This window comes from Acanthaster planci, linkage group LG01 (assembly GCF_054643075.1).
Source record: "Acanthaster planci isolate LZ-2023a linkage group LG01, COTS_SCS, whole genome shotgun sequence".
Lineage (NCBI taxonomy): Eukaryota > Metazoa > Echinodermata > Asteroidea > Valvatida > Acanthasteridae > Acanthaster > Acanthaster planci.
The window spans coordinates 28,711,156-28,836,468 of NC_141777.1; the positions used below are offsets into that span (position 1 = coordinate 28,711,156).

General features: G+C 41.8%; 6 protein-coding genes across 15 annotated transcripts; 5 read left to right on the forward strand and 1 right to left on the reverse strand.

Annotated features, from left to right (window-relative positions):
- Positions 1-34,228: 34,228 nt before the first annotated feature.
- Positions 34,229-47,911, forward strand: LOC110985976 (uncharacterized). 3 transcript variants are annotated; one of them, XM_087144156.1, is made up of 12 exons: positions 34,229-34,503; positions 35,031-35,150; positions 35,749-36,110; positions 36,679-36,877; positions 37,724-37,924; positions 39,017-39,259; positions 40,276-40,454; positions 41,454-41,701; positions 42,254-42,576; positions 43,466-43,694; positions 44,292-45,421; positions 46,182-47,911. In XM_087144156.1, the coding sequence occupies exons 3-12, from the start codon at positions 35,862-35,864 to the stop codon at positions 46,202-46,204; spliced, it is 3,024 nt and encodes a 1,007-aa protein (XP_087000282.1). In that variant the 5' UTR covers positions 34,229-34,503; positions 35,031-35,150; positions 35,749-35,861; the 3' UTR covers positions 46,205-47,911. The 3 variants fall into 3 exon arrangements, with proteins under 3 accessions (XP_087000282.1, XP_087000287.1, XP_022103210.2); XM_087144161.1 differs by having other exon boundaries at positions 34,229-34,355; XM_022247518.2 differs by lacking the exon at positions 34,229-34,503 and adding an exon at positions 34,563-34,821.
- Positions 47,912-53,535: 5,624 nt separating this feature from the next.
- On the forward strand, positions 53,536-67,328 carry LOC110985968 (uncharacterized). Its single transcript, XM_022247496.2, has 13 exons — positions 53,536-53,626; positions 56,522-56,647; positions 58,070-58,249; positions 58,981-59,240; positions 59,580-59,645; positions 60,282-60,399; positions 61,183-61,416; positions 62,706-62,908; positions 63,429-63,658; positions 64,095-64,420; positions 64,959-65,184; positions 65,462-65,822; positions 66,111-67,328. Exons 1-13 carry the CDS (start codon positions 53,536-53,538, stop codon positions 67,326-67,328), a joined length of 3,639 nt encoding a protein of 1,212 aa, XP_022103188.2.
- Positions 56,909-78,897, reverse strand: LOC110985969 (dimethyladenosine transferase 2, mitochondrial-like). 2 transcript variants are annotated; one of them, XM_022247499.2, is made up of 9 exons: positions 78,759-78,897; positions 75,022-75,762; positions 74,140-74,379; positions 73,567-73,715; positions 72,959-73,048; positions 72,489-72,551; positions 71,204-71,355; positions 70,258-70,507; positions 56,909-58,618 (listed from the first exon to the last, which is right to left on the reverse strand). In XM_022247499.2, the coding sequence occupies exons 2-8, from the start codon at positions 75,515-75,517 to the stop codon at positions 70,270-70,272; spliced, it is 1,428 nt and encodes a 475-aa protein (XP_022103191.2). In that variant the 5' UTR covers positions 75,518-75,762; positions 78,759-78,897; the 3' UTR covers positions 56,909-58,618; positions 70,258-70,269. The 2 variants fall into 2 exon arrangements, with proteins under 2 accessions (XP_022103191.2, XP_022103189.2); XM_022247497.2 differs by having other exon boundaries at positions 70,254-70,507.
- Positions 78,898-79,082: 185 nt separating this feature from the next.
- On the forward strand, positions 79,083-91,853 carry LOC110985982 (uncharacterized). Of its 5 annotated transcripts, none has more exons than XM_022247528.2 (11): positions 79,083-79,129; positions 81,261-81,481; positions 81,813-81,981; positions 83,241-83,462; positions 83,799-83,885; positions 84,848-85,041; positions 85,753-85,903; positions 86,777-86,890; positions 87,406-87,536; positions 88,176-88,329; positions 89,392-91,853. In XM_022247528.2, the coding sequence occupies exons 2-11, from the start codon at positions 81,309-81,311 to the stop codon at positions 89,779-89,781; spliced, it is 1,785 nt and encodes a 594-aa protein (XP_022103220.2). In that variant the 5' UTR covers positions 79,083-79,129; positions 81,261-81,308; the 3' UTR covers positions 89,782-91,853. The 5 variants fall into 5 exon arrangements, with proteins under 5 accessions (XP_022103220.2, XP_087000351.1, XP_022103221.2 ...); XM_087144225.1 differs by lacking the exon at positions 79,083-79,129 and adding an exon at positions 79,136-79,333; XM_022247529.2 differs by lacking the exon at positions 79,083-79,129 and adding an exon at positions 79,136-79,309.
- A 2,064-nt stretch (positions 91,854-93,917) lies between these two features.
- On the forward strand, positions 93,918-107,226 carry LOC110985978 (uncharacterized). 3 transcript variants are annotated; one of them, XM_022247523.2, is made up of 14 exons: positions 93,918-94,171; positions 94,875-95,018; positions 96,126-96,474; positions 98,121-98,296; positions 98,573-98,680; positions 98,808-98,901; positions 99,111-99,160; positions 99,439-99,520; positions 100,692-100,777; positions 101,047-101,241; positions 101,695-101,790; positions 102,723-102,971; positions 103,313-103,398; positions 104,804-107,226. In XM_022247523.2, the coding sequence occupies exons 3-14, from the start codon at positions 96,273-96,275 to the stop codon at positions 105,198-105,200; spliced, it is 1,821 nt and encodes a 606-aa protein (XP_022103215.2). In that variant the 5' UTR covers positions 93,918-94,171; positions 94,875-95,018; positions 96,126-96,272; the 3' UTR covers positions 105,201-107,226. The 3 variants fall into 3 exon arrangements, with proteins under 3 accessions (XP_022103215.2, XP_022103214.2, XP_022103216.1); XM_022247522.2 differs by lacking the exon at positions 94,875-95,018; XM_022247524.2 differs by lacking the exons at positions 94,875-95,018; positions 104,804-107,226 and adding an exon at positions 103,499-104,370.
- Positions 107,227-114,178: 6,952 nt separating this feature from the next.
- Positions 114,179-122,585, forward strand: LOC147800647 (uncharacterized). Its single transcript, XM_087143975.1, has 5 exons — positions 114,179-114,370; positions 116,511-116,615; positions 117,307-117,366; positions 119,636-119,698; positions 121,858-122,585. Exons 1-5 carry the CDS (start codon positions 114,323-114,325, stop codon positions 121,921-121,923), a joined length of 342 nt encoding a protein of 113 aa, XP_087000101.1. The 5' UTR covers positions 114,179-114,322; the 3' UTR covers positions 121,924-122,585.
- Positions 122,586-125,313: the final 2,728 nt, after the last annotated feature.

Consider the following 125,313-nt stretch of genomic DNA (forward strand, 5'->3'; position numbering starts at 1 on the left):
TAGTTGGCGTTAGGGTGACGATAGTGCGATTGTTGGGGATAGGGTTAGAGAAAGGGGTTTTTTGAGCTATATTTTTAAATCAACGTTTGACTCAACTGAATATACGACAACTGAAGTCAACATATTAAAAACATGTTATAAAAATGAAACGAACAGTGCTCTTTTTTCAAGTACAAAAGGAAGTTGCTGTAAAGAGGCCTTGCTTCACCGGCAAGGTATCTGAAGGAATAAACCACGTATCAGATTCACCACAAAATATAACATGTTATTTAGCAGAACTGTTCGGGGCCCGATTCACTTTCCCCCGGGAAAAATGGCATGCGTGATACTATTGAGGGTGCATTTCGCGAAATGGTTGTATTGCTGCTCGCGAGCTCGTGACTATTTTGTGATCCCACGGGTTCTTACAATAAGACATGCCATAATCAGGAGGGATCACAGAAACATTTCTATAAATCCCAAATTTGGGACTGGCAAGTTCCAGTTCGCGTTATTCCTTTCGCAAAAGCCCTAAATTGAGGGAGTATTTGGATAGAAGCGGGCGGCGACAATCAGAGCTGGGCGAATAGTTTTACTACTTTGGAAGTATCTTCGAGGAACGGCGAATTAAAAACAAATCGTGGCTAAAAGCCATCAAATTGAAAGGAAAGGTGATGTTCTGGCCATAATCTTGAATATCCGGGGAAAAAAGGAGACAAACCTCCGAGTGTCAACAGGCGGCGCTTTTTCGCTGTGGTTTTTGTGTGTGTGCTTTCTGTGGGCGCGTACTATGGTGTAGTGCAACCTGCCAGAGTTCAGGGCTGCACCACTACAAATAAATTCCCACAGACAGCAATGATAAATCCCCACACTTCACAAATATTTAGAAACCCACTCACAACTCTCACAGGTGTCCAGGCTGCACAGAAAAACGATGATCGACATGTCCCCTTTCATTTTCCTTTCAATTTTGGGGGGTTGACCAATGAATTTTTGAGAAATTTTCACCAGACGCAGACCACCCCTAAAATGAAGAAAATGTATCCGCCCAGAAAAGTGGCCATTTGGAAAAACCATCCCTCTGAAAAACGGCCAAATAGTGCCACTTACGGACCCGACTGCACCCAAGTTGCTCATAATTGCAAGCCCAAAATCCGGGCCGGGAGGTTCAGTGCCATATTTCTCCAATTCCTCGATTTCATGACTCTCAGGACTCTCTACGATAGAATATTTTGAGTGTATAACTTTTATTAATGAACTCGGCGGACACATTTAAGGCTTTTTTGCAAGGGTGCACCCTCAGACGTGTACGGACGTACGTGTAGTCCGGGAACTCTCTCATGTTTGATGTGCGCGCATTTAATTTACCAATTAAGGAGAAGCTGTCAGGGAGATTTGTGCGTAGCCCCTTGCGCATTTTGCTACATGATGCACCATTGTAGCGTTGAATTGTAATCACTCAGTCTTTGCACAGCAAAATTCTGTGCGGTATAACTTGGTTAATGGTTTTGTTATCTACGTAAATATGAACGACCAGAAGCAATTCTCTGAAATTACCAAGTGGTTAAGCTCCTGGTTATCAGATCGTCAGACGGTGGGTTCGGAATCCCAGTGGTGACTTTTATTTTCCCAAAGCTTGCTGTCAGTCAGTAGCTATAAGAGACTCTAATTCACCCCTGCCAAATACCAACAGTACCTTAGCCCTCGGGGGTAAGCTCTTCTGCTGGGACTGTCCGCGAAGTCCAGGTGAGCGCCTTAGTACAGGTTCGAGACGTATGGCCGACTCGGCGGCCAGGGCTTAGGGGCTTGTCTCGTTTCCTCCCTTGCATGGTCGCTCAAACTCCTTTTGGAGTTAAATGGATGGGCAGGGAGGAAGTGTGGTGGGCCGGGAACCCCGAGATCCCAGAAGAGTCCTATATGGAAGCCGGTAACTGCGATTTCTAGCGAATTTCAGGAGTCCGTGCGCCTGAATGCTTGGTCAACACCACATAACTTTTCGATTTTGCCCTCATCTAGTTTTTTTTTCCGGTTTTTTTTTGGGTGGGGGGGTTTATATATTTCCTGAGCGCAAAACTACCAAGGCAATTTTCTAGGTTGAATACATGCATTTTTTTTAATCTTTAATCTGAATTTGCAACTTTTTATTTCAATACAGCTACAATTAATTTGTTTTCATGTAAACCCTCAAAATGTACCTTTCTGTCTCAGTTGACCTCGCTTTCAACTTTTGTTTCACTGTTTTCAAAGGTGCTTTAATGAATGCTTTTTTTTTTACAACAATGAGCATTACCATATTCAAGCACAACAGCCACGCATTCCCAGTAAGGTATAGGAAGGGTTGGGGCTAGGGTTAGCGATGGGGTTAGGGATAAGGTTAGCGGTAGGGTTAGGGATAATGGTTAGGGTTAGGGGTAGGGTTACGGATAGGGTTAGGGTTAGCGATAGGGATAGGGTTAGGGTTAGCGATAGGGTTAGGGATAATGGTAAGGGATAGGGTTAGGGTTAGCGATAGGGTGAGGGATAACGGTTAGGGATAGGGTTAGTGTTAGAGATTGGGTTAGAAATAGGGTTATGGTTAGGGGTAGGGTTGGGGATAAGGTTAGCGATAGGGTTAGGGATAATGGTTGGGGTTAGGGGTGGGGATAGGGTTAGGGTTAGCGGTAGGGTTAGGGTTAGCAATAGGGCTAGGGATAATGGTTAGGGATAGTGTTAGGGTTAGAGATAGGGATAGTTTTAAGGTTAGGGTTAGGGGTAGGGTTACGGATAGGGTTAGGGTTAGCGATAGGGATAAGGTTAGGGTTAAGGGTAGCGATAGGGTTAGGGATAATGGTTAGGGTTAGGGGTACGGTTACAGATAGGGTTAGGGTTATGGATAGGGTTAGGGGTAGGGTTACGGATAGGGTTAGGGTTAGCGATAGGGTTAGGGATAATGGTTAGGGATAGTGTTAGGGTTAGAGATAGGGTTAGAAATAGGGTTAAGGTTAGGGTTAGGGGTAGGGTTACGGATAGGGTTAGGGGTAGCGATAGGGTTAGGGATAATGGTTAGGGTTAGGGGTAGGGTTACGGATAGGGTTAGGGTTAGCAATAAGGTTAGGGGTAGGGTTACGGATAGGGGTTAGGGTTGGCGATAGGGTTAGGGTTAGGGTTATGGATAGGGTTAGGGTTAGCGATAGGGTTAGGGGGTAGGGTTACAGATAGGGTTAGGGTTGGCGATAGGGTTAGGGTTACGGATAGGGTTAGGGTTAGCGATAGGGTTAGGGATAATGGTTAGAGATAGTGTTAGGGTTAGAGATAGGGTTAGAAATAGGGTTAGGGTTAAGGTTAGGGTTAGGGGTAGGGTTATGGATAGGGTTAGGGTTAGAGATAGGGTGAGAGATAGGGTTAGGGATAGGGTTAGGGATAGGCTCAGGGACAGTAGGGTGAGGTATATAGTTGGCGTTAGGGTGACGATAGTGCGATTGTTGGGGATAGGGTTAGAGAAAGGGGTTTTTGAGCTATATTTTTAAATCAACGTTTGACTCAACTGAATATACGACAACTGAAGTCAACATATTAAAAACATGTTATAAAAATGAAACGAACAGTGCTCTTTTTTCAAGTACAAAAGGAAGTTGCTGTAAAGAGGCTTGCTTCACCGGCAAGGTATCTGAAGGAATAAACCACGTATCAGATTCACCACAAAATATAACATGTTATTTAGCAGAACTGTTCGGGGCCCGATTCACTTTCCCCCGGGAAAAATGGCATGCGTGATACTATTGAGGGTGCATTTCGCGAAATGGTTGTATTGCTGCTCGCGAGCTCGTGACTATTTGGTGATCCCACGGGTTCTTACAATAAGACATGCCATAATCAGGAGGGATCACAGAAACATTTCTATAAATCCCAAATTTGGGACTGGCAAGTTCCAGTTCGCGTTATTCCTTTCGCAAAAGCCCTAAATTGAGGGAGTATTTGGATAGAAGCGGGCGGCGACAATCAGAGCTGGGCGAATAGTTTTACTACTTTGGAAGTATCTTCGAGGAACGGCGAATTAAAACAAATCGTGGCTAAAAGCCATCAAATTGAAAGGAAAGGTGATGTTCTGGCCATAATCTTGAATATCCGGGGAAAAAAAGAGGACAAATCTCCGAGTGTCAACAGGCCGCGCTTTTTCGCTGTGGTTTTTTGTGTGTGTGCTTTCTGTGGGCGCGTACTATGGTGTAGTGCAACCTGCCAGAGTTCAGGGCTGCACCACTACAAATAAATTCCCACAGACAGCAATGATAAATCCCCACACTTCACAAATATTTAGAAACCCACTCACATCTCTCACAGGTGTCCAGGCTGCACAGAAAAAACGATGATCGACATGTCCCCTTTCATTTTCCTTTCAATTTTCGGGGGGGGGTTGACCAATGAATTTTTGAGAAATTTTCACCAGACGCAGACCACCCCTAAAATGAAGAAAATGTATCCGCCCAGAAAAGTGGCCATTTGGAAAAACCATCCCTCTGAAAAACGGCCAAATAGTGCCACTTACGGACTCGACTGCACCCAAGTTGCTCATAATTGCAAGCCCAAAATCCGGGCCGGAGGTTCAGTGCCATATTTCTCCAATTCCTCGATTTCATGACTCTCAGGACTCTCTACGATAGAATATTTTGAGTGTATAACTTTTATTAATGAACTCGGCGGACACATTTAAGGCTTTTTTGCAAGGGTGCACCCTCAGACGTGTACGGACGTACGTGTAGTCCGGGAACTCTCTCATGTTGATGTGCGCGCATTTAATTTACCAATTAAGGAGAAGCTGTCAGGGAGATTTGTGCGTAGCCCCTTGCGCATTTTGCTACATGATGCACCATTGTAGCGTTGAATTGTAATCACTCAGTCTTTGCACAGCAAAATTCTGTGCGGTATAACTTGGTTAATGGTTTTGTTATCTACGTAAATATGAACGACCAGAAGCAATTCTCTGAAATTACCAAGTGGTTAAGCTCCTGGTTATCAGATCGTCAGACGGTGGGTTCGAATCCCAGTGGTGACTTTTATTTTCCCAAAGCTTGCTGTCAGTCAGTAGCTATAAGAGACTCTAATTCACCCCCGCCAAATACCAACAGTACCTTAGCCCTCGGGGTAAGCTCTTCTGCTGGGACTGTCCGCGAAGTCCAGGTGAGCGCCTTAGTACAGGTTCGAGACGTATGGCCGACTCGGCGGCCAGGGCTTAGGGGCTTGTCTCGTTTCCTCCCTTGCATGGTCGCTCAAACTCCTTTTGGAGTTAAATGGATGGGCAGGGAGGAAGTGTGGTGGGCCGGGAACCCCGAGATCCCAGAAGAGTCCTATATGGAAGCCGGTAACTGCGATTTCTAGCGAATTTCAGGAGTCCGTGCGCCTGAATGCTTGGTCAACACCACATAACTTTTCGATTTTGCCCTCATCTAGTTTTTTTTTCCGGTTTTTTTTTTTGGGTGGGGGGGTTTATATATTTCCTGAGCGCAAAACTACCAAGGCAATTTTCTAGGTTGAATACATGCATTTTTTTTAATCTTTAATCTGAATTTGCAACTTTTTATTTCAATACAGCTACAATTAATTTGTTTTCATGTAAACCCTCAAAATGTACCTTTCTGTCTCAGTTGACCTCGCTTTCAACTTTTGTTTCACTGTTTTCAAAGGTGCTTTAATGAATGCTTTTTTTTTTTACAACAATGAGCATTACCATATTCAAGCACAACAGCCACGCATTCCCAGTAAGGTATGGGAAGGGTTGGGGCTAGGGTTAGCGATGGGGTTAGGGATAAGGTTAGCGGTAGGGTTAGGGATAATGGTTAGGGTTAGGGGTAGGGTTACGGATAGGGTTAGGGTTAGCGATAGGGATAGGGTTAGGGTTAGCGATAGGGTTAGGGATAATGGTAAGGGATAGGGTTAGGGTTAGCGATAGGGTGAGGGATAACGGTTTAGGGATAGGGTTAGTGTTAGAGATTGGGGTTAGAAATAGGGTTATGGTTAGGGGTAGGGTTGGGGATAAGGTTAGCGATAGGGTTAGGGATAATGGTTGGGGTTAGGGGTGGGGATAGGGTTAGGGTTAGCGGTAGGGTTAGGGTTAGCAATAGGGCTAGGGATAATGGTTAGGGATAGTGTTAGGGTTAGAGATAGGGATAGTTTTAAGGTTAGGGTTAGGGGTAGGGTTACGGATAGGGTTAGGGTTAGCGATAGGGATAAGGTTAGGGTTAAGGGTAGCGATAGGGTTAGGGATAATGGTTAGGGTTAGGGGTACGGTTACAGATAGGGTTAGGGTTAGCGATAGGGTTAGGGGTAGGGTTACGGATAGGGTTAGGGTTAGCGATAGGGTTAGGGATAATGGTTAGGGATAGTGTTAGGGTTAGAGATAGGGTTAGAAATAGGGTTAAGGTTAGGGTTAGGGGTAGGGTTACGGATAGGGTTAGGGGTAGCGATAGGGTTAGGGATAATGGTTAGGGTTAGGGGGTAGGGTTACGGATAGGGTTAGGGTTAGCAATAAGGTTAGGGGTAGGGTTACGGATAGGGTTAGGGTTGGCGATAGGGTTAGGGTTAGGGTTATGGATAGGGTTAGGGTTAGCGATAGGGTTAGGGGTAGGGTTACAGATAGGGTTAGGGTTGGCGATAGGGTTAGGGTTACGGGATAGGGTTAGGGTTAGCGATAGGGTTAGGGATAATGGTTAGAGATAGTGTTAGGGTTAGAGATAGGGTTAGAAATAGGGTTAGGGTTAAGGTTAGGGTTAGGGGTAGGGTTATGGATAGGGTTAGGGTTAGAGATAGGGTGAGAGATAGGGTTAGGGATAGGGTTAGGGATAGGCTCAGGGACAGTAGGGTGAGGTATATAGTTGGCGTTAGGGTGACGATAGTGCGATTGTTGGGGATAGGGTTAGAGAAAGGGGTTTTTTGAGCTATATTTTTAAATCAACGTTTGACTCAACTGAATATACGACAACTGAAGTCAACATATTAAAAACATGTTATAAAAATTGAAAGGAACAGTGCTCTTTTTTCAAGTACAAAAGGAAGTTGCTGTAAAGAGGCTTGCTTCACCGGCAAGGTATCTGAAGGAATAAACCACGTATCAGATTCACCACAAAATATAACATGTTATTTAGCAGAACTGTTCGGGGCCCGATTCACTTTACCCCGGGAAAAATGGCATGCGTGATACTATTGAGGGGGCATTTCGCGAAATGGTTGTATTGCTGCTCGCGAGCTCGTGACTATTTGGTGATCCCACGGGTTCTTACAATAAGACATGCCATAATCAGGAGGGATCACAGAAACATTTCTATAAATCCCAAATTTGGGACTGGCAAGTTCCAGTTCGCGTTATTCCTTTCGCAAAAGCCCTAAATTGAGGGAGTATTTGGATAGAAGCGGGCGGCGACAATCAGAGCTGGGCGAATAGTTTTACTACTTTGGAAGTATCTTCGAGGAACGGCGAATTAAAACAAATCGTGGCTAAAAGCCATCAAATTGAAAGGAAAGGTGATGTTCTGGCCATAATCTTGAATATCCGGGGAAAAAAGGAGACAAACCTCCGAGTGTCAACAGCCGGCCGTTTTTCTCTGTGGTTTTTGTGTGTGTGCTTTCTGTGGGCGCGTACTATGGTGTAGTGCAACCTGCCAGAGTTCAGGGCTGCACCACTACAAATAAATTCCCACAGACAGCAATGATAAATCCCCACACTTCACAAATATTTAGAAACCCACTCACAACTCTCACAGGTGTCCAGGCTGCACAGAAAAACGATGATCGACATGTCCCCTTTCATTTTCCTTTCAATTTTGGGGGGTTGACCAATGAATTTTTGAGAAATTTTCACCAGACGCAGACCACCCCTAAAATGAAGAAAATGTATCCGCCCAGAAAAGTGGCCATTTGGAAAAACCATCCCTCTGAAAAACGGCCAAATAGTGCCACTTACGGACTCGACTGCACCCAAGTTGCTCATAATTGCAAGCCCAAAATCCGGGCCGGAGGTTCAGTGCCATATTTCTCCAATTCCTCGATTTCATGACTCTCAGGACTCTCTACGATAGAATATTTTGAGTGTATAACTTTTATTAATGAACTCGGCGGACACATTTAAGGCTTTTTTGCAAGGGGGCACCCTCAGACGTGTACGGACGTACGTGTAGTCCGGGAACTCTCTCATGTTGATGTGCGCGCATTTAATTTACCAATTAAGGAGAAGCTGTCAGGGAGATTTGTGCGTAGCCCCTTGCGCATTTTGCTACATGATGCACCATTGTAGCGTTGAATTGTAATCACTCAGTCTTTGCACAGCAAAATTCTGTGCGGTATAACTTGGTTAATGGTTTTGTTATCTACGTAAATATGAACGACCAGAAGCAATTCTCTGAAATTACCAAGTGGTTAAGCTCCTGGTTATCAGATCGTCAGACGGTGGGTTCGAATCCCAGTGGTGACTTTTATTTTCCCAAAGCTTGCTGTCAGTCAGTAGCTATAAGAGACTCTAATTCACCCCCGCCAAATACCAACAGTACCTTAGCCCTCGGGGTAAGCTCTTCTGCTGGGACTGTCCGCGAAGTCCAGGTGAGCGCCTTAGTACAGGTTCGAGACGTATGGCCGACTCGGCGGCCAGGGCTTAGGGGCTTGTCTCGTTTCCTCCCTTGCATGGTCGCTCAAACTCCTTTTGGAGTTAAATGGATGGGCAGGGAGGAAGTGTGGTGGGCCGGGAACCCCGAGATCCCAGAAGAGTCCTATATGGAAGCCGGTAACTGCGATTTCTAGCGAATTTCAGGAGTCCGTGCGCCTGAATGCTTGGTCAACACCACATAACTTTTCGATTTTGCCCTCATCTAGTTTTTTTTTCCGGTTTTTTTTTGGGGGTGGGGGGGGTTTATATATTTCCTGAGCGCAAAACTACCAAGGCAATTTTCTAGGTTGAATACATGCATTTTTTTTAATCTTTAATCTGAATTTGCAACTTTTTATTTCAATACAGCTACAATTAATTTGTTTTCATGTAAACCCTCAAAATGTACCTTTCTGTCTCAGTTGACCTCGCTTTCAACTTTTGTTTCACTGTTTTCAAAGGTGCTTTAATGAATGCTTTTTTTTTTTTACAACAATGAGCATTACCATATTCAAGCACAACAGCCACGCATTCCCAGTAAGGTATAGCAAGGGTTGGGGCTGGGGTTAGGGATGGGGTTAGGGATAAGGTTAGCGGTAGGGTTAGGGATAATGGTTAGGGTTAGGGTTACGGATAGGGTTAGGGTTAGCGATAGGGATAGGGTTAGGGTTAGCGATAGGGTTAGGGATAATGGTAAGGGATAGGGTTAGGGTTAGCGATAGGGTGAGGGATAACGGTTAGGGATAGGGTTAGTGTTAGAGATTGGGTTAGAAATAGGGTTAGGGTTAGGGGTAGGGTTGGGGATAAGGTTAGCGATAGGGTTAGGGATAATGGTTGGGGTTAGGGGTGGGGATAGGGTTAGGGTTAGCGGTAGGGTTAGGGTTAGCAATAGGGCTAGGGATAATGGTTAGGGATAGTGTTAGGGTTAGAGATAGGGATAGTTTTAAGGTTAGGGGTAGGGTTACGGATAGGGTTAGGGTTAGCGATAGGGATAAGGTTAGGGTTAAGGGTAGCGATAGGGTTAGGGATAATGGTTAGGGTTAGGGGTACGGTTACAGATAGGGTTAGGGTTAGCGATAGGGTTAGGGGTAGGGTTACGGATAGGGTTAGGGTTAGCGATAGGGTTTAGGGATAATGGTTAGGGATAGTGTTAGGGTTAGAGATAGGGTTAGAAATAGGGTTAAGGTTAGGGTTAGGGGTAGGGTTACGGATAGGGTTAGGGGTAGCGATAGGGTTAGGGATAATGGTTAGGGTTAGGGGTAGGGTTACGGATAGGGTTAGGGTTAGCAATAAGGTTAGGGGTAGGGTTACGGATAGGGTTAGGGTTGGCGATAGGGTTAGGGTTAGGGTTATGGATAGGGTTAGGGTTAGCGATAGGGTTAGGGGTAGGGTTACGGATAGGGTTAGGGTTGGCGATAGGGTTAGGGTTAGGGTTACGGATAGGGTTAGGGTTAGCGATAGGGTTAGGGATAATGGTTAGAGATAGTGTTAGGGTTAGAGATAGGGTTAGAAATAGGGTTAGGGTTAAGGTTAGGGTTAGGGGTAGGGTTATGGATAGGGTTAGGGTTAGAGATAGGGTGAGAGATAGGGTTAGGGATAGGCTCAGGGACAGTAGGGTGAGGTATATAGTTGGCGTTAGGGTGACGATAGTGCGATTGTTGGGGATAGGGTTAGAGAAAGGGGTTTTTTGAGCTATATTTTTAAATCAACGTTTGACTCAACTGAATATACGACAACTGAAGTCAACATATTAAAAACATGTTATAAAAATGAAACGAACAGTGCTCTTTTTTCAAGTACAAAAGGAAGTTGCTGTAAAGAGGCTTGCTTCACCGGCAAGGTATCTGAAGGAATAAACCACGTATCAGATTCACCACAAAATATAACATGTTATTTAGCAGAACTGTTCGGGGCCCGATTCACTTTCCCCCGGGAAAAATGGCATGCGTGATACTATTGAGGGTGCATTTCGCGAAATGGTTGTATTGCTGCTCGCGAGCTCGTGACTATTTTGTGATCCAACGGGTTCTTACAATAAGACATGCCATAATCAGGAGGGATCACAGAAACATTTCTATAAATCCCAAATTTGGGACTGGCAAGTTCCAGTTCGCGTTATTCCTTTCGCAAAAGCCCTAAATTGAGGGAGTATTTGGATAGAAGCGGGCGGCGACAATCAGAGCTGGGCGAATAGTTTTACTACTTTGGAAGTATCTTCGAGGAACGGCGAATTAAAACAAATCGTGGCTAAAAGCCATCAAATTGAAAGGAAAGGTGATGTTCTGGCCATAATCTTGAATATCCGGGGAAAAAAGGAGACAAACCTCCGAGTGTCAACAGGCGGCGCTTTTTCGCTGTGGTTTGTGTGTGTGTGCTTTCTGTGGGCGCGTACTATGGTGTAGTGCAACCTGCCAGAGTTCAGGGCTGCACCACTACAAATAAATTCCCACAGACAGCAATGATAAATCCCCACACTTCACAAATATTTAGAAACCCACTCACAACTCTCACAGGTGTCCAGGCTGCACAGAAAAACGATGATCGACATGTCCCCTTTCATTTTCCTTTCAATTTTGGGGGGTTGACCAATGAATTTTTGAGAAATTTTCACCAGACGCAGATCACCCCTAAAATGAAGAAAATGTATCCGCCCAGAAAAGTGGCCATTTGGAAAAACCATCCCTCTGAAAAACGGCCAAATAGTGCCACTTACGGACCCGACTGCACCCAAGTTGCTCATAATTGCAAGCCCAAAATCCGGGCCGGAGGTTCAGTGCCATATTTCTCCAATTCCTCGATTTCATGACTCTCAGGACTCTCTACGATAGAATATTTTGAGTGTATAACTTTTATTAATGAACTCGGCGGACACATTTAAGGCTTTTTTGCAAGGGTGCACCCTCAGACGTGTACGGACGTACGTGTAGTCCGGGAACTCTCTCATGTTGATGTGCGCGCATTTAATTTACCAATTAAGGAGAAGCTGTCAGGGAGATTTGTGCGTAGCCCCTTGCGCATTTTGCTACATGATGCACCATTGTAGCGTTGAATTGTAATCACTCAGTCTTTGCACAGCAAAATTCTGTGCGGTATAACTTGGTTAATGGTTTTGTTATCTACGTAAATATGAACGACCAGAAGCAATTCTCTGAAATTGCCAAGTGGTTAAGCTCCTGGTTATCAGGTCGTCAGACGGTGGGTTCGAATCCCAGTGGTGACTTTTATTTTCCCAAAGCTTGCTGTCAGTCAGTAGCTATAAGAGACTCTAATTCACCCCCGCCAAATACCAACAGTACCTTAGCCCTCGGGGTAAGCTCTTCTGCTGGGACTGTCCGCGAAGTCCAGGTGAGCGCCTTAGTACAGGTTCGAGACGTATGGCCGACTCGGCGGCCAGGGCTTAGGGGCTTGTCTCGTTTCCTCCCTTGCATGGTCGCTCAAACTCCTTTTGGAGTTAAATGGATGGGCAGGGAGGAAGTGTGGTGGGCCGGGAACCCCGAGATCCCAGAAGAGTCCTATATGGAAGCCGGTAACTGCGATTTCTAGCGAATTTCAGGAGTCCGTGCGCCTGAATGCTTGGTCAACACCACATAACTTTTCGATTTTGCCCTCATCTAGTTTTTTTTTTTCCGGTTTTTTTTTTGGGGTGGGGGGGGTTTATATATTTCCTGAGCGCAAAACTACCAAGGCAATTTTCTAGGTTGAATACATGCATTTTTTTTAATCTTTAATCTGAATTTGCAACTTTTTATTTCAATACAGCTACAATTAATTTGTTTTCATGTAAACCCTCAAAATGTACCTTTCTGTCTCAGTTGACCTCGCTTTCAACTTTTGTTTCACTGTTTTCAAAGGTGCTTTAATGAATGCTTTGTTTTTTTACAACAATGAGCATTACCATATTCAAGCACAACAGCCACGCATTCCCAGTAAGGTATAGGAAGGGTTGGGGCTAGGGTTAGCGATGGGGTTAGGGATAAGGTTAGCGGTAGGGTTAGGGATAATGGTTAGGGTTAGGGGTAGGGTTACGGATAGGGTTAGGGTTAGCGATAGGGATAGGGTTAGGGTTAGCGATAGGGTTAGGGATAATGGTAAGGGATAGGGTTAGGGTTAGCGATAGGGTGAGGGATAACGGTTAGGGATAGGGTTAGTGTTAGAGATTGGGTTAGAAATAGGGTTAGGGTTAGGGGTAGGGTTGGGGATAAGGTTAGCGATAGGGTTAGGGATAATGGTTGGGGTTAGGGGTGGGGATAGGGTTAGGGTTAGCGGTAGGGTTAGGGTTAGCAATAGGGCTAGGGATAATGGTTAGGGATAGTGTTAGGGTTAGAGATAGGGATAGTTTTAAGGTTAGGGTTAGGGGTAGGGTTACGGATAGGGTTAGGGTTAGCGATAGGGATAAGGTTAGGGTTAAGGGTAGCGATAGGGTTAGGGATAATGGTTAGGGTTAGGGGTACGGTTACAGATAGGGTTAGGGTTAGCGATAGGGTTAGGGGTAGGGATACGGATAGGGTTAGGGTTAGCGATAGGGTTAGGGATAATGGTTAGGGATAGTGTTAGGGTTAGAGATAGGGTTAGAAATAGGGTTAAGGTTGGGGTTGGGGGAGGGGTTAGGGATGGGGTGAGGGGTAGCGATAGGGTTAGGGATAATGGTTAGGGTTAGGGGTAGGGTTACGGATAGGGTTAGGGTTAGCAATAAGGTTAGGGGTAGGGTTACGGATAGGGTTAGGGTTGGCGATAGGGTTAGGGTTAGGGTTACGGATAGGGTTAGAGTTAGCGATAGGGTTAGGGATAGGGTTACGGATAGGGTTAGGGTGGGCGATAGGGTTAGGGGTAGGGTTACGGATAGGGTTAGGGTTAGCGATAGGGTTAGGGATAATGGTTAGAGATAGTGTTAGGGTTAGAGACAGGGTTAGAAATAGGGTTAGGGTTAGGGTTAGGGGTAGGGTTATGGATAGGGTTAGGGTTAGAGATAGGGTGAGAGATAGGGTTAGGGATAGGCTCAGGGACAGTAGGGTGAGGTATATAGTTGGCGTTAGGGTGACGATAGTGCGATTGTTGGGGATAGGGTTAGAGAAAGGGGTTTTTTGAGCTATATTTTTAAATCAACGTTTGACTCAACTGAATATACGACAACTGAAGTCAACATATTAAAAACATGTTATAAAAATGAAACGAACAGTGCTCTTTTTTCAAGTACAAAAGGAAGTTGCTGTAAAGAGGCTTGCTTCACCGGCAAGGTATCTGAAGGAATAAACCACGTATCAGATTCACCACAAAATATAACATGTTATTTAGCAGAACTGTTCGGGGCCCGATTCACTTTCCCCCGGGAAAAATGGCATGCGTGATACTATTGAGGGTGCATTTCGCGAAATGGTTGTATTGCTGCTCGCGAGCTCGTGACTATTTTGTGATCCAACGGGTTCTTACAATAAGACATGCCATAATCAGGAGGGATCACAGAAACATTTCTATAAATCCCAAATTTGGGACTGGCAAGTTCCAGTTCGCGTTATTCCTTTCGCAAAAGCCCTAAATTGAGGGAGTATTTGGATAGAAGCGGGCGGCGACAATCAGAGCTGGGCGAATAGTTTTACTACTTTGGAAGTATCTTCGAGGAACGGCGAATTAAAACAAATCGTGGCTAAAAGCCATCAAATTGAAAGGAAAGGTGATGTTCTGGCCATAATCTTGAATATCCGGGGAAAAAAGGAGACAAACCTCCGAGTGTCAACAGGCGGCGCTTTTTCGCTGTGGTTTGTGTGTGTGTGCTTTCTGTGGGCGCGTACTATGGTGTAGTGCAACCTGCCAGAGTTCAGGGCTGCACCACTACAAATAAATTCCCACAGACAGCAATGATAAATCCCCACACTTCACAAATATTTAGAAACCCACTCACAACTCTCACAGGTGTCCAGGCTGCACAGAAAAACGATGATCGACATGTCCCCTTTCATTTTCCTTTCAATTTTGGGGGGTTGACCAATGAATTTTTGAGAAATTTTCACCAGACGCAGATCACCCCTAAAATGAAGAAAATGTATCCGCCCAGAAAAGTGGCCATTTGGAAAAACCATCCCTCTGAAAAACGGCCAAATAGTGCCACTTACGGACCCGACTGCACCCAAGTTGCTCATAATTGCAAGCCCAAAATCCGGGCCGGAGGTTCAGTGCCATATTTCTCCAATTCCTCGATTTCATGACTCTCAGGACTCTCTACGATAGAATATTTTGAGTGTATAACTTTTATTAATGAACTCGGCGGACACATTTAAGGCTTTTTTGCAAGGGTGCACCCTCAGACGTGTACGGACGTACGTGTAGTCCGGGAACTCTCTCATGTTGATGTGCGCGCATTTAATTTACCAATTAAGGAGAAGCTGTCAGGGAGATTTGTGCGTAGCCCCTTGCGCATTTTGCTACATGATGCACCATTGTAGCGTTGAATTGTAATCACTCAGTCTTTGCACAGCAAAATTCTGTGCGGTATAACTTGGTTAATGGTTTTGTTATCTACGTAAATATGAACGACCAGAAGCAATTCTCTGAAATTGCCAAGTGGTTAAGCTCCTGGTTATCAGATCGTCAGACGGTGGGTTCGAATCCCAGTGGTGACTTTTATTTTCCCAAAGCTTGCTGTCAGTCAGTAGCTATAAGAGACTCTAATTCACCCCCGCCAAATACCAACAGTACCTTAGCCCTCGGGGTAAGCTCTTCTGCTGGGACTGTCCGCGAAGTCCAGGTGAGCGCCTTAGTACAGGTTCGAGACGTATGGCCGACTCGGCGGCCAGGGCTTAGGGGCTTGTCTCGTTTCCTCCCTTGCATGGTCGCTCAAACTCCTTTTGGAGTTAAATGGATGGGCAGGGAGGAAGTGTGGTGGGCCGGGAACCCCGAGATCCCAGAAGAGTCCTATATGGAAGCCGGTAACTGCGATTTCTAGCGAATTTCAGGAGTCCGTGCGCCTGAATGCTTGGTCAACACCACATAACTTTTCGATTTTGCCCTCATCTAGTTTTTTTTTTTCCGGTTTTTTTTTGGGGGGTGGGGGGGGGTTATATATTTCCTGAGCGCAAAACTACCAAGGCAATTTTCTAGGTTGAATACATGCATTTTTTTTAATCTTTAATCTGAATTTGCAACTTTTTATTTCAATACAGCTACAATTAATTTGTTTTCATGTAAACCCTCAAAATGTACCTTTCTGTCTCAGTTGACCTCGCTTTCAACTTTTGTTTCACTGTTTTCAAAGGTGCTTTAATGAATGCTTTTTTTTTTTTACAACAATGAGCATTACCATATTCAAGCACAACAGCCACGCATTCCCAGTAAGGTATAGGAAGGGTTGGGGCTAGGGTTAGCGATGGGGTTAGGGATAAGGTTAGCGGTAGGGTTAGGGATAATGGTTAGGGTTAGGGGTAGGGTTACGGATAGGGTTAGGGTTAGCGATAGGGATAGGGTTAGGGTTAGCGATAGGGTTAGGGATAATGGTAAGGGATAGGGTTAGGGTTAGCGATAGGGTGAGGGATAACGGTTAGGGATAGGGTTAGTGTTAGAGATTGGGTTAGAAATAGGGTTAGGGTTAGGGGTAGGGTTGGGGATAAGGTTAGCGATAGGGTTAGGGATAATGGTTGGGGTTAGGGGTGGGGATAGGGTTAGGGTTAGCGGTAGGGTTAGGGTTAGCAATAGGGCTAGGGATAATGGTTAGGGATAGTGTTAGGGTTAGAGATAGGGATAGTTTTAAGGTTAGGGTTAGGGGTAGGGTTACGGATAGGGTTAGGGTTAGCGATAGGGATAAGGTTAGGGTTAAGGGTAGCGATAGGGTTAGGGATAATGGTTAGGGTTAGGGGTACGGTTACAGATAGGGTTAGGGTTAGAGATAGGGTTAGAAATAGGGTTACGGATAGAGTTAGGGTTAGCGATAGGGTTAGGGATAATGGTTAGGGATAGTGTTAGGGTTAGAGATAGGGTTAGAAATAGGGTTAAGGTTAGGGTTAGGGGTAGGGTTACGGATAGGGTTAGGGGTAGCGATAGGGTTAGGGATAATGGTTAGGGTTAGGGGTAGGGATACGGATAGGGTTAGGGTTAGCAATAAGGTTAGGGGTAGGGTTACGGATAGGGTTAGGGTTGGCGATAGGGTTAGGGTTAGGGTTATGGATAGGGTTAGGGTTAGCGATAGGGTTAGGGGTAGGGTTACGGATAGGGTTAGGGTTGGCGATAGGGTTAGGGTTAGGGTTACGGATAGGGTTAGGGTTAGCGATAGGGTTAGGGATAATGGTTAGAGATAGTGTTAGGGTTAGAGACAGGGTTAGAAATAGGGTTAGGGTTAGGGTTAGGGGTAGGGTTATGGATAGGGTTAGGGTTAGAGATAGGGTGAGAGATAGGGTTAGGGATAGGCTCAGGGACAGTAGGGTGAGGTATATAGTTGGCGTTAGGGTGACGATAGTGCGATTGTTGGGGATAGGGTTAGAGAAAGGGGTTTTTTGAGCTATATTTTTAAATCAACGTTTGACTCAACTGAATATACGACAACTGAAGTCAACATATTAAAAACATGTTATAAAAATGAAACGAACAGTGCTCTTTTTTCAAGTACAAAAGGAAGTTGCTGTAAAGAGGCTTGCTTCACCGGCAAGGTATCTGAAGGAATAAACCACGTATCAGATTCACCACAAAATATAACATGTTATTTAGCAGAACTGTTCGGGGCCCGATTCACTTTCCCCCGGGAAAAATGGCATGCGTGATACTATTGAGGGTGCATTTCGCGAAATGGTTGTATTGCTGCTCGCGAGCTCGTGACTATTTTGTGATCCAACGGGTTCTTACAATAAGACATGCCATAATCAGGAGGGATCACAGAAACATTTCTATAAATCCCAAATTTGGGACTGGCAAGTTCCAGTTCGCGTTATTCCTTTCGCAAAAGCCCTAAATTGAGGGAGTATTTGGATAGAAGCGGGCGGCGACAATCAGAGCTGGGCGAATAGTTTTACTACTTTGGAAGTATCTTCGAGGAACGGCGAATTAAAACAAATCGTGGCTAAAAGCCATCAAATTGAAAGGAAAGGTGATGTTCTGGCCATAATCTTGAATATCCGGGGAAAAAAGGAGACAAACCTCCGAGTGTCAACAGGCGGCGCTTTTTCGCTGTGGTTTGTGTGTGTGTGCTTTCTGTGGGCGCGTACTATGGTGTAGTGCAACCTGCCAGAGTTCAGGGCTGCACCACTACAAATAAATTCCCACAGACAGCAATGATAAATCCCCACACTTCACAAATATTTAGAAACCCACTCACAACTCTCACAGGTGTCCAGGCTGCACAGAAAAACGATGATCGACATGTCCCCTTTCATTTTCCTTTCAATTTTGGGGGGTTGACCAATGAATTTTTGAGAAATTTTCACCAGACGCAGATCACCCCTAAAATGAAGAAAATGTATCCGCCCAGAAAAGTGGCCATTTGGAAAAACCATCCCTCTGAAAAACGGCCAAATAGTGCCACTTACGGACCCGACTGCACCCAAGTTGCTCATAATTGCAAGCCCAAAATCCGGGCCGGAGGTTCAGTGCCATATTTCTCCAATTCCTCGATTTCATGACTCTCAGGACTCTCTACGATAGAATATTTTGAGTGTATAACTTTTATTAATGAACTCGGCGGACACATTTAAGGCTTTTTTGCAAGGGTGCACCCTCAGACGTGTACGGACGTACGTGTAGTCCGGGAACTCTCTCATGTTGATGTGCGCGCATTTAATTTACCAATTAAGGAGAAGCTGTCAGGGAGATTTGTGCGTAGCCCCTTGCGCATTTTGCTACATGATGCACCATTGTAGCGTTGAATTGTAATCACTCAGTCTTTGCACAGCAAAATTCTGTGCGGTATAACTTGGTTAATGGTTTTGTTATCTACGTAAATATGAACGACCAGAAGCAATTCTCTGAAATTGCCAAGTGGTTAAGCTCCTGGTTATCAGATCGTCAGACGGTGGGTTCGAATCCCAGTGGTGACTTTTATTTTCCCAAAGCTTGCTGTCAGTCAGTAGCTATAAGAGACTCTAATTCACCCCCGCCAAATACCAACAGTACCTTAGCCCTCGGGGTAAGCTCTTCTGCTGGGACTGTCCGCGAAGTCCAGGTGAGCGCCTTAGTACAGGTTCGAGACGTATGGCCGACTCGGCGGCCAGGGCTTAGGGGCTTGTCTCGTTTCCTCCCTTGCATGGTCGCTCAAACTCCTTTTGGAGTTAAATGGATGGGCAGAGAGGAAGTGTGGTGGGCCGGGAACCCCGAGATCCCAGAAGAGTCCTATATGGAAGCCGGTAACTGCGATTTCTAGCGAATTTCAGGAGTCCGTGCGCCTGAATGCTTGGTCAACACCACATAACTTTTCGATTTTGCCCTCATCTAGTTTTTTTTTCCCGGTTTTTTTTTTTGGGTGGGGGGGGTTTATATATTTCCTGAGCGCAAAACTACCAAGGCAATTTTCTAGGTTGAATACATGCATTTTTTTTAATCTTTAATCTGAATTTGCAACTTTTTATTTCAATACAGCTACAATTAATTTGTTTTCATGTAAACCCTCAAAATGTACCTTTCTGTCTCAGTTGACCTCGCTTTCAACTTTTGTTTCACTGTTTTCAAAGGTGCTTTAATGAATGCTTTGTTTTTTTACAACAATGAGCATTACCATATTCAAGCACAACAGCCACGCATTCCCAGTAAGGTATAGCAAGGGTTGGGGCTAGGGTTAGCGATGGGGTTAGGGATAAGGTTAGCGGTAGGGTTAGGGATAATGGTTAGGGTTAGGGGTAGGGTTACGGATAGGGTTAGGGTTAGCGATAGGGATAGGGTTAGGGTTAGCGATAGGGTTAGGGATAATGGTAAGGGATAGGGTTAGGGTTAGCGATAGGGTGAGGGATAACGGTTAGGGATAGGGTTAGTGTTAGAGATTGGGTTAGAAATAGGGTTAGGGTTAGGGGTAGGGTTGGGGATAAGGTTAGCGATAGGGTTAGGGATAATGGTTGGGGTTAGGGGTGGGGATAGGGTTAGGGTTAGCGGTAGGGTTAGGGTTAGCAATAGGGCTAGGGATAATGGTTAGGGATAGTGTTAGGGTTAGAGATAGGGATAGTTTTAAGGTTAGGGTTAGGGGTAGGGTTACGGATAGGGTTAGGGTTAGCGATAGGGATAAGGTTAGGGTTAAGGGTAGCGATAGGGTTAGGGATAATGGTTAGGGTTAGGGGTACGGTTACAGATAGGGTTAGGGTTAGCGATAGGGTTAGGGGTAGGGATACGGATAGGGTTAGGGTTAGCGATAGGGTTAGGGATAATGGTTAGGGATAGTGTTAGGGTTAGAGATAGGGTTAGAAATAGGGTTAAGGTTAGGGTTGGGGGTAGGGTTACGGATAGGGTTAGGGGTAGCGATAGGGTTAGGGATAATGGTTAGGGTTAGGGGTAGGGTTACGGATAGGGTTAGGGTTAGCAATACGGCTACGGGTAGGGTTACGGATAGGGTTAGGAATAGAGATAGGGTTAAGGCTATGGATAGGGTTAGGGTTAGCGATAGGGTTAGGGGTAGGGTTACGGATAGGGTTAGGGTTGGCGATAGGGTTAGGGTTAGGGTTACGGATAGGGTTAGGGTTAGCGATAGGGTTAGGGATAATGGTTAGGGATAGTGTTAGGGTTAGAGATAGGGTTAGAAATAGGGTTAGGGTTAAGGTTAGGGTTAGGGGTAGGGTTATGGATAGGGTTAGGGTTAGAGATAGGGTGAGAGATAGGGTTAGGGATAGGCTCAGGGACAGTAGGGTGAGGTATATAGTTGGCGTTAGGGTGACGATAGTGCGATTGTTGGGGATAGGGTTAGAGAAAGGGGTTTTTTGAGCTATATTTTTAAATCAACGTTTGACTCAACTGAATATACGACAACTGAAGTCAACATATTAAAAACATGTTATAAAAATGAAACGAACAGTGCTCTTTTTTCAAGTACAAAAGGAAGTTGCTGTAAAGAGGCTTGCTTCACCGGCAAGGTATCTGAAGGAATAAACCACGTATCAGATTCACCACAAAATATAACATGTTATTTAGCAGAACTGTTCGGGGCCCGATTCACTTTCCCCCGGGGAAAAATGGCATGCGTGATACTATTGAGGGTGCATTTCGCGAAATGGTTGTATTGCTGCTCGCGAGCTCGTGACTATTTTGTGATCCCACGGGTTCTTACAATAAGACATGCCATAATCAGGAGGGATCACAGAAACATTTCTATAAATCCCAAATTTGGGACTGGCAAGTTCCAGTTCGCGTTATTCCTTTCGCAAAAGCCCTAAATTGAGGGAGTATTTGGATAGAAGCGGGCGGCGACAATCAGAGCTGGGCGAATAGTTTTACTACTTTGGAAGTATCTTCGAGGAACGGCGAATTAAAACAAATCGTGGCTAAAAGCCATCAAATTGAAAGGAAAGGTGATGTTCTGGCCATAATCTTGAATATCCGGGGGAAAAAGGAGACAAACCTCCGAGTGTCAACAGGCGGCGCTTTTTCGCTGTGGTTTTTGTGTGTGTGCTTTCTGTGGGCGCGTACTATGGTGTAGTGCAACCTGCCAGAGTTCAGGGCTGCACCACTACAAATAAATTCCCACAGACAGCAATGATAAATCCCCACACTTCACAAATATTTAGAAACCCACTCACAACCACAGGTGTCCAGGCTGCACAGAAAAACGATGATCGACATGTCCCCTTTCATTTTCCTTTCAATTTTGGGGGGTTGACCAATGAATTTTTGAGAAATTTTCACCAGACGCAGACCACCCCTAAAATGAAGAAAATGTATCCGCCCAGAAAAGTGGCCATTTGGAAAAACCATCCCTCTGAAAAACGGCCAAATAGTGCCACTTACGGACCCGACTGCACCCAAGTTGCTCATAATTGCAAGCCCAAAATCCGGGCCGGAGGTTCAGTGCCATATTTCTCCAATTCCTCGATTTCATGACTCTCAGGACTCTCTACGATAGAATATTTTGAGTGTATAACTTTTATTAATGAACTCGGCGGACACATTTAAGGCTTTTTTGCAAGGGTGCACCCTCAGACGTGTACGGACGTACGTGTAGTCCGGGAACTCTCTCATGTTGATGTGCGCGCATTTAATTTACCAATTAAGGAGAAGCTGTCAGGGAGATTTGTGCGTAGCCCCTTGCGCATTTTGCTACATGATGCACCATTGTAGCGTTGAATTGTAATCACTCAGTCTTTGCACAGCAAAATTCTGTGCGGTTAATGGTTTTGTTATCTACGTAAATATGAACGACCAGAAGCAATTCTCTGAAATTACCAAGTGGTTAAGCTCCTGGTTATCAGATCGTCAGACGGTGGGTTCGAATCCCAGTGGTGACTTTTATTTTCCCAAAGCTTGCTGTCAGTCAGTAGCTATAAGAGACTCTAATTCACCCCCGCCAAATACCAACAGTACCTTAGCCCTCGGGGTAAGCTCTTCTGCTGGGACTGTCCGCGAAGTCCAGGTGAGCGCCTTAGTACAGGTTCGAGACGTATGGCCGACTCGGCGGCCAGGGCTTAGGGGCTTGTCTCGTTTCCTCCCTTGCATGGTCGCTCAAACTCCTTTTGGAGTTAAATGGATGGGCAGGGAGGAAGTGTGGTGGGCCGGGAACCCCGAGATCCCAGAAGAGTCCTATATGGAAGCCGGTAACTGCGATTTCTAGCGAATTTCAGGAGTCCGTGCGCCTGAATGCTTGGTCAACACCACATAACTTTTCGATTTTGCCCTCATCTAGTTTTTTTTCCGTTTTTTTTTTTTTTGGGGGGGGGGTTATATATTTCCTGAGCGCAAAACTACCAAGGCAATTTTCTAGGTTGAATACATGCATTTTTTTTTAATCTTTAATCTGAATTTGCAACTTTTTATTTCAATACAGCTACAATTAATTTGTTTTCATGTAAACCCTCAAAATGTACCTTTCTGTCTCAGTTGACCTCGCTTTCAACTTTTGTTTCACTGTTTTCAAAGGTGCTTTAATGAATGCTTTGTTTTTTTACAACAATGAGCATTACCATATTCAAGCACAACAGCCACGCATTCCCAGTAAGGTATAGCAAGGGTTGGGGCTAGGGTTAGCGATGGGTTAGGGATAAGGTTAGCGGTAGGGTTAGGGATAATGGTTAGGGTTAGGGGTAGGGTTACGGATAGGGTTAGGGTTAGCGATAGGGGATAGGGTTAGGGTTAGCGTAGGGTTAGGGATAATGGTAAGGGATAGGGTTAGGGTTAGCGATAGGGTGAGGGATAACGGTTAGGGATAGGGTTAGTGTTAGAGATTGGGTTAGAAATAGGGTTAGGGTTAGGGGTAGGGTTGGGGATAAGGTTAGCGATAGGGTTAGGGATAATGGTTGGGGTTAGGGGTGGGGATAGGGTTAGGGTTAGCGGTAGGGTTAGGGTTAGCAATAGGGCTAGGGATAATGGTTAGGGATAGTGTTAGGGTTAGAGATAGGGATAGTTTTAAGGTTAGGGTTAGGGGTAGGGTTACGGATAGGGTTAGGGTTAGCGATAGGGATAAGGTTAGGGTTAAGGGTAGCGATAGGGTTAGGGATAATGGTTAGGGTTAGGGGTACGGTTACAGATAGGGTTAGGGTTAGCGATAGGGTTAGGGGTAGGGTTACGGATAGGGTTAGGGTTAGCGATAGGGTTAGGGATAATGGTTAGGGATAGTGTTAGGGTTAGAGATTAGGGTTAGAAATAGGGTTAAGGTTAGGGTTAGGGTAGGGTTACGGATAGGGTTAGGGGTAGCGATAGGGTTAGGGATAATGGTTAGGGTTAGGGGTAGGGTTACGGATAGGGTTAGGGTTAGCAATAAGGTTAGGGGTAGGGTTACGGATAGGGTTAGGGTTGGCGATAGGGTTAGGGTTAGGGTTATGGATAGGGTTAGGGTTAGCGATAGGGTTAGGGGTAGGGTTACGGATAGGGTTAGGGTTGGCGATAGGGTTAGGGTTACGGATAGGGTTAGGGTTAGCGAGATAGGGTTAGGGATAATGGTTAGAGATAGTGTTAGGGTTAGAGATAGGGTTAGAAATAGGGTTAGGGGTTAAGGTTAGGGTTAGGGGTAGGGTTATGGATAGGGTTAGGGTTAGAGATAGGGTTAGGGATAGGCTCAGGGACAGTAGGGTGAGGTATATAGTTGGCGTTAGGGTGACGATAGTGCGATTGTTGGGGATAGGGTTAGAGAAAGGGGTTTTTTGAGCTATATTTTTAAATCAACGTTTGACTCAACTGAATATACGACAACTGAAGTCAACATATTAAAAACATGTTATAAAAATGAAACGAACAGTGCTCTTTTTTCAAGTACAAAAGGAAGTTGCTGTAAAGAGGCTTGCTTCACCGGCAAGGTATCTGAAGGAATAAACCACGTATCAGATTCACCACAAAATATAACATGTTATTTAGCAGAACTGTTCGGGGCCCGATTCACTTTACCCCGGGAAAAATGGCATGCGTGATACTATTGAGGGTGCATTTCGCGAAATGGTTGTATTGCTGCGCGCGAGCTCATGACTATTTTGTGATCCCACGGGTTCTTACAATAAGACATGCCATAATCAGGAGGGATCACAGAAACATTTCTATAAATCCCAAATTTGGGACTGGCAAGTTCCAGTTCGCGTTATTCCTTTCGCAAAAGCCCTAAATTGAGGGAGTATTTGGATAGAAGCGGGCGGCGACAATCAGAGCTGGGCGAATAGTTTTACTACTTTGGAAGTATCTTCGAGGAAAGGCGAATTAAAACAAATCGTGGATAAAAACCATCAAATTGAAAGGAAAGGTGATGTTCTGGCCATAATCTTGAATATCCGGGGAAAAAAGGAGACAAACCTCCGAGTGTCAACAGGCGGCGCTTTTCCGCTGTGGTTTTTGTGTGTGTGCTTTCTGTGGGCGCGTATTATGGTGTAGTGCAACCTGCCAGAGTTCAGGGCTGCACCACTACAAATAAATTCCCACAGACAGCAATGATAAATCCCCACACTTCACAAATATTTAGAAACCCACTCACAACTCTCACAGGTGTCCAGGCTGCACAGAAAAACGATGATCGACATGTCCCCTTTCATTTTCCTTTCAATTTTGGGGGGTTGACCAATGAATTTTTGAGAAATTTTCACCAGACGCAGACCACCCCTAAAATGAAGAAAATGTATCCGCCCAGAAAAGTGGCCATTTGGAAAAACCATCCCTCTGAAAAACGGCCAAATAGTGCCACTTACGGACCCGACTGCACCCAAGTTGCTCATAATTGCAAGCCCAAAATCCGGGCCGGAGGTTCAGTGCCATATTTCTCCAATTCCTCGATTTCATGACAAACCTCCGAGTGTCAACAGGCGGCGCTTTTTCGCTCCGGTTTTTGTGTGTGTGCTTTCTATGGGCGCGTATTATGCATGTAGTGCAACCTGCCAGAGTTCAGGGCTGCACCACTACAAATAAATTCCCACAGACGGCAATGATAAATCCCCACACTTCGCAAATATTTAGAAACAATTTATATTACACCGAAATACATGTAAGTGAATTTGTACCGCAACACTAATATATGAGCAAGGACACACATTGTTGTTATGTGTATCAGAGATTGTATTTGTAAATAAAGTTGGGCTTGAAATTTTACAATTTTATTGCACAACCCTCGTTTGGTGCATCAGTATGGCATACCCCTTATTATAACAGCGTATACACCAATTAGGGCCTAGTTGAAGTTATTCCATCAAAGACTAACTGAGAGGTACACCTATATCGTTACGATTAACCAAAATTATACGACCTGCTATGTTTAAACAGTTTAAACCAGTAACGAACTTTAGCCACTCAGACTTAATGAAGGGACTGCATATTGATCTCAGCATCATATCGTATAAGCCGATATAGATATGCATGAGTTAATTGTTTACGCTTGTTTGGAGTAGGCAAACGTAGACTCTAAGGGTGTTCAGTCAGCACTAATTAAACAACAAATAATTGCAACATGATTAAAACGGACAGAGGGCGATGCTTTTAATATTTCGGATTATTAACGAAATGGCGACCGATTAAGTAAAACGCTGGAGTTGACAAATAAGGCCATACCCCAAAATTTAATTATGAAAGATATTGCAGAAATTGTTTTAAAGAAAATGTTTCAATAATTTAAAAGTGAAAGAGAAAATAGGGATTAGTTTTGCCTATTGTGATGTAAGTCAAACTGGAGTCATTCCTGTCACACAAATTCATTCAGACTGAAGTACATAGTATTATACGTTCCGAAAGTGGGGATTCCCCAGCAATAACCGCAAAGTGTATAGCTTGTATAACGTAATGTACATTTATGCGTAGCTCGACTTAAATGAAATAGTTTCGAAATATTACACGGTTCTTTTTTTTTCATTCCAGAAGCTGGCATCGTAATTATTCGGAATTGAGCCTTATTAGATTCAGTCTATGATTACATCTTATATACCTTCGTTCTCATGTATAGTTTGCCGTGCTTAGACATGTACAGGACGGTGAAGAAGTGTGATTTCTTTGGTCTTGGAATCTTAATTTCAACCACGTAAATAGTTGCAACTGTCTTTACCACTACCCAAAGTAAATGGAACAAAACAAACAAACAAACAAAATGGCCGAGGCCCACAATCAAACCACACACTGAAAAGGGGAAAGCCAACCTTTTAAAAATGAAAGAAAAATTGAAGTTAAATCGAAACCAAACAGGGGCTATTGGAGTCAGCGTGGCCAGAGAATATTTCAATGAAGTATATGGTTGAAGTGTTGTTGGTAATGTCTTAAGGTGACGCCGCTCGTGAGTGACGTTGTTATGAAATCAGAATGAAACTTTTCTTGATGAACCAAATATGGCTAGTTTTGTTTAAACCTTCAAAGACATCACTGCCACCTTATTTTTAATGAAGCAGTATATTTGATGAAGAACGTATCGGACTGGTTGGTTTATAATTCGTAATGTGGTTTGCTATTATAAAAGTATTTTCATAAAGTATTAATAAACGTTAACACTAATAGTGTTCCGCAATTCAACAATTTCAATATGACTTTACACCCAATTAAAGCTAATCACATGGTGTAGAATTTGAGTCATTGTAGTGAGTGGTTATATCACAATAGGCCTAGTTAGTCCTTATCTCTTTTAGCTGTGTTAACGAACAAGATTTAATAAAATCCCCGAATACCTGATTTTAAAAAATCACAGTAGGCTAACCCATCGGAATTGAAACAAGTATAGCCCAACATGGTCCGATGTAAACGAGGTTGTGTCGTATTAGAACCCGACACCTGACGTAAAGATTTTTAGCATATGTACAATAGCCTTGATGTGTTGTTGTTAATTTGTAATTGCATCAATAAAGGAAACCGAATCAAAACAAAATGGTTGTCGTCACTCTTTGTACATTCCCCGTTTTTACCTGTGGAGAGAGTGAAAGTTTCCTTAACTATCGAAAGTAATGCACTGCGTGTTGGCAGTAGTGGGTCGTAATATCCCTAAAAATTTTCCTATTCTTTCAAATCCTGCTAACGAAGTGTTACAAAAGTGAAAGTATTCTTTTTACCTTCCAACGATCGAGTTCCTTAACTATAGGATCGAATTATAAGGCGGGCCTGCGGAGATTACTGTTTTTGTTGCTATTGTTGGAACCATTAAATCTCTTTCTTTTGTCCTTAACCAAACACGCCAATAAAACCCCTACACAGTTTATGTTTTTTAGGGGGCTTTCAACCTTCAGACGTAGGCCCCCCCCCAAAAAAAAATATATATATATATATACCTCTCTCACGTTTGTTTCACCCCATTCAACGTGTTGAAATTAACGACTTCGACCGTGCGCAGCGGTAACCCGGTTCTCGACGAGACCCTCGTGAACCAGCATTTTACCAATCCTCTGTTGAGCCTTCTCGTTATGAAGACTTCGTTTGCAAAAAGTTTACAAAACTATCACATTGAAACTCTTTATATGTGATCTAGAAGGCTTAAACCGAATAAAACACTGCAGAATCTACTGCAGAAATGCTACATAAATATGAAATTGAGACTCAAAGTGGTTGCTAAGATTATTTCTATTTTCAATCGATCACTTGGTCTTTTTCCACTAAATTTCTCAATTTTAGAAGTTTTCCCAAGGGGGTGAGACACAGGCCAGAATCTCAACTACACAATACAATCAGTTCGATGTAGCTACATTTTTTGTTCGACTTTCATGAGTTATATTTGATACTTCTGCACAGAGCGATCTATAGGCCCTAGGCCCAACGGGTTTTACATGCGCAAAACCGATCAAGCCACGTACCGTGTACGTACACAGCGGCTTGTTGCACGCGTACCGCGGTGTACATATAGAGGTGTTCATGTGGTTCATGTTTGTATAGTACTGTACCTGTAAACTGGGGATATATACTGTGAATTTCAACATTTTCCTGCCAATTTTATAATGACAGATAGACCTCGGTTTCAATAATAAACTTCATGTTAACTTACTGTACTGTTCGTCTTTTATTCCCTACGCTCGCAAGGCAGTAAGATTATGTTGGATGAACGGAATCGGTAGTGAGTTAGGTCGATGTGCAAACGCGTCCGGTTGGGAAGAGAAAAAAACCTAGCGCAAAACCGTCAGCAAATATAGAAAAACCTTCACACCTTCTCCACCACAGCCCACTTATGAAAACTTCAGGAAAACTTCGAATTCTTTGTTTCGAGCCTTCAAATATCGCATCAAAACGTAAGCAAAGTAACGCATACGAAAAGAGCTTTTCACAAAGATCACTAGTTTTCACCAATCTGGATCTATTTCTCAATTTTATTTTCACAAAACACGTTAGGGAATATTTGGGCAGGAACTTTTATTTCCAAAAAGTGAAAATAAGACAAATTTCATGAGACGAAGCAGCAGTTTGCCTGGCACGAATTCCCATGGCCCTCATTACGCATGCAAATACCCTAAAAACGGGACATGCGCAGTTAATAATTTCCCTCTGAAACATACGTGCTCTAGCCCTAGAGTTCTCTGAAATCTTTGCAAAACTCTTTCAACAACAGTGAGTGTGCTATGTTTATATACGGTAATAAAGAAAGTAACACAATATATCAAAATTAACATCTCCAAGTACAAAAATTGCATCCTTCAACATCCTGATTTACAAAATTTGAGTTATAGTACATGATGAGCAATCACAAAGATATACTTTCAGATACAGTTGTTTTATTTTGTGTTTATCAACGTCTTTTTTGGTGTTTTAAATACAAAGAGAGGACGACAATATAAATTTATTTTCTTCTCAAATCATTGAAACGTAATCAAATGTATAGCCAAACACTTCAAAATGACCAAAAACACACGAAAATTGTGTGGAAAAGACGTGGAATCCCTCGGTGAGGGATCTGCACAAAGGGCTTGAAAAATATTGTATCCTCACCCTCTAAGAACAACGAACAGCCTTTCTATTGAGATGTCAGGGTTCCCAAAATATTGGTAAGTCCCTCCTAATGAATAATCAATACAACGAATTGGGCAACATACTACATCAATCATAAAATAGAGAGGATGGCTCAGGAACGGTTCGGGGGGGGGGGCTAGAGGCTTTATTTCCCATTCCTGTGATGGCTTCTTTGTTGTAACCATAGGCACGTTTTGCATGTTATGGGCAGTGGCGTGGCTAGGATTTTACTAATGGGGGGAACAAGGTGAGCACCAGCATCTTATGGGGGGAGCACCAGTTTTCAGTGGTGTGTTTTTTTTTGGGGGGGCAAGCTCTTGTTTAGGCTTGTTCAATATTCATTCATCCGTTTTTTTAGTGGGGGGGCACGGGGGGGCACTAGCAATTTTAGGGGCCACCCAGCCCCCCGTGGCTACGCCCCTGGTTATGGGAAATACTGTTCAGCATTGCACAATCCTAAGCCTGTGGAGTTATAATGAACGCTTGAAAAAATGATTGTGTACTATATTGCTTAATTATATACAGCGGGTTAGTTTTGAGGTTTTCCAGAATTTTGTCCAACGCACTATAAAACAAATCACTGTATGACGTAGATCACTGTATGACGTAATCTGTGATGTCAACCTCAAACAAAAAACCGCGCAAAGGGTTTTGGTTTTAACCCAACAGCTTTCACATGCCACTGCAGCCAGTATACACATGTAAGCTGCCACTTTCCACAAACAACGGGAATACCACTGTAAAAACTCTGGCGAAGTTGACTTTACCGTTTCAATGTCACATGCTCGCCAGGGCAGAGGGTATAGAAATGTGAAAAAGGTTACCAGGTTTAGAAGGCAAATACAAACACTGCCGAACCTCGTTAATAAGAGCACTGTTAAGACAAGATTCTGCTTATAACAAAGAACATTTCAGGTCCCAGTCCTGTGTTTTTCATTGTTTTCATTCCTGATATTAAATACAAGGTTCCTGTTATAACAAGATAATTGCCAAGTGCGAAGGACCTCTCATTAACCAGGTTGGACTGTATCATGTTTGAATATATCGTTCACTTTTGGACAGAATTAGAATCCCATGGAATGGGCAGTTAACTCTGTGATGTAAAACTTTAAGTTTGGTCGGGCAGATGTGTGAAACAAAGTTGATCTCATCCTTACACTGACATATTAACTTATCCACAATGCTACACGCAATGGACGTCTGAATTTTAGGAAATAAAACTGTCACCAGTAACAGCCAAAGCACCTCGGTGTTATATTTCACAAGCATTTCGTACAGAAAATGATAACTTTTCCTCACCTTGATGAGAGATTCTAATTTTTACATTATGTTGTAAGAAACCTTTAATCTTTAAATAGCAAGTTCATCTGCCTTCCGGTATTTCCTGATTCCAAAGAAACAATGTAGCGTTTAACCATCAGCCAACCATTACAAACGGCATGCACATAATCGAGTTAGCGCCGAAAAATACATGTACCCGCCACTTTTAAGCGCTAACTTGATCTTACCACATCTTTCAGGTATGCCATGTTATGGTCCCCACCCTACTCCCGAGAAACGGCATTTGTCGACACAGAGTTCAATATCTCCGTGGTTTAAGCAACATCCGGCCCAAAAAAGAAAGATGATATCCTCGAACTTGCAATGACGAAAAGACCTGCAATATGATACTTCCGCTTTATATCAATCTTTGTGTACCTTTGGCGTTACTGTTTTTACATACGGTTATTTTTAATCATTTAGCTCACTCTGCGCTGTTATATATAAAAGACTAAATTGGTATAGGATGAGTACTTGGAAAATTAATGCATGAAGGAGCCGATCACACCTGTCCGGGGCTTAGCTTCTAACAGCGGGTTTTAAATTACAGAAAACTTGCTCAAATCCTATCAAAAATCGAAGTGGTTTTATCATTCTTTACAACTCCTTGGTGCGTGTTTCATAAAAGACGGTGATGGGAGTTCCACGAGAGTGGGTTGCACTAATCCTAGGCATTTTGTTGGGGAAAATGTTGGTCGCTTCATGTTGGTCGGAACAAGGTAGGCATTAGTTTTACAAAAAGGAATTTCATTAGCAATTAACTTATTTCTTATAACCAGAATAGGACACGGCTGATATTTTCCTTTTTTCAATTGTATACGTTTTAGTATAATTATTGTACACCTAAAGCAATTTATAAAATGGTCCTTTGGCGCAAAAATTGAATTTCTTTTTGTAACTTTCATCTTTCGACTGTGTGAGGACTTGTTTTCATGTTCTTTACAAATGAAAGCTATTTGAAAACCAGGTGCGCGGGCACTGGGATTAGGGTTTTTCGTTGCAAAATAAAATTTTTGATTTGTTTATAGGTCTATTAAATTAATTAATGGGCTAACGATGCACCAGTGCACAAATATAGACCGGCGATGAGGTCATCTGTGAACGTCTGTGTACCCCGAAGGACTGTGAGTGACCAGAGGGCTACCTTATTTCCTCAGGTCTAAAGCTTCTTTTCTCGTCAGGGTCCCAAGGGCACTGCAATTTACTAGCAGAATTTTCTCAACTAGATATTCAGTTGAAAGCGAAAGTCTCTCCAGTGGAGAAAATGGAAACTTCCCTTTAACCAGAATCTCTGAGCACTTGGTAATTAGTAGTAGGGCTTACGAAAGCTGAATAGTGGGAAAGTTATTCGTTATTTCGAATAATCCATTCTTATTTTTAATTACTAATTCGTTATTACGGTTGCGGCTAAGTTATCGGATTGTGCGTAATTCTGCTGCAGCCACTGACATTGGACAGTCCCTGGGCACATTGCAGACGTAATTCCTAATGTGTGCGGCCGTAGCCTACTTAGTAATTCGTAATGAATTAGGGGCGTACCGTGGGTTAGCAATCTGAAACAACGAACTAGTTATTCCTAGTAACGAATTACTAATTCATTTAATAACGAATTGTGACTTCATAATAATGAATTAGTTTCCCACCGAAAATTTGGTATCAGTGGCACGATTGGGCTTTTGTAATTTTTTAATTAGTCGTGTTTTACCCCGTCTGACACAATATCTGCATGGAGTGGTATACTACTGTGGTGGTCAGTGATTTCATTTGGAGTTAGGCGCCCACCAGACCGGTTGTGATGTAGACCGAATTAAGATGCAAAATAGAGGAGCAAAATGTAAAATATATAAAACAAAAACGTAAAATATATAAGGCGAAGTGTTATCTACTAACCGGTTCGAAGAAGTCGCGCCTAACCATGATAGGGAGCTTTTTCAATTATTGTTCCGAAGTGACGTGCAGCTTTCTCAATTGTTTCGAAGTGTTAAGACCGTTTTGGAGGAATAAGATTCGTCTATGGTATAACATTAGTAGCAACAAATTCATGGAAAGCAGGGTTTTGAAGGAGGTTGCCAACTACTCCTCGTACACGGACGTTCACATTTTCCAACTCTCGAGTGAAGTGTAGTGTTGTCCACTGTATTATCAAGAGTGTCTGGGGAAAAAAGTTCCAGTATAAGATTTATGGACAATACTAATTTTCCCTTAAAATGTTACAACAGCCGTCAGAAAGTGATTTATACATGCCCCAAAAAGTGAAATTTGTTAAGGAAAATTCCGATGCATTTACTTTGAAACCATTTTTTTTTCAGACAAGTCTCATAGGTTTGTTCACAGAGGCATCAAGTGTTGTCTGTATATGGAGCTCTTTCCGTGTCGGGCATGGCGCGCGCGCGCCGGGCAGGACGTCCTCGAACTGGTTGATAGATGGCGCTTCGTCTTATACGTTTTCGTTCAATATTTTACATTTTTGCTCTGTATCGCGACCGGTCTGGCCTCGAGGTAGCGGCGCGTCGTCCTATTTATTAGTTTCATTCTATATTTTTTAGTTTCCGTCCATTTTTTTGTACTTTCGTCCTATATACGCCTTTATTAGTTTTATTACTTTTGTCCTGTACATTATGTTCGTTCTATATTTCGTCAGGCCTAAATCTATGCAATCCTATTCACGCATACTCACCTTTCAGTTAACGTTTTGCGGACGCGCCAGCGGTCACCTGTATCGTTTGTCCGCTTTCAAAAGTTTTGCGAAAGACCCCAAAATGTTGGAAATCTTAGTTTATGCGTAAAAGAAGTAAACGACCATTTTTCGGCGAATTTTCCTAGACACAAATACTGGAGTTTGTGTCTTAGCCCCCCCCCCTTTAGAAGTCTTCGTATCATCTAACACTTCGCCCTCTGTTGTCTAGTGTGTATCCGTGTCACGTGATGTCATTAATATTTTGTTGACTTCATGAAACGTGAAGTTTCAATTTTTTTTTTATTTTGTCAAGTGAGTGAATATGAATAAAAATTAGTGGTGTATCCATTTCTAGTGTTTTTCTTGTTTTTCTTCCCAGAAGAGATCTAGATTACTTGGGTTGACACGGGGTTGCCCATGTTCATGAATAAAGGTACATGACGTGTAATCAGTGGTGGGGTGGGATATACACTAACCAGCTACGTGGAAAGGGCGCAAACGTAAACCCAAGGGTGTGGGTGGTGTGTGGGGGGTTGTGGATGGGGATGGGGTGTTCAACTTGTGAAGGTGGTTGCAGGGCGTACAAATAACAAAGAACATGGCAGTAAATGTTGGAATTGAATTAGGTCTACCCGCCACAAGAAGGTGTTTTCGGAGGACACTGAGGCTGTTTGTTTTCTCTTATAAAATTATTTGTTCATTAGTATGATTACAGATTTATTTTTGGAGGGGAATTTAGAAACAAGGGGGATGTGGATGGAATATGGAGTCATGGGGTATACAGAAGAGGGACAAACCACTGGAGGTTATGGAATACCATATTTAGTGTTGGCTAATGAAGACTGTCAAAACTGACAAGTAAATAAGCAAAGGACACACAAGGGACTTTACTTGTAATTTATTATGCAAGATGTTAAATGGTGACAGACCGACTGGAGTAACCTCATGTTATAAAAAGTAAATATATTACTCTCTATGAAAATTCAATTCCCTTTTTCTGATTTAAGAATGTTATTTAAATGAACTGGAAATGACTACTGAAAGATTTGAAATTTGAAGCTGTTTAAATTGCTTTAAAAATATGTGCCGTTATGATGCCAAACACCAGGACTCGCCCTTTCAATAAATACATCTTGCATAGCACGTCTTGGCCACCGTAGATTTCAAAGGTCGTCAGCTGGCTTCGCTGCGTCGATATTTTGTTTAGGCAGGAATTTTGATTGAACCCACGAAAAGCTACTCCTGGGCACAAAAAGAAGTAACTTTTATGTGTAAATTGCTTCGATGATAGACCGTGACAGTGTGAGTGGTAAAATAAAATCACATCTATAAAATTTCAACCGTATTGTAGTTTTCTGGAAATCTTCTTTCAAAGCCTTTGTACGCAGAAGTAGGAGGATCGAGGTTTCATTTTCATTCGTCAGGTTACGGAAGTACAGTACATGTACAAGTAAGTACCGACGGTACGGCCAATATTATTAGCCCAGCTGGTTGGACCATCCCTCCATGGTTGGACTTAGGCTGCATTGCACTGCGACTAGTCCTCTTACAATGCGAATTTTTTTTTAAGGTTTAGTGGCATAGTGACCAATCCCGTCCAAATCAAAAAAGAGGAAAACTAACAAGAAATCTCTATGCGCACGCAGCTTTGAACTAAGCACAACCAGGCTAAGCACTGCCATGAAACAGTGTTTAGCCAAGTTTTGTGCTGGAGTAAACACGGCTTTTCTGCAGAGCAACTCCATGAATTGGGCCCCTTATTTAGGTGGTATGTATGTTGATATTATTCCTAGACATGCCAAAGTAGGGCCAGCTTACCGGACTATAGCCCCATAGTGTGGCCTACGGTATGCTGTGCTCCCCTGCGCTCTCCTATAGGGGAGCGCAGCGTACCGTAGGCCCCATTAATGGGGCTAAGCGGATTAGAGCTTTGGCTGCGTTAATAACGTGATATTTGTGTATTACTATTTTGTCTAGCAAACAGAGCAAGGCAGAAGTGTATTTACAATGGGGAAGAAACATTCTACCATCCCGCTACACAAGCGTGCTGCCAAGGACATATCTATCAACGAGCTCATAACTTGGAAGAAATATGCTGTGAGTAAATTTGCTAGTGAGCAGAGAAACATTTGAATTCCAAGCCATTTCTTGTTTAGGAAAGAAAACTTACAACTTTGTGCCTGAAATTGGCAAATATTTCCTAGCTGCCTCCAGTGCATTGAGACTCGGAATGTGATTTAAAGAGACCACTCGACATTACTCAAAACTGTAAGAATAAAGAGGCTTTATTATAGATGGATTCTAGCTTGAGTAACATCAGTCTTAAAGCTCAGGAGATCAGAATGTTTATGTCGAGCATCCCTGCTGGAGTTGCTTGAGCTAGATCATTGACTGCAGAGTTGTTTAAATTATTCAATCTTTAAACCATTGATGATGTTTAAGAATATCACCCATATGCTTCAGACAGATCCTCACTGATATTTGGAAGAGCATTAAAGGTGTTTCATGGACAAACTGAATCCCAAAGGAATCGAATAACGAAAGAACTTTGAACCTACTCAATCCAACAGAATCTTACATGAGCAGATGGTCTTTTGCTCAAGTCAAATAGAATTTGTCTTTTTGGAAATCTGCAAAATTCTTCAGAGTTGGTTTGAATGGTTTGTGTTCTTCCATTTTGATTACTATGTTAAAGGTGGCAGAGTTCTTCATGACTCAACCACAGGCCGGTGCTGTGGAGACCACACTTGGATCAACGAAGACAGTCACTTTTGCTGCGGCGATACTGTGTACCCACGTGAGGAGCACATGCAATGCTGTGGCGATCAGCAGATTGACACATCCACACATACCTGCTGCTCTGGGCACGTCATAGAGAACACCGGAGAATGCTGCGGGAAGAACGCCACCTACGATCCCACGACACAGCACTGCTGCACCGGACCCGACTATACCGGCCACGTGGCCACAGTGGGCAGGGAAGCAGTCATCAGCAGTTTCCTGGAGTGTTGCAACACGGAGGTCATTGATACCAGACGGAAACTGTGTTGCCAGGGTGTAAGTTGACCCATCCACTGCCTTTAGTAATTAATGAGCCAGGTCGGTATTCCGACAGCGTATCTCCACTAGGAGGTCATTCGGACGCACGTACGAGGTCCGCAGTCAGGTACACTGGCCTTCATGAAAAAGTAATCACGACAAATACAGTATTCACTCATGCAATGTCATATGTTGTATTATTCATGACTGTACTTGGCTTGCGCCCAGATGGCGTCTCCCGTGAGTAGGCCTTCTTTCCTCGTGGTCTGATGTTTTTGCTTGCTGATGGAGGTGTTTGTTCTTCGATACGTACGTTTTGTGTCGCATGTTTTGTGTTAGGTTGAAGTTTTTTTATTTGGTTTTTCTTTTTGAAATGATGTTTTGTGTGCATTGGCTGACTCAGATATTGTGGCAGAACAACTGCACTTCTGTGCTGGTTGTCTTCCTCATTGTCCAGAACAATGACCGGTATGCTCTCGTCAGAAGAATGTTGACTGAGGTCAGCCTAAGAAACAATGGTATTCATCATCAGACGACGTACATGTATTCATCTCAGGATTAACAAGTCTCAATTTTGGTTGTACAGAACGTGATTGACCGTGAGACTTCCTTCAAGGAGTGCTGCGGACCGAACACTTTTGACATCAGGACAGAGGTCTGTTGCGAGGCTGAGGCCAAGCACCGCATCAGCCCGCTGGTAGACGGCAAGGTTGAGTGCTGTGGATTGACACCTTACAATAAGGACAGGGACCAGTGCTGTGAGTCTGTCATTACTCCCAATATCGGTAAGCCTTGTAAATGTAATTCTTGCTCCCTCTGTATATTGGGAAGTGTTGGAAGATACCTCACAATTAATTTCCTGCTGGAAGGACAGACCAAAGAAACCACTTGGTGGACTTACCAGGGAAAGATTTCATTTTTCATTTATCTCCTATGTCAGATTTTTTAACATTATCCACCGTTACGAAATTGGAACATAATCTTCCATCATAGAGAAGTAGACTTACATTGAGTGTATTGGTTTGAAACTGTGATAGGACTACCTGTAAAATAAGGATCAAATGGTGTTCATTTCATAATTCAGCAGTATCTTATATTTAAGTTTTAACAAATTTGCAAGTTTCCTTTAGTTATGGAAATGTTTCTTGTGAAAGTCAACAGGGCATGCCACTTACAACCATTCTAGGCGAGGAGACATCATAGCTGGTGGCAACCTTGTTAGCTTACGAAAAATCTCACTGCTGTAAAAATTAACTGACAAAAAACTCTTCTCCACCACGCCAGCATGGTGTCTCTTGAAAATGTCATGCTATCCAGTGAGGAGGCTATGGTCATTAGCCCAAATGCAACCTTGTTAACTTTTTTAACAGTTTTTCCAGGAAAGGCCCTCAAATACCATAGAAAGCAAAACAAGGGCAAAACACTTGATTTTTTCTCTTTCTTTTGTGAAAGTCACCCATCACAAGATGTAGAAGGGGCCTCTTTATTATTTATTTTTAAAAAATGGGGGCCCAAATGGTAAGACTCATGATGAACACCTCATACATGTCATAGTTTGGTTGGGGGATGGCCAGAGAAGAGTGTGGGTCGAGCTTATTCTGATCTGTTGAGCATTATGTTTGGGTGAGCAGGAAATGGCCAATGTTGTGGTGCCACAGCATACAATCCGCTGCAGTCGTCTTGCTGCTACCCCAGCCCGCCGTCACTGTCCGTCCCTGAGATACCAGGTGTACAGGATTGCTGCAGCGGAGAATCCTACCTAAGGACGCGACACATCTGCTGTGCGGGCACACTCCACGTGCTGGAACCTGGCAAAGAATGCTGTGGAAATGGTAAACATAGGCAGATGGAAAGATAAAAATCGTTTACTAGAGATTCATTAACATTTTTAAAGGACCTCTAAAAAGTCGAAACATTTCTGTTCCTGGTCTGCTATAAAAGGTTTGCTTACATGTAGAGCATGTTTACCCATTTGGGAACAGAAGGCATTCCCAAGTGGAACAAATATTCACCTTGGAACGTTCTTTAGTGTCCTGACTTTTTAGACGGTCCTTAATTATAGTAGACACCATGCAGAACTGAAGATAACGGGTCTGTCCAACAATGAGCCCGTTCAGTATTTCAAAAAGCCAGGGTCTTTCGGGAACCTGCGCTCGTGTGAATTGGGTGATGGCTGCTTTGATAGGACAGTCTATCAAGCATGGGTGTAGCTGTTCCTGAATAGCTTTGTACTGAGCTTGCACTGTTGAACCAAATAAGCTCATAGACTACCGAAGTGAATATGTCACGCGCACAATTAGTGTGTAAAAGGCATAAGCGCGAGAACCAGCATGTGAACCAACACGTGCGCGTACTCCATTCATTTGCATTACACTTTCTGGTTCACAGTGATGTCACACTTCGGTACTCTATTGTTTGTAGTTGACAATTTGTGTATGCACAGTGACTAAACTTGCATGAGTGGAGTAAATACTTCATCTCTACATGTACACAAACTAACTCATTCAGTGTTTCAAAGAGTATTGGTTTGGCCATAACTCTGTATCACCGAGTCAAAGTTTTTTAGACTTATCTGGGAATCATACTGAACACATGCCCCTACAATGGTAAGGTGGAAGGGGTTACACGATAGGGTTGGAGTTTTTCATTTGTTAAAGTGTGTGGCAGGGATTTCAGAGATTATGACGGATAAATTACTACTTGGGTGAGAAACAGTCTGTGCCAGTTTTGTGAAGTGCCCGACAGTTTAGGACACATTAGCCACCTTCCTCCCTTCTAGGCTTTTCAATCATACATGCAGGCTTACAAACTAAACAAGTGCCTTACAAGGCTAGAAATTCAATTCAAAATCATCCTTAAACGAAAGATACGCCAAAAATCAGTCAGTTTTGAAGTACGGAGAGTGTTCTCTTCCAACATCACAGATCTGTACAATCCAGCGGACCAGCTATGCTGTGCTGGTCACATCTTGGCCAGAGTATCTCCAACGTCTCAGTGTTGCGGAGACAGAGACACATTCGACCCCGAGCAACAGACCTGCTGTCGTGGATTTGTATCGAACATTGTGAACGGATCCTGTTGTCGCATCATGAGACACGTATACCAGGCCTATCAGCCTACTGAAAGCAAATGTTGTGAACGTCGCTCTCTCTCGCGGGCCACTTACGGTGAGTGTTGTCACGTATTAGCTGGAGGGTTGAATCTAAGTTTGGCTCTAGTGGAGATGGTTCAGCTTTTGGTGGGGGGGGTTTAAATACACTATCGCCTTTTCTACATTCACACTGATCTGCCAATGTCATCTAATTTTTTGTCACAAATTATCGGTGTTTTGCATGTTGAGAAAATCAGTGATCCTTTTGAAGTAATTTTTCACCAAAACATGGACACGAATGAAAAATGGAATAAAGAGCAGATGTTGTAGCAGATGAAAGAGTGAATGGCTGGACTTAAGCAGGGCATATTTTCATTGGATATAAAAATGTCTGTGATATGAACGGAAAGGTATCAGGTGTTTCCGGGACTAGTTGACAAAAAGCTTGACCAGTGACCAAATCGGTTAAAGGGTAGCTAGCTGCAATGAATGTTTTGATTACAAACCTGTAAAATGCAGCTTTGTGCCTCAGTAAACCTTAGTTTCAACTTTGGTTTCACAATTTCAAAGGGTGTTTTAATGCCTTTTTGGTTGTTATGCCAATCGAAGATTTCCATACTCATAAGCATAACTGTGATGTCATCTCAGGAAGAAGCCTCATTGTTACATAAGTTTGTACGCAAAAAAGTCCTGTGTTTGTGTAGATTTTCCTGAACTAACTTTTCTCTTCTGATTCATTGCTTTTTATGTGCATAGCAATAAGCCATCAATCCCTATCCCAGAAATGTTTCAGTTAGTAAATTCTGGGTTCACAATTTGAACAGAAATACCTTTGCACTGAACCATGTGTTCCCTAGATGGCTTCACAGTAACAGCGCCCTCAGTTATCCGGGAAAACATGGATAATTTTGAATGAAAAGTGTGAGTGTGTAAAAGTTTTCATACATTGAAGAAAAATACAAAGACGCAGAAAAATAGTGTCCAAGAAATATTCATTGCAGCTACACATTAATCAGTCACTTGTGATGACCTGCAAAATGCACCCATATGGGACATTTTTCTTCACGTTTTTCCCAATATTCTTGATCACAGGCAGAGTGCAGAGAATTGATGCTGTGTGCTGTGGTATCCACGCCCTTTCAGACAACGAACTGTGCAACCCTTGCTCTATGAAGCCTGTGACGAAACTTTCCCCGATGGACAATGCAGTCTGCTGTTCAGAACCAAAGTCCCAAGAAAGGAACCCTAAAACCTACAACAGAAACACACAGGTGGGTTTTAAAACAATCCTGCGGATACTCTGTCACGGTATAGAAATTTAGTAAGGAGTTACCAAGCCTTACCCAGGGTTGAAAATATCCACTTTACTCTTGGACTTAGCTCACTGATTTTCAGTGCCATTTTAATACTTTCTCTGACCAGAATTGGACTAATTGCACTGAACAGCTCTTGGCTTCAGTGCACACATCATTCTTCCAAATACTCTGAGTAAGCTCTGAATTAGTCATGGAAGTAGTCAATCTTCAGAATGACTGAATAATCACATCTTTTCTTTGACAACAGATCATCTTAATGCAATTTTGTTGTTTCTCTTTTTTATAACAAAAGCAAAAGTTCTTGTGCGTTACTTTCCTTTTATCTCTACAGACTTTCAAAATTCAATTCAAACTTCAGATGCGGGTTTTTCTCTCTCCAGTACCAGTGTTCTTTTTAAATACTTGTTGAATATAACACTTGGGGAGCTATTGGACGTGGCGTGATGTCAAATGGATTGTCACCTTGACTTTGATCTTAAATGCTTATCCCCTCATTTAATAGTGCAAAGTGTGAGTACTTGGGACAGTCTCGTATTTTGAGTTACTGGATTGGTTGCCTGACAACCAGAGAGTGGACAGGTAGCGTATTTCCATAAGTTAAAATACTCATACTTTAACTGGGAAAACGGGATACTGTGTCTGTCATTTGAAGACACAAAATGACTAGGAAGTGACATGTTTTAATGAGTTTTAAGCTGTCCTGTGAATTTTAAACCTTTGTACTTCAAATCATTGGCAATTATCTTTTGGTGTATGATTCTCCGAGATACTTATTTCAATGTTTTCAAGTCAATAGACAGAAAAATATATATTCATCAAATAAGATTAAACAATGAACATAAAGTTAAGAATGCAATCATTTATTGAAAGTGGCAAAAGCAAAGCATGGGGAAATTTCCTAAAAGACAGAGCTTTCACCAAATATGTGGTTTGATTTATTTGGTTTGATTCCAGGTTTGTAAGCAGGGGAAGGTGTACAGCATTAAGGGCATACTTCCTGGCTTTGAATCCTGTGGGGGGAAAATCTACGACACAGAGACCCATCAGTGTTGTAAAGGTTACATCCATCCAAGGATCTACATGGCTGACAAGCCCTACCGTATGAAATGCTGTGGCACTGAAACCTACGTCCCAGAATGGCATGCGTGTCGGAGGCACCTCCAATATGAGAAGGTGATTTCCATCCCGGAGGGACTCGTCGGGTGAGTTCTCGTTGTATGAAGAGAAGGAGGATTTCATCAACAGTGCCCAGATCCACGTTCAGCTCTCACCGTGTGCAGCGTGCTTCACCCAGAGTTTTGTATGCTGGCCAGTTTCTCGGCAAAATAACTGGAGACTGGCAGCTTTGTCATTTGTAGGGAAGTTGATTATCATTTTCATCATTGACGGATTATAATAGTGCAGCTCAGCAAACTGTTTCTATGTCCATAGGCAAGGGTCTTCGCTTCAATTCAACTTTTTCTTGCTGACCAGAGTTGACCAGAAACATTTTCTCGTGTAGAAATTTGGACATACGTTTCATGCAACAGAGCGGAAATAAGCCCCACTGTGGTGAGCCAGAGACGCATGTAATAGTGCATTACATTTGCTGGCATTCGCATACACTGTACATCTTTATCATCCATGGTATTGGCATATATGCATAGTCATTTTTAGAGTTGTACGCCATAAGACGTGAAGTGCGTAAGAACTTTTTGAGGCCTTGTAAAGAGGTGTGTAAATGCATGCATAAATTGCTTCTTTTGTTCTCCTAGATATTGCCGAGGCAATACCTACAACATTCAATCCCACTTCTGTGACAGCAGTAATGGCCACATCCGGCCCATCCAGGAGATGGAGCTGGGCTGGGAAGTATGCGAGAACCACAAGGCTGAAAACGGTTACCGCCCCTACGATCCGTCAGAACAGGAGTGCTGCGGGGGGATCTTGATCGGACCAGGGGAGACATGCTGTCACGGCCACCGGTTCTTGACTCCGGAGACCAGCCTCGGAGAGGGTAGATGTTGCGGCTTGGTGGGTTACAACCCAACTACTTATACATGCTGTGATGGGGTACTGCACCAGATCTCTGCACCAGGTGAGGATAGTACTGTCCTGTAAGCCTTTCGCTCGACAAACTTGAATGCTGCTGGTTATCCCTCATTATCTGGGTTTAATACATTTTGAATTTTCTTGACAAAACAGTCATTACTGTATTAAATGATTCAAGGCAAGCCATACACCAGCAACCTCTGTGTCTGCATCTGGAATGGTCTGGTGTCTCGTGTACCATTCTCATCTGTGGTAAACCATGTATTGATTCTGGGCAACTGTCTCATTACTATCAAAACTCTGCTTTCTTCTGTTTTGGTGAAGAGAATTCTAAATTAAGTAAGCCACTTTGAGAAATGGTTTTCTTATTCAACAAACGAAGTGTCATATATGGCTGATGTCCTTGCATAAAAAAAGTTAACGGTAACTTTCAGCCTTAATTTTAGCCCGTTGCTATGGTGAATACATGTATGATAGGCACAGAGACATCCATCCTTGTGTTGAAGTTCAAAGCAGATTAATTGTTAATATGTTCTTGTTTTGGGTGGTGATGTTTCCCTTCACAAGTAACGGATCTCTCAGGAAGGCTGTGCCATTTCTGACTTTTTTCACTTGTGCTGTTCCAGTCTTTGGTTTTAGAGTCTTCATAGAATATGTTTCAAATGGTAAATGAACATTGTCAGTGCAGCTCATGTGCCTATGAATCTCATAGAGGCCTTTGCCACTGTTGCTCTCAGTGGTGTGTCCAGTTGGGTGGAGTCCCCCCCCCCATGTGAAGCCAGATTTTTTTATTTTATTTTTTGGAAGGAAATGTGCCAGGACTTTAGAAATGGTACCATTACCTTTTCTTTTGGGGTGAAGATTTGTGTACATGGAGGAAACATGTTTAACATTTGTTTTAATCCTCAACTGCTACTGCTTTCTTTTCCCTCCAGGCCAAGTGTGCTGCGGACGCAGGCTCTTTGACCCGTCCAGCCCGGAGCTGATGTGCTGTAACGACACCCTACTTTCCACAGCAGACGGCAAGACTGCTTGCACGGCTGGGGTGGCTCACCGGCCCACGGACACCGTGTGCCAAGGCAGAGTCTACCCAGTGGAGAACGGCGAATGCTGCGGGGTGGTTTTGATGGATAGCAGTAGACAAGTTTGCTGCCAGGGAAGATTGTAAGTAAATTAGTTCCCTTTGTCTTTTTCTAAGGGATGGAGAAGGTTTGTACTTTGAGACTGTGGTTGCTACATCCATGCAAATGGATTAATCTTTCAGGGTTAATCTTTCAGAACTTTGATGACTTTGATGGAGTTTTCACTTTTCTTGGATTTCAATACTGGTTTTTTACCCTTCACCAACATCATTTTAAGTATCCTACACTTCATAAGAGACCATCTGCCCAAGTAAGTCAAACGTGCCTGAGCTTGAAAAGTTTGTTGCAGGCTCCGGGAAAGTTACACCAGTATAGGACAAAATTCAGTTAGTAATTGTTCATCACATTATTCTTATCATTATTTTACAAGGTCGTTTGATGTTTAGAATAAAGATTCATTTCCTTCACCAAGATTTTAAAAAATGGGCAAGTTACAGTGACCGTGGAGTATAATGTTCAATTTACTGTAAAAAAGAACTTGTGTTTTTGTGGTGTGGCCAAGTCGTGTATTGGGTGAAGTAATTTGAGGACAAGTTATCAACAACTCACCAATCAGACACTGAGTATTACATGATTCTAGTAGAATATAATAATGGATAGCTTTTCTTTGCTTTGTCAGTCTGTACGACAAGGCTGTGTATGGTGATACCTGCTGTGGAAGGGTTGCATACGATGCTCTGGATGAAACGAAGAAGTGCTGCATAGACTCGCTCTTCCATGATGCACAGAATGCAGTCTGCTGTCACAGTCGGATCATGGACCCACGCTCTGAAACCTGCAGAGCCATTGGAGATATTCGGTACAGCTTCCCCAAGGATGTGGACTTCTTCAGCTCGGAGGATCAGAGTGTTGCCATAGAACATACAGTCTGCCAAGGTCTGATTTATCCATTCCCTGGCGAGTGTTGCGGAAATGAGGTCATCAGAAGCAGCGAGGAGGATGCGATTTGCTGTGCTGGCCGGAGGCAGTCTCACCAGTTCGGGGAGAAGGCCATGTGCTGCGGAGGGGAGGTGATGGATTCGGAGCTGTACACTTGCTGCGGGGGCAAACCCTTGCGCAAACACTATCACTGGATGACTTGCTGCAACGGGGAGATAATGGGTAGGCACAAATGCCAGGCTGCTCAAGCTAGGCTCCCACGGTCTAACCCAGGATCGGCAACATGCGGAAGCCAGTACTACGATGCCTCCCGTCTGGGTTGCTGCTACACTCACATCTATGACCTGGAGCTGTACGGCTGCCAGGATGGCATCTTGCAGCCCTTGTGCAGTGGAGTCCCGTATGACGCTAACAACCTGATCTGCTGCTCTGGTGCAACCCATCATGCATCAACTACGGGCTGCTGTAACGGGGTGCCGTATGAGTTTGGCATGCACACTTGCTGCGCAGAGCAGCTCCACCCCATCAAAAATGGATCCTGCTGTGGCCTGCTGGGCGAGAAGCCATACAGTCCCGACAAATTTCTCTGCTGCGACGGAACCCTCAGGAGGAAGAAGACGGATACCACCCAGTGTTGTGGAAGCAATGCATACAACCCCCAGACAAACACCTGCTGTGAAGGGAATGTGACTCTAGGTACAAGACCTGGAAGCTGTTGTGGTGGCATGGCATTTGACCCCACCACACAAGCCTGCTGCCCAAATACAGGGATGTTGTCCAATCGCCAAGATGTCTCTGGAGACTTCTCAGAATCCTGCTGTGAACCAGGCTTGGAGTACAACAAAGATGCAGGCACCTGTTTACCTGAAGGTATCCCATAGGAATTCTTACAATGACTACTTCAAATCTTTGAGTCCAAATTTGCAGCACTGTGTAATCAAGATGGAAGATCAAAGCTAAATGTAGAGATGTCACTAAATTGTAAAATGTCCCTTGATCAAACAACAGTGACTTCATTTTTAGTAGTTTTTAGATCAGAGGTCTTGGATAACCTTGAAGCATTCATTGGCCAAAATCTTCAATAAAAATGGCAACGATTCCCCAGATTCGCACCATGTGTATGATCCAACATCCAATATTTCTTCCATCTGGATTCTCTTAAAATGCATTGCCAAGATTTCTCCAACGGGAACTTGCCCGTGATGTTTAATTTTATATCACTGTGTTAGAGAGTTCACCCGACAAAAACATTCTGAGAGAATAAAGTCCTGTGTTTGCTAAACCTACTTGTATAAAAATGTTGATGGTCTTTGTCTTCATGGATTTGGTGTAGATTGTATGATCTCTATGTCATGTAAGTGGGTTTCCAATATCTCTCTTAGTAAATGTGCACATGTAGGCCTCAAATGTATTATCATGCTCATGAATGGCCACTGCAGCAAATGTTAGACTTGTTCTCAGTCCACTGAGTATCTATTGGAGACTATCCCCCCCCCAAAGTTTTGCAAATGAAAATTTTTTTTGGAAAAGCTTGTGTAAGTGTCAAATCCACTCAACTTGGGGCTGATGGTCCAATCACCTAGTACTGCATACTAAAAACCATTTTCTGTTATTTTGTTTTTTTGTTCAGTGCGTTTGATGGAGCTTAACTAGGAACTGATAGGTAAAGAAAGGATCAGCTTTTATACATCCGAAAAGTAGTGACCCAGACTTGAATCTGCAGATGTCTCCTCGTGACTTTGTAAAGACTCTTGGAGTTAGCACTCCCTGCTGCATAGACTCTTCACAGGAACAATGGATGACATTGACCTGTGTGCACAATTTTAGGAGGAAGCCAACCTATGAAGAGTTAATTTCATAAATGTGATAAGAATCATTTTGATCCAAGAATTTGAGAACCTTACCCTCTCTTGGTTGCCTAAAGTCAGTTTCGAGGGTTCAGATAGTTGGACACAAATCTGCATTTTGAAGAACAAAATTACGGGACACCAGGTATGCTGTTTTTCAATCTTAAATATTTTATAATTGCAGAAAAATTCTGTGTTTTCCAAATGGACAGATCACTTTTCAGAAATAAACCTTTTATGTGTGCCCAAAGAGCATTGGCCAGTTCATGCTCTTTGCAAAATGTACACAAGAAGTGAATTTGGCACCATGAAGCATTCAGTGGGGAATTTCGCCAGAGTTGAAACATGCTCAGTGTTTGCAAATTAAACTCTGTGAATGAAAGTGCGACGTGACGTTATCCATTTCAATTCATGTTGGCTTTTGCAGTGAGTATGAACTGCCTTTGGATGTAACAAATTGCCTGACCAAGATATATCTGTAGACATTAATTGTACTGTCTACCTTAGAAATGTTAGACCAATGAATGGTTGCTTTGCTTAGTGACTAAGAGATTGCTGTAATATTCCAGATGTTCTTCTTTCAATATTTATTTCACTTGGTTGTATTCAATTTTTAAAATATAAAGACAGTATTTTTAGTTTCATTTCCAAAGTCATTATGTTGCATTTTATGACTCAGCGTACACATCCCAGTACATATATGTGGAAATGGTTTTATATATTTTATTTTATCTATCTGAAAAATATTTTATATTATATAATTGAATATATTCTCATATTTAAGTTTGAATGTTTGGTGGAATGGCTATCCAGTTAAAACCCATCTTTCAGGGGATAAAAAGGCATTTCCTTGTTAGTTTCTTCGTGAGGGTGATGCAATGTGGAGGATATACATTTATAGTTTGGTTTGTTTGATCTGCAACTTAAGTAGATGTATAGTATAAGTAGACCTATTGCGATATCTACACGCTGTTTCTGCAGACATGATGTAATGATTTTAGGGAGTCAAAACATTTTGTGGAGGTTTGTTGAGTGTTGAATAGCACATGGTTTGCATATTTTTAACCTTTTGTGGCATGAATGTTATTATATGGTAGAACCGACATGTCAGAAACTCTAATTATTCATTGAGAGTGGCTTTAAAACTTGATCTGTCTAGCATTTTTGTATTTAACCCAGACTTAATATTTATATTTTAATCGGGAAAAGTGCAGGACCCCTGTGTATATCTGCAGGGATGATAACTTTTGGATTAAGTATAATGTATACCAAACTTGGTATGATCATAGATTCTCATTCGACTGTAAGCTACAGCTGACGTTGATCTATCCTATTCTGTCTGTTTTCCGAAAAGACCTGTTTGATGGTGTTTTTTTTTCAAAATGTCTACTTGTTAGCGACAGTAGGCTGACGGAAAAGTCATTCCTTCAATTTCTTTGAATGCAGTTTCTTGTTAGAATGCTGAATGAATATAAATATATCTATATATTAATAAAGGCACTGTGAAACATTCAAAAAAATCATCTGTTGGTTTAATTTTTGTATCACCGTCACGTGTCAGTGTTTGAAGAAAAAGAATAGTGTGTTGGTTGGTTGATCTTTTCCCTGTTTTTTCTGCCAAACACAAGTCACACGGCGACACCACTTCCTCGCGAATGTTGAGTCATCGCAGTTTCTTGTTTGATTGCAAACTACGAGTCCAGATTTCAGGGGAAATTCTCCTGATCCAGATTCACTGCAGATCATTAGATCCTACAGAGCTTGAAAGTACTGTATACTTAGACTCTTCCAAACTCCCCTTCTAATGATTTTGCAGCCGACTGTGTGAACTCTTCTAGTCTGTAATCGAATCCGTTACAAGACCAGCCAGTCTTTTCACAGGGGCGTCCAGAGTTAATTCCGTGGTTTGCATTTTCGCCCGAACCTTATTTTTGGCTCCAATCGAGGAAGAAAAAACTTTTTATGCTGCCGAGCTTGTCTGGAATTTCCTAACAAGGAAATAATTATAGAGAGAGAAAAAAAAAGATCTGACGAATTTCAGGGAACAAGCAAGGGATTTGTCATCTCCCCCCCGGACCACCATCCAGTCACAAATATGAGAACCATAGAATTACACGGCCGCCATTCACGAGCCCAATCGATCTCAATTAACGTGGCAGGATTACCGGATGACATGGACTTGAAATGGCTTGCAGGGACTTGCTCATACTCGCCGGCGGATCCTGCGGCGTTTTTCGGGGGGGGGGGGCGGCCGGCTCGATTTTTCTGTGTCATGCAGTTTGATTGCTTTTGCAATCGGTACCAAAACACACCACGATTGTTAACACACGTTAACGTTTTTCGGTTTTTTTTTGTGTGTGTGAGATGGTAAAATTGTGGTATTGGGTGGAATAGACAATCAAACAGCAGAAACTCATACCCAAACCAGCTTCCGCGTCATGTTGGGTAATACAGCGAAGAACCGGAAGGCCGGAGAAGCTCGGGGGAGGGTATAGGGTGTGACGGTGGTATTTGGTGGCAGCTATGGTGGCAGGTTGAGCTTCCTGCGGTCGCGGTGGAAGTAATCAACATACAAGAATGAGTCGACATTTTGCTCATACAAGTCACATGGCATAATTTTTCCGAGAAAAAAGATCCAACCACAGCTCTTCCGCTTTTGATTTTTGAAACAAGGACATAAACAATCATTTCAACAAAACTTCAGACTTCCGCTGGGCAAGATATGAAAGACCTTTCCAGACCAGGAAAGCTGAGCGTGAGAAGAACTAACTGCATGGGCGGGGCTAGAGATGGCAATTCGATGATTAGGAGGAGGCATTGGATCCTGGAATTTCTTTACAATGCTTTCTCAAGTCAACAGCTAGAGTGGTGCACCCTACGGAGAATTATATTGAAAATTAGAACACGTTCGAATTTACCCACTTTTTGCAAGGGAAGTGAAAAAGTTCTCTGATTTCATTCTATATAAGTCCTCAAAAACAACATGCTCTTTTGGGGCCGTGCCCCGTTGTCCCTTCCCCCCCCCATCAGCTAAACCGTGGAAACGCCAAATTCCATTTATTTGATAAAATTTCACATTGAAGCGTTTACCTTTTTAAAATTTTCTTAAATCAAAAAGATGTAATAACGTATCGGCCTATAAGGGGTATAATACTAGTCTACTTGAAAAAAAGTTAAGGACCGCTTTTTTCTCAACTTGTAATTTTTCCAAGCAATGAGTGGGGTCTGGCTCTTTCATTTTTTTATTTGTGCAGATGGTGTTCTCATTGGAATAAAATAAATCAAAAATGTTTTAAAACATCAAATGCACATTTTCAGCAGGAAAAAAATCTCATATAAAAAATGTGTTCTCGAAATAAAAAGTCGTTCCTAATTTTTTTGAGTAGTGTGTATGACTCTATAACATAAGGGAAATGAGTACCAGACGGTTTAGCGCTAAAATTATTCGAAAATTAGGTTGCCAAGTTTGACTGAGGAATCATTCACTTGAAATGCGCACCGTGAGTGATCTGTATTGAAATGATTTCACTTATTCGTCGGGTCAAGTTTTTTATGACCTCTGCGATTTGTTAGAATGCTTCTTAGGAGAAAAAAGATTCTGGCGGCGCCTGTACACACTCACTAAACTTTTTTTTCCAATTTTTTTATAAGGAAAGTGAGCTAATTTTTAAGGCCGGAAAAACATCAAGGCTAACGCGTTTCGAACAACTTATCACCCTGGGAAAATAGGAGGACCCGAAATGAGCCACCTTCGTTATAGAAATGGTCGACGGAGAGATGATATCATTCTGATCAGTTAGTAAAAATTGACAAAGATTTAATGAGCTTACCCACCAATATAAGTTTGTCAACTCCAATGTCGCTTACGTCTGTTACTACCTCCGGCTTGAATTTCTTTTCCGATTACTTAATCAAAAACGACCGATACGGATGACGGTGTTAAATCGCGAACGGCAAACCTATACAAAATGCATAAGGCACGCAAAGTTGAAATGCGTAATTCCAATACATTGTGAAACACCTGAGTTTCTCTACCAAGTTTTGGTTTGCGAATGAAACAGAAATTTGATCATTTTCTTTGACCATATGTTTCTGGGTCAGGACACATCGATATCGGGGATATATAGCGAGTATGCAAGGAATCATTGCAGGTTCCTTTGAAAGTGAAACTATTTTGTCTAGACTATGAAAGTGATATTGAAGCAGCTGAACTGTAAAAATAGCTTGAGTATAATCATTAGGATATATTGTTCCGAACCCAATTCTCTCTCTTTCCATTTCATAATTTTCTGATCAAAGATATACGCACATAATTGATTATAATATACTCCTCTGAAAAAACTTTTTTTCTTACTAACGAAGGAAGGTTGTGATTTTGAGGTTCCCTCTGTCTTTAGCCTATAAACACTTTATCTGAACTTTTAATGTGACGTATACAGAGGAGGTTGTCGTCTCTGCAGTAGTGGCTGAATAAGAATGGCATTGGTTACACAACTGAAGACAAAACCGACGACAACCTAAACTAACAGTGACAATACTTACAGCAATCCGTAGCCGATTTGGTTCTAGCCACACACCGGTATATACGTTAACTCTCATTATGCAACGACACTTCAGAAATAGTAGATGATGAAGCTAAAAGCTTCATTATCCTATAGCCGATTTTTTTCCAGTCATCTTTGTGAAGATTGTTGATTGACCGGGGAAACTAGAAAATCCTATTTGAGTTCGAGGTGTCATGTCTCCCCCCCGCCGAATTATAAGCAGCATAGTTCAACACATTTAAATAAAAAGTTTAAACAGATATAGACAACGGTAAAATGGTATGGAAGTGATATAGAACAATACGTGCAAGCGTGTTCACAAAAACAATAGAAAGCTATCTGGTTTCTGGCGAAAGCCAGAAATAACAAGAGAGCAAGAAGAGCCATTATTGGCTTGAGAGTAACAAAAATACGCTCACAGAAAGGACATTCAGGAAAAAAACAGCAAGGCCACCGGTGGATCCAGGGAGGGGCCGGAGAGCGCGACTTGTCTTATGGGGGGGGGTTTAAGTACAAAGCGAAAAATGTGACTCTGGAGGAGTATTTTATTTCTTTTACTTCGTGCATGAAAGATGCATAAAGATCCAAAGTTTAGCTTCGCCCTAGAGAAAGGCCATATACATAAAGAATTTCCAACAGTTTGGGGCTCCCGGAAAAAGTACTTGCCCCCCCCCCAAAAAAAGGCACATCGCTCTGGATCCGGACTTAAGAAAGCCCCGGCACTGTTGAAACCACTCCCTACATAGAAATAAATACAGAGGGCAGATCTTAGCTGTTAGCCTCTCTCTAAATATCAATTCTACCTTGAATCCCAAACGGTCAGTACAGACGCAAAGGAAACTTCCAATTCTCAAGGTGAAGGACATCCAAACTTTATTTTCAATGAAAGTTTTACGAAATACGTGCGATTCACAATAGTGCGCCTCCAAGAGTTCGCAACGCGTTGACCAATCACAGAGCGCGAAATCTGTCGACCCTTTCCAAACGCGCATTGGGTCGACAGATTTCGCGCAATGTGATTGGTCAACGCGTTACAAACTCTTGGAGGGGCACTATTGTGAAATGCCCGTATTGAAATGAACTGATGTGCGATGGTACGTGTATGTGGAAAGCGACTTCAAAAACTCTGAATAAAATGAGTGGAGGAGGGTGAATGAAACTTGTTATTGCTTCACATCCTAAAACGTTATATAGGCACAAATTGTGTAAGATTACAGTAAAAATGTTCGTGTCATTTAATTTGTCAGATAAAAAATTGGCAACAAAATTACCAGAATTTTTAAAAGATTCCGTTTTTTATAACTGATTTGAAAGAAATAACAAATAAAATAAAATAAAAACAATTCCATAAATTTATGAATTACGAAACTTTTTTCTTGAAATGTTACTGCAATTAATTTCTTCACAAAAAAAACAGAATTCCCCAAATGTTCTTGTAAATTTGCAGCCGGACTTGTTTTCATCAAAATGCCATGAACATTTGTAATGTCGTTTCCCGAAACGCTAATATCTCAGTCGGACTGAAATTACATGTAAAAGGTCTACATTAATGTGTATTTGGTCAAACGCTAGGAGTTTGATGGATCTAATACGCACATTGGCCATTGGGTAAGCAGTGGGTGGTGACCAGTGGGCGGGGAGGTGCAAGGTAGACATTATTGGGCCTGCTATCGGGCCCTTCCAGTCTCCTGCCCGTCTCAACGCCCGTTGTGAATCCGTCCACGCGCGAGATAGGAGCGTGGCCGCTTAGAAGTACTAGACCCCCCCCCCAAAAAAAAGAAACTCTCGTTTTTCATCGTTTAAAAAAAAAAAAGAAAAAGAGCATAATCAAAACAGCACCGTTCCCAACATCAGACAATTTCTTCATTAAAATCGCATTCCAATGCACACAATACACAAGTGTCCATTCGCAATTAATAAATTGACAGTTTCTGTGTTGAGTAACTCCCACCCAAACAATCAATTCAAGACTGCAACCAACCCCGAACAGATAGTCAAAACAATCGGTGTTAGAAATCTGCCTGAGCAGGGAAAGTCGTTCCGATCAAAAATAATTGTTCAGTCGCGTCACCATGCAGCACCCCCCCCCTTTCCTCTTTCCCCAATGGTTAGATATCTTTGAAAAGGACATTGTCTTCACGTAACGCGTTCCTTCACAACTATGCCATCGACACTGCATTACGCAACTCAGATATAAGGTGCGCGCTCTACGAGCACGTTTGGCTGTTTCCGACAGCGCAAATCACTAATTAACGGAACTGATGTAGCTCCGTAAAAGTGATGCGGTAACGTGGTTACGAGAGTAGCTCCAGTAGATGAGGAAAGTCCCCTCTCGCATAGCAATAGTTAACATCGCGTCATGCAGCCGGAATAAATCTTCGTCCGGAGTATTTTGTCCATAAATATGGCCTGTCGAAGGTACATCAGAATTGTTTTTGAAGCGAGAAGGTACACTCACACGGCTGATATTTCTGAAAAGAATTCCACAGACGAAGAAATAATCGTAAATAGAAAACAGCGAATTAACCGATTCACAATAAAGAATCAACCAATTCAGACTTGCTACATCTTTTCGGCGTACATTGGAGCAAAAATGTCACCAAGTAGCAAAGGACGATCTGTCTGCAACTTTTGGCAGAACAACACAACAGCGATCACAATCATGCTGATTCTGCTGAAGCTTGGTAAGTTTTTCTTAAAAATCTACATCAGATTTTTTTTTTACAAACCAAAAATCTATTGCCAAGTTTTTTTTTCTTTCACGTCTTTTTTTTATTGCAAAACACTTTGGGATCAGCAAGAAATGGCATTTCTTCATTTTTGTATACATGTACATTAAATTAACAAAATAATTGATATCAATACACGGATAGCCTAAAAAATAAATTTGGTTTGTTCGGGAAGGCGCACCTTCAACATGATAACATAAAATATAGCGCCCAATACAAGCGACTGGATACAAGGAAGAGTTTTGATGATTTCAAGTCCATCCAGAAGACTGGATGTCTGCCACAAAAGTTTCAATTGAGTCTAAAATAGTGAATGTAACTTCGTTTATCTGAAGGAGAAATTTACCCAAAGAATGATGTTCTTCCAAGGTATCCCGGTGACATTTCAGGGCTTAAAATCAAAAGAACTTTTTGGAGATGGACCTAAACAACATTTTGATATTTCCAACCATCCCAGATGTGATTTCCGACCAGCTTCAAAAGGCCGACTAGGACAAGTCATAGATTTCCTCGCTCATCATTATCTCATTAGTTTAGTATCTAACTAGTTTTTCTTGTATACATTAAGGCAAGAAATTAATTCCTCATTTCTAGGTTCTGTGACCTCATGATTTCTCTCCACCGAAGCAGTATGCAGTGTACTCGAGACAGTATCGTGTACGAAAACAAAAATGAAAATGACGTCATTCGTTTGGTGCCAGGCTGTTCCTACAGGCGATTCATTTTCATTTAGTTCAATGAGTTGCATGATGGGCACATACATTAATATTCACCATTTGGCGGAAACTGCAGTGATTGGCTGTGCGTGTTAGATTCACAATAAATTGAATGCAAAAACAAAATATCCCAAAATGTACAAATAAAAATACAGCACACAAAGCAAAAAGCATAGTCTTCCGCAGTAACCCGGACTGTGCAATGACCAATCTAACATCTGGTATCTTCTGAAATTGATGAATCATCCCTCCAAAATAAACACAATTTTCACCGTTCAAACATCACACATCCCGCGTTAAATTAAAGCCGAATTACGACTCGTGCCCGAGAACACGCGGCATGGCCCGCAACATTTGTAAATAACCCGGACCGAGGAAAGCCCGTTCTAAAAATAGCCCCACACGAGCAGCTGTAGCTGTGGTAGGAAATCATATTATAATGAACAACCCTGAATTGTACATCGCGCGCATGTCTGTCGGACTGATAACTATACCATAGCTCATCTGTAGTATTAATTTGATCGATTTTTTCCCCGCGCGAACAGAGTTCCGCGCACGAGGTGTTGTTGCAATCGCTCCGTGCGCAGTTGACGTGCATAGAGCACATTACACAACGAACGAGCTGAGGGATGGGTCATCCTTGTCGATGTCATGTCACCTTACACCAAACGGAACGTGTTTCCTCTGGCTTGGGGATATGTCACTTACTTCCCTAATATAAATATTTTATATTCTGTCAAATGGCTGATAAGTTTGGGCTGAAAATATTTCGCTTTCAAAGCAAGGTTTACGAAACCGAAACGGTGAGACAGCGTCTGTGTTTCCTTTTTTTGTAATAATGCAGACATTTGACTTTCCTTTTTCAACATGCAATTAATTTAGAAGAAAAAAAGGAAGGAAAAGGTAAAAACAAAATGCAAGAGGTTGATACTCAAATTTAAACCGATGGCTGCCAAGAAACTCAGATACTCAAAATGCAATAGATTATCCGTAGAACATACATAGTGAGAAATATTCCAATTACAGTTGATTGATGAAAATCGACGGATGATAATGCGAGCTTGGAACCTATTCAGGCAGGAGTTATAGGCTAAAATCTGCAAACGGAGATAACGCAAATGTTTTAAGAAATTGTCAAGATTTCATTTGCTTTCCGATGTTAATAATCAAGACCCCGTGGTTATAAAAGGAAGCCAACATTCAAACAATGAACGACTCGCCTTTTCCTTGTTTGCATGAAATCTGCCAGAATGTTTCGCTGGTGCTGGTTAATTTTGACGATCAGTTTGGCCTTAAAATAATTGAAGTATTAGATTTATAATATCCGAAAAACAGCATGACTGTGCGCAGCTTGCTCTGTTACTGAAGCTGTGCTTAAATGCACTCATGCTTAGTGAACTACATTTTTTTGTTGTTGTTTTGTCTTTCTCTACGTTTCATTCCAGAATGACTTCCTCCCAGAAATAAAACTTTCCCAATTCAATGCCGAAAGTGCGTTTGAACCATATTTGAACCAGTACACTTCCTGGCTTATAACCATATTATCACACACTGACATCCATCATGGTCGCGGCTATGCCCTTTGAAATCGGGAAGTCGTGTCCATAATAACTGGAAGAACACAGACATCCACTATTCAGCGCATACAGACTTGTGGAACAAAAAAAACCATTCCCACTTCCCGTTTGTTCATTTCGCCGAGACCTACTCCTCACAGGTCGACTACCTGTTCTGCACATTTTTATACCCATCTATCTATAAAGTTTTCAGTGAACCTTCAGCGCATACACTTTTCAAGGAATTAAAAATAATATCCAACAGAGAAATCTTTCTTTTCTTGTTAGTTTCCGCAAGCTCAAGAGTCCGAAAAGGGAGCATTTTTACGTTAAATAATGGGGCCCTAGATTGATGGTCCTGGTAGAAACATGTGTCAAGAGGTAAATTTAATGGTCACTTTTTTGGTGTCTATTTTCTACTACGCGGATCTGAATAAACAGAGGATCCTCGAGTGGAAGTTTTCACATAAACCATGAAGTTAACAAGTCTGGGACAGTTTGTGGTTTTTATTTAAAACAACACTGAAACTAGGAAGCAACCGAGCGGATTTGACAATTTTCCCCGTTTATCCCAGCAGGGTTGAGCTCAGCAGACTTATGTAGAGGGGGTTCCAGCGACTGGATCGAGTACGACCCCACAGAGAAGATGTGCTGCGCTGGAGTACTGCACGCCATCCGAGAAGACATCCAACCCTACTCGTGCTGTAAGCAAACTTACAGTTTATTTTCCCCGCCCCCTCCCCTCTCTCGCTCCAGAAGTTTAACAAAAGGCTGTCCAGGACTTTTAAAAACGACATCTCTGCAGATCTGGAGTTTATGCACAAACTTCTACGAAAAGGAAGTAGAAAGAAAAGTGGGGCATATTGGGTCAATTGTAGACGTCGTCGTTTTCAAAAATTCCCCTTCCATAAAATACAACTATTCTAATGCATTCACTCATTTTGAAGGAGAAACTACCCATGAAATTCTCGTGTTTGCCCATTCAAGATTGGAATGGATTTATTTCAAATATTACTCTAGCCTTAAGTTTCCAACTTGAAAATACAATATGCAAAATCATACCAATTTATCAATACAATGCGGTAATAACATTATAGGGCAATTCAACGAGTGCACGTACAATACAATTAACATGAGTCTAGACTTACACCCTTAAATATGGAAGATGCAGAGTGTTTCAAGAAGTTGAATCTCGCCTGCTGTGCATTCAGGAATGAGACTTCATACGGTCAAACTGACTACTGAAACTTAAGTTTCCTCTTCCAAACTGGAGCTCACCTCAGATTAGGTTTTTCTCCATCGGATTGATTCAATTGGGATATTTTTCCTCCTGCATGCATCATGCTTAGTCATTCTAATCATGCAGGGATAAATGACTAGGCAATTTACAGTTCAGCATTGTTGATTGTCGGTGACTTGCCATGGTGCCTGTTCTTTTATAAAAACCGAAAAGATGCATGGTCTTGATATCCAAGGAAAAAAAATTAGGGAGACTTAAGAATTTAACAAAAAGAAATCAATCCCTAATCACTGCAGTGGTCTGAAATGATTTGATAATAATTCCACATCACCAAAGTGTTATGGAAGTTTACACTGTAGTTTATTTTCATATCCAACGCAATTTATTTTCTGGTGAGAGACATAAAAACATTGATATTTGATGTATACCAAACAGCCCGTAAGCTCTTTTTAATAACGGGTACATGTATTTATAAAGTGCACATTACTGGTGCTCAAGTCACTAGATCATTACTACCCCTGCTCGTCAAGCCAAGAACATTCCTGGAACTGTCTCAGCACCCAGGGGAGTGGACAGCTCAACACTGCCATTTCAAGAGCGAATTGCTAATCAAATGCAGTTACCTCTGCCCTTTAGATACCCATTATTGGCAGTTTTCCACCCCTGAGAGGAGAAAGACAAATGGGGGAAAGTGACTTGCTCGAAGATAAAATAAGCAGCTGCTGGATTTGAATCCTACACCCTATGTTGAATGTTACAAAGCTTAGCCACTGGATCATACACTTCTGGTGTTGGCTATTTCAAGTTCTGATGGGGGGGAGAGGCCACCGGCAGACAAGAACAATATAATCAAATAACAACTGATCCTTTTTTTTTTTCTCCACAGGCGGGGCAGATCTCTACAATCTGGCCAGCCAGCGCTGCTGTAATGGACAGATCCTCGATCCCGCCCACAACCGAAGCCTAGGATGCTGCATTCCCCATAGTGGGTCCAACCAGTCCGTGCAGGTGTACAACTCGGATACACAGATCTGCTGTCGGGGGACACTGGCAGACAAAGCCGAAGGTAACGTGGGGGTTTGGGACAGGCACTCATCAGTGGCTGGGGGGGGGCCTCTGATCAAAATTCAACTGAAATCTCAGAGACAGTCAAGATTTTCATGTGCATTTCAAATCCCGAAATTTACTATCGTCCTCTTAACCTAAGCTATGATCTTAAAAATAGGGCCATTCACTTGAGAAAGGTATTTACTAATCCCAAGATGCTTCAACCTCTGTTGACATTCATGTTAGCTGACAGCAAAAAACTATCACCTTGACTGGCACTTATACGTATACACAACTCTGTAAAAATACCTTGATCCAGTCTGTTTGAAGCTAGGTAGGGAGTAGGTACTCAGTAGTCAAAGCTCACATGTTACTATGGTAACTGTACCTAATGCATAAAGCAAGGACAAAAGACCAAGAGTAAACTTTACAATTCATAATCAACATCAGCCTCTAAATGAGACAATCAGTAAACTGACTTTAATGGTTATCTTTTCGGACTGAGCACATTTTCTGAATCATTTATGGTGTAACAGTTACAATTTCAAAATACTTTTTCAATATGCAGCACCAGCACTTTCATTACTCAATTAATGCAACTGCAAAAGAGACTTTAATTAATGCATTCTGCATGAGAATTTAAACAACAAAATCAGGGGATCTCAACCATTTCTCAACTGCAAAACATTTAAACACATTTCTTGTTGCAAGACCACCAACTTAAGAACTGATCATGTCTTCCCGAGACAGGACTAGCATGCTGTGGTGACATAGTGATCGACACCAGCCAAAAGACCTGCTGTTCCAATGGCCCACGAGATGGGGTGGGCAAATGCTGCGGCCAAGACAAGCTATACGATGCCTCCAATGAAATCTGCTGTGTGACAGGGGTGGGACAAGACCAAGTGAGTCAAGTGCATGCAGTGGGCGAGGATGCCATCATCGATGAGACTGCCAGATGCTGTGGGCTGGTTACTATAAATACGACCGAGCAGCGATGCTGTAATCAGGTAAGGTTTACGTCGCACGCAGAAGCATTCACTGCAGCAAGTCACTCACATTCAGAGGCTAAACAACGGGCCAGAATTTTCTGAGGGCTCCTTATACAAATTTACCATGATCCTTAAAAGAGTTTGGCTTCAAAAAAAGGTTACCAGCTCACATCACATGTAACACATATTTATTCTAACTGGTTCTCTTTTTTTATAGCTAGATAAAAATGTGCTTGGCACTACTTGTGCAATGTACATTTTGCTTCTCAGCTGTGTGCGATTGGCCACATGCTTAGAGTCTCCTAGTGATCAAGGCAAAACCAAGTTCTTCATTCATCCTCTTCATTCTCCCAACAGATTCCACAAGTAAAAGCCCCTTTCAATGACTGCTGTGGCCAGACAACCTTTGACCTCCGCTCGCAAGTTTGTTGTGAAGGCACTGTGAGTGAGCTTACAGATGGAAAGACAGAGTGCTGTGGAACGATTCCCTTCAACTCAAACAATGAAGTGTGCTGTGGCTTATCGACAGAGAGAGTTTATCCAATTGGTAAGCATGTTCACAGTCTACACAAGGAAGACAGAACTCAAAATCCACACACATGTACGCATAGTATTTTGATGAAGTTTAAGGATGAGCAGTATGCCAGGCTAGCTACTTTGGTAAATTACTCTAACCTCACACACTGTAAAACCCTACATCCTTAAAACATTTTTTCATGAACCTTTCCAAATCCTACCAAATCTACAAACAGTAGAGGAAACAATGACATTTTGTTTGAACTCTGACACTCCCGATGCAGAAAGCCCAATGCTACTGGACAGGTGGCAGGGCTCTACCTTCCTCAATCCATTAACTTCCCCTGAAACTTCCTGGTAGATTTTTAAGAATCCAGGAGGGTTAGGGTTAATGACCACTCACTCCCTTCAGTGGATTTCAGCTGGCACTGGGCAGTCCTGGATGACACACTGTCCACTCGTCCATTTTGATAACAAAAATGTGAGACTGAGTTCCAAAAGTATTGCATTACTGACAAAATCTACATTGATGTTTTTAACCAGGTCACGGAAGGTGTTGTAGGCAGAATCCATACTCCCCTGTGCTTGAGTCTTGCTGTGGTGGGCGTAGAGAGTCATTGCCAGATATTGAGAACATCCAGGGGTGCTGCGGTGGTCAGTCGTACCTTAAGACCGACCACCTTTGCTGTCAGCAGAACAAAACTCTGATACGGCCAAACACAGACTGCTGTGGCAGAGGTAAGCTAGCTCCCTTTCAACACTTTTTAAGTGAAAATGCTCTGCAACCTTTTTTTGCGTTAATAATAAACAGTTCTTATAAAGCTCATAATACTATAAAGTCTCTAAGTGCTCTATTATCGTTATCCCTGCACTTCTGGCTCACTATAACTGAACATTCCTGAAACCATCTCATTTCCCTGGGGAGTATACTAGCGTGATGCTGCCATTTCGGCGCAAACGGCTAAACATAACTGTGTCTGCCCTCACAGGTACCCATTTTTACTCCTGGGTGAAGAGAGGCACATAGGGCCCAGGCAAAGCGACTTGCCCTTGTAACTTTACATGCTGCCAACAGCTGGATTTGAATCCCCGATCCCATGATCAGAAGCAACAAGCCCTAACCACTACGCCACACGCACATATACTGTTTCACGAACATGTACCGCTTCTGTGTTTTGTGTAAGCAACTTTCATCAAGCTGCTAAGCAGATGAAATTGAAACAATCATATTCAAAACTCTTTAATGCACACACCATTGCACAAGAACAGGTACAGCAGCAAGTTTCCTGTGTGTTTCTATGAGACAGCACAAATCCCAGGCTCTCAGGTATTGATATTGAGTACACAAACAAATGAACCACCTCCCCAAATGACACACTACCATGGACTGAACAGGTTGTCTTCTACAACTGCAAAGTTTTCCTTTCTGTCTCTATCTCTGAAGGTACCTACGACATGAGCAGTGAGATGTGTTGTGATGGCTCAAAGCTCCAGCGTTTCTCTCTCTCTCAGCGCTGCTGCGGGAAAACCAGCTACGAACCCGAGATAGAGACCTGCTGTTCCAGGGTGGGCCAGAGTTTCCCTGGGTCAGGCCTGTCCTGCTGCTATGCAGACTGGGGACAGGAGACCAAGGCATATGACCCGGCCAGCCAGACATGCTGCAGAGGCAGAAGACATGGTATGTACCCAGTATGTAGGCTAGAAACTGAGTAGGACTCATAGAGTTATATAAAAAAACTACAGCACTGACTCATGTACAAAGGGATGCCTGCTGGGTGCATCCATGTTTGTGTACAAACCAGTGGAAAACGGGAAATTTTGTATGGCTAATTGAATATCTGCATTTGTATTCTATACCAGTACGCCAATAAAGTCAACATGCAAACAACCTGATGCACAAACAGTACATGAGCCTTTCATTTTGCTCTGTGCGAAAAAATGCAACTGGGTGCGAATAAGCACTGCACTTGAATTTTGCTGTGACCTTTTTTCTAATCAGATTTTATCAGTGCCTGACGCAAACAACAGTTCCTGTTCCAGATTCGTCAACTCACTTAACACCAACTGAATTAAGGGAACAACTTTTGAATTTAGCCAAACTTATTCATCGAAAGACAGCCATTGAAAGACATGCACACATAATCGAACAACCTTGCTCAAATGTTAGGGAAACATTTGTTTCAAAATAATCAGCTATGGATGTGCCATTGCTCTATACATGTGCATCTTATTCAAAACACGCGGTGACATTCACATATGTTGTAGTTGTGCATTGCATTCAGAATACATTTTTTGATATTCATTCAATCTGATTGAAAATGTTCTACAAGCACACACACGGATTCAAAATGTCTGCACCCAGGACGGCATCAAATTTTCTCTGCAAAGAGAATGAGAAGTTAGTGCTCTAGTTTTTGTAGCTCTATGGTAGGACCAGAACTTGGTTCCACAAGAGCATTGTTCATCGCCTGACAAACTCCTCTGTAATACGCATACACTAAATAATTTGCTAAGGAAACCACACAGGCACTCGGTAGAACTGCAGAATTGTGGAATTTTCACAAACTCATAAAATTCCTAAATTATGTACTACTGTTCCCACAAAAGGGGAACATCATTTGTTGTTAAAGTTACATGTATTGGTACATCTTAGAAATAGATTAGTATGAAATCAGAGAGGCTTAATTGTATTTCTCTTTTTGTTACTACTTTGAGACTTTATGACATGAAAAACAATGGTTTCTCCAACTATAGGTTGAAATGGCATACGTGCATATTGTAACATTTACCTTCAAGCATAATTACATCAACATTACTAGAAACAGTGAAATGGACAATGTGCATGTTGCTTCTTCAACATGTAAAAGCAAACAAACCTGGTTTGAAAGGCACAATGACATCCCAAAACTGAAAGCCAACAGTTAAGACTAATTCACCAATGCATTTAATGGCTTTTCCATCACGTAGTTGGTGTCTTCAATGAGCCAGCAGCAGACGAGAGATGCTGTGGCAAGTCACTCCTGCAAGACAATCAGCTTTGTGACACTGCTCGGCAACAGCCAATCAACAAGACCCGACCTGACCATGATGCAGTCTGCCGACCATTGAACAGGCGGACTGGCAGGCCTATGCGTGGTGGCATGCCGGTGACATATAACAGCGAAGACCAGGTAAGCTTTAACAGGGAGAATGGATCTATAATGCTTAGTTATCCAATTAAATCACACACATTAAAGAACAGGTACCGGGTGGGGGGATACAAGCCTGCCTAAAAGTAACCTTCAGCTAGCATGTCTACGTGCCTCTGTATTCAGAATGTGATCAGGTGTTTATGGAATAAATAGAAATTAACAAGTCATGGGAAAGAAATTCCCAATTAGCACTATTTCATGAAAATTTTGAAAAAGCTCTAGTGCTACATACACTACATAGGTCTTATATTAGACTTCGATATATTCACATCTTGAGTACATCTCCACATCATGTAGGATCTGAAGATGTATGACTTACGTTAATGATTAGGAAAATTAAGAATTACACTTGAAAGTAAAATGACTAATCAAAGTTCGTTTTTTATTTTACTGCAACTTAAAAATGAGAGGAAACTGTTTGGACAGTTGATAGTGGATCACATGCATCTTAAACTACAGATACGTGGATACAATATTACGGTGTTATTTTCAACCGCAGATCTGTACTATTCGTGGTGACCTGACAATACGTCTCTTAGGAGAAGAAGCATGCGGTCAGCACATTTACAACCAGAACTCCGAACTCTGCTGTGCAGGCCACGTATACAACAAGCACGACCAGTACGAAAACCCACAAGAATGTTGCGGCAACAGTGTCCACGTCTACGCGCCCAGTCTCCAGAGCTGCTTTGCCGGAAGTGTTTTCAATGTACCCAGGGACGTGGCTGGGTGAGTATCCATTCCTGACGTGAAAGGCTGAAGGCATTTTTTCTTATTCTCTTCAGCAATTTGGGATGAAAACTGCGTGCAGTGAAGGAGGTGCACGTGCCTGATGGCGCTCCTGATCCCAACCACTAGATTGCGTTCCAAGCTTCCAATCTCCACAGTTTTTCAGCTCCGAGAGTGTGACCCCCACTTCAGGGCTCTGCATACTGTTACCAGAAAATCTTTGCCGACTATTACAGAAAATTCTGTGCAAACACTTTCCATATTTCACAGATTAAGAGAAAAATTACGACTTCTGTGCTCTCATATCAGATCAAGTATCTTTCCAGACAAAAAAAAAATGCAAATTTCACCATTGAATATCATACACAAGTTCCAGCTTCCACCATCTTTAATCAGCTAACGGTGCCAAATTTCTTGAATTGTTCCAACTCTTCAGATTCTGCAGGGACACGGTTTACAACACCGACACCAGTGCCTGTGACAGGAACGGCCTCGTCCGTCCCCGTAGTGAAGTGGAAGCCTTCCCGTCACTCTGCGGCACTGGTCCCTACCTCAGGACCTGGACCCCATACAATCCTGCAGACAACGAGTGCTGTGGAGATGTCCTGATTGGCCAAGGCCAGACATGCTGTAATGGACGGGTCTACAGCACTCCTGGCACAGCCCTAGGTGAAGGACGGTGCTGTGGGCGTAACGGAGGCTACAACGCTAACATGCACATCTGCTGTAACGGCAGGCTATTCCCAACTGCTGGTAACAGAGGTATGGGGTAAACTCTTTAAAAAAAGTACTCTTATGAGATCTCTTTATACATCAATACACATTATAAAAAATTCAGATCAAACAGACGAAGATACTGTGGATTTTACTCTTCCGTACGTGCAGCAGCGCAATATTTGTGTCTACGTAATTTTAATAAAACAAATCGCAATGGCTGAAGAATAATTTTTTCAACTGCGAAGCACCAACTTCAAGCAGCTGCTAGCCACAGAAAACATTTGCTAAGCGAAGACAGGTCAATGGCCCAAGTGTCATACAAATAAACACATAACTGGTTCTTAGCTGTATTTTAGCTTAGCATATAAACTTGCATTTTCTGCAAGGCAACTGAAGCTCTGGTGCCACTATTGATTTCAATATCCATGCAGTGAAAGACCACAGAAAGAACCCAGATATTGTCCTGGCAAAGATACAAAATCCAAAGTATTTGAAATATTTCACCTAATGTCCCCCCAACATGAAATGTTGTGGTCCTAGACCAAGACTCTATCTCAAATATCTAACCTAAATTTTCTTCCAGACATGAAATGTTGTGGGCCCAGACCCTATGAGCCTAGTGACGACACCCAGCTGTGCTGCGCCGGTAGGCTGTTTCCTATCGAGGGCGAGCGCATATTATGCACAGACGGCATTGTCCACAGTCTCCAGGAAACCGTCTGCGAGGGAGTGAGATACGGAGTTGCCAACGGAGAGTGCTGCGGCAAGGTTCTCATGGACGACACCAAGACATGCTGCCAAGGATTTGTGTGAGTATTTAATGAGACAGAATGGATGTGGCGACCTCAACACACATGTAGTCAATCCTATCACATCCCTGGAGAAAGCAAATGAGATGCAAGAGTAAATGAAGTATGTTCCATAGACAGTGGTCAAACCAATCAGTGCCCTTTCTAAAGGACTCTGGGAAGCTGATTGGAAAGGGCGTAACGTAATCATGGTTTCACAATTTCAACCCAAAGGAACAAGATGTCACATACCAAAAAAAGTTTCTTCACTTTCTTTTTAATTGCCTTCTCTTGACAGGTATTCTAAAGAAGAGCATGGAACAGAGTGTTGTGGGAGGGTGGCCTATGACCCATCAGCTCAACCACAACCCCTGTGCTGCGAGGACTCTCTCTATCCCAGTGCCCCAGGGCTGCAATGCTGTGGCAACCAAGCCATCGACCCCACTGAACGCCAGTGCTGCGGAGCAGAAGGGCACAGGTTTGCCTTCCTCAGGAACTCCGGCCATACATGCTGTGGGCAAACCGCTGGTGACTACGACCCATCCCAGCACACCTGCTGTCAGGGTCTGCTACACAAGTTTGTACAGAACGGTGATTGCTGTGGAAATGATGTCGTACGCAATTCCTCCAAGGAAATCTGCTGTGGCGGTATCGTTCAGGTAAGAAACTCAAATATAAACAAAATTGGCAGATACATGTACATTTGCAGTTAAGAATTCGTATCAGAAGCTTCAGACCATAATATTTTTGTAAATGTTTATAGTACTGTAGGGTGAGGAAATCAACTTAATACTTTTAAATTTTGTAATCTTTTTCACAAAAATACCACAGCGTACACATCAAGTAGAACATGCAGAAAAGAAAACAAGCCCCAACTATGCGATCATAAAAACCTACTCTATCAATTCTGGAACGTTTCTTAAACTGCACTCTCTACTTCAAAACAGGTCAAGAGTTTTGAAAATGATACAGTTTGCTGCAATGGCCACATCCTGGATGGTCGTCGTTATCAATGCTGTGGCAATAGAAGTCTTCAACGCCGGTCCACTTCACAATGCTGCAATGGCATTGTCTATGACAGCCGTCACCAGCAGTGCATGGAAGGGGAGGTGCAGGCCAAGGGTGCTGAGGAGACGACCGTCCACGCTCGAAGAATATTTGCCAGGCAGACTGAGCATGCCCAGAGGATCACCCAGGATGCAACGGACATGGCAGATGACGACATCGAAAAGACGACCGATGCTGAGGGCCAAACTGCTCATGTCCACGAGAGGATGATACCACGCGGCTCAATGGAGGCAACCCTAGTGACATGTGACAGCATGGACTATGACAGTGAAGTCAAGGGCTGTTGCCATGGGGTTCTGTACAGGCTTGCCAATGAGACCTGTGCAGATGGCTTGGTGCTCGGTCTCTGTGATGGACAGGATGCATACAACCCTCTCACCCATGGCTGCTGTGGAGATAAAGTCTACAACCGCAGTGTAGATTACTGTGATGAAACAACGACCTTGGTCAATCCCAACACCGAGTCATCAGGACAAGGCAACAGCACCCAGACCAGCACTAGCACACCTGGAGTCCCCCTGTGTGGAGGACTAGGGTACGATCAGGCTCTGCAGGGATGCTGTGATGACAGAGTATACAACCTCAGCACCGAGTACTGCCATAACAACAGCATGGTGATTCCGAAGTTCCCAAGTCAACCAGACCGAAGGCAATCCACGACCGTCACCACCACGATTGAATCAGCAACTGATGATGGTTTCTTCTTGGTAACCCATGAGCCATGCTCAGTCATCCGGGCTAGAGAGAATGTATCTGACGATCTCCAGTGCTGCGGCAGTCTCTTGTACAATCCCCTGAATGCAACCTGCTGTCAGGGCATCACAAATGATGGTGACACCACCGTGGTCGCTTGGAGCGCTGTCACCGAGGGCGTAGTCGCAGGTCACTGCTGCAGAGAGACGGCGTACGATTCTTCCACGGCGGTCTGCTGTAATGGAGAGGTGGTGAGGAAAGAGTGGCTGACACCAGATGTGTTCAATGGATGCTGCCCAGAAGGACAGAGCTGGAACCGTTTCTTGGAAGCGTGTGAGCCAAGCCCGACCCGGGAAACTATCTTGACTGACGGTCCATCAGGCATGTCACCTGATGAATACTAAGCATGTTTCTTTTAAAAATGCAAAACAGACTACAGCCAATCTAAATCTAAGCCGTGTTTCTGGCTGTGGCTTCATCCTGTAATATACATGTAGTTTTAAAACCATGAGAAAATATCAGACTTCCATTTTGGCTTAATGTATTACCATAATTTGATCTATATGAAGACCCAATAGGTCTTATCCATGGAAACTACATGTAACTTCAGGAAGCTGAAGCTGGAAATCACCATCGGAAACAAAGGCAAAATTTGGTATAAATATCATCAAGTACATAACAAGTGATGTGATGTACCACATTAAGCACAATATTATGTAAGCTACATTAGCAAGCACTGAAATTATTTTTAATGTTTAAACACCAAGTAAGTGTATCCAACACTACAATACATGTATATTACCTTCCATGAGCACATTCAATTTCTTATTTATTGGGTTTGTCAGTTGAAAGTAGCTATCATTAGATTTAATATTTATTGCAATAAGATGACTTATTTATTTGCACTATTTATATATTTCCACTTTCACTGAAATACTATAACTTAAAATGCACTCATGTATTTTACAACACTCAGTGATGTTGATAAAAAGGGACTTTAATGGCACTTTCTCTTTCTTTCAAAATTCATACAATTCAAAAAATGAGATTTTTCATAAAACAAATTTTGCAGTTTTGTAAAAGAAATACTAGATTTTTTTACAAACACGTGAAAAATGATAGTGAATTCATTTCATAAGTCTTATCTGAGTACCAACCTTATCAATTAATCCAAATTGATAACTGATTTTAATTAGGAGGATGGTCTTGAGCACAAAATTGAGCTGCCTGAGTTCAGGGAATCCAAACAGTTGGACAAAATTTGTGTCAAATGTAAAAAAAAGGGTATCTTCACAAACCAAGAAATTTGGCACAAGTACAGTCAGCTTGATCAGTCGGTAATTAACTCAATGATGCATTTTCACTTGCCATTTTGGAACTACATTTTACAGGCCCAAGTTAATCTTTTTAAAAATTATATGAATAATGTTTTAACTTATAAAATACAATTTGATGGTCGAAATGAATATTGCCAGTCTTTCCCCCATAAGTAAAAAGTACGGAACAAGTGACCTCAAACTTGCCAATAAGAGGGTAAAATCTGCAAAGTGTAGAGTGTCCAAAAGACACAGTATCACTAGGAATGTTTTTTCCCATTGTTTACATGTAGTGTTTAAATGCATCAGAAAGAGTACGGTATGTTTAACTCTGGATTTTGATATATTACTTTTTATTCATGGTGTAACACGTTAATGGGTAAAACATTGTGCAAGTGACAAAAAATATAAAAGTTTCTTTTTATTTCTCCTATTATTCAAAGTAGCTCCGGCAACTTCCAAGTCACATTTTGCCGGAGCCTCGAAGTAGTACATGCCATCTTATATTAAATTGACCACTGCAATATTTCCTCATGTTATTTCAGGTAGAGTGCATTAATGTATTTTTCACTTTGGTATTTAATACATTTTAAACCCTCCATTTGTTTTTCACACTTTTTCAGGGTTTTCACTGCTGCCATATTCCACAAACAGGGTGCTTTAAGTGAATTACTGAATATTCATATCTTTATTAATGAGCAATATCATTAAAGAAGTCCTAGGTAACAAGGGTAGACAGCCAGATATTTGCCAAGGTAGTAGCAACTTGAAGGGTATTAATATTTATGAAGGGTATTTATGTCACATTGATACTTCCTTGGAGTGAAAGGTACTATTATCGTTTTTCTTTTGCATTACAATGCCAGCATGAAGCCATTTATGTGTGTGCTAGTACAAGGGGTGTGCTAAATGTATGAAGCATTTCTGTGGCTTAAATATAACCTCAAGTACTCTGGAGAAAAATTGTGAACAAAGTTTTTGTGATTTTTATGTTTGTGTCTAGAAAAGGAAGAAAGTGGCACGCCTTTCCAACAAAAGTCCACAATGACATATCTTTAACACAACACTGCTCCTCAACTGATTTTGCCCATCTACAATTTGACATCTTCAACTGCACACGAAAAAGATGGGCACCAAATCAGGGCCTGCAACTTACAAATCCACCAGAAGTTCACTTTCATCAGCATAAAGTTAACTGAATCTGAACACAGTCTCAATATTCCAGACAGATGTTACATGACCGATGTCTATCAGCGCATCGGTGCCCTTACTCATGTAACTATCCACATATATAACACAGGGCACCAGGATTTTGTGTACAAGTGCATTTGTGATCTGGGCTAGTCAGAATACAGATGAGGGGAATCATCAAGTCATATGGTAACCAATACAAAGTTGGAAGCCTGGGTTCATAGCCAAATTGGGTTAGGCTCCAAATCTAATTGCCCATTGAGTTATTACTGCACATGTTCTGAGACAACTCTTACAGCATTTAGGGCATAACAATAATTCATACCCTGCATCCGAATCTCTTGTCTGGAGCTAGGTCTTCGCTCCATTGGATATGTGTGGAGACGCGTAAACAATAGATCTAACAGTAGCTTGGGAAGCCCGTTTTGGACACGGCCTTAAATACCTCAGACAGTCTCTCTATTCAACAACGTATGTATTAACATTTGATAATGCCCCCTTAGAAGTGATAATGCAAGCTGCATAAATCATGTGCTGGCACCTGGATACAAGACAGTTTAATTGGGTCTGACTGGTCAGGAGTCTGTGTGCACGCGACGCGCCACGCGCGCACCAAGTTCATTGGAGGGGATTCTAGTGGACAACTTTCAAAAGGAATATACCACAAAATGGACAGGGTGTTCAGGAAATGAAAGTAAAGTTTTAGAATGTTGACTTCTTTTGACCTTCTAAATAAAAAGGCATTTACGAATGGGAAATAAACATGAACCGGGCTTAGCAGAATCCAAGACATACTTGAAACAAGTACAGTGAGTTGACTACCTACTAACTGCTGTCTTCAGAGAAGAATCCCCCGGCTGGCTAAACTGTCATCGTACTCCACTCCATGCTCTTGGTCCAGGACCCTGGAGGCATAACCCACCATATCCTCTCCCATCCAGGAGCCGTTGAAGCTGTCCAGGTGGCAGATAGCCATGTAGATTCGCAGCAGGTCGGTGGGGTTTACGCTGCCCGTTAGCGTTTCCTTGTCGTAGCCGAAGTCGTGGACTATATCTCCATGACCTGGTGCCCAAGCTCTGAGTTAGTAAAAAAAAAAAGGAAAATGCGAAGCAGGATTGCCATTAACAATATCAGTTAGGCTGATTCCAAACAAAGGAAAAAAATCTGTCTCCAGTCCAGAACTGTTGCAGAGAGAAACTGTAAAGTAGAAAAATTAAAGATGGCTGGTCTGTTACTATGCCGGAGTACATCCAAAAGCTTGCTTTCTGTTTGTCATCCACAGGTTGGAAGAATAAGGAACTTAAGAATGTCAAGTTGAGGCTCAGACCTCTTGTCTTTTTCACCTGCTTTTCCCATCTCCATTTCTGATTTGGAATAAATCTGAGTAAACCGAGCTGTCAAGTTGACAATCTTGCTCTGTAAGATTTGCGCAAGTAATACATTTTCCCCAGAACTGAACTTCTTGGACCCTACTTCAGATATTCCTTAAGGCCCTTAGGTGTCAATGCAATTCCTGACACCAATTCTTAATTTCAATCTTAATATCTCAAAAACGCAGTGAATACCATTCAGTTTTGAAAGACAGCTTTTCCCAGGCACTTGGGTAGTTCTGAAATTCTGTTCCCAAATTTAGTATTCAAACTTTTTTGGCCGAAAAACTCCACAAGTAGACAGTTTTACAGCACATTCACCTGAATACGTAGCACAAGACTGACACTATGACTCACTTGACCACAGTCTCTCTCTTTTTTTTCGGGGGGGGGGGAACTTACTCGATCATTTTTGACATAAGCTGTCTCCTCTTGGCCAGAACTTGACGGACAAAGTACACAAAGACAAAGGCTTGATGCTGAGACAGCTGGTGCTTGATGAAGAGGTCACGCTTAGGTGTCAGTCTCACAAGGCACAAACTAAGATCCTTGTCCTATAAGTAGGTAAAAGAAAATTGAGTCCAAGAAAGATGAACAAAGTACAGAGCAATACAAATGCCATCAGCCTACCCGACTGCCACTTACTCAGGACTATTTCTGAACACCCCCAAAAGACAGCTGCAAAATCTTTCATTCTGAATTAAAAAAGAAAAAAGCCAGTTCTTTTGTAAAAGGCAAAACATTATCACAGCTTTTCAAACTCCAGTTTTATCTCAGCCTTTATAACCAGCAAAGTGAAGTCATGCTTGATCACAGACAAGTTAACTGCAAGCTCTACTAAATGAGACCTGGTGGTTAATGTTTGTGACTCAAGACCAGAGGGTCACAGTTCAAATCCTTCTGCTAGCCACAATGCGAGGCCTTAAGCGTGTCACTTCACGCCTACTAGCCTCTCTCAACCCAGGACTCAGGAGTGTAACTGGGAGACTAAATTAGCTGAACAGCAACCTCCAATAGACTGGCATCACACCCAGGGAGGAATAGAAGTATTATACAAACAATGGTTTGAGGGGAAGTCATGGGAATTACTAGTCCTGAGGTGTAGGTTGGCTTGGCACCTCCAAATAAAAACTGGTCCCCGGGTGTTGGTCAGTTTGGCTACCTCCCAATGTGCAGTGAAGGGAGGAAGTCTAGCTGACCTACACTGATGGACCAGTCATACCCACTATATTCCAGACATAAGCCATGCTACACATGTACTTGTTTCATTACACCTTAAAAAGTCATTCATGAGCAAAATGATGAAATAACAAATTTAAGGTCAACATACAAGTTGTTTCTGAGCTGTAGAGTTCCGCATGTCTGGCAAGGACTATGACAGAATGGTTCTGTTATATCACGGACTGCATGTACAACCACAAGGCAGTGAGCGGAATACTCAACTGGAGGATGTCACCTATCATTATTATTTCCTGGATGCATGGCAATATTGGCCAATAACATGTTCCAATTTTCTCATGAATATTTATGAAGGGTAGTAATCTAAGTTCCTGGCCAGATGTCCCAAATTGGATTGGAGCACCCTTGCTTTTTCTTCTTCATCTAAAAAAATAAGTCTCAAAAAAAGGGAACAAGTGAAGTTCTCCTGATCTAAAAAAAAAGTCAACCCCCAACAAAAAAAACTTACACTAAAATTCGTTCTGCTGGCCTCGCCACTGGAAGTTGGAAGACGAAAAGAAACCTGGGGTTCCTGAAATGGTAATACCACACATGCTGGCGATCAGTTCACGCCTACACTTTTTTCAAAATTAGTTATATAATGACTGAAATCAGAACATTAAACTCCCACGTCAAAAATCACGGCTACTGACGGACTCCTCTTTGATGCAGTGTTCCTCTTCAAAGAGAAGAGATCTGTTTCAATGGAACCCAGACAAAGTCAAGCAAAATTTCTGCACTAGAACAATGACAACATGCTTTGGTGCAACGTTAGGTTTCACATTTTCTTTTTACAACACAGATTTCCAAAAGAAAAATCCCACACATGGACCTATCAAGTGCAGATTGCTCCTTACAAACATTGATTCTTACAAGTTTAATTTTTTTTTTCTTCTTATTTTTTTATAAACAAAAGTAAAAACACAATTAAAACCATACTGAGTGAAGAAGTTCAATGTCACAGCTCATTTGCATCAGTGCAGAGAGGGCCCGGTACTTGGACATGTTGCCAGCTGGTTGAGATATCACCTATGGAACAAGACCACAAAAAAAGTCAGCCAGTGTTAGAAAGTGTAGGGACGTTTATTATCCATCCATTTCACAGTTACCAGTGGATCATTCTACGAGTTAGGCATACACACAAACCAATCCAAACACTATTTACAGTGAACACATAGGTCAGAGATGTTCTGCAAAGTGACACATTCAATAGGTTATTTCAACATTCGCTACAGTTGATGTGACAATATTAAAACTGCTCATCTCTTGAACATGGTATGTGCAGTCACCGATGAAGGTGATAATCAGTACAAACAGTCGACGTAAAAAATTCTTTCTGTGTTTGTCAGTTAGTGGCAGTAATCTCCACTTCCAGATGCCACTAAGATAATAGATATCTTACTACACACATGCGTGCAATGACTCTAAAAATCTCTATCTGGAATTTCATGTTTTCTTATCACAGGGCCAACAAAAAAGTTTCCTTGAACTTTATACCATCTTTTATTTTTATTTCTATCTTCAACTGCCTTCAAACGCATACTTACTTTGTAACATCCTTCAGACATGAAGACGTTAAACTGAACTCTACCGTACTTGAACGAGGACAACCTTTCTAGCAGTTGGCTTGCAATGAGGTATGCCTGTGTCCTCTCGTTACGGTGTGGTAAACTGCCGATTACCTTGATGGGTATATCTGACAAACCAAGAAAATTAAAATGAAAAATCATAAGGAAACAGTTACTTCAAGAATCTTGGAATCTTGACTCAAGAACCTGTGACTGCAGCACAAAGGTGTGAAATATGCAACATCTCTGGGAAGGATGGGGATTGACAGGAGCCTGGCTGTGGACAGGTTAGGAAACAAAGGAGTTTGAAATGAATATTTGCTAGGGGATTTACAGCTACACGTTCATCTTAAAAAAATTCTGACAGATGAAGGATTTTGGGGTTTGCATACATTTGACATTTTCCTCACGTCTGACGACATTTTTTTTAAAAAACCAAGTAGTGGACAGGGGGAGTAGAGGACTGTGGACTCATTTTTGTCTGGTACCTCAACTCTTCAGACCCCCTCCCTTCCCCTTTCTACAAAACCTAGCCCATTCATCCAAACATACCAGCCTCCCAAGGTACCGCCTTCAGCCCTTCAAAAACCTTGTCGATGCGGACCAGGGGCGGGTGGAGATCCTTGGTGCCATGGTAGTGCATGGCAAAGAAGTCAGCGTGCATCACCCTGAGTCGGCCAGCGGCCTTGGAAGCCAGGGCACCTAGGCTAGGAAGGTAAGGCTTCTCCCGCTCCAGGGAGACAATTTGAGGGGCACCTGAGTTGAGCAGCTGACGGGTGAGAATGCCAGGCCCTGATCAAACCGAAAACAAAACAAAGGATACTACTTCAGTATCATTTGACAAAACTGCACAAACAAAATACATAGTAGTAAGTCTCAATTTAGCAAAGTTAGGATGAAGTAAAAGGGCTGTAGAGAATGAACTTTTCTTGTTTTGCCAGTACATCTGTTCTCTGTGTTCTGCAGGAATTAATACAAGAATAAATCAAAGTCTGTAATGGCTCAGAACATCAGGTGCAACGGAGCCCTTTTATAACCAAAACCGTGTTTATGTTAGCTTTAACTCTTCCCAGTTCCTTCAAAAATGCATCAGAGGGTTATAGAAGATTTTTAAGGATTAAGGAAGAATCAGCACAGCCACTTTTACTTGAACCCCAGCCCTCCAGGGTATTTGGGCTGGAAAACCTGCCAGACACATCCGTCTGCATCATCTGTCAAAGTGGCTTGCCTGTCCAGTGCAACAAGATCCAATAGAATGTTGCTGTGAATTTGCAGCTAAATTATTAATATAACATCACAAGTTTGCATTCACTTTTGTGTCAAGTAGGAACCAGCGTTTCATTCCTGCAGAGAGACAGATTTTGGAAAAAGCAAGAAAATTCCTCCAAATGCTCCAGAAGTCAGAGTTTATGTGAAGACTACACATGTACATACCTGGACTGGTCTCAACAATCAAAGCTTTCTCCTTGGCCAAGTTGCCATCAGGCCAGACCTTGTTCACTACCAACCGGGCAAGCTCAGGTCGCAAGACAAAACGGTTCTTCTTGGTCTTCCTGAGGCACTTGTACTTCTCCCTGAGCTCCTCGATGGTCTCTGCTGGAGGCAAGGTGGGTAGGTGGGATTCTACAGGGCTCTCCTTGGTTTGACGAGAAAGCTCGTCCTCTTCCTTGGGGGACCAGCTAAGTGCACTACTGGAAAACCTCTGGTTGTGAAGCGGGCACCTGTGGCACCTGGATTCCAAGTTGTAACTATCATTTCTCCTAAGTGAGAGGTTCCTACATTGCACTTTTGGCAAAATGCCCAAAATTTCAGACAGTCTGTCAGTTTTCACACCCTGTGATGAGATCACTGAACGGACGCAAAGGCTCCTGCTCAGCCTGCTAGTCAGCCATGCCAATGTCAGTGTGCCCTGACGCAGTGACTGAGACATTGTGTCCAATGACACTTGACAGGAAGTGACACAATCTGCAACTGACTGCAATCATTTACAAACCAAGTGTTTTTCAAGCAGCTCTATGCAAAGACTGACATTGAAATCGATTGTCCTTCAGAAGATGAATAGCATAATTGTAGGTCTGTGCAAAGGGCATCTCGGGGGAAATTTATGCAGCACTGGACTTTGTTTTTCTTGGCCTGTTACTAATCAGTAACATTCTCCTGGCTTCACTGGCTTTCCTAAAATGCACAGAAAGAACATATATTGAAGAAGCAGGAATAATGTAGTGGTGCATCAGCAATAGCCTTATCTGAGGAGCCACCAGTGGTACCATACTAATAGAATGTTGCACGTTGAGGTGCACATGCATTTGGGTACATGTACATCACAAACCTGAGTGGTCAAAAAGGCAACTCATGTGTACATGCAACATGCACGTGACAATTTCATACCGTCACAGTAAAATACCCAATATAAGATGACTGGGGAAAAGTCCCATATTTACTGACGTCAGTAATTATTCTCTACACTGACCTAATAGCCGTCACAAAGCAAAAACATGTCCAGAAAAGTCCAATTTAGGAGGGAAAATGCCAAGTCGTTTACTAAGAAAACCTTTGCCTATCAGACAGATTCTGCTAGGATCAAAACGTCAGGCCCTCGCTATTCTGTGATTCGTATTTTAGGTCACTGTAGTCAGTAAGCAGTTTGCAGCAGTTTTGTATAACATACTTAGAAAACACAATTTTTCAGACCAGTCTCATAGGGTTTGTGCAAATGGTGTCAAGCAGCGTCCATATATGGAACTCTTTCTAATGACTGGTGCATAATGGAACAGACCTACACTACAATGGTACAATTTCTTAAAACAATCTATTGCTGCCATTCTCTCATCAGTCTCTCTAACAGCATCTATGGAGGAAAGAAGTGAATACTTCACGAACACAATTATGTGCGTCAAAAGTTGTGCCCCTTCAGGAAACAGTCATCAGCATGCGTGTGTAGACACTGCATACTTTTTGTGAATGGTCTGCTCGGCAAGCGTGTCATGACATCGTCTCTAGGACATTAACATACAGTTTGAAGAAGATGGAGACTTCGAGCTCAGCTGACGAATGTTTCTGATTTCAACGGAAAATTTCTCTTTTTTTTCACACAAGGAAGTAAACCTTATCACCTTCACTGTAATTTTTTATTCCCACTGATTCCCAAAGTGGGCGCATTAGACAGTTTCAGGACTGTTGGCTAATAAATTCTGAGGATTTTGATTTGGAGTACGAGCCATTTCGAGTGAAGTGAATTAATGGGATGGAAAGCCTATGGAAGGTACTTGGACTCTACCATTGCCCGACCAACCATGTCCAAATGTTTCAAAAGGTAATTCGTAGAGTCCAAGTTACTCGGACTAGGAATCAAATAGGCCTATTGGCTATGTATGATGAGACATGACTGAAGGTCTATTGCTGATGTACACAAATATGGCGCTGCCCCAAATGTGGCAGACTTTCATTTTTTGCTTGTTGTCTTAACGGAACAAAATTTTATGCTCAAATTTCACAAGTAGGCCTTGTGAAACTTCTAATACTTTAATGTATAAATGATAAATCAAGATTTTAGGTAGCTGAGGTTTTCCAATTTTTTTTTCGGACCTGCAAAATGAACTCTTTTAAAATGTGTCCAAAATTAGGAAAAGAACTTTCGGACAAACATGTCGATGGTCATTTGAGTACCAATAATGATGCTTTACAAGAATTTATCTAATTTAAATGAATTTGCTACTGTTAATGTGGGATTTTCTGAGAGTTTTCAAGTGCGCAACGTTAGGCCATGAGAATGAATATAACAGATTTTCATCCACCACCAGCATTGGCCTACCACTGAAACGGATGCTATTATTTCAGAAAAATCATTTGTTTTTGCGATCGGGAATGGTTAAAAAATGGCTGCAAAGTATATCGGGAGTTCAGAGTGTGCCCGCATACAAATGGCGTAATGCTAGACAGACTGAAAGCTAGTCTACTTTCAAGGTTGGCTCCCTTTGCATGGACGCATACTCACTATCCATGTCAGCTTATACGGTATGTACACCAACTAATTAATGAATAATGAAGCCTAAAGGGATTTCAAAATTGTCCGGACGGAAATCCGGGATGTTCATGCTCATGGCCTCAGGCATGTCTTAGGAAACACTCTGCTGAATTCGTGCATGATGTGCCCAGCATGTGCCAAAGTCGTATTGTTTACAAATGTTATGTCATTGGTCATAGGGCTGAGTGCCACATTTTTGATGATTTGTGTCAAGTGTGAGACACACTGACTTGGATAATGTTGAGACATTTCCCACAGACATTGGTCAACAATAGTTGGGCCAGCCCAACTGCAGCACTACAATTGGGACTGTCCCAACTATAGTTGGGACTTATGCTACAGTTGGGGCGTAACCCTCCGTCACATCAGTAGGTACCGGTATGCAGGTATGGTACGCCACGGCCTTAGCCCCACTAGTGTGGCACGGACTCTCACTCCCGATCCATCCTTAGCCACACATCCGTATACGCAATTTCGTGTCGACGTATTGAACATTTCGGCGCACCCACTTATCATCGTGGGCGCAATTTGTTTTGCACACGAACATGATTCTTGACCTTTCTGCTTTCTAAAAACCATTTATTGAACGTGTTCTGTGTCAAGACATATGTAATACACGGACTGGTCGATAAGATACTACATGTAGCAATGGGCTCTTCCAAAACTTTGGCAGCAGTTTAGATGTCTTGACATGGAACAGCTGTAGAGACGATGAGGGGTCAAGTGACGTAATGTTCAACGACCTTATTTTAAAGATGGCGACTGTGAGAGCGAGCCCATGAGATTGAATGGATAAAGGCAAAAAGACTGGAAAATACCTGAATAACGTGAGTGAACTCATTCAATAAATGGTATTTAGAAAGCGGAAAGGTCAAGAATCATGTTCGTGTGCAAAAGAAATTGCGCCCATGATGATAAGTGGGTGCGCCCAAATGTTCAATACGTCGACACGAAATTGCGTATACGTAACGGATGTGTAGCTAAGAATGGATCGGGAGTGAGAGTGCGTGCCACACTAGTGCCGTGGGCTAGCCATGGCCTCTACCATGCCAACGTCGCCAAACACTCTTTCGATTGCCCAAAACAACACCAACAACAAAAAACAAATTTTATTTTAACACGTCCAAGTTCCAATTTGTTGTCTTACCTCTGTACAACCATGGAGCGAGCTATATAAAAAGAAGTAGCTGGCCACAAAGTCCCTGATCACGTTCCCAATCCAACGTCCCATGGCCGGCCCATGCGGGGTTCTTATTTTGTAACCCTAAGCCTTAATGTCGTCTTCAAAGTACTTTGGCTGGGGCTACCCTTAGGATTATATGTAATTTCTAGCCGCAGCCATTTGAGACATATAACTGGCTGCCTAAAACCCTGACGCGCTCTATGTTGAAATACACATCCTAACTAGAAAAAGAAAAAGGGGGCCCGTCTATATCGTGCTAAACAAATTTCAAAAGAGGGCGCTATTGCAGTAAGTTGTAATTGTACGTACGTACTCGGCGCGTACGCGTGGCGGTGGTGGGTATTATTGATTTGACCAATTTATGAGTGAAATGTTAAAGTTCCTACTGTTTTTATTAACTTTCTGGCGGTTTGAAAAGAGACTGGAATGTGATGAAAGAATTTTGGGAGAAAATATATTTCGTACCCCACCACGATGGCCAAGCCAAGGGCCGGGCCTAGCCGGGTGATAGCATGGTGATATCCCCTCCTTCCTCCTTGGTGATATTTTTATTCCTCCATGATAGCATGTGGGTTGGCGGCATTGCCACGCCCAGTCCCACCTCCCGGAAATACCCCACCACTCTAAAAAACGACCCCTTGAATGACTGGTTACGTGGGTACAAGGTGAAAATCCCTTGAGAAGAGTCTGACACTTTGACCTGTACCTGGATATGACAGATATGAGGTTGATCGTGCGGGGTGGATGGCGGCGTAGTATGAGCTCCACCACCCATATACCACCCGCACCGTGTTCATAAAGCATTCACTCGACCATGGAGGAAGGAAAGACTTGCCGAAACATGTCCCCTTGAACTTCAATATGATGTCAAAATCTAACTTTAAGGGTAGATGACTGATCTAACCTGATACTGATATAGTGATAGACACAACCCCAGAACTGTGGGGTCGACGTCCGCTCTGCTCCCACATGGGAGCAGAGCAGACGTCGGACCAAATAGTTCTGGGGGTATGATAGACACAGTTCTGTGTGCTAATGTACAGTTGCACTGGCTTTGGTGCAGTCAGTTCCCTCGGCTGGCCCGGAGACTCACTTGCCTCGCTGCAGCGGGTCAAGCCTCCGAGCCACACTCTTGGGACTGTAACCAACTAAGTCACGATCATGTCGATCCTCAGCTGTTGCAAATTTTAGATTTGACTTGATGTAGGGCTTTCTTCCCCTTTCAAGCCATCTTCTAGACATATCTAGAGCTGTGAACTTATGTTAGGAAGCAAAGGGGATTGAGTCTGAGTGATGTAATTGTGCCACATAATAAGTTGATCACCCAGATGTGCAGATTTCATTTGACAGTATCATACATTTCAAAATAAATTTTTACTTTCTACTGTTTGTATGTCTAATTTTTTTGAAAATGAGTAAGACGTAGGAAAACATCTGAATGAAAGTCAATTTTGGAGATTCAGACATGGCTCCTGCATCGGGATAAAATTCTACTTTTGTATATACATTTAAATGACAACACTCACTTTTAATGCCTGTGCATGTACTTGTTCAATTTTGAACCCTTTTACAATTGGGGCATCAAAATAAAGTGTTTCCATTATTATTTCAACTGTTCGTGTCTTTGCTATTCAACAACATCACTGTGGCATCATTTGTGGCGGTGTTTGAGTGTCCTCTTTGTCCAATCATTTGTATGCCGGGGATAGTCTTTGTTTACTTGCGATGACTTGAAGTACCGTGTCAACCTTTAGATCTGACACCCAGTCTCAAGACAACAATCGGAGCTGCAGAAAATGTATTTATTACACCCCAACTAAAGGCTAAAGCCAACAGTAGTGGAATGATTTTCAAAGTTGGGGGACCATTTGTGAAACCATCAGGCATCAGCTATTAAAGGACCTCCCCAACAGTTGGGGGAGGGGGCATTATCCTCAAGTCGAAAACTCGGGGTAGGGGCCAGTGTTGCCCTTCCCCCCTCCCCATCATTTCCACTGCCAGTGGATAAGGCATCTGTCTGTTCCAACTAGAGCGCTGAAGTTGGGCTGGCCCAACTGAGGTATGCCAAAGTGTGTGCCATAGTCATTTTGTTGTAAACATGCTGGCAGAAATATCATTTTTGTTTGCGTCATGGTTGAAGTGCTAGGTTGGCATACTTTTGGTGAATTTCTCTCAAATGTGATCTGCAAACAAATAAAGTTCAGAAATGCGCTCTAGAAATTTACTAACCATAGTGGAGCCAGCATTACTTCAACATTTCAGTGTGGACCATGCCAACTACATGAACATGTACATACATTGTTGAGGCGCGACATTCAAAGCTATTCCGAGGATCTGAAGATCACACAAATGTTCAGCTTATATCACTGAAATTTTTGCTGAGCTGCGCTTAGGGTACCTCACAGTTCCTAAATATGATTCATGTAAATATTATTATTAATTATTTTGTATTTTTCCTACTCTTAGTTTCTTACAGGGGATATTGGGAGTTTCAGTACTCTGTAAGGCGTAAAGATGGCCAGTTTCTCTGATAACCGTTCTGAAGCAGCCCAATGCAGCAACAGTAGGGACTGCCGGAGCAGCAGCAGTAAGCCTCACATATCATGCCACAGTCCACTCAAACCAAGCTACCTTCCTCCTGAAGATAGAATTGTCCGCTGGGCAAGCTGGGAAACTCTGAATTTTAGGTAAAGTCCCATTTTTTTCACAACTGAAGTGACTGATAAATAACTAAGAGGGTTCAATAACCAGCCAAGTTCGGATGTGCTCCCACCAGCAACCATTGGCAAAAGGTACAGGCTGTTCACTGTGATTTTCTGCACATTCAGTTGTAAATTTGAGCCCATTCTAAAAATCATTGTGGTTTACCTGTGATTTAAGAATGAAGGAGAACTTTAATTTTCAAAACACAAAACCACAGTTAACAGAGACTCTCTGTACTTCAGCCAATGATTGGCATCAAGTTTTGCTTACTTTGCCAAACTGTGATCTGAACTTCTCTTTATCACTTGATTGCAGATATAAAGCCCCCCTCAAGCCTTCTAGAAAACCAGGTTCAGCATCAGGATCCAAGAAGAAGCAAGTAAAGCCCAAGAAAGAGGCAAGCAAAAGTGGCTGCCAAGACTCCAAAAAGTACCATTCCAAACAGAAAAAAGATCCTGATAAAACAGATCATCAGGAAGCAATGGTATGTTTAATGTCAGGTTGTTTACTACCTGGTACATGCGGTTGATTTGTTATATGGTGCTCTAAAGATGTTAACTGCACTCCATAAACATACATAATTAAATGATTTGGTTCAGTTGGGGAGCATTTGTGAATTATGATATGTAATGTATTAGCTAACTCACACCTTTGACTTTTGACACCTAAGAATCCTTTTATGTAAAAGAACTGCTACTAGCATTGCTTAATTTATTTGAGAGTTCAGTTCAGTGATTTTAAAATCTGGAGAACGATTCATTTCCAAATTTTCATTTTGTGGAAGTCCCAAAGCTTGTCACAGTGACTGTCTTTGTTTGTGTAGGGCCGTTTTCCAATACTCAACTTCGTCTCCGTCTCAGGCTTCGTCTTTGAAACCAATCCCCGATTGTGGGCCTGAAGCATTTAAATAGACCTACAACATAATGACGTAATGCAGTGTTTACCGCGGTGAAAGGTGGGGATGTGTAACGCATACTATATACGCCAGAGCTGTGTATTTTAACTTCCACGGGACCGCAAAAGGCGACAGATTTCCGTGAGAAATAAGGCCATCAAAGCGAAGTCCAAGTGGACCTCTGTATGCCACATGTATGCAGTCTACATTGTGTAGGCAGAGACAAAACTTACGATGTACCAGATCCAACAATTTTCCCATGGACAAGTGAGTGGGAGGAGATTGTTTCCCAACAGATTTGGAACTTATCCAAATCTGTCGCCTTTTGCGGTCCCGTGGAAGTTAAAAAAATGGCAGCTCTGGCGTTCGTTGAGTGTTTGATAAACACAATGGAGCACAGCAGTTCACATGGACCATTTCAGACGATAATCAGGATTTCAAAAATTTGTTCTTTTTTTCGTGTCAGGTTGATACACACGCCATATAGTATACGTTACACATAATGTGTCACGTCGACGCGTTCCTGCAACACCTTTCACCCACAATGCACCACGGTAAAGACTGCATTACGTCATTATGTTGTAGGTCTATTAAATTAAAGGTCTGTAATGTTTGGCTCGTTTGCATCTTACTTGATGTTTTGTGACACTATCAGACTTATTATTGCGCTTACTACTTCAAAGTCAGGTAGTAAAAAAAAACAGTTCAAGCCTGAGACGGAGCCAAAGTCGAGTGTTGGAAAATGGCCCAGTTCTTGCAACCAGGAAAGTATGTGTATACAGGCTTGTCAACAATGTTGCACATGTCTCTGATGTGGCTGTGTGCGATTGCATTTTCACACCTCTTAGGCAGAGTCAGACACCCCTTGTGTTGCTGCCGCAGCAGAGGACAGCACCTCTTGTGCAGATGGTCCTCTGACCTCTGATGACCTGGAGCATGCTGGCTGTCACGTCAGTGCATTACCCCAATGCTGCTTGCTCCGGATCTTCAGCTACCTACCCATCGGTCATCTCTTGAGTACGGGCTTGGTTTGCCAGGCATGGCGTCAGCTTTCACTGGATAAGAGCATCGTAGGTTCCATTGCACTGTCTGATTGCTTTTAGTCTCCATATTTTTTTTGCATATGATTAGTCTAGAGGCTTGTGACAAAGGACTGACCGTTGGTCATCTTGGCCAAAGACATTCCCTTGTCATGTGCCACTTTGAACTTGTACCATCTGTGCACCAATTTGGCTGCAAACCTATGTCTTCACATCAACTTTGCTATATGTACATTAACTCGAACCAGTAGACTAATTCACATTTAAGCCATGCCACAAGCCCTGGCTAGACCAGGGGTAAGCCCAGATCTAATTAATTGGTACCAGCCCTGTGACACAAAGATTATTCTCAACTTTAAATTTCAGTGGAGAAGTGTGGCTCTTGAAGATGCCAACATTTTGAGCTGGAAGAGAGCAGCCAAGGCCTTCCAGATCCACGGCACCATTGCCCTAGTAAGTCTTCAAATATTTGAGTTGTTTGCTTGTTTGTTTTCACCTTCTCAAATCCTCTAAAATGCTCCTTGCCGAAGTGGAGAATTTCAAGGAATTAAGGTTGCATGTCAGAAATATGTGTGGCCCAGTGGCCCTGCCCATTTCGGAGGGTGAAGTATGTCCAAGTCTATTGCTGGACCTTGTGTTTTTTATCCACACTCATGCATTAATGTAGGCCTAGTTGATACTTGAACTCATCTGCATGTAGATTGCTCCAGGATGTCATTCGCACTGTCTCGGCATGTTTGGATTTTCCAGAGGATTTTGAAGGATTTTGAAGGATGCAGTCAGGCTTGTGAGTTGGCAAAAACTTGTAGACCAGATATGAGAAGGCTGTAGGGCCAACAACAGTTAAGGAAAGGGATCCCCTCCAACTAGTGGAACTGATGCGTAACACTGCGATGTTTAAGTTTTGTCTGTCAAGCTTTGTTCCGTTTCTTAAAATTTGTATGTTTGTCTGTGTCACCTATCTTGAAGATCTTTAAAATGGCCAGAGGAGGGAACAAGGTTATAGAAATGACAAATGTAAAGGAATTTTGCCTCCTGCTCTCTACTTGTAGAACAGATTTGGGGCACTAAAAGGGTGATGGTTTTAGTTTTTGTTATGTTTATCATCTGTTCACAATAACACCCTCCTGTGTGACCCAACTCGGATGTCCTGAAAGAATTCCTTAATGTCTTTGTCATACCAAACCAAAGAAAATTTTAGCTTGATATCTTATCTTTTTTTTTTTAGAGCATCTGAAAGTTCTGGTGTCAGGCTACGTTTTTGCACCAATGAATTGCTTGCTCTGGCAGCATCCTTGAAGGAATGTGTTCGGGCAAATCTGATTCAGATCTTATCTGGGTTCCCTGATTTTGTATGATTTGGCATGGAATGACCCCTCTTAAGCATAATCTTCACCTCCGTCTCCTAATTTCAGGATTTTTACAACATGGAGAACAAAGGAACAGCCAACTGGGACAGCATGTACTGCGTTTTTAAGAAGCTGCCTGGCTTGCAGTACCTGCGCTTTGGGTATGTCTACACAGGCTTACTTACGAAGATCATCCAGCACCTCCCTGACTTGAAGGTTCTAGAAGTCTGCTGGCTTACTGATGAGAACTCAGAACCCTTGTAAGTATGTCTCCTCCATCAGGATCAGTGTTGTTGCTAAGATGTTGAGCTTTCCTGGCTTAAAGGAGTTGAATCCGTGGTAATAATGTAAACAGGCATGAGTGGAAAACAATAAAATTGACATTACTACTAAGAGAAATTTATCTTGGTGTTATAAGCAGGTTTTTAAACAAAAGGTTAGGCCCCGCCTGGTTGCTAAATACATTCATCATTTCTCAAATGATCTATTTGAGGATTAGGTGTAAGATGTAAGCTGTAAGCAACCAGTGAGCCAGTTCAGTATTCCAACTGCACATGCTCAGTACGAGGCTATTCAGGAACAGCTATGTGTGCACTTGATAGTCTGTCCTATCAGCACAGCCATTTGCCGACTCACATGCATGCTTTGTTCCCGAAAGACCCTGGCTTTTTTAAATACCGAAGTCGGTCATTCTGTTAATCTGCTGTTTTGTAATGGTTTTGTAATGTAAATTTTCTAAATATGCCACAGTTTTTACTCGCCCTGCTGTTTATGGCGAACCAAAGTCTACTTGATGCATGCCCATTCTCCTGATTTGACTGGATGTGAAAGGGACCAGGCACCCCGGGGGGGGAGGTGCATCATGCAAGTGATTGTTGCATTTAATACATGGTTTATATCGGGAGTGAAAGTTAATTGAGACTGGAGTCTCGATATGAAACAAGATGTACATCTTGTTTTGCATTCCCTAGGGACGGAGTTACCTTTGACCTTGGGAAATTGAGCAAACTAATCCATCTGGAGGAGCTAAAGATCCGATCAGTCAGCAGCCTGCTACAAGCCTCCATGTCTTTCTCTGGTGGCCTGGCAAGCATAGAAAAGCTGAAACATCTACGGAAGTTGGTTAGTATTGTTCCATTGGTGTAACTTAACGCTTCACATGAGTGCGTATTACTTTCACATCAGTGCTGCTGTTGAGACCCCTTGAGACCATCACAAGACCCCATAAGACCATCACGAGAACAACATAAGACCTCTAATTTGAATTCAAGTCACAAGCTATTCAAATTAAATTCAACGGTAGCATTTCTTCTTCGTAGTAGTAGTACTGCAAACAAACTCCTCAAACAGGATAAACTGTTGCAGGTGTGTCGTGGCCAATGTATACTAATCGTGGGCTCCCCTGATAAAAGTAGTTAGATCCATCTTAATTAATGTTGTCGGTAGCCTGTCAACTATTGTTATTTGTCGTATGTCAATTGGCAGTAGGTTCCACTCAACCATGGTTCTTGGCAGAAATGAGTATTTGTAACGGTCCTTTTTGAACAAAGGAAGTTACAGTTGATTTCTGGGTGTGAATTTTATCGGCGGCTTGTGTGAGACACTGCTGGTCCTTCTTTGTGACTGGTCTTGTGTCTTGTCTTTAGACTGGTCTTGTGTCTTGTCTTTAGACTGGTCTTGTGTACTCTGGTGGTCTTGAGTCTGGTCTTATGAGTAGTGTTGTGTCTGATCTTAACAACACTGTTTGACATCACAAAGCATCTGCAGCAACATGCACCTGGGCTGAAATGTGTTTAATAATTCAAAGTGCAAATTCTGCCAAAACTCACAAATTTGCGCCTGCACTCACTGTCACACTGAATATGATCTGGCCATAAAACCTTTGGGTTGTGTCACCATTTTTAAGCGCCACAGAATTTCTGTTCAGATTAATATCAGTCTTCAATTCCTTTGTCTTTTTCCTAATTTTATATTTTCATTTGACATGTGTTGCAGTCACTGACAAGTCTACACGAATCGAGGATCATGCCATCTGAATATCAGTTCTTGAATAAGCTGCCAGATCTTGTGGAGCTAGAACTTGGAGACTGTGGCAACTGGAGGGCAGAGGTAAATTGACACAGACTTCAGCAGCATTCTTGGAATCTGTAAATATGGATGGCTTAAAAAAATGGTTACAAATTTGAGAAAGGAGGGACTGCTTGAGTGTATCAAAACAGATGAGCACTAACAGAATGCAGAGACAGAAAACAGTATGCAGCAGCTGAATATTGCACATTCACACAAGGTGGAGACCTGATCAGTTTGCCAATCATTATGCTAATGACTGTCCACAATAACAGGTGAATAACTCAGATTTAGATACAACCTTTTTTTCTTTTTCCAAAAAATGCCTCTGGAGGTCTGATTAACTCACTATGAGTGAAAATTGATTTCAAATCAAATTCATGATTTCATTATATATTTACTCAGTTGTGATTAGAGATGCTTACTAGAAATGGGGATATTTTAAAGGACATGCTTTAAATGTGTTTTTTTATTTATCGGCATGTTGACATACTAAGATTCACTTCCTGTCAGATTCAGCTGCCATTGATATTTAAAGATTCATGTTTTCCCCTCAGACATACAGTATCTTGGGTAAACTGACCAACCTGCGTAGTTTAAGACTGGAGAATGGAGGTTGCTGGTGTGATGAGGATTTTACACCACAGTGTACATGCAATATCTCAGAGTCACTTCGAAAATTGACAGGGTAAAGTCTGTTTTGTTTCCATTGGATTGTCCCAAGAAGACAAAAAAGTAACTAGAGATATTACTTTAAGGTACACGTTGAAAGAACTTTTATGGTTTGGTCATTTGTAATTTCCAATCTGTATCTCTTATGAAGGCCTGGAGTCAAGATTTGATGAAATCAAGTTTATTGTGGATTGTAATGTTTTATGTATTTGTGTACTTTTGGACATCTTAGACAATAATGCTTCCAAACAGCACAACTTTCCTGTATGCTCAATTGCCTGTACATGTATGTTGCATTGTGGGAAAGAGCTGACATTAGTATTGCTGAATGCAAACTGTAAAAAGAGTCATTTAGTGAAAATACTCAAGGAGCGACATTAGTTGTATATATACTGTGGAAATTCAGTGACTAATTATCACTTCTAATCCTCTTGGTTGGCTTCTGTATTTTTGCTTCCTCACTGAATCGTAAATCTTTGTTTCGTGCAGATATTGCAGGTTTTCTTAACAAGTTTCCTTTGTGTAATCTTTAAAAGAAGGAAGTCAACAAACACTTTTTACAAGTTAAGAAATCCCAACAAAGTGCATGAAGCATGGCTTGTCAATCTGCCCTGACCAGTGTCCAACTTTTCCTGTATCCTATCTGCATTCTCAGGTTAGAGAAGCTAGAACTTATCATGTACACCATGCCGAGCGACATCAACCCTGCGTTGCAGTGCCTGGTCAAGCTGCAGTCTCTCACCTTTTGGCCCATGGTCTGTCTACGAGGTCATGTGATGGGACCTTGTGCCGCAGGATGTGAAGCGCCGGTAAGCTTCCTGGGAATTTGCTTATGGCAAGTTTTCAGCAACGGTCATTTGTCAACCTCTTTAACAATTTTGCCTGGCACCCAACATGTATTTTATGCACAGGTTACCAGGGAAAATCGGGCAGTGGTTGGCAAACGATCATCTTTTGAACTTCTCTTAAGCTGTCCCTTGGCTCCAGGTGTGAGTCTGTCAAAGCCCTGCACAGTCAGCCTGCTCTATCCCCTAACCCTTGCCCCAAAGTCAAACTGGGACACCCCCTCCCAAAGTCAGAGGAATCAGGTTCACTCGGTGCAGGAACAAGAGACGGCATTCTTGTATTCAGCAGCAACATCCGTTTGGTGGGGATAGACTGCTTGAGCTCACAACCAATCTCTCTTGAAATATACATCTTTTACATGTGCGCTGGGCCCCCAGTTCAATCTCTCCCTACCAGCCTCACTCTGCTTTGCTGTTGAGGCTGTACTTCTTGATAGAGTGGATTGAAGAAGACTTTGATCAAATTTCTTTTACAAGGCACAGTTTCCATTTAATTAATTTAGTTATTAGAAAAATCATGCTTTGAGGGCAAAAATGGTGTGATTATATATTGAAACATGACAAACGGAGTCATTGAGAAGTCAGGGTTTCTCTCTTTTGACTTCTTGTATGGACGTTTCTGGTTTTTTTTAGAAAGCTCATCTCCCACTTACCAGTCCATGCTCTATTTCTGCCTCCCTTAGCATATTCAGCAGTTGTTCTGGGAGAGGAGGGGGCGCACGTGGCGTGCACCCCCTTGCTTTTGTGGATTTAAGTTGGACGCTCCCTTTTCCTCTTCCATGCTGTTATTTTTTCCCCTTTTGCTGCCAACTTGGTTAAAATTTAAAGACAAAAATTATCCTTTATATTATGACTCGAATGTGTGCATTTACTTCCTTTTGGGGCAACTCCCATTTGGAAATACCAGGTTCCCCCCTTTTGTCAATGCTGGACCCACCAATGGTACCCCATTTTTTTGTCAATCCTAACATTAATGTTCATGTCCTTGTAAAGCATTATTCATCCTCCCATCTTCATTCCAACCAGCTGATTCAGACCAATTTGGACAGGTGCAATGCCCTGGGCAATCTTAGGCACCTGTGCCAGTTGACCTGGGGGGTCCCCATCATCACCTTTGACACCCCGAGGCAGGACTACCCGTACAATGTAACCACAGAGACGGCCGTCAAGAGCGCAGCGGTGCGGTCCCTCACCGAGATACTGGCCAAGCAGCTGCCAGAGACGGCCGTCAACATCTTGATCGTGCCGGTGGTCATGAGCAAGGACCACTACGAGCACTCGTTTTTCGACTTGGCCGACGATGATGATGACTCAAGCGGCTGGAGCTCGGACAGCGAGTACTGGGACACGGATGACTCAGACAGCGACGGAGACCACGGATGTGCAATGGACTTTGGTATTCCATTCGGCTATTAAGTGCACTGGTTCTGGACGAGTGAGAGTTCGTTAGTACAATGGATGAGTGAGCAGTTCATTAGCTACATTGTCCCTCTGGGCCAATACGTCACACGTTTACTCACACATCCTTACACAGCTATACTTGTGGGGTATTCCCTTTGTTCTTGTGTACAAAACTCCCACACAACATGCAAAAAAATTTCAAATCACTCCAATCTAAACCGAATTCACTTTCCTGGGTTGAAATTTCGACCGTCTGTCCCTTATATAAAACACTTCAATTTGCGACAGATTTTTACCCATCAAAAATTTCCCCTCTTTGAGTATTTCCAAATATCAGTTTTGGGGTACTTCCCATTGTTCTGGTACCCCACAAGGCCCCATGTATAAGCCCATGTTTGTTTTTATGGCAGAGAGTACTATTGAAAATTACTCAGGTGAACAGTGCACAAACTGGAAGAGTTTTAGTGAGGATACCACAACCACCATGACTGTTGTGTCCAACAATCAACCTAGCTTCTCTCTGTTAAGAGCAATGGTGAATTTAAGATCTGTATTCGTGACCATGGATCTTCTCAAGTGATGATGTGAGGTGTGGGTAAATATCAGTATGCTGCCAGTCAAGCAGGTTTCAATAGGGATGATATAATATGTCTGTATATGTCTATAAAGATGGCATCATTTTGATGATTTGGGATGCAGAAGATGCCAGTTATTCAGTTCTTGACTGACCAGATTGGCAAAAGGTGTATTGTAACTTAGAAAGTGCCTCTTATTAAGTGGTCAGCAATAGACCGATTGCGTCTGCTAAGTCACGTGACCTGTAGTGGGTATTAAGTTCAACAAACCTGGCGTCCACCAAAAGCAAAGTGTTCCATAAGTATCATTTACCAAAAATAAAGCTGACGGTAGGTACAGTACCCAGACTACTGATGTGCTGGGTACTCTACCATAATTTAGCTGTATTGTTTGTAAACCACACTCAAAACACTCATTGCTATGGAGTTGACACCCACTATAGGTCATGTGATTTACGGTGCGCAATTTGTCTATTGGAGTTTCAGATTTTGTGCAAGCATTTGTGGTTACTTGCAATAAGTTAATAGGGCAGTAGTGTACATGTATGTGATATAGTTGAGTTGGGTTGTAAAGTAACTTTACTGAAATACTGAAATACCTGAAATTCCGGACCACAATCACAGGTCCAGACAAATCAAGATGAAATGTAGTTCCCTGTCTCGTTGTGTGTGTTGTCAGTGAAACCAGGACCATAAGAAGGATAACCCAAGGTTCAGCAAAGTGAACTGTACAGTCCTGTATTACCCAGTGTAAAATCTTATTTACTAGAACAGGGTGATTAAAAAACTGTGCAAACACAGTCACTCTTTGTGTGAAAGATTAATCCTGCACTGCTGGGAAAATGATAAAGGTACAGATCTTGCACTTGTAGTAAATGGAGTAAAGAAAACCATTATGTCAGTTGAATAACTGTTTAATAAGTATCCGAATCTTAACCTGAATGTTATATAAACCATTGGATAGATATGTGGGTGTCAAAATATTCAGTGATATCGTGGGATGTGTCCTTTGGAAATTCAAGTTTACTGTTTGGCTTTCAGTGTATGAGGTTGGAGTGGTGTAACTGCATTTTCAAGTCAGGTTAGAGGTCAGGTCAGTGTGAGAGAGGATGAACGTTGGGGAAGGACTGTAAGGAATACTTGTGTCTGAATTCATCTGAAATGCATATGACTTTAATCTTGATTGGATGATTCGACTTGGGATTGACTTATGATCAATGTTTGATGACTTGATTACAACTTTTCTAGATAAATGTACAGAATATGGTGAAGGAACGAAATAATCAGTCAAGAATTATCATTTGGCTGTTTCACAGAATTGGTCATGATTTTCATTCAATATCTTCTCTTAGTGTAGAGAAAGTTTAATACTTTTGTATAATTCTTTGTTGGATAAACTTTTCACAGTTTTTTGGCTTTATTTTTCTCGCTGTGTATGAATTTCTTATTCATTGTAGTACACCTCATAGAAGAAAAGCAAAATAAAGAGAGATTTATTTGGCAGGATTGAAAGTCTGTACAGATGGTTTATTTCTTGTTTATCTCGACGAATCTAAAATGCTTTTTGTTGTGTTTTTGACGGGATTGTGTATCCCAGGGGATTGGGATTATGTATCCCCACTTTTGATCAAGGTATGGACTAGTCCATCATCCCCCATACACTTTTTAGTGGTAAAGAGTGACTTGTTAGTGTTGTTCAAACTTCGAAAGGAACAAAATGTATTTGGTAGTTTTGAAAAGGGGGAAATAAGTACAAAAGCATTTTTAGATACGCATTTTGGCAGCAAGGTTGGTTGCAAGTATGCTTAGAATGTACATGTATCTGTATCATGAACAGCGCCCCCAGTGTATGTGGTGTCCAAGCCCCAATGGTGCACTTATATACGAAAGCTCAAGCCGAAATATAACGGGAGCTGTTAAAGTTAATTATACTAACATACTGTCAGAAAGAGGCTAAAACGCAGCCCCGTGCGTGTACACATGAGGCCCAAGGAAACGCGTGTTTTTTTAAGGGATGATAACTTTTCTAGACAAAAGGAATGCCTTGAGGCCATTTCGATGTGGGATAGGATCCTCATGGGGCAATGTCTAAGGCCATAACTGTATCTGAATTGTGATGAAAATATCACATTTTACACGACCCTTGAAAATGCATACTTTTCCGATTCAAAAGTATTGTAAATTCCCGTCGTACAGTTTTTAAAATTATTTTAACATTTTGTTAATGAAATATTGAACTGTTAGTTTTAATGTCTCAGCCGTGAAAACACTTTCTTCACTAAGTTAAAGGTTTGAATCCCGCAATTATAATAGAATTCAAGAAACGGACTATTACGGACCCTACAACTATGGCTATTCGAGAGGCTGGAGCACCTGTTCGCGGAACCGCAAAAGCAAGTACATGTAGCTCAATCTTACGTTGAAGGATGGTTGATTATGAAATAACGAAATAATGGTGCTGCGTATTTTGCAACATTTCTACTTCTATTAAGCCAGTAAGTGGGAAACTAAAATTGCCCTGAGGGTGCAGTCTACTAATTCAAGTCAGAATTTCTGGCCATCTTATGAGCATTAAAAGTGCCCCACAGTATCTTTTGAAAAAGGAAGTTGTTTGGTCCCCAAAATGGTGAGACCATGTAATTCGTTGCCAGGATCAACTCCCTGGGTCATTGAAAGCAGAATGGCTGAAAAAAAAATCGGTTGACATTTTTTTAAAGTGAAGTTGAGGGTTGCAACTTGAAAAATGGCCGCAATGAGACTTCGGAAAAATCACTTTTCGGGGGATGATTTTGTTTTGTGGGAATAATTAAAAATGTAATTGGTTAACCCACCAAAAACTGAAAAGAAATTGAAACATTAGGGACCAGAAAATAATCTAATTTGTGTTCCAGAAATTTCAGCGATGTTGGTATGCATGTTATTGGGCCCTGGACAGTGCTGATTTTGGGCTTGAACTAGTGGACTGTACCCCATACTGGTTCGTGCATTACATAAAATACTAGCCTACATGTTTTGCGATGACTAGACGTGTAATAATTCCACTTTATCGGTTCACAGGCTGACATCATGTACATTCAACCCGCAGAGCCTACTTGTTCCATGCTTGTTCCAACCACTTTACGTGAATATGGTGGGTCCAACCATAGAGCTGAGAACACACTCGACTCTTAAAATGTACAATGTTATGATGGAAAAATGAATGACAATTTTCACAACATTGTACATTTTACCAATTACCCTCTTCCTTTAGCATGAAATTGAACCGAATCAACCCATTACGTCACTCTGTAACCCGTTGGATTCTTTGTGATTTGATTATTCAGGATTTGCAAAAGCCTTCAATCTATCAATATTTCGGGCCTTCAATTGTGCTCAAATGATATTCAGTTGGGCCATGCCAAATGGCTTGCGGCACATGATCAAAAAAGTCAATTTCTATATTTGGACTTTTTGGTGTTCCCATTCATGCCACCCTCCTGCACGTCCTGCAGTTGCTTTTAATGGCGTTGTTATGGTGACGGGACGCTGAGACCGTATCGCGTGCGTGCCGTCGTGTTCTTCGAAGCGGAACGCTTGTCTAAACACTGTTTTGTTCGGTGCCCCATTCACAGGGTGGCCTTGAGTACCAGTGCTTTTCACAATCGAAAAAAGCAAACAAGATCTACGGGATTCGGAAGAATCAGTCGTTTCTTCTCGCTTCCAGTTGTTCTTCGAGGATTTATACTTGGGAATCGATAAATATCGTGAATACAGTAACCATTGTTTCGAAAGTTTAGTGAACCATGGACGAAGACGGGCAAAATTCACACACTGGTGTGAATGCCGAAAAGGTAAGCAATGCTATTCGTGCACTGCAGTGTAGTTCTGTCTGTACACATGCAAAAAGGATTGGAGACGAATTACACTAGCGTGACGTGAAAAGGTGGTTTACTTGCGGTCGAGTTCTATCCTTTCCAAGTCCGACATCGTAGAACCGTAGGATGGCCTGTTCCGTAGTCTACGGTACTCATACTCAGGGCCTGGCATTCTATTCCGCGCTGTCATGTCCTTGCCCATGTTGTGAGTTATTCTGATATTCAGCAAAGCTTTCACTTGATTTCTTGATTTTTTTTGGAGCCGTAAATAGTGAAATAACCCCCAACGACAAATTTAAATTGATGTTGCTGTGATATTATATCTTGTTTGAGAAATGAACGATTAAGAAAGGATAATCAGAGTGTTGAAATTATTTCTTATTTGGATAGGCCTAGACTTTCTCTTCAGTAGCCTGTTGTGAATTGAGCGTTCACAAGTGTAGTAGACTGGGCGGGGATAGGAACTCCTTTATAATCGAATTCACTTGGCCTGTCACACTAGTGGACTGTGGTGGCAAATTCAAGTCGAAAAGTCTCACCCCCCTGAACTCGAGTGTGACAAGGTGACACCTTGAAGAGGCAGGCAGGTGCTACAGGTGTGCTGGTCAGGTGTTGAATTCAATACCTGCGTTGGGTCTCTGCAGTGTTTTCGTCTTTGCATTACTTTGTCTCTGTTCAGAAATAAACTCGTCAGTCGGGAGCACGTTCAACTTTCCCTCATTGGAATTGGCAACTTTCAGACCATGAAGATGAACGCCTTTCTTGAACCCGATCTGACTGGAGGGTGATACTTGCTAGGAACGGCTCAAAAAGGCCATGCACTGTAAGAATGTTTCGCAGACAAAATTAAAAGGAAAGCAAATTTTTGCCTAACCATAGATGTATTTGGAAGGGATCGGATACAGTAACACGGAATGCCGATTATTACTCGAAATAAAGCCATTTGGGAAGGCTGACCGTCGCTCATGATGCGCGTGCTTCGAAGGAAACCATATTGAGTGGTGGGGTGTTCTCGCTTGATGAGGAATTAACGGTGGGACACATGAGCTATGTGAAGTTGTTAAGTGTTAAACGACAATCAGTGGGATTTACATCTGTGATCGATATTGGAAATCGATACCAGTCAAACTTTTGAAGAATGGCTCTTTATTTCTTGTTTGATTCACTGCTTGGGCACAGGCCTGCATCGATTTTCCTTTCGTCCAGTAGGTCTATGACATCGCAATGCCTTGCAAGTGACTGCCAGCTTACTGTGCTACCAAAAATAGCAGAGTACCATTTAAGTGTGTGCCACGTACTACTTTACTTTTATTTTTCTTATTATGTATTTATTTATTTATTTTCTTAAATGCTTGAAGCCTACATGTATACGTGACCGGAACAAGTGGATATTCCTTTGGTGCTTGTAAGATACCCGAAGTGAAATCGTAGCCAATACCTATTTACATACGGCCCAAGATTTTAAAGCGCCCCTAAAGAGTAAACGTAAAATCAAGTAAGTTTAGACTAAAATGTAAACTGGATAGAAACTGTTTGAAAATTGCTTGTAATTATTTTTATTGATAAATCAACTACTAATAATTAAATAAAGATGAAAACGTAAAGCGCTCTCCAAAAGTTAGAAATGCCGTCAGTAGGCCCCTACCAGCACCTCAGCTCCCGTAGTACGTGCTAGTGTGCTCCCATGATTACATCCAAACCCAAGCATGCGTAGCCTACATTCGATCACAACAAAAATTTATTCTGCAGTTCCGCTAGAATGACAACGTTGCTAAGGCCACCATCGCAGACTGATTGTGAAATGAACTATCCCAACACGTCCCAACACAAATGCGCTCATATTTCATTCAGTCTTTGTGAAAGCGGGGTTGCGCTACAAAGTCCAAACTTTATCACTGTACCTTTTCCGTCCTTCTGTGTACACGTCCAGGACGAAGGTGGTGCTACGACAGACTACATTACCACCGGCAACGGGACAACAACACCGGCTGGGGTGACATCGACCGGCAGCTCCGCCAAAGCCGACGGAAGATCGACGCGTTCGTCGGCCAACGGACCGCCCCTGTCGGCAGTCCACATGTCATCCAGCGTCACAGAGAACGGTCGGGGCACGCCACCGGGCTCTGCTGTCGGCGATGACGGGGAAGACCAGAAGTCCCGGCCCGGTTCACAGGAGTTGTCGGAGAGATACAATACCCCGGTGAACATCAAAGTGATCCACGAAGGTGTATCAGACGAGGAGTCGGACAGTGGGTGGGACACCGATTTGGAAATAGAAGGTAGGCTACAGGAGGTTAAGCCTCCAGTGGTCTGCACAGGCCCAATAAAGACTAGGATAAATCTAAAAATGAAATTAAAAAACCTACCAGGGCAGAATATGTTCCACGTTTCGATGCACATATTTAAAGCCTGATTTGAGTACATTTCGTTAGCAAGGAGCATGATTGTGTACATTCGGATGTTCCTCATAGTCACATAACTTCACTTCAACCTTGATGAAACTTTTGTATGCCTAGATCAGTTTACCATATAATTATTCCATGTTAATGCTAATCATGTTCTGGAAACCTCAAGCTAGGTTTACTGCCTGTTTCTGTGTAATGAAATATGCAAGGTCTAACTTGATTAACCCTAACAGTCCTCAGTCCTCCAACAGGTGAAGGATTGAGGACTGTTAGGGTTAACCTTTGAAAAAAAATGTATCCGGAACAGAGGAAAATTGTTTCGGAGGACACAGACACAGTAAGACAAGTACAGGAAGATACACCAGGCCACCATGCACATTGTGCTCTTTCTAGCTTGTTTACCCCCCAGACTATTTGTTGGCCAAGTCTGGTTTTCTTGTATCATGGGACTATTGTTGGCCTTAACAAATGCACAGGTGGGTCCTTGAAGCCTGAAGTCGCATCCTTGATGTATTAACTGGTAAAAAGCAGGTTCCCTTTGAGCACGCTCCTCAGAATGAATGGAGTACTTGGCTTGTATCTTGGCAGCCAATGCATAAATCAGTGCAGCTGATAAACACTTTAAAAGCCAACTGTATTGAATCGTAAAGAAAGGAAAAGTTTAAATGGAATTGTCCCCTGGACTGGAGGTTTATGACACTTGTGCAAAACACAGCATATTCTTGATGCAAGAGTGGGGAACGGTCACAGCAGTATCTTTGAAGTATTGTTACTTCTGTGACTAGGACTGGACCTGGCCAAGCTTCAGCTCATGAATTGATGTTTACACATTCCCCTATGAAGTAGTCTCACTTGCCCCAACTATTGTTGGGCCCGTCCCAACTAATTGGGGACTAGCGGGGTGTCTTTATCAATGGTGTATTTGTCAAGTGCCAAAATGTTGCTTGAAATTAATGAAACATTGTAAAGAAAGAAGAATATACATTGGTTGTACTTATTTAAAGAGTAATTAATTTGGGTTAGTTAAGGATGTGAGTTGAACTGGGAAATGCTTTCCATGCCCGTTCTGCCAAAAAAGTAAGGTTTATAATGCTGTTTCCATTGGACTCTAGGAGAGTATTATTTTCCTGGCAGAAGTATGCAAATTCTGGGTCAGTGGGATATTGTTAAAAGCTGTTAAAATATTGTGAGATGTGTAGAATTTCTCTTGAACAATGACTGTCACAAGCTAGTATTTAAACATGTTTTTGTTTTATTGAAAAACACTTTTATTACACATTTTCAAAACAAATTATGAATATTTGGGTGTTATTGGCATAATAATACAACTTGCCATGCTTTTTCTGTCAACAAAAATATTTTGAATTTGATTCATGAACTATAAATTTGTGGAAAAGAGTAAATACCAGCTGTGTGATATGTAAAAGTGGTTTCTACCCTGAATCAGTGAATCTGTTAAATAGTCGTTAATTACGGTTACGGCCAATGTTGCTCTCCACTGGCTATTTCTCTATCAACAGAAGACTCCAAGGAATCCTATGATGCCACAGGGAGACGGGCCTACACCCAGGCCTGCAAGGAGATAGGGGTGGTCCCAGTGTCTCACTTCCTTCGTCACATAACCACCAACAAGATCAGCATGAAACACCACGGCCTCGGCCCCTTAGGGGCGAAAGCAATTGCTATCCCGCTGGTTGTAAGTAGCCAAAAGTTGATCTTTGTCAAAGAGATTCTGCTGTCTGCTAAAATAAAACAACCCTGGTGAGAGACATTAACAAATTTCATTGGATTTACATTATAATAGTTCCCCATCTACATTGACACGTTTAACCATTTTACAGCATCAGGTTTTCTTTTTGTATTTTTTCAGAGCACTGCTTATTGCCTTTAGTTGAGTAGGTATGGGTGATTTAATTTCTTTTGTTTGTTTTTGTTTTAGCGACAGTTTTGTTCATTTTTCTTTGAATACTAGACAAATACATCAGTTTTAACCCTTGATCTTGAAGACAATTGGATAGAAGGTGAGGGGGCAGGCTACATAGCCGAAATGATGAAAGAAAATTGCTATATCAGTGATCTGGTAAGTCACAAGCAATCTACCGAAATTTTGTAGGATTTTTGGTGAGAAGAGAATGTTTACGTTGATAAGTTCTGCGTTCCAGTGTACATGTACGCTTTACTATTCTGTTTGATGAATTTTGTTGTAGAATTTGGCAGGAAACAAGATGCGTTCGAAAGGGGCTAAGGTCGTAGGAGAGATGCTTAATGATAACACAAGCATCAGGAAAGTCAGTGTTGCAGGTACGAAATGTAACATTTTGTAATGTTTAATTTTCATTAATTCAATTTTAATTTTCTAATGCCTAGAGGCTCAACCTACCAGGAATCATGTTCAGTGTGTGTGGAAGACTGCCCAAAGCTACTAACAGTTGAAATGCTTATCAGTAAACTGCTGTAAAAATTCTTTAAACATTTAACTGTCAACTTTCATGGATTCTATTTCTGTATAGGAAATGACTTCAAGGATCGTGATGCCCAACCATTTGCGGATGCTATGAAGGTATAAAATCAAAACACCTTGGAAAAGGACATTAAGAAAATTATGAAGAGAAAAATCCTCCCCTTAAAAACTCAAATATGAATAATTTACACAGGAGATAGAAGATCTAAATAATTTATGCACTAGGATTCCGAATGGTCATTTTGTCATTAACATATGAAGTTAAAACCTGTCAGAATTGGTTTCTTGTAGTCCCAACCATTTTTCTGATGAAGTTGACATAGAAGGACTTTTGGATATTGGCTTCTGATTCTCTTCCTTCCCATTTTCCCTGACAGATTAACTACAGACTTAAGGAGTTGGATCTGAGCCATAATGAGTTTGCAGAGATTGGTGGAGAGATCTTAGGCCAAGGCATTGGTAAGACCAAGATGAAGCAGCATTTGTCCATTATTGAGTCTTTATTTGTGGCCGCCAAAAGCATTGCATTTCACCTTGAGCTAGAAAATTACAATGAGATGGTTAATTCATTTTGTTAGTCCAACATGATCCAACATGGCAAGGTATTTTGATATTTGAAGTTATGTATATTAATGTAAAAAAAATTGGGAGTAATATGTAGCTTTTATAAAATTGAAAGGATTAATTTTTTTCTTACAAAAATATTTCTTACAAGAATAAATAAAAAAAACTTGCAGTATTTTTATTGTAATCAAACTGAAATAAAACTCCACACATTTGTTATGATACTAGGTGTAATATTTACCATCAGAACAGAGTTGTTTTGGCCCTCTATACATCTATCAGAGCATGCAGTATTAAAATGAACAATATTGATTGATCCATACCACTTAAAAAAGTCAAGTTGATTTCGCTATGCAAACACTAATCAGAGACTCAAAGTGGAAGTCTGCAATTCACTTTGTGTAGTATTCTGAACATAAAGAATGCCTTGCATATTTACGAACCACCGTTGGCTACAGTAAACACTCAACAGGCGGAGGTGTAAATCATGTCATGGAGTTAATGATTAACTTTAATTGACTGCCGTCTGACCACAGCCTTTGTACCCAGCAATAACAGCCCCATCAATATGAATGGGCCAGAAAAGCGGTCATCCACACAGTGCATTGGTTATACATAAATGCTCCGTGTAAATACCAAAAGGTAAATGACAATAAAAAGCTATTTGTATTTTGAGAAATCTCATTTTTCATACAGCGACTTCACATACGAGTGTTAAACTGATGTACCTTTGAAATGAGTCTTGGGCAAAAGATTTTTACACTGTGGGAAACAGAACAGTTGCTTCCTAGGGTAAAAAAAATACAAACATTTGTTGATGTTCATCATCGTGCCCCTTTTTTCATTGGTGGCTTCATACAATGTGGAATTTTGCATGTGAGGCAGTCAATACAGCAGACCCCGATAGAAAGTGCTGTTAATATTTCTTCCCCTGTTGCCAATGAATTTACTCGGCCTTGTTTTCTGCTTTAACCTCCTATCTCAAAGTGGGAAGGTTCAACTGTTTTCTGTTCCACTAACTGATGCATAACTTGCATTTACCCTGTTTGTACCTTTTTCCGTTTAGCTGCCGCTGAATCCATAAGTGTACTCAACTTGAGCTGGAATCATCTCAGAAGGAATGGTGCAATATCAATATGCAGAGGCATGGCAGTAAGTGGAAGAGTTCCTGCTTGCCTTTGGATTTTGCTGAAGGAGAGTCCAGTGTACCCATTATCAAACCAGATACTGATCCTTCTAGATTTATATATGTACTGGATGCATTCAGTTATATTTGAATAGCTTCCTTACTGCCTACTTGTGAGAAGCTATGAATCAGGTTTTAGGCGCACATATCACCATTTCTCTTGTTACGCTATTCAAATCAGGAGTCAGCTTCCATTCTCCATTGTCAGCATCAGTAAAAACTTTGAAATTTTCAGGAAAATCTATCCATCAAGAAGCTTGATGTGTCATGGAATGGCTTTGCCAATGACGGATCTCTAGCCATGGCTGAAGCACTTAAGTTTAACAGCACACTGCAGTGGTTGGATTTGAGCAACAACAGAATAGCAGACGAAGGAGCTCTACTCCTGTCCAAAGGCATAGAAGTCAATGACTCTTTACAGATACTCAAGGTGAGTGGTGTGTCTAAATTGTTTTTCTTCAAAGTACCCTGAGAGAAAATTGTTAAAGCAAGATGTCTCCAAAATACGGTCATAAGCTTGTTTGGGAATACTGATGTTTGTGTCCCTAGGCAGGAGAATTGTTGAAATAATCCGCTATATTTCTGCCCTATCAGGAATGCATGGCAAATAGATTCAAATTCGATTTTATTGAAGTAAGCCCACTGTTGAAAATATTTCAAAATGGAGAATTGTGAAATTGACACACGTGATTGGATAAAGATACCTTTGGCTTGCATCACCTGCAACCGAGCATGCATGGTGCCTCTTAATGGCTTCTGAGCCTGGTTGCCGTATTGATCTAGTAGTACAAGCTTTCTTGCAATTTGAGAGTTTCATCAACGACTATTATTCTGTGAATACTACATAAGTTCTTGTTATTAATGAAAAAAAACATTTGTGCAGCTGGGAATGAATCCCATTACTGCTGCGGGAGCTATGGCTCTACTGATGGCCATCAAAAACAATTCCAACTCGGCGCTGGATGAGTTAGATCTCACTGTAAGTAACATTACTTTGTTTCATTGACCATTTGGGATGATGGGCCCTTCAGCACTGGTATAAAGATAACCTTTAGAAAAGCACATCTGATGGATTATCTATACTGAGTTTTACCTCCATCTGTCCATCTGTGATATATGCTCCACAAACATTAAATGTGCACGGGAGGAAAAGTTTAAGTATGAACGACACAGATGTGAAAGAATCTTTCTTTAATTTTCTCTTGTATTTTAATATAGATTTCATTTATTAACATCTCACTGTTAAATTATCATTATGATACTTAGAAGCAATTTACCAGCAGGAAAAACAAAAGCTGTAAGGCAGATTAGTTTGCAAAGAGCACTCAGGGATAAACAGGTAATATCCATTACATAACAGTTACAATGGAAACCCTGCTTTTCCTATTTGGACAAAGTATTTGTGTTTGGCAGATTACCATTGAAAACACACTAGCGGAATGGTACGTTGCTGCAACCAGGCTGAAGCTGTTTTTATGGCCCTTTCCCATTTTAGTAGGCAGCAGAGAGCCTGTCATTTATTAATGTGAGGCCCCCAGTTAGCCAGCAAGACTGCAGACTCATAAAAGTTTGAACCTCCTGTCTGGCCATAGACCCCTGGAGTTAATTGATTGAATCAGGCCAGATTGTTTACATTAGAAATTAGCTGCCACATTAGCTTAATTAGTTTTTGATTGCCCAACTAAAGTCTGGAAGTTGACTACAGACACTGACCCTGTAAGGTAACAGGTTCTGTATCCTGTGTAAACAAAACGGGTAGGTAATGTCTGCTGCTCTTGTTAATGAGCTTTTTGTTTGTATCAACTTTTGAATCCAAGACATGTGGATCCAGTTCTTTATCTGATCATGTTTGAATGTTCTCTTGTTGATGCAATGACACAGCTTTGCAAACTTTGGCGTTGGCATTTACAGGACATTGTCGTGAACAAAGATTTTGTCGACCTTCTAGAGGAGATCAAACAAGGCCGGACCAACTTCCTGGTTTTCTTCAAGGGTGCAATTGGACAGTTTGAGAAGCCCCCAGAGAAAGAGGCTGATCCCTTAAAGCTACTGGTGCAGCACATTGAGAAGAACAACCTGAGGATATGGGACTTGTTCAAGGCCTATGATAAAGACAATAGCCTGACCGTCACACGGGATGAGTTCAAGAATGGTATCTTGGTATGTGAATAAACTCATCTGGGTATTGAAGGATTGATGTGGCAAGTGTATGAACCAGGAGGGAACCAGTACTCATGGTTTAGCTAGTCTGTGGAGGGGGTTGTTTCCCTTAATGGTAATGAGGCGTATGTCCCCCCCCCCATCCCAGAAGGGCCACAGGTTGTCATGAATGGCCCTCAGTATGCCACCAAGTTATTCAGCAGACTAATGCCTTACTGGCTACTGGCATTTCAGCAGTGGAGCGTATGTCAAACCAGTCTTGTGCCACAGGTTTTGTGTAACCAAGCCAAAATTTTGAATGCTTAAAAAAGAATTTGAGTGATGTTCTTTTCTCTTTCCAGGGATCCAACATTCCACTCACACCAAGACAGATTGACAGGCTGGTTGCTACACTTGACCGTGATGGTAACGGGGAGATTGATTACAGGTAAGACCCTAGAATTCACGGCAGAGAGCATCTTTTTCAGTTTCCCGACATTATGTCTTATTTGTTTTACACTAACGTCCTGTGCTTGTGCATGATTCAGGTGGATAGCAGAGATGACAGGTTTTGAACTGCCTAGCTAAGGAGCAGGGAAAGTCAGGCTAGCGATAGAGGCAAATCAGGCTAGACACCAGGCAGAGTGTGAGAGGATTGCCACATGCTCAGGATCACATTGACTTTGGATTCTGGAATATCCATGTCTGGCACTTTTTAAGGCACAGTCGATGCGTCAGTGGTTTAGTCATGCTTAGGAATCAAAGTGTGCGGTACATATATCATATGTAACTGCTCATGTCACTCGGCATATTTCTCCATAGATTTCAATCTTAGGCCATACAGGAAGGTGTGCATGTACATTGTTATGTGCCCAAATTCGAATGTTGTATGTAACATTGTGAAGTTTAAAAACACAGAATTTAGTGAGGCCAGGACAGTTGGATTCTAGTAGAACCTTTTTGAAAGTGGCTTTATGCTAGGATAAAAACATTAGGTCTCTTTATCTCCTCAAACTTTTCTTTCAGGAATATTCTAGTCAGGCAGAGGATTGTAGCAGTTTCGTTTTTGTTCTTAACATTTAGGCATTACATGAAAATAGATCTTGATGCTTGAAATAAAACCAAAGACTGTATTCCTAAGTTTTGAAGTGTTGTGTTTATAATAGATTTGCTTTAAAGGTGTTTTTCAGAGTAAGGAATTATTTATTAGTAATTTCTAAATGTTTTGCTTTTATATTTTTTTGCTTCTAAAGGTTTGCCATTTGCCCAATCTTCTAAGTATTCAAAATTTAGTGATCCTAATAGTTTGTGATTAGTGATTCCTAATAGGGGGTCGATCATGCATTTACTTTGTCATCTTGCAAAATCGTGAGAGTGTTTTTTAATCTAATAAAATGAATTTGCTTCTTTTTCCTCCCAATTTCATCTCCTGTCATTATCTTCGTTTGTCTTTCAACTTGTTGAAACTTTTACTTGTAAACTCACCTTTTTGTGCTGTTATCATACTTTACATGTGTTCTGTCCGAATGGTTTTGGGTCAATTTCCCATATCCAACTGGCATTTAACTTTTTCATTGTCATGCAATGCATTTACCATCTCCTTAAATTTACTGTAATTCTTATATCACATTGTTTCCTATTGTGTCCTTCATCTCTCTCCGTATTGGTTAATTGCTGTTGGCACCTGTCTTTTTAACTCATTCTGCACCATTTCCCACCATCAACTTCTCTCTCACTTTGATAATACATTCAATTCAACCTCATCCACTGGTGTGCACTCCCATCCCCGCCCCTCCCCCTAAAACACCCCCCCCCCCATTCTCTATTCTGCAACCACTGCTACCTCCAAACAGTGAGATAGTATCGACTCACAAGGAACTTGTGGAGAACAACCGTGAGGAACGCCGCCAGCGCATGTCCAAGGTCCATGAGAAGCGGCGCACGGCCATCTACGCGCCCGTGGCCGAGGCCTTTGGGACACTCAAAGTGGACACGCTCTCGCAAAACATGTCAGAGGGTCGCCAGAGGAAACTCAGTAACAGCATGCGGCCCGACCTGCACCAGTGGAATGAGGAGGGACGGAGGGAAGATGTTGTGCCCGACTCCATACGCTCGCTGGACTACACCGTGGACTTCCGGCCAGATGCAGCTATGTACACAGAGGAGGAGAAGTACCTGATGAAGACTATGGATCCAGTGTCTCGTGGGGCAAGTGCCAAGAGTAGAGGTCACAGTCCATTGCCATCTTGATTGTAAGGTACTTTAGAGGAGCAGTTTCAACTTTGATTCGTTGACTGCTCTGTTAGTATAAGGCAATGCAAATAGTCCTTGGACACACTAGTACAAATAAGTGATAGTAGCTTATATACATAAGGATTTTAATCATTAAGTTTTTTGTTGATGAGCTTGATGAAGCACGAGGGTCACAACAGAAAGGTTTCACATGACTTCATACTATGAACATGCTTACTAAATTAACCAAGGATATCAGTTTCTGTTGTAAGTAGAAGAAAGTGTCTTCCCTCATTTAATCAATCTATGATCTTTGACAATAAATTTCAACATTATTGTGACATTAGTATAGAAAAATTATTACTATTAAAAGAAAGTCTTAGAGATTGTAAGTTGGGTGTTTCCTTGCACTGACATCGTATGTAAGACAAGAATTCAGTGTTTACAACTTCAATCATGGTTGAGCACAATAAATATACTTTAAATCAGACTGAAGGGGTTAAAAATTGATATTTTTGCTATCAGCAATCACACATACATGCTTTGCATTCTAAGCAATACATGCATTTATGGTAAATGTTTGTACAGAACTCATCAGTACTGAAGAAAATATTCAAATGTTTGTTTTTGCTGGTTCTGACTCCATTGAACATATTTTTATGCCCACTTAGCAGGAAGATCAAATTAATAATTTATTTATCCTTACAAATTGTTATGAATAGATCAAACGTCTTTCTATTAAAGTCTTTCAGAAATGGAGTCTTTCATGAACAGGTTTCAACTTGCAAATGAAAAAAATTGATGTAATTGATTGTTACTGAGGTATGTTGCCATATCTGTTTCATATAAATTTACCCAGAGCAGTGACTATCAGAATTGTAAAAATGAAACAAACTGGCTGTGTTATGGGAGCGAGAAACTCACATTTACCTTACCATAGCGCATTAACTATAGATGTAAATTACAGCTTCGCATTCTACACATACTGATCTCTTGTGCAGAAAAGTATTACATGACCCCACCCAATACAAACTATCTGGGGTGGGGGGGGGGTTTTCACTTCCCATCTTAACGTGTGTTAAAAGCCCCCTAATTCAGCCTCACCTCTGAGAAAGGTTACATAAAGACAGTTTGAAAATTTGGGGGTTTCCCTCCGACAACAAAGCAATACCCCCCCCCATTTGGTTCTGGACACACCCTTACATTGAATAATACTCTGGTATAGTTTTCTAATCTGTAACAGAAGCAGGCATTTACAAACTTGAATGTTTGTAGACTCAGCTCAGGCTTTTCCTCAAAATTTCCATGCATGTAAAATTGATATTTAACTCATATAATACAGTTACTCAACTCGTCATAAATATGAGGCTCGTGTAAGCTCAGAAAGGTTTAAAAAGTAATTACCATACATTTATTTTGAAGCATTTTGCACACTAGATTACGCAAGTGTATGTGAGGCAAACAAACATAAATGTATTCCAGCTCCTATAGTTTCTATAACTTTTTGTATCAGTAAACAAGCACATTACCAAACTGTATTAACAATATCAATTGAAAAGAGGTTCTTAAATATGAAACATCTCAAAAGGGTACCATTGAAAATATTTTGAGGCCTGTGCAGTTATCAAGGATGTGATTTTTTTACATGTCTGCAGTATTTCAGGTTTAACATTATCTTTGACCATCATTTTGACAAAGTATTATAAACACTCAGTATATTTGGTGAAAAATTGAAATCCCTGAAAGAGTTGTTTTCAACCCCGGTCAAACTCTAGGGCCTACTACATGTCATTCAGCTTTGACAGTGGATCCTTTGAGTATTATAACCACAAGCTAATATTTATTTTTATATCTTCGATAGATACATGTACCATGAATTCACGTCTCTGTAAATAACGTTCATGTTGCCGGGCCGAAGTGAGGTGATGGATGGAATCGCGTTAATTTTAATATCTTCCGCTGAAGAGTATTTTCATTGATCCCAAACTTGGGTTATACTTTTTCGTATTTAAGTCAAATAAAATCTCTAGTATGAATCCTGAAATACGTGCATGGCATTTTAATTCAGTTTTAGTAGTTTGCCCTATACTCAGCAGTCCTTCAAGTTCAACTCTGAGATCAAATTCCGTACTTTGATTTTTCACAGTCAAGGTCATATGTAAACCACAGCCAGCTTTAACCCGTCGCAATCCAAGACAGGACGTGTGTCCGGATCTTGGAAGTCCACTTTCATCTACAAGCAATGGATTCTTGCTTTCTCCCCACAACCCCTTGATCCTAAGCCTTGTCTGCACAGTGCATAATAGTACAATGCTTATCAACCTTGTTTATATTAGGATGAATAACGGAGGAACAGTAAGCGGGAACGTGTGCTCACAAGGGTCAACACTTCTTATATTCTTAACCCCAAATGTCCCCGATAATAAAATAGGCGAATTCTAAATAGAACGTGTTGGCTCTGTTTGATAGCTCCATGATACCATCCACATGTGCTTTCCTAATTCACTAACAATTTAACCCTAAAAGAGCCAGAGGTTATTTTGGCCCACGCCCGATTTTTGTGCGTGCATAGTGCTAAACACGCGCAATACCTTGAAAAATGCCCGGTATGTCTTTTGCTACCAGCGTCCCAAAGCCTACCATTGAACACTCAAGAAATGCATATTTTATTGCAAGATAAATGAAAACATTTTGACAAATTTGAGACATTTAATCAGAAACTTAGATATTAAAGTTGAAGGAAAATTAATGATTGTGATGTCCTTTGTTGACCTAGGGAGAAATCTAGGATTTATTTCTAACTTGTTTATTACAAAGAAACCTAGGACTTTGGTTTGTGTCGACCTTTTGAGTTTCTAAACGTTATTTACACCAAATTCCTTTGAAAAACATATTGAAGAGCAGACGAGAAGAGACTGGCGTAAGCGTTTTATATAAACAGCAATGGCGATTGCAGCAGAAACAGTGATCAGAGCATACTCGTGTTCCACGAGCATAGCTGGGTGCACGAACAGAAGCTTAATAACCCGCAGTTAGGTTTCTGTCATGGTCAAAGTGAAGAAGAGAGCAGCACATGCGAACAGACAGAGTGCTTCATTCTCCCCCCCCCCCCCCTACACACAATGAACATCTCCCACAATAACTGGCGCATGGTACCACCGCAGCCGTCCACCTCGTTCCCAAGCTTACACAATTACGACGCAGTATAAACGCGACACATGAACTGTGTGAAAGATCACCGTGATCCATTATGTTTTTGTGGCCCGGCATCATCGCCAGTGCGCTCAACGCAGCGCGTGAATGATACATGTGCGTTCGTAGCATATCGTGATCAATGAAAATTCAGTATTTATGACTGTGGTATATAACAAATAGTTTTGTTGTTTCGGTCTGCACAAGAACATGTGTCATCAAGTGAATGGGAAACATACTTCAAGTAGTGTCCCGATGCTTTCAAGTCTTTCTGTTTTGCACACACCACCATGATTGGTGGTTACAGTTTATCCACTAAACCTATCATGCAACCAGATTCGAACAGCAACAAACAGCACGGATTCGGTGTGCAGAGTTTGAATGTGTTCCAAGATGAGTCGAGCTGCAGACCTCGATGCCATGCCACATGTAAACCGAACCAGATATTCCAGTGCGAAACATTCCTTTCATTTATCTGCTCCAACTTTTCAGGAACAACTGTCGCTCTCCATGATGCGAATTAGCAAAGTAGAACCCCGCACAGTATACTTGGAAAGTCTTGTGGAGGAAAGCAACCAATTGCATCAACCTTAAACCACTTGTGAAACTTTCCTGTTGAACAAAACTCAAACGACATCCATCGTTCAAGATACTAATATCTGGAAATTCTTCAGGGGAGAACATGAGCCTTTCGCCGTTAGGACCCGTTGACAGCGCCTTTTCCTATTCCCTGTACAGGACCGATATCATTAACTGCTTCTTATCGTCACTTTCATTGCATCGTCGACTGACAAGAACATCGGCAAACTCCGTGTAAATAAGAGCTGTCAGCCTTTCGGGCAATTTCGAAAGGTTTCCCAAATCATGTACATAAAGAGCACCACCATTGGTATTTGGGAAATAGTTTTCAGTGACTGAATGGATTTCAGTGTCGATATCAGTCTTTCTGCTGAGCCGGCGTTTTCAGCAAAATACGCCAGATGTATTCGCTTGTAACTTTGAACGTTTGGTTTTGAACGAGGACAAAGTCAACCATGTGCAGTCTGGTTGTCACTTTTACGTGACTGTTTTCAAGACTCTGTTATATATGACGTCCTGAATGCTATATCCGTCTTCTGGAGCAGGAGATTTCAGAACCTCAGGTGGAATCTCATCTAAGCCGTCAAATAAAAACGCAGCCTCTGCTTCGTTATCGTCAACAACCTTCTTTAAACCTGCTTTGTCTAATATCCGTTCATCCCAGGGTAACGTTAATGGTTCATGGGTTGCTTGTTTGCCTCGCTGGGTGAGTTGTAAATGGAAAAAGAACCTATTGATGTTCACCTTCCTAGAAGGATCCAAGGGATGTGCAGGAATGGTGCTGGTTGTGTCTTTGTAATACAGGAAAAGCTGCTCCTGACAACAATGCACATCGGTGTGCCCTGAATAGAAGTCATTTTCGCAAAATAATAATAAACGTTTTAGTTCATTGGTAAGAATCATTTCATTCGGTGACAGATTGCAGTACACTTCAACGAGGTAAATCTCTTGGCAGTGGAGCATCAATCCGTCACTAAATGAGAGCATTCTTTCTTTCTTCATTCTTCCGAAAGAAAATTCTTTTCTTTCCTATATCCCCATCATGTGTAAATGAGAGAGCAACAAATCAGGCAGTTTGGAGCACGTGTGGTAGGAAGAGTTGCCTACCTCGCTGAGAACGCAAAAAAGGGGAAAAGGTCGAAAAGAGTAAGGAACCATGATTATCGAATACAAGTCATGCACATAATACACTTAGCAAGCGAGCGGACCACTAATCGGGTCGCTTATTCGTTAGATCGCAATTCGACACCGGCCGAAAATGGCCATAGATTCAAACTGTCGAAAAAAACACGACGATATCAATATTCAAGCGGAAAGAAAGGACCGCGGGCAATTGCTCCGTTTGGAAACACAAAAACCAAAGTTGAACGAAGGCCTGTAGAGGAATCAAAACGAACTGCTATACAAGCAAAATACGGGGTCTGAAGACACGGAATCTGTACCCAAGGAAGATTGGGTAAATGAAATGTTCATCCATTTCCAATCTTTTACCTTGCTGTGAAAGTGCATACCGTCTGGCTAAATAATTGGCCAAAAAGCCGAAGTGGGCCAGTGCTGCACGATTAAAGTGCCGGTCGCCTTATCAGGGAGAATTCCTTTGAATGCCTGAATGATCAATGATACTGGGGACAAAGACAATTGTTCTCGCCGGACCAATTTTGAGAAGACGCATCAACGCTGGCCGTACTGCTACAAAAAAACCCAGAGTTGAAGTATTTCACTTTCGCGTTGTGAGGTAAAGCAAAGCGATCGACTGTGTGAGAGCTCCACTGATTATTAAGAAAACGGAATGATACCGGGTCAATAGACCAGTCGTTAAAATCTCGAATTCGACTGCTTTGGTCTGCAAGTTTATTTTCTTTTCTAGGCAACCATTCGGGGAACAGAACACAGGCAATCTCTTTAGCCTGGTGAAATATTTCAATTGCCACTTCATGTAGGTCAGGTTTTGTGCTGCCGCACTGAACAATGGTTGGGACGTTAGAATTATCGGTTACCCATTTGATATTCTTGCCCGACACGGCGTCTCTTAAATCGTGCAAAATCTGCCGCACTGCGGCAAATTCACGCCAGGTAGAACTTTTCTCTCTATCAACTGGGGTCCAGACACCGTTCAACTTAATGTTAGGGCGATCTTCGACGTAACCATCGTAGCCCATATCGCTGGCGTCCGAATAGACGGGCAAAGATGGAACTAATTTGCCTTTAATGGTAAAGCCGTTTAGAGATTGAAAGTTATTAAGCCAAAATTCGAGTTCGGAAATGTCGCAAGTGCGGCACATGTTGCTGGGATCCGTAGCCACTTGCACCCCAACCGGCACACAGCCGCTTAGTGCCATCGCATTGTCGCGTCGCACCACAGGATGCGATCGTCCGTATAGGGCAGAAGTATTCATCGGCAACCGATATGACCACTCACCGCTGTTTACAATCCAGGCTTTTACAGAGAAAAAAAGCCCGTTCAGAACGGGGCAGCAATGTATTATGGACGGTATACCCTTATCAACAACGTGTCTAAGTGAGCTTTCACCCCTAAAAAATAAACCATATGTACAACTATGGGCAGTAAATATAACAAATATCGTTTAAAAATTGATATTTTCCAACTACAAAGGACCTTTAAACATGCCCTCTTGGGATTCGAAACAAAAACGCCCACAATGCTGATCCTTTTTGTGCTCATTACACTACGCAAGCCAGCTCGATTAAAGTTATTTGTTTCCCTTTGTGCCCACGACCCTACATAGTACATACGGATGCTGAAGTTACGTATAAAATTATATTTAAGCCCCAATCCAAAAGCCACGGAGGTAGTGTGTTTGGGTGCACCGGAATCAAGCAACAGTATACACACTCAAGGCATAAATGGCAGCTGGATAGCCCAAGAAGGATGTTATGTTTTCCTTTTCATTTCCGTAGTGAGATTTGCATTTTGGCATGTCACAGTCAGAGTCTCATCCTGATTGGGTTCAGTGTGCATCGTCTGTTGGTTTTCTATGCGTTTTTGCTTCTCAGTAATGTCGTTAAATGATCGGGCACCGGAAAGGCGTCTTTATGGCAGAGGTTATTTTGTATGGTGATCAGATACCAACATCATGAGTAAAATTACAAGCGATTTTACGTCCAGGAAAATTAAGATCAACTTCTGTGAATTGCATCTCATGAACTGATTTAATTATGGTGTTCACATTTTGGGATATGACGGACCGTGACGTTAGGTAACAATTTGGTCATGATATCAAAATAGTTTGACCTCTGCTTCTGATGGGGTTAACGAAGGGTGAACCTTCAGGTACATTTTAAAGGCTTAAAACAGCCTCTCTTGGGTCAATAATCTTCCAAACAGTTTTGGATATTAATCTGGAATCTCTTTCTAACATAAACATTGATGTCGGGACATGTAGGTGCTCTTTGTGACTCAATGTGACGTCATCAGGTATCAAATTACAAGCACTTAAAAGTCAGAATTATTGACAGGAATGTTTTCAGTTTAATGAGGTCTACGATTATACTTTGAGAACCGGTATAGGCTTGATGGAAACAGCTACTGATTGTAAAAGAAAACCCACTTGACCTCGAAAAGCGACAGGATTTATCTACACCTAGCCAAATTTACACAATTTTGAACACGTCCTGTCTTAAATTGGGCTCATCCTCCACGCGTCACCAACTGATATTCCTTAATTGCTAATTGGTCGGAATTGCAAGTGTGACTCATATTCAATATTACTGGCGATTTTTTAAAAAGACAATTTCTATCACCTGTATCGCATTCAGCTGTATCTCATAAGTGGTGCTCGATTCGTTTGAGTTCGGAAACAACCTTGATCTCGAGATGTGCATGCGTGCTTTCGTGATGTTATTTTAGGTCAATGTTTTCAACTGAAGCTTTTGGATAGGAAGCGCTCATATTTTGGAGACCTCGTCTGTCAGTCGACCTATATATCTTGGGCAAAGGCGAATCCGGGGGCCAACCGAAGTGGGCAAAAAAAGAGCCCTTTTAATTTTTAATGAGAGAAATACACCCTTTTGTAGATTTGTTTCTTCTTTCCTCACAAAAACATGTTTAAGCCTCTAATGTAGCCTCACCCCACAGAAAAAGTCATAAAAATCCAATTTGTGGCCATCATTATACCCCGCCCGTATGAAATACGAAAAGTGGCCATCTGCTTCACTGTCATCAGAATAGTACAAAAATAGATTTTATGTTTTTGTAAAATGCAATGTTTGACTTTTCTGCCACCTCAAATGCAGAACAAACACTCTTTGGTAATATGCATGCATTTTCCTACTTTCCTGCTTTTCTGCTTCAAGAGAAGCAAATTTGATTTTTTTCCGTTTGCTGGCAGCCGAAAATTGGTCATCTGCTTTTCTCCTTTCGAACAGGCAGAAAGGAGGATCGGACGTTTCGACAAACACCGTGAATTCTACTTTTCTGCTTTTGTTTTGTTTTGTTTTGTTTTGTTTTGTTTTTATACCGGAGAAGCAGATGTTACATAGGCCGGCTGCAGAAAAAAAGTGACCATCTGCTTTTCTGCCTTCCAAGGGACATGAACGGGGCCGTGAACCTCAGGTCATGGCCATTTCCTTTCTGGGGGATTGAAGACGTATGACCAATAATTACAGTCCACCCTATCTTTTGCAATGAAAGACTCACATGTTTTCCATGGCCCCAGCAAGCTTGTGTGTCTATTGGATGATAGCTGTAAAACTGTATTTCTCCGGTATCACAAAAGCAGAAAAGTTAAATTCACGATTGTCATCAAAAACGTTCAATTCACTTTTCTGCTTTTTGACAGGTAAAAAAGCAGCTGGCCACTTTTCGGCCGCCAGCATAAAGAGGAAAAGTAAAACTGCTTTTCTAGGAGCAGAAAAGTGGAAAAATGCCTTACAATAAAATATTCATTCTGTTTTGAGGTAGCAGAAAAGTTGCAAATTGCATGTTACAAAGACGTAAAATCTGCTCTTCTGCAGTTCTGATAGCAGAAAAACAGATGACCAATTTTAGTCAAAAGTCACGGGAACTTGTCTATCGCCAGTGCATAAACACATTCGTAAGCGCTATGTATAATTGACATATACCCCCCCCCCGTGGGTACCAGCAATATCCGAATCACACGACTGCGGCTTGGTATCACACACAACCTTGCCGCAGCCGCAACCCCAGCCTTTCGGACTTCGCGCCACTTACCAACGTTTAGCGCTAGGCCTAGCACTAGTGTAGCAGTATTGTCTGTGCTGCAAGGTTGCATGCATGAGTCATCGTTTTTCCCCTCCTTCGAAGTTGACTGCTTGAATGCGCAGCTAGCTTCTTCCTGGCTCATTTTTTGGAAGTCTCACCATCGTAAAAGTAGCTCACTGTTATAAAAATGTCTGCAGTAACGCCCAAGGGTGAGGTAGTTGAGATCCAAAGCAAGGTAGGCTTTTAAAACTTGTGTTTTTACCCAGCACTTAATCACCTGTTGTGTTGGCCCATGGAAGACTCCTTCCTCCATGGTTGGCCTTACAAGCCCGGCCAAACATATAAACATGCACAGTCATCGTGCGTGATCGACAGTTCTGGATCATCACTTACTTAGGCCTAATTGAGTGAAAAAATAGGCTAATTTTAGTGTTAATCCCACCAAGCTTCCCGTTAAAGACTAGATAGGACTGCACTACTGCCTAGCCACAGGGTCTGACGGCATGTCATGAAGGTTCCACCAAATAATTCATGTGTGTCTTTTGGAATTTTATAGGACCTATTAAAAAAGTTATTGACATTGCTTCAGCAAGTTGTATGATGTTCGAAATACCTTTATTGACATCAAACAATTGTCAATAAGAAACATCAAAAGCTCAGAAAGAATTGAAGTTGGAAAAGTTTACAGATAGACCAATTGCACAGTTTAACAAAAGAGAACCAAGAAAAGACACTAAAATTATAAAAAGAAGCAGTTAGAAGAGAACGTTTGACCTAGGACACAGACACATTTAGTTTAGCCTTTAACTGTTAGGCCATATTGTAGCACCCCTTCCCCTCAGGCTCAGTACAGTAGCTGTAGACGGATAGGCCTAGTTTGGCCATGAGAATGAACATCACGGATTTCCATCCGGGCAATTCTGAAAACCCATGAGGCTTTTTTTTTCAATGTTCATTAGTTGGTGTACATACTGCAGATTGATAGCGAGTATGTGTCCATGCAAAGGGAAGCAACCTTGAAAGTAGACTAGTTTTCAGTCTGTCTTGCATCACGCCATTTGTACATGGCCGCACTGTGAACTCCCAATTTACTTTGCAACCATTTTGTAACCATTCCCGATCGGAAAAACAAAAATTTTTCTGAAATAATAACTTTTTGGAAAATAATGAAACTTTTTGGCAGCTGTTTCAGCAGTATGCGGGCGGTGGACGCAAATCCGGATTATTCGTTCTCGTGGCCTTACGGAAGCCAAAATATAACTTTCAAAAGTCTGTCCACTTTGAGCTGAGCACCCTCTCATTGGGTGAAAAGAGCTATGTTTCTGGGGAGAATTGATTTTGTTGGTAGTGACATGACCATAACACCTTCATTCCATGGTCATTTGTGAACCAGTGAAGTTTCCATGCGTCAAAGGAGCCTGCATTGCTGGAAAAATTGCGCCCTCTCTTGGTCAAGCCCAAGGCTCATAGTTAGAGCATTGGAAAAGAGTTCCGTATCAGATCGCCACCTATCATCCATAATATAAGTACCAACAACGGCAAAGCTGATAAAGAAACAATTTAAGCACCGTGAAAATGTCAAGTTTTCCTTGAAAACTGTCATGACCTGTACACTTTGTGCACGAGGTAAGATGATGGCCAGATATGGAACTCTTCCTAGATTGATTAAATATACATGTAAGTAGACAGCAACCAGTCTAAAATGCCGTAATGATTGTAGCGAAGGGGTTATAGACACTATAAAGCCGTGGATATTATTGGACCTTAACGTCATGGTGAACCAGTCCCCGGTGCACTGTAGCTCTTTTTCTCAGGCACAGTGACAAAACATGCACAGTGAGTGTTCAGGGGGACCGAGAGTGTGCATTCAGACATGTATGCCTTTCTTGACACTCCATAGTATAGGAAAACATTGCATGCGCATTACTCTCGGATCAAGAGCATACATGTATATTCTTTTCTAACCAAGAGTGTCCTCAAGCTAACTCACGGGTTGTATTCTTGTTGTTTTGCACTCAGATTTATTCAGTTCTGAATTATGTATGCTGTGTCACCTTGTGCAGACACATCAGTAGAGTCTTATTGAGTGCACTGAATTTCCCAAATATTTCCCCAGGTGATATTTCAGACTGCTTCTACATACATGTATGTCGATCACATATTCTGTTAATATTTTTTATACTTTCTATCAGAGGCTTTGCTTTTGGGAGTTTGCTGCCAACTCCAGTTTTTCTTCTTGAGTCTCTGTCAATCTGTATTTGTAGCTGTGAATAGAATAAGAATTAAATTAAGAGAATGACAAAAAGGTATATTTCAGGAATATTTGAAGTTATCAATTGAATCTTATCACAAAATTTGTTCCTATTGAATTCTAGGAGGAGTTTGACAAGTATGTGAACGAGTGCGGAGACACTCTGCTGGTGGTGGATTTCTATGCTCAGTGGTGTGGTCCATGCAAAATGATAGGTCCTAAAGTTCAAGTAAGTAATTATGTGAAACGTACCTGGCAGCAACAACACATTAGCTCACACAAGACAAACCATAGTATTCTAAGCAATGAGACATAACGTTTAACACTGCATGTTTGCATAGACTTGAGAAACAGTTCCATCGTAGGTCAGCATTGCTACGTGCTTACACCAGAGGGCCAACAGAGACTATGTCGAATTAAGTGGTTTGCAGTCAACAGTAGTATGGGCGTCCATGGTAAATGACCGCAAACATGGCAAATGCCAACCAGTCGGTTCAAGTTGTTCATATTTTATCTCGCAGTATCCGAGTAACTTGGACACGGCCTTTGAAGGCCTCCTGCTATGTGCCTGAAGTTACAACATTGGCAGTAGTAGACCTCCTGAGTTGCGTGTATAACGTCATTTGGTAACCAGAATTAGAGGCCATATATTGCAGTGGCACAGCGTGTGTGGCAAGTGGTAAGCGTGCTTTACACCTCCTCGACCAATAGGTTGTCCAGATTTGCCAAGAGCATATTTGTGTCAAGCTCAAGAACGCATATGTGTGAATGCATGCTACCACAGTTACGGTGGCTCCTCAGATTAGTTGTTGCACATCCACTCTGCCAGGAATGAGCCTGATATGTGTCACATAACCTGAGAAATATTCACAGTAATGAAGTAGAAACAGTAAAGTGATGCAGGATCTTTCTGATTTTAGGAAATGGCCAAAAGCAACATGGACGTGATGTTTATCAAAGTGGATGTGGATGAAGTATCGGTAAGAACATTATTGTGCTTCCCTAATCCTTATCCTTATCTCAGAGCCGCACGGTTTATTTCCAACCACTCCAGTAAGCACCAACCACTTCTGTCCAATCACTGCAATGCCATTTGCATGTCTGCCACACTTGGCCATGATGAATGTCCGATTTTGTGCACACTCAGATATATCGCTGTGATTGGTTAGAGAACTTTGGGGTGGAGCTTAATAGAGTCTTGAAAATGTGACAACCACCCCCTCCTCTCCCAACAGGCAGTAATCTTTAAGTTGAATGCTCTTCATATTGAAGAGACTGCAAGTATTAACCCTCCCAGATATGTCAGAATCGACCCAGAGACTCTGCAGGATTATGTAAAAAGTACCACCCACCATGATGATTTAAATCAGCCAACTCTGCTGCCCATCACCAGGCCCAATTTCACAGAGCTGCTCAACAGTTAGCAGAAAAGTCGTGCTTTCTTTAGCAAAAAAAATTTGCTAACCTTAAGCACTGTTGCACAGTGTTGGAGTACTCGTACTTGAGTACAGCTCGAGTACACCAGAGTACTCGGCCCATACTCATTTATCAGTACTCGAATAATCATTGGTCATGTACAGTGTGCATGTACTTGGCCCGTACTCAATTCTTTGTTCTTGGAGTTTGGGCATACTCGACCCTTAGGTACTCGGTACTCAACTCTTGTACTTGAGAAAAATTCAAGTACTTCACTTTTTCATCAATCAGGGTTTTGGGCTTTGGCTAACAAGCGAAGATTGCCTTGAACACAAGGCTACGCCACACAGTGGTTTCGCTCTGTAGTCTGTAACGTACAGAATGTTTACCGTGCCCTGGGTACAACTACAAGGAGCTTTTCAGCTAGTCTAGTTTCTGCCTCTGCAGCTTTTACTCTAGGAAAATGGTAGCGCTGATATACAGTAAGCCAAGCTTATGCTCCATGAGCGTCGCAGCACGTGGACTGACACTGACAGAGGGTTTGTTGCATTTTTCGTAGCCTTTTCATAGTTGAATTTGTAGGCTTTTTTCCGATATACAATTTTTTTAGGCCAAAAACAAAGGTCTGCTTCCAGTTTTCTGACTGACCCTGAAAATATTTTTCGGCACGAACCTAAAATGTTTATTGGCAAATTAGGAGAAATAAATTTTAAAAAGATTGGAAAAATTCCTGTTGTCTTTTGAGTCTTCATTACACTTCACCATACATGTACATGCACGCATCTCTAAAGCTGCACGTCTTAAAAACATCGATGTTGAAAGAAGCTATCTGCAAGTTAATTCACAGAACTTGATGTCTATGTGTTTTCTGTGTTCCACAAATTTCCTGTTGCCGCATGAGGTTATTGTCCACCACTCTACATGCATCATGCACATTCACTACATGATATACGGACATTGTTCGCCAGTTTCCTGTTGTGATTACCTGAGTAGCATTGTGTATAGTGGTGTGATTGTTTATATTTATTAAGAATTGTCGGCTGCAGATATATTTACATTGGTTATATTTATTAAGAATTGTCGGCTGCAGATATATTTACATTGCTTATATTTATTAAGAATTGTCGCCTGCAGATATATTTACATTGGTTAAAGCAACTTTTTTTTTTTCAAAAATGAAAATTGAAGGTGCTAACTACTCGGCAAACGTGATACATGTAATTGCATGGTGTTTGAAGTATTATACATGTAGATGTGTTCACTTTTGCATTTCATTTGTTTAAGACCTTGGTATTATGCATGTATGTGTACTTGGACTTGGACTTCAGTACTTTGACTTGGCGCAATACTTAGCCCTGAATGTATTCATACTCTCTGCTTCAGCAATATCACCAGTGTAATTGTACTCGGCCTGGGACTTGGCACCTAAAGTACTCCGAGTACTCTGTACGGCACTTGGCATGGTTGTGTTAACATTTGCGTGCTTAGAGATTTCAATTGATACGTCATTAACTTTAAGCAAAGCTTTCTTCCTAGGTAATATGTCTTTGGCTGTGCTTACTGCTTGCAGTCTCCATGAAATATGCACTAACCACTGTAAGCATGCAATTGCGTGCTGGCCCTGGGACTTGATTCCCTTAAGCATTGGAGTGCAAAGAATTTCCCATCGGGTTATTGGATATTGGTAAATTTTGAAGGTTACGAGGAGGTTATTTGCCAAGTTTCATGATTGGAGTTTTATGTTTTAGCCAATAAGAACTGCCCCCTTTACACCATGAAATTTGGTTTTTGTGTATGATGCAAGGTGTTCTCGTGCTTTTTCAAATCTTCCAGGAGGTAACTGAAGCTTGCGGTATATCTGCCATGCCAACTTTCTTCTTTTACAAGAATGGAAAGGTGTGTATTTCATTCCAATAGCTCACTGTCAGTGTGACCGGCTGACCGCAATGTTACCAGCGTCACCATTACTGATTTGTTTCATAGTGAAATTTTTCCTTTGTTCCCGTTGAAACTTAAAAGGAAATAGATTTTTTGCAAAAAGGAAAGTAACAGATTTGAATCATTTGAAGAGGGTTCTGAATTTCATTAGTGACCTTCCTCACCAGTCCCAATCCCTGGTTTCGTTCCCAGTCTACGTTGGAAATCATCATTTGGGATATCATAGTTTGAATATTGTTGGGTGAACAGTTGGAGTTTAGAGGCTGTTTAAAGACAGATTGCCTCAAAGAAAATCATTCCACGATTTGAAATTTGCTAGAAGTACACCACCCAAGGCTGTGTCCTATACACTGGTCTGAGCAGGAAGTCACTATTATATAGGAACCGGTAGCTTACTGCGGTTTAACAGCTGTGCAGTTAGCCCTGTCAATTTGGATGTTGATCGAATAGTTAAGTTATCGTCAGGCCAATAGCACTGCTTGAGCATGAAACACTTTTCAGCAGGGAAGTGAAAAAAACACAAATGCCTATCCTTGCTAAGCCTCAGTTGATCACAGTGTTTTAATTTATTTTTCAGTGATTGTCATCAATAAGTCATTTTGCGGCAATTTATTCAATCAGTGGTTATTGTATTAAATTCTAGATAACTAAACAATTTATGGTGAAATTATTTTTGCAACGAAGAAGCAAAAGTAAAACATGCTATCAGCTCCTGCTTGATTTCTGCATTGAGCAGGCATCGTTTCCTAAATTACATATACCTGACAGGATTCTGCCGGATTCATTACCCGCTATTAGTCTCTACATTCAGAGGACAGGACTGTAAGATGTCTGGAGACTATGTACAGGATGGGAACCAGTCTAAATTTTTTACTTTCATAAAAATCTGGTTCCATCTTAAGCTACTGTGCAAAATATATAAAACAGATTCAGGAAATAAGATGGAAACTGACTTCTGTGTGAGTAAGGTCTGTAGGCAAAGTTTGCCCCTTTTTTCCTCTCTGAATAAGCATCAGTGAGAGAAAATATGTTGATGACCAAAAGTGCAAAACACTGGCAGGCTTAACTGGCTACAAGACTTCTGTTTAAGAGGAGAGTTTAAAAGGACAATACACAGTCTTGGGGAAAATGTCATAGACTTCTATTTACACACATGCTTTCATTACATACCTAGTGTGGACAATCTGTCCTTTTCGTGTTGGTAAGAAAGCTCTGTGAAATTAGTTGATTTTCTTGGATTTTTGTTTATGGTTTCCTCAACTGTTTCTCTTCTTTTGCTGCAAATAACCCTGACCCCCAAATCCTTCTACACCTATTTTGAGAGAGGTGAAAAGCTTGTACGGTTCTGGCGTAGTCAATGCAAGGTACCTGTTTTGTTCTGAGGGCCACACAGAGTTGGCAAGGTTTGCATGTATCTTTTCTTGATGCAGACATTTGCTTATTTGAAGGCATAGTGTCTAAGGCCCCCAAAAGTCTCTGGTTTCTGGTCAGCAGCTGGCTCCAAAAGTGATGCAGCGACGTGTTTTTTTTTACCCTCACTTTTTTTTTCGGAAATGATGTGCGGGTACCGTGTGCTGTCCACCGCAACTGCATGCGCACATAACGCCAGCCGCCACCAACACTAACATAGACTGGTCCCTGCACTTTTACTGTTTAAAAGCATTTGCAGTTTGTACATGTACACAGGACATAAGACGACCTTGTTTGTGTAGTTCCCAGATGTAAATGTATAATGCAAAAATGATGTCATTTGAAAAGAATGCCCGACGAAATATGTGGGGGACCACAGGGACTCTTTAGCTGTACATATTACTCAACCGTACCCCATCAAGAACGTGTTGAAATTACGCAGTGCCAGGATTCCAGTTGATTAAGCAAGTTTGGCAGCTTTTGGACATCATTTTATACATGACACATGCGCTGACTAGAAACCGGAGAACTTTGGGGGGGGGGGTAATCAAGCCTCACTTGATTTGTATGCACATTTTAACTCTCTTTGGGACTTGGGGTTTTTTCCTCTATTTTCCTGCATTCACATGGTGCTCAGTACTTTCCAATTAAAGTCGTTTTTACTCTGACTTTTAAAAATATTATTCTTGTGTTTTACACTCTCACAGAAAGAGCACAGCGTTACAGGGGCTTCAGAAGCAAAGCTGGCTGCTGCCATCACAAAGTACAAGTAACTACAGGCAGACAGAGACAGTTGGGTAGCCAAGATAATGGGATTTACGGCTTGCCTGGTTGTTACGTGTACGCCTTTTCCCCCGATGATGTCATTTTTTATCACCTCCTTCTTTCCTAGCTATTAAACCTGTAAACAAAGACAAATCTCTCCCATTTTGTTTATGAAGTTTATTTGAAATTTTGAAAAATTCCAAATTGTCTTTTTAAAAACACATTCAAGATATTGGCAGACTTTCTATCTAATTGCTTTGTTTTATTATTTTTTGTTCCTTTTGTTGTCCAAAAGCACAACTGAGCAGTAATGCTGAGAATTTTAGTTCCATTCTCTCAGTACCATTGTAAATTTACAACCTGCATGTTAATTATGCATTGTCTATTTTATAAACACATACATGTGCTTTTCACTGTTTAGCATTGAAGTATGGCATATTGTACAGTTGTATGTACTTCTGGGTTCATCTTGGGGGAGGTGACCACACCCCTGTGTAGTTAATTTCTATTGATGATAACAATTAGGTGCACATTCGTGAATTGGAAGCAGTACCTGAAGTTTTTTTGTAGCTCTTGTGTGCAATGGGTACTCTTTCTGAATAACAACATTGACTTCAGGGTCATGAAATTGGATATGTCTTTTGAAATAAAATTTTGATGCTGGAGAGAACTTTTTTGTATTGTGTTCTTTATTTTGGAGTTTGGAACCTCCTTTTCTTTGTGTCATTTTTAAATGGGCACACGCTGCATACCAGGGGTCAATGGTTAGGAGGCCATTAATGCCTTTGAAAATATTTATCTGTGTAAAAATATTCACGTACAGGAAAATAATCATTCCCCCCCCTTCGTTCTGACTAGGAGAGGGAGCCCCAGAAGAGTGTGCTTAGTATGTGTACTTACGAAAATGTATGTAAGTTTGAGAAAAGCTGTTGAAGGGTTGGGTTAGTGGGACGTGCGTGGAATGGGTTGATGCATAGGAGGACAAAAGCTGAGAATGGAGATATTAATTGGGATTAAGCAGAGCCTTTAGAGTTTATTACTTCTGTCTTTTTATAATGAATAGAGTTCTGGATACCATCTGTACACTTTTGTGAGGCAATCAGAATCTAACTGTGTATGGAGAACAGGTCAGAGTAATTTTTTTTGGTAGTTTCAATTTTGTTCATAAAAGCGTACTGTACTCTGAGCTTTAAAGATGTGTAGACACCTCCGATTTGAATACAGTGTCCTGTCCCAACTCCCATGGAGTGCACCGCGGCCTGTGTATTTTTTCCCCCAAACGAAATCCAACAGATTCGAAAGAGGGCGCCCCTGTGCTTATGCCTTATTCATAATTTAAAATTTTAGCTTGGCATGCGGCACAACCTATGTGTGGATCGGTTAGTTTCAGAACTATGCATAAAATATGCGAGTAACAGACCAATCATAAGACAGGAAACCAAAAAACAAAAAAATCGCCCAGGCGGCGTGTGAACCGAACTTCAAGGTAATGAACACCATTGGGTTTTTTGGTCATAGTTTTACAAGATTGGCTGATTACGATGTGTAATATCCACTGCAACTTACATTCCGCTGACTTATTTCATGTTTGACCCAACTGCTTTGTGAAATCGAGAAAAACATTTTCAAAGCTTATATCGAGGATCTTGTAATTTATCTTGCGTAAAATCTATGGATTACAGGGCGTTCCTGGTAAGCGAACAACATCTGCGGGGTCACGGGTGGGAAACGACACGACAGGTTCTCATTCTCCTAGCAGTTTTCAACGGCTAGGAGTATTCAGTGAATTTTACTTTGGAGTAATGCGCCTCCTCGACAATGTAGCATCATCCAGGAACGCAGTCGGCTCATGTCTGTGAACGAAGCCTATAAATAATGATAATGCACGTGCGCTCGAGATTGTGCAAAGTTAATGACCGCACTTACGCGTTACTGAGTTTACACGTCGATGAAAGTCTAAATACTCAATTCTTAGTTAATTCACAAATAGTTATAAGCAAAGAACAAAGTATGTCTTGAAACACGGGAGGTTTAATTAACGTGTGGAATACGTACTTTTTGTTGACGAAAATCCCTTTCACCAATATCGCGCGATTTTGAATTTGCAAAGTTTTCGCCTTCAAAGAAAAATCCTTTCCGTGACTAAAATTTAACTTCACGCTGATCCAATTTATTTTCCACTTTACATCTTACACCCAGCTTCCTATAATTCAAGTTTACAACGCCTTTGGTGAATTTCTGTCGGTAAATTTTTAGCTGCTTTTGGATTTACCCGTTCATTAATGGAGACTCCCACGTCTGCAAACACTACACACAAGAAAATTGGCGTCCATTTAACCATGGAGAAATAAAACTTTCTCCATGGTTTAACTATGCGATGTGAATCTGAATGGTTTGGTCAGCAAAATGTCCTCCAAGACACATCCACGCTAACTCCTGAGAAGCGCACTGCGTGTGGAACTCAAGTTGAGGCTACTTTAGACCAAATCATTTTAGCTGGCGGTGCTGCTTTAGCTTGCATTTGAACTTGAATACATCCAGGGAAGAACTATTTACAACGAAAGCGGTAGATTGTTCCAGTCTTTTATAGTGGTAACGAAAAATGAGTCCTGGAATGCTTTAGACTTATGACGAATGTGTAGAAATTTTTGGTCATTCACCATACTAGTTTTCCTTGTGTTAGGCTGGACGAACTCATCTGGGTTATACGTCAACCAATCCGTATTTCATCTTGTAGAGCATACAAAGTCTCTGGTTTCTCCTTCTTGACTGGAGAGTTTCCCAACCCAGCTTATTTATTAGGGAACTATAGTTACAGAGCCCTCGACCCTACTGTAGTTGTTGGTACAAAATCTGGCAGCCTGCCGTTAGACTCTTTCCAGTGATTGTATATTGGTTTTAGTAGAGGGATCCGTTGCAAACTCAAGCACAGGTGTCACTAGTGTCAAATATGCAGTTGCCTTGACTTTCATGCCACAACTCCAAAGGTGCGAAGTGAATGAACTCTTATAGTTTCTGCTTTCGCCAAAACTACAGCATTCAATATTTTACAGACTGATTGAGGCTGCTATGTGTTTTCTTCCAAGTAAGATGTTGCAGGATTATTACGGTAGTCCGATTTGGGGAATGGTGTACGTGGCACTACCTTCCAGGTGTACGTGCCCCATACGCGACGTTGTTATGCACAGTCCCACATGTTCAGCGCTTCAACTGAGGGCGTTATACATGAAATGTGCGGTGCCACGTCGCCATGCCAACGTTAGTCTGGTCCGCGCCTCTCTAGCTCTGCCTCTAATAACGTGTACGCTAAACTAGTTTACTGCTTATCAATTCTTCCGCGTACGAACTTTTATGCTTATCACCCCCGTTTTAAAATCCTCCATGTTGTTTGGACTTGC

Bases quoted from the DNA above. Each gene is read 5' to 3' on its own strand.
- LOC110985982 (XM_022247528.2), top strand. From the start codon at position 81,309: ATGGCCAGTTTCTCTGATAACCGTTCTGAAGCAGCCCAATGCAGCAAC. The intron at 81,982-83,240 runs GTATGTTTAATG...CACACCTCTTAG, and splicing joins CAGATCATCAGGAAGCAATG to GCAGAGTCAGACACCCCTTG. The intron at 83,886-84,847 runs GTAAGTCTTCAA...TCCTAATTTCAG, and splicing joins TCCACGGCACCATTGCCCTA to GATTTTTACAACATGGAGAA.
- LOC110985969 (XM_022247499.2), bottom strand. From the start codon at position 75,517: ATGTCTCAGTCACTGCGTCAGGGCACACTGACATTGGCATGGCTGACT. The intron at 73,716-74,139 runs GTATGTTTGGAT...TTGGTTTGTCAG, and splicing joins GGCGGTACCTTGGGAGGCTG to ATATACCCATCAAGGTAATC. The intron at 71,356-72,488 runs GTAAGTTTTTTT...ACCTACTTATAG, and splicing joins CCAGCAGAACGAATTTTAGT to GACAAGGATCTTAGTTTGTG.
- LOC110985978 (XM_022247522.2), top strand. From the start codon at position 94,124: ATGGACGAAGACGGGCAAAATTCACACACTGGTGTGAATGCCGAAAAG. The intron at 98,297-98,572 runs GTAAGTAGCCAA...TTTGAATACTAG, and splicing joins CAATTGCTATCCCGCTGGTT to ACAAATACATCAGTTTTAAC. The intron at 99,521-100,691 runs GTAAGACCAAGA...TTTTCCGTTTAG, and splicing joins GATCTTAGGCCAAGGCATTG to CTGCCGCTGAATCCATAAGT.
- LOC110985976 (XM_022247518.2), top strand. From the start codon at position 34,734: ATGAAACAGTGTTTAGCCAAGTTTTGTGCTGGAGTAAACACGGCTTTT. The intron at 34,822-35,030 runs GTATGTATGTTG...TATTTTGTCTAG, and splicing joins TTGGGCCCCTTATTTAGGTG to CAAACAGAGCAAGGCAGAAG. The intron at 37,925-39,016 runs GTAAACATAGGC...CCAACATCACAG, and splicing joins CAAAGAATGCTGTGGAAATG to ATCTGTACAATCCAGCGGAC.
- LOC147800647 (XM_087143975.1), top strand. From the start codon at position 114,323: ATGTCTGCAGTAACGCCCAAGGGTGAGGTAGTTGAGATCCAAAGCAAG. The intron at 116,616-117,306 runs GTAAGTAATTAT...TTCTGATTTTAG, and splicing joins TGATAGGTCCTAAAGTTCAA to GAAATGGCCAAAAGCAACAT. The intron at 119,699-121,857 runs GTGTGTATTTCA...ACACTCTCACAG, and splicing joins TCTTTTACAAGAATGGAAAG to AAAGAGCACAGCGTTACAGG.
- LOC110985968 (XM_022247496.2), top strand. From the start codon at position 53,536: ATGTCACCAAGTAGCAAAGGACGATCTGTCTGCAACTTTTGGCAGAAC. The intron at 58,250-58,980 runs GTAACGTGGGGG...TTCCCGAGACAG, and splicing joins ACTGGCAGACAAAGCCGAAG to GACTAGCATGCTGTGGTGAC. The intron at 59,646-60,281 runs GTTTGTTGTGAA...GTTTTTAACCAG, and splicing joins CCTTTGACCTCCGCTCGCAA to GTCACGGAAGGTGTTGTAGG.